This window comes from Glycine max, chromosome 13, assembly GCF_000004515.6.
Source record: "Glycine max cultivar Williams 82 chromosome 13, Glycine_max_v4.0, whole genome shotgun sequence".
Lineage (NCBI taxonomy): Eukaryota > Viridiplantae > Streptophyta > Magnoliopsida > Fabales > Fabaceae > Glycine > Glycine max.
The window spans coordinates 9,964,738-10,108,916 of NC_038249.2; the positions used below are offsets into that span (position 1 = coordinate 9,964,738).

Genomic DNA, 144,179 nt, shown 5'->3' on the forward strand with positions numbered 1-144,179 from the left:
CACAAAATAAATAATTAGTATAACAAAACCATCTCTTAAAAATTACAATTTAGAATAACAAGAATCCTGAAGACAAAAGGGAACATAAATATTCTACAAAAGCATTAACAGTTTAACAGGGGCAAGGAAAAGAAACAAAATTTTAAGTAATGATTCTTTATATCATGATGACCTCGTGCTATAGCCACAAGTAATAACCACTCAAATCTTCAAAATATTTTAGTTCTTGTACCAATTATTGACAATTATGCTAATGTAGTTCTGGTTCAATTCTTCGTTCATATTTTAGTTCCAAGCTTCCAATCTAGTTCTTAAAAAAAAAAGTGATTGTTTCTCCATTTCTTTTGATTGCTTTACTTCCTTATCTGATTAGCAATACAAGATACAATATCGGCCATGTGCAGGGAAAAAATTAACGGAAAAAGGTTGTTGCCCAAATAACAACAACAATAGTAAATTGAATTAAGTTAGATTGTACATCTTCATCATTTCATTGACTGGCTTTGTTAATTTCTGTTAACTTTTTAGCAAATATATCAATTTGTTTAAATAATAATTTAAAATGGTAAGATCGAGTGTCGAGTTTATAAGAACTTTGACTGTACTTGTAATATCTCATCTTTTGTAAAATAAATTAAAAATAATTTTATTTAAAAATAAATAGAGTTTTATGAAAATAATGAGATTTTTGTAATTAAATAAATAAGGAGAGATAATTTTATTAATTAAAATAATAATTTTAAGGTAAATAAAATAAATATATGTTCTTAGAAAATAAAAATGATATTTTATTTAATCATTTGATAGGGAGTAAAATAGACTTCCTTTTCATAAAATAAAAAAATAGAGTAAATAATAGGTTGAAAGTTCCCTAACTATAAATAAAGACATAATAGGTTAGTTTTTATATTTACGATACATCTCTACATTCTCTCCTCCTCTCAAATTCGTTTTCCCCTTCCCCATTTCCCAAAATTCTCTCTTTTCCTACATACACTCAAATCTATCCTAGTAAAACTATGATCCTAAACACGTTAACCGTTGAATCGTTGTGAAATTTGAACACCAAGTTCATAACTCATTTTCACACATCCACACTGTTGGGATTTGCAAAATAATATCTATGGTGAGAGAAATGTCCCTCGCATGGAGCTCTCTTTTTCCCATATACACCCAAATCTGTCTCAGTAAAACTACGATTCTAGACTCGTTAACTGTTGGATCATCGTGAAATTTGATAACCATGTTTGGAACTCATTTTCACACATCCCCACCATTGGGATTCGCGAATTAATGTGTGTGGTGAGACAAATATCCCTCGCACGGAGACAGTGAAGTGGAGGCTCCAATTCTTTCTCCTTCTTTCTAATGCTTGAAAACCCTAGGAGAGCAACCAGAGGAAAAGTTTGAGGAATCTTAGGGAACCGCTAGAGATACTACTATCATTGTCGAACTACACACGTGAGCCCGCTTAGAGGTAAGGGATGAGTTTATTGCAATTGGGGTTAGAATGAATATGTGTAGGGATCCTTAGAAAATCAAATTGAGGTTTATTTTGGAATGTTTATTGTATTGTTATTGTAATTCATCCTTTATGATTATAATTAGGATATTGTTGTATTTGACGAATCAATTGATACCCTGATATGAATTGGTTGATAAATTGAGTGCTCTTGGTGTTTTTGTATTTTTTTTCTATGATTTTGATTCTTTTGATTTTGATATAATTATGTGAAATTATTTGAAAGGTTTTATTCCCCATGTTAAGAGAAACATTTTTGTATAATTTGTTTGTGTTTTGGACAAGATTTACTATATTAGAGTGATAAATTGTTATATTGGGATCATGAAATTATGATTAAAATTGTGTGTAAGTGATAAATTGAATATGTAATGAATTGTGAGACGTTAAATTGTGGACACGGGATATGGTTATGAATAAGTGTATGGTTAATACTTGATGTGACATTGCTTGTGTTGTGAGTTGTGAATTATACAATAACCTGACTGATGTTTACCTTGAGAAAAGTATTTATGCGCGAAGTGTTAAAAGGAAAGTGTAGGGTTCCAAGTTAGGAACCTGAAGTGTTAAATTGTAGCGTAATGTGTTAAACGTGTTTGAAAACAAGTGTGAGGTTGTGGGTATTGTATAATTCATGGGCAGTGTTTGCGTGCAAAAGTTGTTTTAGGGGTTGGACCTGAATCAGGAAGATGAGGCCCTAACGGATTCTTCGGAGTCTAGGCCTTTGGGGTAAAAACACATGGTTTGAGTACTTCATTAAGCCTATGTTGATTTCATATGGTTGGAGCATTCTCTCAAAACAGAGTGACCCTAACTAGTCACTTTATGATTTTACTTAGTGATGTAGAAGCAAAGCTTCCAAAATTATTTTCATGATGCCAAAGATTATTAAAGATCCATTCAAACAAGATTAAAGAAATCAAGAAGATTCAAGAGAAGACTCAAGATATGCAAGAACCTCAAGAAAAGCATCAAGATAAGTATGAAAAGAATTTTTCAAAGAAAAGATTGAATAGCACAATTTGCCCAAAAGAATTTTTCAAAGAAAAATCTTTTACCAGAGTTTTTACTTTCTGGTAATCGATTATCATAAGGCAGTAATCGATTACCAGAAGCCCAAAACAATTTTATAACTGTTTTACAAAGTAGTAATCGATTACCATAGGCATGTAATCGATTACCAATATTTTTGAACATTGAATTTCAAATCTCAAGAGTCACAACTTGTGACAAAATATTTTCAAAATAATGTAATCGATTACACAATATTTGTAATTGATTACCAGTGGTTCTGAACGTTGGATTTCAAACCTCAACATGAAGAGTCACAACTTTTGATAAAATAAACTGTGTAATCGATTACACCATTATGGTAATCGATTACCAGTGACTGATTTTGAAGAAATTGCCAAGAGTCACAACTTTTAAAGTGACTGGTTTTTGAAGAAATTGTCAAGAGTCACAACTTTTAAAGTGATTGGTTTTGAAGAAAATTACCAAAGTCACAACTTTTTAAAGTGACTGATTTTGAAGAAAATTGCCAAAAGTCATAACTTTTAACATGATTTCTTCAAGAGCCATCAAATGGCTATAAATATGTGACCATGGCACGAATTTCAAAAATGATTATTCTCAACACCTTTCTAAGAGTTTTTGTTCAACACTTTCATTGTCAAGAAAAGTTCATTGGGCAAAAACTTGTGCTATTCTATTTTTCTTCCTCTCCTCTATTCTTACAAAAAGCTTTTCAAGAGACCTACTCTTGGGCACTGTTTTCAAGAGAAGGTCTTCTTGGTTGCAAACACTGAACACAAGGGACCAACGTTCCTTGGGTTCATTGCAAGAAGCATGATTTGCTTCTTCGTTGATCATTGGACACAAAAGACCAATGTCTTTTGGGTTCATTGTAAGAAGTGGATATAACTTCTTGGTTATCACTGAACACAAGGGACCAACGTTCCTTGAGGTTCATTGCAAGAAGTGGGCATAACTTCTTGGTTGTAATCACTGAACACAAAGGAGGGAAGTCCTTTGTAGTTCATTGCTTGGAAAGGATTTTACAAGGATAGTGGAAATCTCAAGCAGGTTGCTTAGGGACTGGACGTAGGCACGGGTTGTGGCCGGACCAGTATAAATCTGGTTTTGCATTCTCTCTTTCCTTAATCTCTTTTACTTTCTGTTGTGTTTATATTTCTTTAAGTTTACTTCTCCTTATTTGTGACGTGTCTTGTTATGTATTCCTAAGCGTCCTAGTGTGATTTTTCACTGACATGGTACCACATGCATATAGGCTTCAGTCTTAGTATAATTATTGCATAATGTCTGTGAATTTTTTATTATGAAATTGGTGAGTGTTGTTATGTCTTGACTCGAGTGTGTGATTCATGTGTAATGTGATTGGTAATTGAAAAATGAATTTTAAATGATAATGTGAAGTGATGTCGATTGTATTAAGTTGAACTATGTTATAAATATTTCTATAATATATTTTTCTTATGTCTTTGTTTGTTTGTATTTTATTTAGAAATTTGATAACTCACTCTTTACGTATTGTTTGTGTTTGAATCCTGTGATTATCTTGAACCTTGTGTTCGTGGGAGCATATGACTAAGTGGATGACTTTAAAGAATCTCATGCTAGAAGACGCTAAGACATGATGCTTAGATATGATGTGACATTGGGACATGGGCTTATATTTTAATTTCATGATGTTCCAAACATGTATTTTACTTTATTTTATTTTGCTGATTAACTTGCGTTCTTATGTTAACTTGGACGACCTTGTTTTAAGCCGAAGATTTTTTTTAATAAGTTTTATTTGGTAACAGTGAAGCGAATGTGACCCTTTTACCTTCGTGAATTTGTTTAATTGATTTGAATAAAATTGATTTAATTAAATTTCAGATTTTATATATGTTTTTCTTAATTATGTGTATGTTAGGATAGAGGGTGTCACAATACTCAGGGTTTATATATGTCTAATTTTAAGTAATTAATGAATTGAATCGAATATTTGTAACTTGATGACGTATAAATGTAAATTCAACATATATTAAACTATGGAGCTAGCATGTGCAAGGGTGAGAAAACAAGCACTCAAAGCAATGAAGTGACAATTGATGCAGAATTACGGACATGTTGGGTGCTCAGCCTACCATAACTACTCTTGATGTAACATTAATGATTTTTCTATATTCAATATTATTTTAGTTATTACCTACATCTACTTACATACTCTAGCCATGGTTCCTCACATGAAAGAGCCTAACTTACCCAATTTCACTCCTAATTCCTTAAGAGATAAATTAGAAAAATTGCATTATGAACATAGATGCATAATTTAGGCTACATAACACCATTCTATCCCTAGAGATGGATTACCTAGATGTTCTTTTCTAGTTCTTAAGAAATAAACATTTTCCAATGCCTAAACCTTATAACACTACATGAGCATTGGTGATCAAGCCATAAACACGATAATAAGCACATAGTGTGTTTGGATGGAGCAATTCAGCGGGGGAATTCATTTTTTCAAGGAATTTAAAATGATTCATGATAAAATAGCTTGTTTGGATAGAATATTTGAAAAGAAATTTAATTTTTGGTATTTTATGAATTATTTTAATTGACTAAAACAATGAAATTTCAAATTCTCTCAAAAAATATAGAATTTGAAATTCTTTTTTCGGAGATGTTTACTCCAACTCTCGTTCTTGCTCACGACTCTTTCTCGCTCAACACTCGCAACTACATGTGACCAAAGTTTTTACAGCCGACATCGACATAAGTTATTTTTCACTAACGTTGCCCGAGGTTTTTTCGGTCAGAATTTTTTTGTATCATGTCAACCAAAGCTATTTTTTGCCGATATCGGCAAAGATTTTTTTTTTAGATGATGTTGGTTATGGTTATTTTCTCACTAACGTCAGTCATGGAAATTTTTTGCTGACATTGGCCAAGGATTTTTTTTTTGCAGTTGTCATCTAGGTTTTTCCAGTTGATGTTGACCAATGGTTTTTTTGGCCAATGTTGGCTAGATTTTTTCTACTGACATCGGTCATCACTAACTTTTAAGCAGACACCTGCAAGGATTTTTCAGTCGACGTCAGCTAGGTTTTCTAGCCAACACCAACCAAAGCTATTTTTTAGCCAATATTGGCTAGGGTTATTTTTTAGCCGATGTTAGCTAGGGTGTTTTGGCTGATGTCAACTAGATTTTCTTAGTCGACATTGGTTAGGATTTTTTTGCTGAATCGACTAGGGTTTTCTGGCTGACAACAGTCAGAGCTTTTTCTTAACCATATTAGCTAGGTTTTTTGATTGATGTTGGCTAGGATTTTTTCTGCTAATAGCAACTAGATATTTTTGACCGACATCTAGCATGACTATTTTTAGTCGACATCGACTAGGTTCTTACAGTCGACATCCACTAGAGTTTTTTCGATCGACATTAGCCAAAACTATTTTTTAGCCAACATCAGCCAAGGCTATTTTATAGCCGATGTTGGGTAGGTTTTTTGTCCGACATTGATCATGGCTATTTTTTAGTCAACTTCGACTAGGGATTTTTCGGCCACCGTTGACCAATGATGTTTTTCGGCCAACATCGAGTATGTTCTATTGGTCTACATCGAGCAAGCTATTTTTTAGCTGATATTGGATAATTTTTTTTGTCAATGCCTGCTAGGATTTATTTAGGCCGACGTTGGATAAAAATACCATTGGTCAATGTTGTTTGAAAAAACCCTAGCCGATGTTGGTAAAAAAAACCTAGCCAACATCGACTGAAAAATAGACTCAACCAACGTTTGCCGAAAAATAGTCCCGGCTGATGTCAATTGACAAATATTTTGGGCATACTTTGACAAAAAAACCATATTTGATGTCGACCGAAAATAGCCTTGGTTGATGTCGGTTTAAAAATATCACTCGTTGTGGTCAGACAAAACAATCCTAGTTAAAATTAGCAATATTTTATATTTTTAAATTATTAAAACTTAAAAAATATTTTTTAATTAATATTTCAAAATTAGATTGTTTTTGTTTTCTATAAAGTTTAATATTAAAATTTCATCTATTTAAACTATAAAATTAAAATTTTGCATATGGAGGAAATTGAATTGCTATATCCAAACAAAGAATTTAAAATTGAAGAAATTTGAATTGATTTATCCAAACAAAGCATTTGAAAAATGAAGGAAATTAAAATCAAAGTAATTCAAATTCTAGACATCTTAAATTCTCTGAAATTTTGAAATTCTTAATCCAAACACAAGGTAAGAGATAAATCAGAAAAATTGCATTATGAACATAAAAGCATAATTTAGGCTACATAACATCATTCTATCCCTAGAGATGGATTAACTAGATGCTCTTTTTCAGTTCTTAAGAAATAAACATTTTCCAATGCCTAAACCTTATAACACTACATGGGCATTGGTGATCAAGTCATAAGCACGATAATAAGCACATAAAAGAGACAATAATATTGAAATAACATTAAATACATAGTTAGAACCACTACATCAAGAATGTTTGGTTGATGAACTCCTAATAATGGGAGGTTTAGCCTCTCATTGTCATGAAAGTCTTAAAAATACAAAAAAGGGCAAAGGAAGTGGAAGAAAATGGAGGAAGATGGAGAAGAATGGAGATGGAATGCTCCAAATGAATAACTCTCTCTCTCCTCTGATCGTGCCCTAGCTCTTTGTTGCTCAATAGAATGAATGAATATTTGTTCCCTCATTTTCTTTCTTTTAAAACACTACACAATCATGTTTTTTGACATTGATTGTGCACTAAGCGCTAAGCACGGGACAATTGGCTTAAGTGACCATGCGCTAAGCGCGCTGCAAAAAGTTCAACTAACATAAGTGACCACATGCTAAGTGTGCATGCACGTAACAGTTGGCTTCCCATGTGGCTTCTGGCGCTAAGCGAGGCTATCACACTGAGTGGTCCTCACACGCTTAGTGAGACTCTCCAGCTTTTCAATTCTCTTTCGTTCCTTCTATTGTATCTCTACAAAAATGTATACCACCAAAAACACTATAAATTTACTAGCTTTAGCATCTACTAGATAAAAACTCAGAAGATATTGAATTCCTAATGTTTAAACACAAAGAAGCAATAAAAGAGAGGAAAATTAGGTAATTGTTATGTGATTTAAATACACAAATTACATATACATGACAATTATCAATTCCTAATAACTGATGCAACTTCAAATGTATTTCCTCTTTGGTTATGTGGTGAAACCTCGAGTGATTTTGAATCATGAAAACCATCAAAGTGACAAAGAAGAAGTATTGTTGGTGAGTATTTGTAACAATATCATATTGTCAGTGCAAACTAGAAGCTTAGATGGAAATCTTATCCAAAACATTAAGCTTCTTAGAGCCTGACAAATGATCAGACAATCAGGTAAGTGTTGAATATTCGATTTGAAGTGTCAATCAAAGTTAGTAGGTGGCACCTCAATAAGTTGAACTTTAGGTATGTATGACTTACTACACTTGCGAATGACAGCAACTAAAAATGTAGCTTTGGCTGCACTTTGTACTACAAAAATTAAGTCAATAAAGTTAGGGGAATTAGAACATATCTCCACAACTTCTACCCACCATAATCACAAATAATTTTTAAATAAATGGTCATATTTAACAGACATAGAATATACATGAGAAACAAGTATTGTTAATATCTATTAAGCATTAACTAGGTGATGATGAAAAGTATAACTTGCAAAGTGGATCACATCTGCATAGGAAATGGGTCCACCTTTGGAATATGAGCTATTTCCATTTTTGTTCCTCTAATAAATTCATGGCAGTAGAAAGCCATGCATTTTCTGGTCTACCTATTTCTGAGCTTCAGGTAGAATAAGAAAATAAAAAGGTGAAAAGATTATGACTATTAGCAAGTAATGAAATAAAAATTTCTTATGCATACAACTGAAGGAGACCAAACCAAAAATTTAAGATACACTACTTATAAATAAGAAAGCACACCATAGGGGTTGTTGTAACATCCTGTTTTTTCATAAAATAAATTAAAAAGTGTTTTATTTAAAAATAAATACAGTTTTAGAAAAATAATGAGGTTTTTGTAATTAAATAAATAAGGAGAAACAATTGTATTAATTAAAATAATTATTTAAAGGTAAATAAAATAAATGTGTTTTTAGAAAATAAAAAGGATGTTATATTTATTTATTTGATAATGAGAAAATAGATTTCATTTTTATAAAATAATAAAATAAAGAAAAATAGAGTAAATAATAGACTCGGAGTACCCTTACTATAAATAGAGACATATTATGTCAATTTTTACATTAAAATATATGTTTTTATGCTCTCTCTTCCTCCCAAATTCATTGTTTCTTCTTTCCCTCCCAAAACCTTCTCTTTTTCCCACATACACTCAAACCCGTCTCAGTAAAACTACAATCCCAAAACGTTAACCGTTGGATCGTCCTGAAATTTGGACACCAGGTTTGATACTTATTTTTGCACATGAGACAGTAAAATTGAGGTTTCAATCTCTTCTCCTTCTCTCTAATGCTTGGAAACCCTAGCAGAGCAACCAAAGGAAAAACTTGAGGGATCTTAGGGAACCGCTAGAGACACCATTATCGTTGTTGAACTACGCACGTGAGCCCGTTTAGAGGTAATGGATGGGTTTATCGCAATTAGGGTTACAATGAACATGTGTAGGGATCCTTGAAGGATCAAATTGGGGTTAAATTTTGGAGTGTTTTATGCATTTTAATTTTGTTTGTACAATGATAACTACAAATTGTTCATGTTTGACGAGTCAATTGATGCCCTGATGCGAATTGGATGGTTTAATTGAGTGTTTGGCTTTGAATGTTAGAAACCTAGAAATTTGGGAATTCTTGATTCTTGCATGTTTTCTTGAAATTGATTGAGGGGTTTTTCTCTCCATGACATGATATTAATTGTGTTTTAAGTTGTGAATTATACAATAACCCGACTGGTATTTACCTTGAGAAAAGTGTTTATGCGCGAGATGTTAAAAGGAAAGTGTAGGGTTCCTAGTTAGGAACTTGAGGTGTTAAATTGTAGCACAATGCGTGGGGTGTTAAAAAAGAAAGTGTAGGGTTCCAAGTTAGGAACCTGAGGTATGAAATTGTAGCGCAATGCGTGAGGTGTTAAAAAGAAAGTGTAGGGTTCCAAGTTAAGAACTTGGGGTGTTAAATTGTAGTGCATTGTGTTGAATATGTTTTGAAAATAAGTGTGAGGTCGTGGGTATTGTATAATTCATCAGCAGTGTTTGCATGAAAAAATTGTTCTAGGGGTTGAACCTGAATCAGGTATGTAAGGCCCTAATGGATTATTCAAAGTTTAGGTCTTGAGGGTAAATACACTCGATTTAAGTGTTTCTTTAAGTCTATGTTGATCCCATATGGTTGGAGAATTCTTGCAAAATAGAATGACCCTAATTGGTCACCTTATGATTTCAGTTAGTGAGAGTGACCTGACATTAGGGGTGGGCATGGATTGGATTTTTAAGAATCTAATTCATATCTACTTAAATGGATTGGATTTAAATCTATATCCATATTTTAAAAAAAAATTGGAATCAAGATCCAATCCATTTAAGTGGATACGGATTTGGTCATATCCAATTTATATCCACTTAAATGTTATAAATATTTTTTTTACAAATTTTAGTAATTAAACGCTAAAAAGTGAAAACAATTTGGGTATTTTTAGCCTATCTCAACTAGGGCAATTTGGGCTGACATTGACCCAGGCATTTTTAGACCGATGTCAACCAAGACTTTTTTTTGAACGATGTCAGTCAGTGTATTTTGGGTCGACGCCGGTCAAGGATGTTTTGGATCGATCTAAGGTAGGGTTATTTTATGGTTGAGAACGGCTAGGGTTTTTAGTCAATGTCAGTCGATAATATTTTCTAGCTGACATCAACTAGGGGTTCTTGATCAGCGTTGATCGTGACTGGTTTTTTGTCTACGTTGGTTAGGAATTTTTTTGTGACATCAGTAAGGTTTTTTTTTTTGCCGATGACGGTCATTGATATTTTTTGGCCAACATTAGCCAATACTATATTTTGGTCGATGTTGGCTAGGTTATTTTGCTAACACTGGTTGAAACTATTTTTTTGTTGGTGTTAGCTAGGGTTTGTTAGCCAACATTGACCATGACTATTTCTTTTGGCAAGCGCTGGCTAGGGATATTTTTTGTTAACATTAGCTAGGATTTTTTTTATCGACGTCAGTTGGGGGAATATTTTGGCTGACAATAGCTAGTTTTCTTTTTGCCGATGTCGGTCAATGATGTTTTTCGGTCAATGTCGGCCAAAAAAGTTTTAGCCAATGTCAGCAAAAAAAAGTCTTGTCCAACGTTGACCAAAAAAACCCTAGTCGATGGTGGTCGAAAAACCTACCTGACGCCGACCAAAAAATAATCTCGACAGACATCACAAACAAACCCTAGTTGGCATCGACCATAAAATAATCTCGACTGATGTTGGCCAGAAAAAATTTGGATGACATTGGCCAAAAAATAATTCCGACCAATGTTGGCCGAAAAAACCCTTATCAACGTTAACCAAAAAATAGTCTCAACCGATGATGACTTAAAAACATCATCAATTCACATTGTCCAAAATAAATCTAGACGAGATCGACAAAAAAATAGCACCTATCGAAGTTGGCCAAAAAAACCTAGCCATCATTGTCCCAAAAATTGTATTGGATTTAAAAATCCAAACAAATATCCAATTAATTGGATTGGATTCAAAATCCAAAAAAAATGGATTTGGATATTAAACCAAACCATTTAAAGTGGATTAGATTGGATAGGATATGGATTGGTTTTATATATTTGGATTTTTTTTTTTTGCACAACACTACCTGACATACTCATTGTGTGGTATGTCTTGTTATGTACTCCTAAGCGTTCTGGTGTTGTTTTTCATTAACATGGTACAACATTGCATATAGGATTGAGTCTTAGTATATCTGTTGCATAACGCCTGTGTAATGATCATTGTAACTTGTTACGTTATGGTGGGTAAGGAATTGTGTGAGTGTCAGATGTTGTGTTGTAATAGAGATGTGTTGCTCTAAACACATGATTAATGTGAAAGTATGGAATGTGATATGTGATTAAATCCTTGGGGACAAGTGACGTTATACAATGAGTGTTTAAATGATGTGAATTGTGTTAAGTTAAGCTTGTTATACTTACATTCTATGCATATATGTGCTTTTATTTATCTCTACCTATTTAGGAATATGATAACTCACTCCCTGTGTGTTGTTTATGTTTGGATCCTATGATGATCTCGAACCTTGTGTTCATGGGAGCAGATGGCTAGGTGGATTGCTTTAAGAAACCTTGTGTTGGAGGACGTCAGGACACAATGCTATGATAAGATATGACATTGGGGCATGAGTTTCTATTTTAATTGCATGATGTTCTGCATATGTTATTTTACTTTATTTTATTTTGCTGCTTAACTTGAGTTCTTTTGTAACAGTAAAGTAAACATGAACCTTTTACCCATATGAACTCTTTTATGCTTAGAAAATAAATCTCATTTTATGTAATTTCATATTTTCATGTATTTTATTATATAAATATGTATATTAGAGTAGAGGGTGTCACAGTTGCATAAATGCATAGTCAATTTTTACAGTTAAATGCAAGTCAAAATTATACCTTTATGGCTGTAAAAAGTGTTTCCTTAACTTTAGCAGTAAGAATAGAAAAAACTAACTCAGCTAAGACGAGAGATCGGTTGAATTTGACATGATTAATAGTCACATGAGCATGTAGACCTAGAGGATCTTACATTGAAATTCAGAACGTTGTTTACGCTATATCAAGTCAGCATCATTAGTCATTCCAACAAGCGAGCCTAGTGGAGTGTCTCAAACACTTTCAAAAGATCTTGTAATGTTCACATATTGTAATAAAAAGTGAGGCAACCAAATCAATAAGCTATCTTTTGGAAAATGTCTCATTAGTCATTAAAGGACAAGCTTTCATTTGAATTTTGTCCTTGTGCAGATAAAAAAGAATGTTGCAATGACTATGCAATTTCTATAAATGGTCAGCTCCTTGGATAGTAAAAAGGAGAGAAAAAAACAAAATATGCTTTAAAAACTAATATGTAACGTATTGAAACCAACTAACTCACTTCTCTATGCAACACTACAAGTATTTTTTTAAGAATTGCATGCAATTTTTATACTGACGCCCAATAGTCTTTAGACAATTGAGATATTTTATCTTCTCCTGAAATGAATAAACAAGTGAAAAAAGGCATGAAACATGTAAAAAAATGTCTAAGGTTAGAGAAGAAAAAGCATATTATGAGGTCACACAAATGCATGTGGTCCAATGGGATTATCCCCTTTCCAAGAGGCATTGGACTGAGCCCCCTATTGCCACCAAATGCACCACCTTTCATTTCAAAGCGAGCGAGTATTCATATTCATAGTCCACAACAAACAAATTTTTAGTTTAGGAATACGCAAAGGAAGTTAACCTATAGAATCTAAAGTCTTTTTTCCATCCTTTAACAATTTGTGAGGAATTTGTGGAGCAAAGGATGAGAAAGGAAAGAAAACCAAATACCTATGGCACTCATTTCTAGGGTTTCATGCGGTTGTAGAATCTCAGAAAGCATTTACTTTTAATTTCAGCTAAACAAAAATAATTACGCTACAAGTTCGATCTTTTCACCTGTTGTTAAGTTGTGTAGCTGCTGCCAAGTGTAGGTGGGGTTCTCACCCAAGATGAACATGAGGAAGGAGACAGAGAAAAATGAATAAAAAGCTCATAATTCAGATGATGAATTACCTTTTAGTCCTCGCCGATTTCATCAACGTGTTCTTTGATATATTTCCACGTGACTGGCTTCCACCGTCGAAGTCATCATCTCTGTGGAATCTTATTTATCCAGTTCAGAACAACATGAATCCCCAAGAACCGTGTCATGGATCGCTTCCCTCTCTTCAAAACTCGCAAATCCGAGATCCTCCAAGAACCGCGCCATCGTTCGTCGCTGCAACTCGCACATGTCAAAGTCCTCACCACCTTTGCCTACAGCAACGCCGTGAACAGGCGATTTCTATCGATGGAGACCTTGTCGTGGTCATAGAGCCCCAAGACAACGGATTTGAGGGCGGAGGAGGATAGCGACGACGAGTCCTCCTCCTCAGATGGTGGCTTCCACAACACTCCCTTCGCGTGGAGCCTTTGGAGGTGGTGTCGTTGCTGCTCCTCCAAATCGATGATGTTTTCCCAGCTGAGAGAGAGAGAGAGAGAACATCTTTTTCATATGCACTATGAGAAAGACGAAAAAAAATGAAAAAAAGATATCACTCTTGGTAAAAAGCTACTAAAATGTGAATAGACAACGACAGTTTAGGTGCAAAATCATCGTTGAACACAATAAATAAAGACGGTTTTGTTAAAACTGACGTCGTCCATTTCATTTTAATTACGATATTGCCACCGCATTTTCTTCGACAATGACTTTTTGGGAATCATCGTCGACGGAACATCGTGGAATGTTATTATTTTAGTAGTGAAAGTTGAATTTATATTACAAATATGATTTTGTTTTGATATTCTCACTATGTTAAAGTTCTTAATGTTTACTTTTATGTGCTATTAATCTAAAATGTACTTTACATTTAGTTTATTTGAAGAAAAAAAAGAATATATGGGTAAGACAAGGAAATATTTTTCCAAACCAAAATTGTACAAAACATAAGGGATTAGATAGGCTATCTAATTTTATTTTCAACGAGAACTAAAACAAGTACTTTAATTTGAGAGTAGTGAAAGTGAAGAGGGAGAAACATGCCTCTTACCCAACTTCATGTGATAAAGTTGTGTGGTGTCAAATGAAAGGAGTGGATACATGTTAAAACATTCTAATACTCAAGTATGAATCGACATAAGCAAAGTAATAACATGTGGTGATACTTCCTACCCAAGTGGAAAAACCAATGTCATAATGTTGAATCAAAGTATCAAACTATATATTGTCAACCCAAATATTTAAGTAAATCACAAGGGGAAAATTATGCAGCTAAAGTGTTTTTATTTTATTGGTGAAAGACAATGAAAACCAAATGCAAATTAACGAGAAAAAAATTACAAAATCTGACTTATAACAAATCAGCAGAATAGATTTAGGTTTGGGTACAGTACTAAAAAAACATTTTTTACGACGATTCTAATAGGCTTTTAACAATGGTTTTCTATCATCATTAAAGCTCCCGTCATAAAAAGTTTTGACTTTCCACGATAGTTTTCAAATCGTCTTAGAAATGTTAAATTTCTAAGATGATTTTGTCCTGGAATTATCTTATAATGTCTTTTTTTTTAAAAAAATGAAAATTTTAAGATGATTTTTTCAAATACCATCTTAAAATATATTTTTTAAATAAAAAAATTGAAGATTCTAAGACAATTTTTAAAAAATTAAAAAAAAATGAGGATTTTAAGGTTTTCCCAGAAACCGTCTTAGAAAATAGAATTTTTAAGATGGTTTTTCATAAATCCGTCTTAGAATATTTTTTAAAAAAAAATTAAAAAATGTAACAAAACTTTAAAAAAATTTGTTCAAATTGAATAGAATTACCATGATGATATTATTTAGCTAATATATCCATAATTGGAATGTCAAGCCACTAAACAAGAATAGAACAAGAAGAAATTAGGGGCAAAATTATTAACAAGAATAAAAAAGACAAAATTGATTTAGGTAAACAAAATTGATCTATGTAGACAAATATTAAATTTATTTTAAACATGCTTTCACTTTAAGTTGTAGTTGATCATGATTAAAATTAAGAAAACGGAATAAATTGCAAACATTTATAATCTTAAAATAACATCATTCAATACAAATTAAAAGGAATGACCATTTCAAAAATTTTGGCCTTTCATAGGTTCACAGCCACATGCTTGCAACCATTGCTACAGCCACCCCTCCACACTACCAATTGACATGCTACTTCCACCATTGTTGGTATATCAACAGAAAAATACCTTATGTATTTGGAGGGGGGCAAGATATTGTAAGAATGATAGACAAAAGAAAAATACCTTATATGTCGCATTAAGGAACTTAATCATTGTAGAAATTCCAATGTTGAACCGCGTGCCCTCAACTTCATTTTACTTATCATTGCAAAAATTCCACTAGTACTCCATGTTTTTTAGTCTCTCAGATTAAAAAAAAATTAAGGAATAACATGAGTTGAAGTTAAAGTTCTTATCAAAATAAGCCCCACAACTTCATAGTCTAACCCTCCCCAACCCACCGAAAGAAATGAATATCTATATCTATGAGTATAATCTAGCACAAGAGGAAAAACAAATGGAATTACTATGTCCACACCTGGAAATACTATGTTCACAGTTGTTGCTAGATGCTTTGCTAAATCAGACAAAGTTTGGAAACTTTGGGCAAAAGTCTAGAAACTTTGGGCAAGGTTGCAAATTCAACAAGTTAACATTTTTTACTCATAATTTCAAATGTAAATTATTCTATATGATATTTTTATGAGTATTTATTCCATACTTTGAAGGGAAAATTACAAATCCACTTAGTGAAAATCTGTAGTTCAACGGAAAGAGAGCTCATGCAACACGATTTTGGAAAACATACATTATACTAGCCCGAAAAAATTGCAAATGCATTGAGATAGCAATCAATATAATAGCAACTCATGTGTAAATCATCCCCCTGTCAAATAACAAGAAAAAAAAATGAGACAAATAATAAGAAAGAAATAAAGAAAACAGAAAACACCATTCAGTTGTTTCTTAAATTAGCACATAGATTCAAAGAAAAAACTACATGCATCACTTTTTTGTTTCTTAAGGGTGAAAAGAAAACAGAAAAAGAAAAAAAAAACAGCTCACAAGATACTGTCACAAGAAGCAAAGAAAAAAGAAAGAAAGAAATCGAGAAATAGAGTAAACCCAAGTGACAATTTCTCTCAGAATTGAAATATATATAGTACTAGCAAATATACTTAAATTACCACTGTTTCTTCTCAATAGCTTTTAAAACACAATATACCCATAGTATAAATTTAGAACTTCAAAGTAAATAAAGAAAAAGCATAATTAACTTGTAAGAGTTTGAGCTTTAAATTTCAATAATACAAGGCTTAATAAAATGAATTTAATTATAATGTAAAAGGTCAACGGATCAAGGCTTAATTAGAATGTCTTTTTTTTCTAAAAATAAAATAAAATTTAAAATAAATTACTAAAAACAGGATTATATATATAAATTAAAATTCATGCATGTGATCAAGGCTTTATCCTTATCCAGGATTATATATATAAATTACTAAAAAGACTCAATTGAAAAAAAATGTTAAAACTTAAAGCTTAATAAGCAATGTATAAACTCTAAGGCCACATTTAAATTTCGCTATCATCCACTAAAAACATAATGAGAAACAACAAAGATTCGAAATCAGTTAGAAAATGAAGGTTGTACTTGGTATAACACTTCATCTGCCACCCAATTTCCAATACCTGAAATATAGCTATGCAAAGATTGAAATTTCAGATCTTTTTATAACGGAATGTAGGCCTGCGCGCGGTCAAGTACTTAGAATGCCAAGAAAAAGAAAATTCAAGTATATAGAAATTGACACAGCACAATTCAGTAAATTGAAGAAAAAGTTTATTTCCCTTATTTTGCACAAGTAGAGGTATTGGAAAGAAAAAAAATAAATAATGATCAGGGAGCCAACCGCTCAACCTTCCACAGCCGTTGTTCATCAGGGTCGTGTACAGACATTTTGAGGCCTAAGACAAAATATTAAATGAGTCTCTTTTTTACAAGAATTTTAAAGAAACTTAGTATATTATATAAAATATTATTTTTTTATTAATCTTCTAGCTTTTTTAACTACAAAATTATTTATCAGAGTTTTATAATCAAGCAATTCTAACACTTCACTTTCAATAGATAAAATAGCTAACTCATTCAATCTATCTTGTAACATTGTTGATTTTAGATATGATTTAAGTCATTTTAATTTTGTAAAACTTCTTTCAACAGTAGCAACTGTTACAGAGATTGTCAATAAAATTTTATATGCAATGTAAACATTTGGAAAAGAATCTAAAGTTTTAATATAACTCAATATTTCTATTGGTTTGCTAATTTCTTCTCTTAAAACTTCTCTTAGTACTTTCAATTCTGACAGAGTATTCATTAAACCTTAAAAACTTTTCAAGATTAATACAATATTTTTTCAATTCATCCTCATCTAAAGCTTTAATTTTTTTGGAATCAAATAAAAAACCAAAAATAGTCTCATATTGTAAAAATTGTTCAAATCGTGTCTCAATAGAATTAATTGATTGATCTAATATGTATAAAAAATACTCAATAAGAAAAAATTCTTTAGGTGAATGTGTGATCTCATTACTAATATTTTCATCAAAATGAGATTTTCTATGAATTTTACGTTTTTCACAAAATTTTGGCTCTATATCCATTTCGATAGCCATTTTTTCTGTGGATTCTAAAGCCAATGCAAACCCGTTTTTCCTATAATTTTACATTTTCTTTTGTAAATAATCAAAATAAAAAAATTAACTAAATATTAAAGAAATCTAAATAAACTAAACTTTAAAATAAATATAGAAAATGATGATCGATGAACAGAACGATAGAACCTAGAATTGAAAACAGACAGAGATTTTGTTGTTTAGATGTTGTGTCAGGCGCAAGGGTCCTACGTGATACGTGTTGTATTGCTACGTACCCAGAGTCATACCCGTGAAATAAATCGTTCCACCAATCCATCGGGATGGAGATGAAAGGCTTCGTACGCGGGACGCCAAGAAGAATGCGGTTTATAGGCGTTCAGAATCCAGACAATGTCAAATTCCGAGAGGTTGAGCCGTGGAGACAAAGTTTGATCAATAGACAATAGGTTTCATTCAAAGGAAGGAGAAGAATAGATTTTTTTTTATGAACAGAAGATGAGGAGATGAAAAAACGTAAAGAATGGAATCAGGAGAGTGAGATACGTTAGTTAGGAAATTGGGATAGATTAAAGGAAAGTTAATAGGGATTTACTTTTTTGGGATAAATAAAATACTTTAAATGACATTAATTGTGATATTGGTTAAGTTTTTAAAAAATGATATTGATTGACTAATTTTTAGGGAAGAAAGAGATTCTAAATTATTTTATTTTGATTAGTTAAAATTTGTTAATAGTTAGTAATAAAAAAATTTTAGGGGCCTAAATTTTTTTTTTTTTTGGGGGGGGGGGGGGGGTAAGGCAAAGGTCTCATTGATCGAATTGATTCCACAGCCCTGGAGACTACTACTCTTGGGGTTTGTCAAAATCTCATTGGTCATGAAGGGAACATTTCTTGTGTAATTGTAGGCATGTCTAGTGGTAGACCCAAGATCCTAAGTCAATGGGGATAAATTATAAAAAAATAAAATCAGTGGGTTCAACTATATAAATGTATATGAAACAAAATACAAAAATATAAGATTTTATTTATAATTTTTAATTTTAAAAAAAATTATTAGTGAATTTAAAAAAAATGAGGAAGAGACTTAGTGCAAGAAGCCTGCTAATCTGCACTTATAAAAGAAGAGAAAAAAAAAGAAACGACACACGAAAATTTCAAGAGAATACAATTCCTTATAAAAGGCAAGGGCTAGAAGAAGGAGAAGTCATTTTTCCCTTCATTTTCTTTCTTATCTTTTTCTCATTTATTAAATATTTCTCTCTTGTAATTGTAAAGTCTCCATGACAATGAGAGGTTAAACCTCCTTTGTTGGAAACTTGGCAGTCAACTACTCTTGATGTAATTTCTCTTCCTATCTATTTAATAATATTACATTTTCTAATAGAACTGGAAAATGATATCTAGATAAAGTCATCACTAGGGATAGATTGATATTTTTTTAGTCTGTTATACATCTTTATTCTTAATGCAATTTATCATTTTAGCTCTACAAAGGGATTTATGAGAGAAAATAGATAAATTAGGTTCTTTCATGCGGAGGACCAAAGTTAGAGTATACTAGTAGATACAGGTGTAAATTGAAATAATTATAAATAGAGAAAAATCATTAACATTACATCAATGAGTAGCTCTAGTAGGCTAAGTTCCCAACATTCTCATCTTCTGAATTTACTTCTACAATATTACTAGGTTATCTAATCTTTTTGTCTTTTAATTTAAATTCCTGTTTAATTTCTCCTTTTGTTTGATTTAATTTTCTGTCAATTTAAATTACTATTTTTCTATAACCTTTCCAAATCATTTTTTTAATCAAATATTCATTTACATAAATACAAACAAAGTTGTTATGGATACGATACTCTGACTTTCATTTTAACTTTACTACTTGAGACGCATTGGTCCACTTGCCAATTCATCAACAACAACTTAAATGAGATTGTTCAAATGAGAAAAAAAAAGTTAATAAACTTTCAAATTGTGCAAGTTATTTAAAATTGAAAAATTGAAGTAAATTACATAAATTGAACCAAGCAAAATCATCCGATTCATGAAAATCCACTCAGTGAGTAACACAATTCCTTCTAAAATGACCCTTAATATATATATATATATATATATATATATATATATATATATATATATATATATATTACCTAATTACAGTATCTATATGTTAGATGATGTTGGAAGTATAATCCATTGATTTTAATAGACTTATCCCATTAAGTGAGGAGACAGCATAACAGTAAGGTAGCAAAAATTATTACCTAATTATTAGTATTTTATATAACATCTTTAAGATAAGGCAAAGCTCCACTAGAGCAATAAGCTTGTTTTCTTTAGGATTTAGAACATTTATGTTGGACTAACTTAGTAGCTCATAGAATGCTTTAACTGCAGAGAATCCCTACAATATGCATAATAAAATATACATCGTTGATAAGCAGCAACACAAAAGCTTGAATGAAATTCTAATCAGATAGCAAGAGCCACAAAATCTATACCTGAATTGTCCCCTTGCCCTTGATGCTATCACCCATTTCAAGGCTCAACTCCCCTTTGACCAACTTACAAGAATTGAAAATATTAAAAGTGCAATATACTATGGTGCCATAGAAAAAGAATACAAAGCTCAATAGACAAAAACATCTAGAAACTCAATCCAACTACAACATGAAATAGTATGTAAGTCTGTGACTGTTATCAATTCTATTCTATTGGTCCATTTGACGCAAACAAAAATTGAAAATTGAAAATTTATTTACAAATTATTTCTATTTGATAAAATCAAGACCTCGAAAATGAATAATTTAAGATATTGAATTGCATCTTCTAATAACTGATTTGGATTTTAAAAAAAGAACTAATAAGCCCTAATCCATTCAAGAAACATTCAAAAGCAAAATTTTTCCATCACAAAAGTAAAAACAAAAAACAAAAGATTCAACCATTCAAAGCAAAGCACAATTCACACCCTTGAATGAAACAAACAACTTGAGAAAGCATACAAAAATTCATCCTTGAAACAAACACATTCTAATCCCACAAAGTTAATCAGAGAGTTTAATCTTTGAATGTTTGTTGAAGTAATCTTGAAAACAACCTTGTTTGATTATTTTTTGACATCATCAAAATCATGTATTCATACATTCACATTTTTTCTCTTTTTGATGATGACAATCATGATCAAGTGATTTTTTTTTAGCATCATCAAAACCTACATTATTCACATAAAATAATTAAGATGAGAATTATAAAGTAAACTGAGGGAGTAATTTTATTTTTTGTACAAATATCTTGCGCAAGATAATTTTTTAGACATCTCTAGTGGAGAATTCGGACGGTCATTAATTGGCTATTTTAGAACTAACCAACCCTTCATGTTATTGATGCCCAAATCACAATTAGAAAAGGTGAATGTACGTAAAGAAGCTTCACGTACAAATTCACCTTCGCAACTTAATTTGTCATCGTTGGTGTCTCATTCTTTTCATCATTTTAGACATAGCTAATTAGACATGACTTTACACTAGAAAGGAGAATCAAAGAAATCTCTTGAAGATCAAGCTCTTTGCCAAAACCAGTTTTAAGCTACACCTACAAATTAATTAAACCTTAAACCATGAAATATAAGGGTACGGTACCAACGGGAATGTATCCAGAAATATATCAATGGGGCAAATTTTTTATAATAATTTAAATATCTAATTTTTAATAAATAATTATTTAATAAAAAGTAAATTTATGAAAATATTTGTTATTAATTTTATGTGAAAAACTAAAAGCAAGATTCACTACTAAAAAAATTAAGCAAATTTATTAATTCAATATCCTATTTTTCTTATCATTTGTCTTTATAAATATTTGTTTCGATTTTTTTTCTCATACATATATAAAGAATCTTGAGAGAGGGGATGATCAGATCCCTGTTTGCCTCCCTAAATCCGTCCATGGATACAAAAAGGTAATCTAATCAGAAGCTTTGGTAAAAGAAGACAAATGTATATATAGACACTTGAAATTAGAAAATTTGAATCTTAAAAAAACAACACCCCATTTGAAGACTAATCTATAATATATCCTTTTTGCTAAAATCTGTAAATTAGCAACACTTGGATATCATGCAATGCAAGATTAAAACGCGCGTCGTGAAATTCAATAGCTAGAAAAAGCCATACACCGCCACGTACGTATATATATATTACACTAGAAATTAAGTTCTACTGAACACATCACTTAATTATCCTCTTGACTAAAACAAGTTAAACTACACTTAATTTGAAACGGTGCAATACGTCAAAAATTAAAGCATGCATGAGTCCGAAAGCACAGCTGGAAATTAAGAACCTTACAATTTAAGGAACTTGACATACAAAATGGAATCAAACAAAAACTTGACTGCACTACTCTTAGCTAAAACTAGTCATGCATGCAACAACCAGAAACTGTGCGATGATATATATACGCTTCTTAGATATATATGACAATATGGATTTTTTTTTTTTTATTCTTTTGGTGATATGAATAATTACACTTATTATTTTTAAAACCAGTGAGATTAGTACTAAAATTGTGTAGTATTTTAAGCAACTTTCATGGTCTCGTCGCTTTGGTGAATCACTTGAGCTTGTTTTATTATCGATCATATGATATTCAAATATTCTACTGTCTATTTTTCCGGTAAAATTTCGTTATAAAAATTTGATATAGGAGAAGTCACTTGTAAAACGAAATGCACAATATTTGTACAATTAAAAGAGAGAAAGAAAGAATTTTGAGATATAATAAAAAAAATATAATCGAGAGAGATCATAGATAAATAAAAAAAATGTTGTAGAAATTATTATACTATCTTAATTGATTTTTTTTTTTAAAATATGTCAATTGATATTGTTACTCTAGTATTTCTGCAACACGACATTACTACGTATAAATATTTAATAGAACTATTATAGAAGCTAAGAACGAAAAGAGATATAATTGTAGGCACGGAAGGTACGTATTTGAGGCGTCAATGTGCAATAATAAAAACAAATAAAATAAAGAAATAAAAATAGATGTACGTAATTTCTAAATTAAGTAGATTTAAGCATAATCGTCACTAACCTCGGAGGACGTCTTTGTATATAATTTTGCATTCAGGCGTACAATAATTATCTTATTTTATTACTTCTTTCGTTTTTATTTTTTTATAAAATAAAATTATCTAATTCATCACAATTAAAAAATTGATTAATTTAAATAACAACATTAAATTTATAACTTTTCCAAAGGCCATTCTTGGCATTGATACCCTCTCTTATAATTGTTTACTAGTACAATTTTTCTTTCCCATTTAATTAGAGATATCTTGACTTAAAAATAATTAATATAAGAAACATTATAAATTATCTTATAAAAAAAATTTTAAATTTATATCTTATAAATAAAAAAAGTGCTTAATGTTTGATAAGAGGGATTTGAGTTTGATAAATAGTTAATAAACATTTTCCTATCATGAATAATAAATATTCTTTCTTTCATTTAACGATGTATTAATTGTTATTTTTAGTTTATTAAATGAATTAAAATAAACAAATGGATATAATTTAAATGAAAGTAAATGACAATACATTCAATTTACAATGATCATAGACCAAAATTGGACAGTGATATTTAGTTAGTAATGATTTTAGCTTTTATTTTGTTTGCCAACTCCATGATGGAATAGCCTAGAGACTTTTAAGACAGCCATCGATATGATTTGTATCTTTCACCTTCCCTTGTCGCCCCGTGCTTAAAATTCTTTGTAGGTTTTTATAGGATTAATTGATAATTTCTATGTATTAAACGTCGAAATATGTTATTATTATTTATAAAAAAATATTTTTTTTGCAGAATGAAAAAAAAGAAAGAAATATGTTACTTTTTGCTTTTCAGTTACTTAAACTCTTATTTTTAAAATGTTGTAATGAAATTCTTGAATGCTATTTTTTGCTAACCCATTCAATCAATTTAAAAGCTACAAATTTTTATTTGAAAAAAAGTTATATGTTGACAGTATAAAAAAAATTAGGCAAAATTATAAATTTGGTCCCTCAATTTATCTTTAGTTTCGAATTTGGTCCCTCAGTAATTTCATTCTCAAATTTGGTCTCTTATTTTGTAAAATCGTGCAATGTTGGTCCCTAGGCCACAATGGACGTTGACCGTTAACAAGTGATGTTAACGATCTCGTGTCACATTTTTATTGGATGATGACTGACACGTGTCATGTTCTGATTGGATGTCAACTTTATGAAATATGAAATGAATTGTTGTTTTCATTGATCAATCATAACATGACACGTGTCAGTCATCATTTAATAAGAACGTGACACGTGACCGTTAACATCACTTGTTAACGGTCAACGTCCAATTGTGGCCTGGGGACCAACATTACACGATTTTACAAAATAGGGGACCAAATTTGTGAATTAAATTATTGAGGGACCAAATCCGAAGCTAAAGATAAACTGGGGGACCAAAAATACAATTTTACCAAAAAATTATACAATTATCTAATCACAATATATTATGTAGGATAAGTTTGTTAACTTTTAACATAATCATGTTAAAGTAATTCAAATAATGATTTGTGATTAAATGTAAATACAAAACTATTTAAACCATCAATGCATAAATATTACACTATTTTTATTTACTCTCTTTAAACATACTCTCCTTCTAAATTTTTGTGAAATCACAAAAACACTTAAGAGACAAAATAAACAAAAACTTAACAGAAAAATTATATAGGAAAAAAAATCATAAAAACTAAATTATATTTTTAAAAATGAGAAAATCAAGGTATTATCAAACAGAAGATTTGTGGTATTTAATAAGTATTAAAACCATATTTGGACTTATATTAAACTAGTATTTTAGTCTAATGAACATAATAAATGTTTATTTTTATACATTAAAGTTTATAATAAACAATTATTTTTAAAATATAAATTATATTTTAAATTTATGATAAATAATTTATATTGTGATATAATATTATTTTTAATTATTAATAAATTAATTTTAAAATTATTGAAATTAAATTTAGAAAATAAGGATGAAAATGATAGATAGAAATTATAAATGAATAAGAAAATCAAGTATAAAATATAATTGAGGAGAAATAATTTGAAAAAGAGAGTATTAGAGTAGAAATAAAATTGAACGTTGATTTGTTTGGTTTAAGAAAATAATATTGTAAAATTGTTTTATATTATGAAATAACAAAAATACCAAAGTTGGTCTCACATGAAAGTAGAGATTTAAGAGGATAGAACAGACTTTTTATCCCATTAATATTTTTTTGAAACTGCAAAGATGACTGCATGTTGCAGAATGGGACCACCTCACTCATTTTTATTTCTCCATTGATCATCATTTACCAAAACCTGTCTTCTATCGCAGGTAACAAATACAACCTAAATGTTTTCACTCAGTAATAACTCTTGAGACTACTATCGTTCAAGGATGAAGATTCATATTTATAATATAAGAGTAAATTAAAACACACTTTGTTTAGAGCAAATTTGATTTCTTAATATTTGCTTCCCGGTAAAATAATACATGTTTTATTATTATTGTTATTATTATTATTATTATTATTATTATTATTATTATTATTATTATTATTATTATTATTATTTACGATCTTATATATTTTTCCTCCAATTTATATTTTTTAGAATTTATTAGAATACATTGACAAAATAAAGAATTTTATGATTATGTATAATAAATTTATTAATATATATATATATATATATATATATATATATATATATATATATATATATATATATATGCTAAAGACTTTACTATGATAACTAATATTCTCTCATTTGAGTAAATTCATTTTTTCAGTTTTTAACTTTTTCTCACTTCTTTACTGTGCATTTTGATTTTTATCTCTTTGATCCATGGATTAGTAACATGATATCAGAGTCATAATAGTTAATTTTTTTAATGGATAATCTTTGGTGAGATCTATATATCCTCTGAACTATTTTGTTTTTTCTTAAAAGATACGCTCTCAGTTTTACTCAAAACAATGTAATGCTGATTTTGAATCTTCACATTGATAGTATATATACACTGAATGAATTTAATTTGCATAATTTTTTTTATAACTTTAAATATGCTAAAATACATTCTATCTTATCTATTGAAACTTTACTTAAATTTAAATCGTCCTTCACAATACTTATCCATTTTCATGGCTTGATGGACCAACAATTGTCGCTCGCATAACGCGCATCCCTTTCAATATATAGTGATTTTCCGTACACAAAACTCAAAATTTTTTCCCCACTATAAATAATGGCATAATCTCTAAAGTCCGAATCATCTCATTCTCATCAAGTTATTATCAAATAATTAATTAAATTCCTCGTGGAATCTTGTTGAAGCCATGTCTACAGCTGGTCAGGTCATCAAGTGCAGAGGTGAGACATGCATCATTCTCCATCTCTGCTTAATTTCTTGAATGTTGAATGTGCTTCAGTTGCCATAGTTTGCATTGTCATTTTTTCTTGTACGGCATATCATAATGGCAAATTTATTACTTTATTGTTCATTCTTTTTTATTTCACTCTAATGCTCTAACTTTTTGTTTTATTTTGGTCTTTTATATTTTTTATTTTTTTATACCTAGTCTTTATTGTTGAGCTAATAGTTTGAGGTTAATTTGAGATATTATTACATATAAGAAATTTATATTATCAACTAATTAAAAATTATTTTATATATGATTTTTTTTAAATAATTATTATAAAATTCCAATATTTTTTAATTTTGTAGCAACGTATGATTAAATAATTAATATAAAAAACTACACTGATAATGTATTACAATTAAATTATGTATAATAGTTTTAATATTAGTAAAAAAAATTCTCATAATTGACAAAAAGTTATCTGTTGGAGAATGTACTATAATTTTGAACTGATAAAAAAAGAGAAAAAATGTTAATATTAAACAGAAACTTTTACAGGATCAAATAAAAACAAAACTAATCCTACCTAGCTATAATTATACTGAAAAGGACTCTTTGTTCCTGATATTTCTAAGCATCATTTATATTATGATCAATCAACTTTATTGAAAAACCATTTCAACCATCATTGAAAATTGTCTTTCAAGTTATAAATAAGGCAAAATGATAGCTATAATTTGAAATTAAGAAGTAAAGTAAGAGTTTACTCTTTCTCTGATTTGGAGTTCATTTTTGAAAAGTTTCCAGTTTATTTATTTTATATTTCTTATGGTATATTGGTTGTGCCTTGTTTGTTTTGTGTGAAAATGCATGCAGCTGCGGTGGCATGGGAAGCAGGGAAGCCACTATCGATAGAAACCATAGAAGTGGCACCACCCCAGAAAGGTGAAGTGCGTTTGAAGATCCTCTTCAACTCCCTTTGCCGTACAGATGTTTACTGGTGGGATGCTAAGGTATATAGTATATATATACTAATAATTAACATTTTTACTCAGGACTATCGAGGCAATGCAATAGTGAGAGGGAGGTAAACTTAAAAAGAATTTTTTTATTTAAAAAAAAGTTATATGTTAAACTTTTACGTCAACATATATTATATTTTTATCAATATATGTGTGATTTTTTACTTTATAAAAACCAACAATAAATATTTTTTATTGATAAATCTAAAACATAAATTTTAATTATTTTATCTTTTTTTAATTTAATTACTCTGGTTTTAGTCTCTATGATGAGATGATTAAGATTTAAGACCTAACTCGAATATTCCAATGAGTCTCTTGATCTCTTCTGCAAAACAATCTAAGCAAAACGGAAGCCGTACAAATGTTACATGTACAATTTCAACGAGTCTCTTTCCAAAATAATATAAGACATGTGTCCTATTTGTGTATTTTACCTGCTTTACAAGGAAAGGAAAAGTGACAAGTGTTTTGGGAAATCTCTTGAAATATTTATACATTTTAATACCTTTTATTTATTAAACATCATTTTTCAATTTTTATTTATCATGTCATCATTTATTAGCCAGAAACTAAAATTTTAAAAAAAATTAATAACAAAGACAAAACAAACGAATTTAATAGAACCAAAAGGAAAGCAAGCTATATTACAGCGATTGAAAAATTATCTAAACCTATTATCTTTATTTATTTATTTTCCTCTATGCACATCGATCCCAAAATTAATTTCTCGAAATCAAAGGAGACAATTAATAAAATTGATCTCACTTTTGTTATAAAAAAACTGAAATCTTTTAATACATGGACCCATCTTTTATGGCCAGAGTGATTTAAAAACGCGGCAAATCGACACATGCAAATTTAGTATTGATTTGTACGATACACCCTTCAAAACATCTTTGACCTTTATCAATGGGAAGATTCTTCCTATGTGAGTATTAGGATTCATTCTTTCAAAACTTGATCATGCTTAATTTTAATATAAAATTGAATATTACGATCAATTTAATTTTGAAAAAAAAATATTTTCCTTTATTTTCATAAAAAATAATTTTAAAATAAAATAAAATTTATTCATGCACCAAATCTTACTTCATAAATACTTTGAGTTATGAATCGACTATCGATGTTCCTTGAGGCCTAGCATTCATGCTTTGTCGTTTTTGCTTTACAGGGCCAGACTCCGCTGTTTCCTCGTATCTTAGGCCACGAAGCTTCGGGGTATGTTTTTTTTCTTTTTGAAAGGAGCTTAGGGTATGTTACTTTTGAAAAAAAAATATTTTCAACTGATAATTGATTAAATAACTCTATTTTATGTGGGTACAAACTAGTTCCACTTTAAAACTTATTAAGTAAATTTAATAAAAGAATATTGACACTTGGCAAGGCGATCTATGATGCCTATTAAGAGTCCAACATAATATAAAAATAAAAAATAGAAAAGCACATGATGATAAATGTGTACAAAAGGGTTTCACATCACATAACTAACTGCTAAAATAGATTTTGCAACATTTTTTTTTTAAAACATATGATAAATCTGGAAACCAAATTCAATTCATACTTTTTACCTAATTCATCAAGAGTTCTGGAGTAAGTGATTCGACTTCAACTATAATATAGTGCAGGCCATGATAAAAAATTCACCAGATATCTGTACGATTCAAAGTTCCAATAAATCTAGGAATTTAATTAGAACATTTAAAGTTCAGGTCATAAATTAATGAATTTTATATTAAAAGCATATTTAAAATGATTCGTAATTTATTAATTGTGTAATTTTTTTACTATGATTATATATCAAAATTGAACTTTAAATTTAGACATCCTTTTCTTAAAATTAACAGTAAAAAGATTCCGGAATAGGGAAATTGCACCCCCCCCCCCCCCCCCTCCCGCAAAAAAAAAAAACTCCTAAAAGTGTTCATATGATACATAAAAAATTTCTTAACATTTTTCCTTCAAGATTAATTATGGGCTTGATACCTTGAGTATACATTCTACTTTCTCAAATTTCATTTGCTTTTGACAGATTCTCTTGGGTTAAATTCCCTTGATATAAAATGTTTAAAACCCAACAAACCAAATCAATATATAGTTAGATTAAAAAAAAAGTAAAGAAAAAACCATCATCAATCAATGTATAAATATCAGAAAAATAGTTATGCACTCATGGTTTAAAATAGTTTTACACCATCATCCAATTACAATTTATCATGTATGTAAGATTATTGATTTTTATTATAATTACTTTAAAAGTCATATAAATGATAATTTGTGATTGGAAAATAATGTAAAATTATTTTATATTGTTAATGTAATCTTTTTTCTCTACTTTAAAAGTCATATTAATAATGATTTGAGATTGAATAATAATATAAAATTATTTTATATTATTGGTGCATGATCATTAAACTCTATAAATATTGTAAGTAATTTATTTGGTTGTGCTTACATGAGCATAAAGTGCATGCTTTACCCATTAATTTGTGGTCATGTGTTAATGAATGAACTATAGGATTGTGGAGAGCGTGGGCAAGGGTGTGACACATCTGAAACCAGGTGACCATGCTCTCCCAATATTCACTGGGGAGTGTGGTGAATGCACCTATTGCAAGTCTGAAGAGAGCAACCTGTGTGAGCTTCTCAGGATCAACACTGACAGAGGAGTGATGCTCAGTGATGGCAAAACAAGGTTCTCCAAAAATGGACAACCTATTTACCACTTCGTTGGAACCTCCACTTTCAGTGAATACACTGTTCTCCATGAAGGATGTGTCGCCAAGATCAACCCTGCTGCCCCTCTTGACAAAGTTGCTGTTGTCAGTTGTGGATTCTGCACAGGTTTGCTTTATCCTCTTTAGAATCTTAGTCTTTACAAAATGTTACAAACAATCTTGATTACTCTTTTGATTGAAAATAATTATGCAATGATCGTGTAAAGAGTTTTTAGACTATCATCCAATCATAAATCACTTGTATCATCATTGCATGCAAACTTACATAATGTATGGTAAGTTTTTTGTTTTTTACAACAACAAAAAAATACTTAGAAGTTAATACTTAGAATGATTTTTTATTAGTTTACAATTAAAAAAAAAACTCTTTATAATGTGAGTGCATATAAATTGAACACTTCTGCTAATGTATATATTAATTTTGTACACATGCATGCAGGTTTTGGGGCTACTGTGAATGTTGCAAAGCCAAAGCCTAATAATACTGTTGCTGTATTTGGATTAGGAGCTGTTGGTCTTGCTGTATGTTATCCTTCTCGTCTTTTTCCCTCAATAAATTAAGAGACTATAATAATGGCCATAGTTCTTACCTTGTAATTTGCATTTTAGGCCTGTGAAGGGGCAAGGGTTTCTGGTGCATCTAGAATCATCGGGGTTGATTTACTTACCAATCGATTTGAACAAGGTAGATTCAATTAGGACATAACTTAGACGTGATGTCTCAAAGTGTTTGTGATATTATTCTGTTATCTATATTAGAGATTTACCTTGACAATTAGCAAGTTGAATTATTGAGGTAAAACTCCAAAATTAAATAGAGAATAGTACCAAAAACACGTAAGGTATTACACCTGAGTTTTGTTCATTTAATTATTATGCATATTTTAAAAGATTAAATGGTTAATTACATTGCTATGCACTTACTCATGAAAATCTCCATTTCATTGTTTTTGGTCAGCCAAACAATTTGGGGTCACTGATTTTGTGAACCCGAAAGATCACAACAAACCAGTTCAAGAGGTTAGTTCATATCATACAACAATTTAGCTAATTAAGTTCAATTTCCCTATTCATCAAATAGTTCCAGTTTCATGATATTCATTACTTCTATTCAGCTTTCAAATATTCTTTATTTTCAATACAAAGTAATTTAATTAAATCCAAGAGAACTAATAATTCTTTATTTTGCACTAAGGTCATTGCTGAAATGACTAATGGAGGAGTAGATCGTGCTATTGAATGCACAGGAAGCATCCAAGCATCAATCTCGGCATTTGAATGCACTCATGATGTATTTTTCTATAACCCCTGAGCTATTATTATTCTTGTTAATGGCTACATCAGTATGCAATTATTAATCTTATTATTAAATTTGAACTTCAAATGCTTTCTTCTCAGGGTTGGGGTACTGCTGTCCTTGTTAGTGTGCCAAAGAAGGATGCAGAATTCAAAACTCATCCTATGAAGTTCATGGAAGGGAGAACTCTTAAGGGTACCTTCTATGGTCACTATAGACCCCGCACTGACATTCCTGGTGTTGTGGAGAAGTACCTCAACAAGGTGATCACAATGCTAGATTTTATCTTTATATCATTTAAGGACAAAACTTAAATACAGTTCTTTAGAAACTATATTTTTTTTCAATTAGAATTAGAGTTTAATGTGTGTAATAAAAGTTTGCTCTAAAGGATTACACAAATATTCTAAGTAAAACTTTATTTTTAATTGGAGAACAGCACAAACTGCACTGCACTTAAGAATATGTAAGTTTTGTCCTTATGGTTAAATGTGTTTAAGTGCTAATTTCTTGCTTCATTTTTTGATATCGTTAATGACAAAATTTAAATACAGTTCTTTAGAAACCATATTGGTTTCCAATTAAAATCAGAGTTTTAGCTCGGTAATTAGTGTGCTAAAAGTTTGCATAAAAGGGTTACACAAATAACGGAAGTAAAACTTTATTTCTAATTGGACAACAGCACAAACTGCACTTAAGAATCTGTAAGTTTTGTCCTATGGTTAAAAACTTAAATGTATTTAAGTGCTATTTTCTTGCTTAATTTTTTGGTACATCAAGTGACACTGTGTTACTGATAATGCAGGAGCTGGAGCTGGACAAATTTATCACTCACTCTGTCCCATTCTCAGAGATCAACACTGCATTTGATCTTATGCTGAAAGGGGAGGGAATAAGGTGCCTCATCTGCATGGAAGAGTAAATCAATGATGTTCTCTGCTGAACAGTGTTTGCGTGTAATGTGAAAAGAGAATTGAATAAATTTGGCATGTAATTCGGTTATTGGATTCATGCTACATGAGTGTGTAAAGAGGTAATGGGGGTGATGACTTTCTTGGTCATTGTCGTGGCTTTGTGATTTCTATTGCAAATGTTGTCTTGTAACTTTGTTGTATTTTCAGCAATATATGATATATGATATCTATCTTAATTTCTATCTTAAAAATAGAGTGGCATCTCTCACCCTTCTATGTTATATGGTATTGACAGTTTGATTAGTAGTGTGTTTGGTTTAACAGTAGTTGAGGATAAAATTATGGTGAAAGCAATTAATAATTTGTTACTTTAGAAAAGTATGATCTATGAAGAACTGACTTTAATACTATGAACAGTTCTCTGAATACGATACAAACACAAATATCAAAACTATTAATATCCAAAAGATAAGACACCAAGACACTGCATATATATTAATGACCTTCACAAGTAGAATACTTCACAATGCATTCTTTACAAAAGAAAAAAAAATCCCAATAAGATGATTTATACTTCTTAAAACTTAAAATCAATAGTTAAGTTCTATAAAATAAGTCTGAAAAGTGTTTAGCGAAGTGTAGATTGGCTCACTTTCTTAACTTGTGTCCGGGTTATATTTAAAAGGTCTTCGAATTATGTCAAAGAGAGGGATACAAAGTGTGTCCGATAAGTATCATGTTCATGCTAATTCTTCTTTTTTGGGCCATATTGGGCCTTTACTTATGGTTGCGGAAAATTTAATTTTTCAATTTCCAACAGAATATAAATAAGATTTTGTTAATTTTAAATTTAAAAAATATTATTTAATAATATTTATAAATTATCTGTACTTTTGAAAAATAATTTATTTTTTAATCAAATTTAGTACAAGTAATTTTTAATTTTTAAATATAGAAATATATTACTATTATCATTGGGATCTTAAAAAATAAAGTCCTAAACATAAGACTAAGGAATTACTTAAACTTTAATTGGGTCTTGATATCTCTCTTTCGTGTGAATTACTCAACGCATAGCATTTAAAAATTTGAACTTAAAAAATAGAAAACACCGTTATATTTGGATGATAGAGGTATCTAGCAAACCTAAATTGTAAATATAGATGTGTTACAGATCGAGTAATAGACTCTGAAATCTGAACAGATAAAATAGTAAACATTGATTTCTTGGTAGAATTTTTTATTTTAGATTTACGTATATTGTTTTTTTCATTTTTAAAGTGAGTTATTTAATTTGTTTCTGATTTTAATGATATATTTGTTTTTTTATTGAAGAAATGATACTTGATAATTATTAATGGTCTTACTAACTAGTCTCCTTAGGACATTATTAATGAATTAGAAAGAAAAAAATTATTCATCAAATGCATTAAGAATGTTGATTAACATTTTTCATTTGCTATTATTATTGTTATAGAATTTGTTGATTTGTAATATAAGTATAACATTTGTAATATTTAACTTTCTCTTTTTAAATAATTTATATTCTTTAAGAAAATTGATAATATAATTAATAGTATTAAATTTGTTAATAATTTATATTATTTTACTAAAATTATTCTTAAATTTATTGAGACTTATAATTTTTTACTTAATTACTTTTACACCTAATTAATTAATGTATACCAATATTTTTATTCAATCCTTATAAAAGAAAAAAATAAATTTATCTTTTAAATATATAACACTTACTTTAAAAGTAGTAATTAATTAAAAAACAACTTAAAAACAATCTTATAAAAAAATTGAAAAAAAATATTATACTTAGGTACCGAAGAAATATGTGTTTAATGTGTTCCTTATTTATGTGTGGTGACAGATTGATGCAGTACTAGACAGTCTAGTGCTAGTTAATGGGAGGCCGCGTTCAAATTCAAGCACACAATTATTCAGGTGATGTGGGGTCCACAAGCATTATTACATAAGCCAATTATATCTCAATCGGTGCATTGGACGTTTCATCATTTAATCACCACATGGAAAATCTATGGACGTTTCATCTTTTAATCACCACATGGAAAATCTATGGACGTTCCACGGTAGACGGTAGCCCACTTTCTACACTCACGGTGGATTCTAAAGTGAAGTAACTAATTTTGGGGTGTACCCGTGAGGCAATAAAAATAACCGTAGGATATATTAAAAAAATCTTGAATGGCTGAGATTTAAGAAAGGACACTGGATGAGCAAGTTATTTTAATACATTATTTTGTTATTTTATAAAATATTATTTTTTTTCCTTTTCTTTTTCTATCTTCCACCTTTACCATCACCATTTTTCTGCTGTTGCTAGCAATCGCGAGAGACCCAACATCAAATTTCATTCAAATTTTCAAATCAAATTCTAAAACTTAATTCATTCCAAATTTTAGATTTTGAACAAATTACACACTATCAATCTCACAACTAGAACATTACGACTATATATTGCTGAAAGAACCCAACACCGACAAAGATGTGCCACCAATTGACAACTAGATTCTTACTAAGAAAATCACCTTCCTTTCTTCGTATGGAAGATGATTGAATCTCCACATGAGGACAATAAAACACATTAGAAGGTCATATAGAACCAAATAGAAAAAAAAATAAAAATTATACATTATCGGGCAAAAAAAGGACCAAGATTTAGCTCGATCTTTAAAACAGATGTTGAGGAAAAATCTGACTTTACTCAAAATTCCATTAAAAGAGATAGTCAATCACATCCATGGGAAGCAAGTAGAGTGACCACCCTAGTTTGATGATCACTACTATGAAGTTGGATTGAATAAACTACTTAGTCTAGTAAAGCCCTTCATGAGATCAAAGAAGATAAAAAAAACATAAAAAACAAAAGAATATTTTTATTTTTTAATGATTTAATATATTTTTTTTTTCTTTCAGTTTAAAAGCTATTGCTACCGGTCGTTCTAGGGGTAGACAGGTGAGGGAGAGAGTTTTGGACTTCATCCTAGAAGCCTACACTCACTCACTATTTCTTTTGTTTTTGGCATTCATAACTCATGTGGAGAATTTGAATGGTCACTTTATAATTTAAAATCCCTAATCACAAAATAATAGTGTTAAACAAAAAAAAAGAGAATATTAGTTTTTTAAAAGTAACCTTAATAAATAAATGAAAATGAGTAATATTAATAATTAGGTTAAAAAAACTAAAGTGATTATTATGAGGATTGGTGAAAAAGAACAATTAATATTGTATTAAAAATCAAATACGATACTTATTTTGAATATTTTTTCCCAAATGCAATATTTATTTTTGGACGAAGAGAATAAGTAATTTTTCTCCCTACATTCCTAAATATAACATATTTGACTAACTTACATTTATTAAGAAAGTTAGTTATTGTACTAACTAATCTCTCTCCACTTTCATCATGACTTATCCTAGTGAAACCTTATTTTCTAGTCTAACGTGGGCCCAAATTTATGAATTTATATCCAGATATGCTCAACAATATCTCTAGCTCAATTTCAAGGTCAAGTGAAACTCTATTCTTAACTAAGCATAGGTCCATGTTTAAGCAAGAACTGATCATCGCTTAAGTGTGACAAATCTCTCGCTTAAGCATGGGCGCACACAAACTCACCATAAAAAACTATGGCTTAAGTGCAATAGAACTCATGCTCACTACTAAAAAAAGTCTTTTTTACGACGCACATTCTAAGGCAATTCCAAAGAACCGATGTAGAATGTGTGTCAGTGGCATTTTTGTAATTAATGGCAACTTAACAACGACGATCTTCGACACCCGTCTTTGTAGCCAAGTCGCGATGGCATTTTGGTAATTTGAAGACATAATTCTACGGCGGGTGTCAATAGATAACCGTCTTTGTTGATTTTTAAAAAATATAAAATTTGTTTCAATTTGTTTTTGTCGTAAAACGTTAAGTGTTTACCCGCATTCTCCACGATGCCGCGCGAAAAGCTTAGAACCTCAAAGCTGGCATTCGTTGTGTCGTTGCCTGCCTCGCCAGACTGTTGTGCCGTAGCCTGCCCCGCCGTGGTTGCCTGTGTCACAATTGGCTATTTTGCATTGTGTTGTGTGCGCCCCGTCGTGCCCTAGGCTGCTCTGCTGTCCAAAGTAGGTGTGGTGTTTATTATTTCTCACTTTACCCTTGTAGCTAGGTTGATGGAAGTACATGTTTTTTAGTATTAGTTTTGGTTGTTTGCATTGTGTCGTGGTTGTTTTTTAGTGAACTTGGTTATATGATGAAAACATTTTGTTAAGCTGAAAAAATGTCTTACCAATTGATACTATGTGTGGTTGATAATATGATTCTATGATTTTGGTTTCCTAGTTCAAAAGTTTTTAAAAAGAAATAAACAGCTTCTATGTTTCTCATACCAATTGATTTCCTAGTTAAAAACTTATATACTCTATTAGGGTTGACTATGATATCCACTCCCTTTCGTTATCTAAGGGTAGCACTGTAGATTGTTGGAGCAGGATCTACATTGGTCACTCTTTGTGTGAAAAATTGTATTTTGATGCCTTTGTGGCTTTCCAAGCCAAATTGCCTTGCGGGGTAGTTATAGCATCGTGCCCTCTGTGTATTATGAGAGAACAAACTCAAGCTGGTAAATGTGGAACCAATTTCATTTGTAACCATGATGGCATAAAAAAAAGATATAACCATAGTCTGCATCATCATAGGCCAAACCAGGGCTCACACTAATTGGGTGTAATTGACCAGAACCATAGACAAATTTTGTCTCTTTTCAATAGTCTCTATCCTCATAATTTTTCCTGTGCATGAGTCTCTAGCATTTGTTGCACTGCATCTGCATTGAGACAATCCTATAATTGCTTTATTCTAATTACCAATAAATATGGATTTTGTTGATTGATTTTCTTACCTGTTTTACTTTCCTTTTTAACAGGGGTCTTTTAGTGCTTAGAAAGGCCCCATGGGTATTCTAGTAATAATGTTAATAATAGTTATCATTCTTGGGTCTTGGTTGTATGTGTTTTTCTTTGAGTCATTCGGTATGCTTAGACTTATGAAGGGTACTACATGATCTATAAACCCAGCATGTTGTAACACTTAAGGAACAGAGTCTCACAAACTGTATGTTCCTCATTGACCATAATAGTTTCCAATTCATGTACAATGTCAATCATATTGAGGGTTGGCCTCTCTTGTTGGAGCAAAGCATCATTTTCAATGAAATTACTGATGCTCCTTTATTCTACTTCAAATGACAACCTAAGTCCTAAGGATGGCAGGCCATAATTCCACACAATGCATATTTTTCAGAGTCCTACTCCTGCCATTACCAAAATAATACCCCTTTTTCATCCAAGTCAACTCGATTGTATTGTTGTCAATTGGTTCCTTCACTGTGTAAATCTCATATAACAATGAAAATACCTGGTATTAGAGTCTCCCAGTTTAATCCATCTGACCCTGGATTTCTGAAATAACATGCTTTCTTTTTGTCTAATTCATCTCCAGATTCTTCATAGAGTAATGTTGTTTGATCATAGCATTGGATCTGACCCTCAATCATGTTTGTACCAAGCACATCCATTTCACTAAACAACTCTTAAATTTTCGCATCCAAGCCACCAAAAGTCTCCCTACTCCAGCATTTAATCTTGATCTTTAATGCCTTCATTTTGTCTTTGACAACATAAAGTTTCCAACCCTGCACATTCATTTGATTCCAACATATTGCAACCATATTTCTGAAATTAAGGTGTTCAAACTAGTAATTGAAATAACGAAATGGCTTAGGATCGGAGTTTTTAATTTCATTTTTCAACATAACATACCAATGGTCTGAAATGTTCCTTTGCCCAACCCACTGATTTGAAACTCCCCACAAGTATATAAGATCTTCTGACGTCAAAATCTGATCTTTTGAAATGTTCCTTCTTTCGGCACACTGATTTATTTATTTCAAAGAGTCAATGAGTTCACTCTTGTTGTTTCCAAATAATTATGACATTTTAATAAAATTTTTACCAAAAACCATATTTGAATACAGATTAACTGATCTTTCAAAGATCAAATATACAATTTTTTAAGCTCTTAATTTTTATCAGTTTTTAAGCTCCTTTTTAACAGTAATCGAATAAAGCTGGGGAATGTTCAAAAGTTCATAAAACAAACCCGAAAATTTAAACAAGGTTAGACTGTGGCACTTTTTATGGACTTGGTATGCAACATCTTTATAAAGGCTTGAATCTTTATTGACAGAAATAAGGGTTCATGAACAGTTCTTTTAGTTAACTTTTCCATATTCAAAACTTGAAAGCATTGAAAAGAAGATTCAAATTTCAATATACTGAAAGTATCCCTACTCAGTTTGAAAAATTCAATAATCAATATTACATACACAAACATAATAAGTTGTGAATGTATTGAAATATTATTAGTTGATTTTCTTCTGAACAACCAGAATTACTTATTTTATTTTGACTCACTTTCAATAAGTCAATTTTTTAACAAATATGTAGCACTTTACTTCCCATTAGTTATTATTAGTTCACCTGAGTCATCTCTTCCTATCCATTAAGGACTCAAACTTTTTTTGTTGTTCATAAGCTTCCCTAGATTCATACTCCTCTCTTTCACATGTCCCCAGATCATTAAATTTATCTTCCACCTTATTTTGCATCTCATATAGTAAACGTGAATAAACAAGAAGTAGCAACTCATTTCTCTACCTAGCTTCTCCAACCCCTTAAATATATTAACTCCAAAGTGCAAAATATTGTTATAAATATCCTCTCACTCAACACTTGCTTCCATTAACACTTTTCCATTCAAAAAATAACCCTTCGTCCTACGTCACTTAATTTGAAACTTCCACCTATGTACACCACTTATTCTTAAAGTTGATTACATAATAAAAATAACAACCTTTCAAAATCCATTGTTTTTCTTTGCTACAAAGCTAGCTATGAAAGCCTAGCTAGTGACCTAACTGCTCCATTCTCAATTTCACTTGATTTTTTTACAGTAACCAGAAAATTATCTCTCAAACTCAAAAGTTAAGCATATATAATATACTTTATGCCTTGTGTATAGCCCAAAAGCTTGTGTATCTCAAATCATGTACTATGTTCCAATTTTAGGATGAATTTATTAATTAGTCTCACCAAATCAAAACAAATTTGATGTTAGATAAAAAGGTGTTAAATAAGGCACATTTTCTTCCAACTGGTAGAAGAGGAACTATTAAAAGCATATATTTAATAGTATTACCACCAAGTAATTAGTCTATTCGTGGAACTATTAACTATAGGAAGACTACAGTCATAACCTAGACTGGTGCCATTTGATTTGAGGTTTGAAAGTCGATGTTTTCAAGTGCGATATGAATGCATTTATAATTAATAGTAACAAAAACTTTGGGTTGAGAACCCCAAATAATTCGAGAACATTTGGATATATCATCCCTCCTTAGCTGGCAAGGTCCCTACACTCCACCAAAGACAAGTCAACCTACATATCTATCTCTCTTGCACTCTACAACACGTTTGTAATTTTTCCCAACCACTTCCAAAGATTAGTCCTTTTGCCTACAATATTGAACCCATAATATTAAAGATTTTGGTTTACTTTTAGTTGTGTGCTTCACTGTTTTCAGTTGATTATAATGGTTACTTTTCTTGAGTTCATCACGGTATATAAATAGGACAAATAGGATTTAAGGTATCTTTGTCTTTAATTTTACCTTCTGCTAGTATCCAATGGCAGATCTAGGATCTTGAGGTACTGGACATAGTTTCTTTTAATATAAAAATTGCTAGCAGTTTTTCTCACACAAATGAAGATTAAGATATAAATGTTGTCATGTTTATGTACCATATATTTGTTGTGCTTCACAGCAGTGAAAAGCTTTTTTTGCCTTTGCCTGCAATTTTATTGATATTTTCATCCCCTGCTTATGTTTGTGTAGGTGAAGATTGAAGATACTCTTGACAATTTAATTTGTTCCTTGAACGAAGATAATTACCTCCATCTGATTTTAGCTGCCATTATCGCAGTCATCTCTATCATTAATTTTATCTATCTAGGTATGTAACTTAATCCTTCATATATTTGGATTGTTACTTTGTTGTTCATATATTACTATTATTGTCCATTTAAAATATGTGCATTTTTAGTGAACCCTAGTTTCCCATTTGAGATTCCATACCATGATTAATACGGATAGTTTGGATTACTTGTGGTGTGGAATCTTGAATTGTTTGTTTGGACAGTTTGGGGACTGTCATTTTTTACTTCATTCATACTTATAGGTTAAGTATGTTGTGTTAAATTTGATTAAATTTCGATTTATTGTTTATTACTTTGTTCTTCGGGAACATACTTGATTGTGGTCAATTTATTTGACCACTTTCATTTTGTGTACTTAGAGACCATGTGAAATGCTGCCAAAATTTCATCAAATTTCGCATAACATACTTAACTTGTACATATGAATGAAGCAAAAAAGGTTGTTCCTGAATAGGATATGATCTCACCTTCATAAGAAAAAGTGAGAATATCAAGCATACGACATAAAAAAGACCCTCTGATACAACAGAAAACATGAATCGAAGTTGGATTCAAGTACCGCGCATAAGTGACGAGTATGAAAAGGGGGTTGGAGATTTCTTGCAGTTTGCGCAACAACATACACCAGTGTTTGGTGGTAATTATTTTTGTCCATGTGTTAATTGTGTCAATGGAAGGCATCGGTCAATAGATGACATTGGATCACATCTTATTTGTGATGGCTTCAGTCGGAGTTATACAAATTGGATATGGCACGGTGAATTGCCAGACATGTCAACAACTGCCGATACTGAATCACAACATGTCCAAACCGGAGATCGAATGTAAGACATGATACGCGATCTTGGGCAAGAGGGTTTTTTGCATGCTCATGAACCCTATTATGAAGAATTACAAACAGATTCAAAGCTCCCATTGTACTTGGGGTGCACAACCTATACTCGGTTATCTGCGGTGCTAGCTTTGGTGAACTTGAAGGCCATATTTGGATGGAGTGACAAAAGTCTGACAGAGTTGCTTGTGTTATTGAAGAATATGCTACCTAACGAAAACATGTTACCCAAAAGTCAATACGAGGCAAAGAAGATATTATGTCCGGTGGGTATAGAGTACCAGAAAATTCATGCTTCTCGTAATGATTGTATACTCTACAGAAATGAGTTTGCGGAATTGCCCAACATGTGGGGTATCACGATACAAGGTGAACGACGGGGAAAACAATTATGATGTAGGCACAAACAACAATCATCCAACAAAGGTTTGTTGGTACCTTCCCATTATACCAAGGTTTAAGCGATTGTTTGCTAGTGCAGACGACTCGTCAAACCTTAAATGACATGTTTTTGGCAGAATAAATGATGGGTTACTCCGACATGTTGCTGATTCTCCACAATGCAAGACCATTGATCACTTTTATCCTGAATTTGGAGAGGAACCAAGAAACCTACGACTTTCTCTTGCTTCAGATGGCATGAATCCATTTGGTAACTTGAGCACTAGTCATAGTTCATTGCCTGTCATGCTAATGATTTACAACCTTCCTCCTTGGTTGTGCATGAAGCGCAAATACATGATGTTATGTATGATGATAGCGGGTCCAAGACAGCCAGGGAACAATATTGATGTGTATCTGACTCCATTGATTGAAGACTTGCGCAAGTTGTGGGTAGATGGGGTTGATGTGTTTGATGCGAGTGTTGGACAAACCTTCAAGTTACGTGCGATGATATTTTGCACCGTTAATGACTTTCCAACTTATGATAATTTGAGCAGCTACAGTGTCAAAGGACACCAAGCATGTCCAATTTGTGAGAAAAAGACGAGTTTCATGCAGCTTAAACATTGCAAGAAGACAGTATATACAAGGCATCACAAGTTTTTAAAACATTATCACCCGTATCAACGATTGAAGAAAACATTTAATGGAACCCATGAGACTGAAGGTGCCTCGAAACCGTTAGCCGACCATGAAGTGTATGATCGGGTCAAAGACATGGTGCCTCGAAACCGTTACCCGACACAAAGGAAGGATCATGCTGAAAAGAACATTTGGAAGAAAAGGTCGGTATTCTTTGATCTTCCTTATTGGACCAAGCTACATGTTCGACACTGTCTCGATGTAATGCATGTTGAGACGAATGTCTGTGATAGTTTAATTGGCACCCTTTTTAACATCAAAGGCAAGACAAAGGATGGTCTCAAATGTCGTCAGGATTTGGTCGACATGGGTATACGACAGCAGCTGCATCCCCAGCCTCAAGGTCGGCGAACATATTTGCCCCCAGCATGTTACACAATGTCAACCAAGGAGAAAAAACATTTTTGTCATTGTCTGAAAAATGTGAAAGTCCCACAATGATACTCTTCCAATATCAAGAGCCTTGTGTCAATTAGTGATTTAAAGTTGGTTGGGTTGAAATCTCATGATTGTCATGTGTTAATGCAATAACTGTTGCCAGTGGCTGTTCGTGGTATATTGCCTGAGAAAGTTAGGGTTACGATAACCCGATTGTGTTTTTTCTTTAATGCTATCTATAGCAAGGTGATTGACCCAAAACAATTGGATGATTTGGAGAATCAGGCAGCCATTATCCTGTGTGAATTAGAAATGTATTTTCCTCCATCGTTTTTTGACATCATGGTTCACTTAATTGTTCATCTTGTGCATGAGATTCAGTTGTGTGGACCCGTATTTTTACGCTGGATGTATCCTGTTGAACGTTACATGATGGTCTTGAAAGGATATACAAAAAATCAATATCGCCCAGAGGCTAGCATTGTTGAAAGATACGTTGCTAAGGAAACTATTGAGTTCTGTTCAGAATATATACACACCGCTACACCTGTGGGCGTTCCTGAAAGTCGTCATGACAACATCGTTGAAGGTAGGGGCACACAAGGGTTCAATGTTGTAACCATGGATCGCCAACAGCTGTCTCAAGCTCATCTATACGTATTACACAACACAGTAGAGGTCATCCCTTCATAGATGCTCACAAACAACATGTTAGTTGTATTCACCCGAAAATGAACATGATGAGGTTGTTGCAAGAGCATAATAGAACTTTCATACAATGGTTTAGACAAACAATCTTCACCAATCACAGTGCTTCCAAGATATTTAGATTGCTAGCTGTCGGTCCAAATTTTAATGTTCCAACTTGGAAGGGGTATGATATCAATCATTATTCTTTCTACACAAAGTCCCAGGATGATAAAAGTAGTGTGCAGAAAGGCGAGGTCAGTGTGGATGGTGAATCACATTACTTTTCTAGTGCTTCTGACAATAACCCCATTGAAGCATGCATGCCTTACTATGGAGTCATTGAAGATATTTGGGAACTTGATTATGGTGAATTTAGAGTACCTTTCTTCAAATGTAAGTGGGTCAATGGAAATACAAGTGTGTGTAAAGACAAAATGGGATTTACTTTAGTAGACCTTAAAAAGGTAGGTTACAAGGACGACCCATTCATAATGGCAGCGCAAGCTTGACAAGTGTTTTATGTAGAAGATCCCTGCGACTCTAAATGGGCAGTGGTTTTGCAAGGGAGAACAATTTCTACCGATCACCATATTGATGGTTCAACACTTGATGCACCTGACATGTCGCCTTTCTCCAAAGACATGCCTTCAACTATTGATGAAAAATAAGAGGATGATGTATATGTAAATCATACTAATCATGATGAGGGTTTATGGGAGAACATTCCTACGTAATTGTGTAAGCACAACCATATACGTATTACGTAACTGTGTTTTATTTGTGATGCATAAATTCCTAAGTTATTTTTTCAACTTCATGCACCCTATTACATAATTGAATTTGTCTTAACTCAATTTTGTTATTTTCCGCAGCGTGATGGCAACACCCCCAACGTCCCCGCCACATTTAGAAAACCCTCTTAAGGTTACTTCAAAAAGGACTAGACGATCCACCCGGCTCAGAAGGCTGACTACTAGAAGCTTAAATAACCCAACACCAGTTGTGAACATCAATCCTGCTACAGGTAGAGGCTCGGGGCCTTATAAAGAGAAATTTCACAGTTATTTAGGGGTTGTCACAAGGGAAAAAATTCTTATTGTCCACGCGAATTGGAATGTTGTCCCAAACGATCTAAAGAACCTAATATGGGAAGATATTTTGGTAAGTGGTTATAAATTCACGTATGCTTGTGATTTTGTTTTTAAGTTAGTTTTAAAGGAATCATTTACTTACTGTTACATAACACCTTTTGTTGTGCAACGCAAATTTGACATCCCTGAATGTAAGGATGCAAAAAAAAAAAGGTGATGTCAACAATCGCAACTAGATGGAGCCAATTTAAGTCGTCATTCACTTCTAAATTTATCTATGCTGGCAATGAAGGTAAGCAAATATCTGATCCTACGGTGAAGTATAGTCTTCATCCAGCAACATGGGCCAAATTTGCAAAAAGCCGCCAAACCCCTAATTGGCAGGTTTGTGGTAGTTGCCTTATATTCGATAATGGATTCTAACTAGTGTATATATATATTACTACAAGCTTGTTTTTTTTAGGGTATACGGAAGAAGGTGCAGGAAATTCAGAAATTCAATGACTTCCCCCACGTACTGTCTCGTGGGGGTTATGAACTTCTTGAGAACAAACTTATGGATGAGAAGAGGAAGCGTCGAGATCAGCAAGATGAGTTTACTGAAAACCCAACACTCAACCTCGACCCTCTATCCCCAGTGTCGAGACACCTTAAGTGGAAGATGGTCCGCACAAAGTGTTTTGGCCAAATGACCTCTAAAGCGGCACAACAAATTGCAGACAAAATTGTGAGTTCATTCTGCATTGCTTACAATGATTGTCAAATAATCGTTAGCTAACACTCAACTTGATTTTATTGAAATTCAACAAATATATATGCATGCAGGATTCATTAGAGGAACAGGCTACGTAGGGAAGCTTTGTTCCGCATGGGCGTCAGGACATACTGAACACGGCCATAGGCTGACCTGAGCATCCAGGACGTGTTCATGTTGCAAGGACAGGTGTCACAATAAGCCAATACTTTGGCCAAGCGTCATGTGCTTCTACCACGTCCTCACCACCAATCAGCCAACAACAGCTAGCTGAAATCATCGATGGAATTAAGGATGAGATAAGAAAGGAGGTGGAAGAAGAACATAAGCAGCAACAAGAGGCTTGGAGGAGGGCAATTGAAGAACAACACAACCGCAATTTGGAGATAATGAAGCAAGAGTTAAAACAAGCACTTAAAATAGAGTTATCTCATATTGCATCACATCAGTCAGCCCCCATTGAGCCGCCAAAAATGCAAGCTTTAGTTGCACGTGTGACCACAAAGGGTAGCTGTGCTGCACCTGAGGCACAAGGATTACCTAAAGAGCCTTATGATGTTGATGTGGATCTAATGGGGTTGTTCAAAGTTGAAGATGAAATTACTTTGCTAGTGGCCTTGGGAAAAATGTACAACAATTCATCCACCATACACAATGTTCGTTATGCAGATGACGTTGTTAGGGTGAATGTTGTCACATATTACCACCCTGACGCTGAGGTCCCTTTTCCTGCATCAGAGGTTCGGTATCTGAACCAGGCCATTGGCACATTCATCGCATGACCCAGACATCTTGTTAGAAAAGTAACTGATGAGGTTATTTTTTCCCCTATGAATCCCTTGTATTTTTTGTCCAGCATCTTTACATGTACACTAATTGGTGTTATGATAAGTGGTGTTGGTATCCAATAAGCCTCCACTGAAGTCTGTTGAACAGCCAGATAGGGCCAATGTTGTGGCCACAATTGATCCCCTGGGAGAGTTGGTTAAGAAGTTGTATGTCGTTTACCAAAAGTCAATGGAGTTGTCATGGGATAAGGCGAAATTTGGGATACCTAATTCCACAAATGGTTTTTTCATCACACATGTAGATGTAACTGAAATCATGTTAGGTGACAAATGTTTGAACATATCTATACTACAGTTGTGGATGATGTAAGTAAATTCTATATCGTAATGTAAGTCATAATTAATTGTCCACTCTATATTTGGCTAACAATATTGTTTACCGTCTTTCAAAAAGGTTTATGAATGATTGGAGTACAAGCATAGGTTTTGCTCCAGTTTATGGTTTCCTTGAGCCCCAGTCTATATGTTGCACAAAGGACACGCGTCAAGAATGTGAACAGTACATAAAAACGTGGGTCAAGGAATCATATCGAGAAGTCTACTTAGGACCTTACTTGAATCAATAAGTCAATTGATGTGGCTGTTATGAATGTGTTTGCATTTATTTGATGGATGATTTGATTTTGTTGACTTCAGGGCACATTGGCAACTTCTTGTATTGTGTCCACGATAGAATGTTGTAGTATGGTTTTGTTCTGTACGGAGAAAGCCTGATGTTCATATTAAGGCTGCAATTAACAGGTACTTGGGAAGCTTGTAAAATTTAGCATTGGTCATCAGTTGTAGCTTAGCAGTCAAAAGATTACATGTTATATACGTTTTTTGTTATTTTCAAACTTAGTGCAATGAAGAAAATATCCATTACTTTACAAGGCAAGGAGAATGGACTTCCACCTTAATGGATTGAACCAAAGGTATGTTGTAATCCCTGTATTTATGGAAATTTTAAATAACTATCATGTGTAACAAAAAATGACCAAACTTAATTGGGTATTTTCATATTGCATGTAGAGTCATGTACAAGCCGGAGCCTATGAGTGTGGATATTATGTGATGCATTGGATGTGGTGCATCGTCACCAGCGGTTTGAAGAATGAATGGAACAAGGTATGCATACTATTACACTAACTAATGAATTTGTGGAGTATGAAATCGTACCTCAATGCTTCATGTAGTAACCTTATATAGTTTTTTCAAATTTGTAGTGCTTTTCTAATGGAACACCATTAGACAGTGACACCATGACGACACTACGCAAGAAATGGCCAGCCTATTTTCTACAAGTTGGAAAGATGGATGTAAATTAGACAAATTTGGATGACATAGGAACATTATTGTTTCTAACGTAAAATTTGCATTGTTTAAGTTTCATGATTATTTGTGGTCATGACTTTTAATTCGACATCGTTATATAACTGTCTCTAAATTTTACTTCTTTATGTTATTCATTGTGCATTGCTTTGGGGTTGCGTTTTGTATTGGTCCCCATATAGGATCAGTGTTTTTGTTGTGCAACACTAATTGTATGCAGGTCTGCATTAGCCACACTATATATGGTCGTCCCTTTCAAAGTTTGTCTAACAAAAAGACAATAAGGTATGTCATATACTACCTTCTGATAGAGCAAAATTTATCAAATATACAACCATTCTTTCTTATCCAAAAGACATAAAATTATTTAAGTTTAGCTAGATATGTCAAATTTAAATTTTGTCTATACAGTAGTTCAAAACAATTTTGTCTATACAACCATTCTTTGATATGCAAGTTAGGTGGTACTCGTACAATGGAAGTAATGATTACAGTTGGAAAAATAGTTCCAAAGTTACAGGTAGAACATGGATTGGCTATTGATAGAGTTTATACAGGGTCATTTATGACTTGTTTTGTGAATCATTATGTAGTTCTAATTCGCATTATTTCATTTGCTGTTAGGTTTTTCAATTTGTATTATGAAGGATGATCCAGTTATTCTTGAACGATTACATGCTCCAACTAAAGCTCCTCTTTAGAGCAAATTAATTAATCCTTCATTGATTGAACTTTCAATTTAATCTCTTAGTGAAAGAGCTGCAAGGTGAGATTGCAGTAGTATTTTCATGGAACCTTAGGGAAAAATAAATATAAAGTTTAAAACTAACAAAGTAAATCCTAATTTTTATTGTTACAGGGAGAAAGGCATATGAAACTTTTGTTTAGATAAGAAAAGACAATATTTCGATGAGTGGTCAGGGTGAATGTGTGTTTCAAAGTGTTTAGAGGGCATGCACATTTGTTGAAACAACATGACAGTATCTCTCCCACATACTTCGAAAGGAATCATTGACCTCGAAGGCCCTATAACTTTATTGTTACATTCCCTTTAGTTACCTTTTTCATAGTAAATCGTACTTGTAGGTAACAAAGTTCAACAACTAAATTTGTAGAGAAACAAATTAACCTAAAATCAGTGGAAATAGACAACTTGATACAATATGGAAAGCAGTGTATTGTAGGAATCATGTCTCCACTATATCCACCAGTCTTTATCAAAATCATACATAAACCGAGCATAAGCAAGGTAGAAAAGAAGAAATGAAATGGAAAATTAATCATGTAGAAGGTCTGGTAAGATACATGAAAGTGGGTTTGGTTCAGCTGTACCAAGACTTTGTGGGTGTAGTATGTGTCCCCGAAGTTATCCCATCTCAGAGGCACTTATTATCAATTTGGGACATAGGTACCGCAGAGAAATGTGCATGGTGAGTAAAGATCCTCTTCATTTCTATGGTTTCTTGTATAAAGGAAATTTGCTATGAGAAATGGAGATTTCCATTTCCTATGAGAAGTGGGAAGGATTTCTACTGGAGCACGGGGGTGAATAGGGGCACAATGTTTACCTCCCATAACTACATTTTGTAAACCCCCCCCCCCCCCCCCCCCCCCCCCCCCACACACACACACAAATTAAAATAAAAACTTTCTAATAACTTTGTATTGCCATTAGATGAAGGTCCCACCTGCTTCTAAGAATCCAAGTGCTGGCATGCAAGGGTTTGGGAAAATGACAAAGAAGAATAATCCTATTTCCCCACAAATTCCACAGTATGCAACTAAGTAAAACCACTAAAGAGAACTAGTGGCTTTTCTAATTTTGCTTGCTAATGATTGGCAAAGAGGGCAAAAGCACTCAACCTTGTTCAGTGAAATTTTGATTGATTAAATGATTATATTTCTTATTTTGAAGAAGCCTGTGGCTACAAGGAGAGAGTCATCTATTTTAAAGTAATCAAAGGTACCAGTTAGGTGTAGTTTAAGTTCCACTCTTCCATCCAAGAGAGATTCACTTGGCAATCTACATGTCAAAAGTGAAAGGGACAAGGCAAAACAAATAGTTGGTGGTTACAACTTGCTTTAGCATTTTTCCACTTCTCATTTTGGCATAATGGTTTCCATTTTTTGAATTGTAGTTAACTTTTATTTTCCTTTGACCTCTTCAGATAGAGTCAGTTCAGTGGCAAAAGCATCTATTCTTCAAGGTTCTCAACGTTCTATGCATAAGCCAACACTACAATCCAAATGACCTTTTGGTCCAACAGTATCAACCACGACTAGATCAGTGACTTCCACATCTTCCGGTAACAATTTATCTGACAATATTGGTAAATCTTCTTTTAGTTACTTAAAAAGAAGTTATAAGACAACCTCATGTTTCTCAGTTGTCAAAACACCTTCAAGAATTGCTTCAAGAAATAAAGTTGAACCTGACATTTCTAGTCTTTCAAGCTTGATGTCAGCCACAAAGCTTTCTTCTAGTATTTCACCTGCTAGCTCTATCAGTGACTGGTCTTCATCAAAGTCATCCTTAACAACTTGTATGGCTAAATGTGTGTGTAATAGTTCAAGGTCCAGCAATGATAGCGGGTCAAGCAGAAAGGTTTTATTGAACACTGATATAGATCAAGGTACACATCCTCAGACTCCTTTGAGTGATTCAAGCTTATTAGAAAGGCAACAGGCTTGGCATAGTGGGATTATTAGTCAGAAGGAAAGGACATCACCTGGAGAAAAATATTCATGTCTTCTATTTCGAATATTCATCTCTCCATGGATTGTCTCCCTCTCATTCTCTCTAATTAAGAAGCATGGAAGTGACAATTTTCTAACATATGCATCAAATGAATATGTAGTATCTATTTCTCTTATTGTTCTTCATATAGGAGCATCTTTCAAATTTCAAAATGCATTTGGAATCATTGTTCTGCAATGCAATATTATTGTGCATATGTGGTGTGTATATGATTTTTTATTTGTGTCTTTCCAATTATATATAAGTGGTTAACCAAAACAACATGTTTGGGTATATGCCTTTGGAATTATATGAATTCATTTTAATATGTTTTCATATTGTACTTTGCAGCTTCAAAAAAAGCAAAAAAAAACCTCGTATTCCAAAAAAAAGAAAAAAAATACATCTTACGCCGGTTATGACGTGACCAATGTAGAATGCAAAAAAAAAATTAACATTCTATGCCGGTTTTGCCGTGACCGATGTAGAATGCAACGCATTTTAAGATGATCCTTGTCACGTGACCGTCGTAGAATGTGTTGCATTCTACATCGGTCATGCGTAAAGGACCGACATAGAATGAAGACATATCTAAGACGGTTGTCGAGACACTGGCGTTGAATACTCCGCCTTCTAAGATGGTCTTTGCGATCGTCGTAGAATAGGGGACAACTTTTAACGACATCGACTATGACAACGGTCGTAGATCGATGTAGTAACCCTGTGTTTAACCGATGTAGAATGAATGTTTTCTAGTAGTGGCTTAAGCGTGACTACGACCAACAAAGGAAGAGATTAAGATAGCGTGTCTTGTACTCTAGTAAGAAAGTCGCTTCTTTCATCATAGTAGGTCTACAAACAACAAATAGTGCCCTTTTCTAAGGATCAACGTCTTCAAGATTATGAATTTCATTTATTCTTTATAGGATTTTGATAGATCTTAGAAGAATATTATCTATACAAAAGAATCGCATACAAAGAATACTAAATAAAATTCTTAAATACACTACTTAAATACTATATCAGATCATCTTATAAGTGTATTGTCTGAAAACTTCAAATGCACAAAAACTAATCATGATTTGATAGCTTATAAAATATAAATTCTATCATTTATATTTATTTACATCTAATAAAAATGATTAGGAGTTCTTATTTGTTTTTAAGACTTAAATGTTTTTTATTTATAGAAATTGTAAAGATATGAGTTGGGTCTATGAAATAAATAGGAGAGAAAAATAATTTCTCTCAAGAAAACGTAAATATGTAAATAGTGAACCATTAAAGTTGATTAGTAAAAGTAAATAATTAATGCTATTTAACCTGTGCAAACTTTCACATGATAAAAAAATCATTTAAAATTTATACTTTTTTAAAGAATTTAAAATTACTACCAATAATAGAAGAAATAATTAAAAAAATTTAAATATGTCTTTTTGTTCATCTAATTTAGTGTTTTTATTTTTATTTTTGTATATGCATTTTTTATTTTAATCTTTGTAAAATTTGATTATTTCGTTCTTTGTCTTTAAATTATTTTAAATAATATTTTTTTACTATTTAAAATACTTTAAGGACAAAAAATAAAACAATAACATTTTATAAGACTAAAATAATTTAAAAAAAAAAATAAATTATAAGAAAAAATGTATTTAAGCAAATGAAAAAACCATTTATGAAATAGCAATGCTATTTGTTAGGAACAAAAAACTTATAACGTGGAGCAATACTTTTATTATAAATAATTTTTAATTAAAAAAGCTGTAAAACTTGCTTTGGTGCAATACAAAGAATTCGTGCATCTCTACGTAAAGCATCTCATTCAAATAAGCATTTTCCTTTAAGAAAACAAGGGGTACCGGAGTATAATAATTAACACGAGCGTAGCCGCCGAAGCGTGTGAGTTGGGTGCGGTCTAGGGACACGAGACAGTACAACGCCAAATTTAAAGCAGGCAAAAATGGACCCACGCCCACGCTGTCGGCATGGCCACATAATTACTTTAAAAATGTTCACTACTCTATTTTCAGTTTAAATTATTCATAGTACTATTTTATTACGAACCCTTTATTTTTTTTATATAAAATATAAACTTAATTCTGGAAGTAATAATTAGTATTAATAAATTTAATTTTTAAAATAAGAAAACTCATTTTAGTTTTCGGAGTTATTAAATATAAATCATTTAATTTTTATATTCCTATTTCAAAAATTAAAATAATTTCTAGCTTATAATATTAAAGATAAAAAAATTCAGCAAAAATAAATATTAAAGATCAAAATGACTGTTGTTTGTTGATTTAAAGATTAAAAGGAAATTTTTATAATTTTAGAAAATAAATTAATTTACGTTCATAATATAGAAATTACTAATTAAATGCACCATATCGACAAAAACAAAAGCACCAATATATAAGATTTTCTTAACTATTATTATCTCCAAATTACATCCATTGATCTTTAAAATCAGCATGTACTACAGATTTAAAACAATTTAATGAATATAAAATAAAATATATTTATTTAATTTTGTACTTTCTTAATATTAAATATTTAGAGCAAAACTTACTACCGTGTTGTTTCTATCAAACTCAAATAGAATTATTTACAGTTAAAAAATAATAATGAACATTGACAAATGACAGCAATGGACAGATGAACGTAATTAATAACAGAACAACAATTTTGCCATTCTGAGTTACCAATTCACTCAGAATGAGAGAACCTTTTTTTTCTCAAAGCTCTTCTTTTTCACTCATCCTAGTTGTCACTGTTTCGCGCACCCAACACAACATAACACATCAACACAAGAGGTAAACACACACGTTATCCCCTTCCAACACCAACAACAACAACGACGACTTCGTTCCGGTATCGCATCATTCATTCCCGTCGCTGAATCATCTTCAAAATTCAAAAGCAAGATCCACACACAGTTTCTTCCTCTGTTAATGTTGTTGTCTCTCTCACGCACTCAAAAAGAATGAAGTCTCTAACGACGCTATGGCCTATGGATATTCTGAAAACCTCTTCTTTTGTTAGAATCACCGCCCTGTCACTCTTCTCCCTCACCCTCTTCCTCTTTCTCTTCACGCGCTTCTCTCCCACCTCTTATTCTTCCCTCACCTTCTTCTCCTCCACGCCGGAGCCACCCTCCCGGGAACAAGCACCACCACCACAACCAAATTCTCCTCCTCCTCCTCCGCCGCCGCCTCCACCGTCTCCTCCGCCGCCGGGAGTGAAAATATTCCGCGTGCCGCCGTTACCGCCGGTGGAGAGGATGGGGGTGTTGGACGGTAACGGCGTGATGACGGAGGATTTCAAGGTGGGGGAATTAGATCCCGGTTTCGAGGAAGATTCGCTAAACGACACCGTTTCGAGCGTTTCGAGTAAGGGGGGTGAGCGTGTGAGGGAGAAGGTTGAGAAGTATAAAACGTGTGATGTGAGAACGGTGGATTATGTGCCGTGTTTGGATAACGTGAAAGCGGTGAAGAAATACAAAGAGAGTTTGAGAGGGGAGAAGTACGAGCGGCATTGCAAAGGGATGGGCCTCAAGTGTCTGGTGCCCCGGCCCAAGGGATATCAGAGGCCCATCCCTTGGCCCAAAAGCCGAGATGAGGTACTTTTCCGGATTCCAACTTTGTAAGTTTTTTTTTTTTCTTTTCATTGGTCAATGTTAGTTTGTTTATGATTTTTCTTTTTTTTTTTCCATCAACTATCAAGTCAATATTATTACTTTTTTTTTTGTTAAATTACTCATAATTTTTATCTTTTTATTCCTATAATTTGAAAATTAATTTCTATAGTTTATATTTTAATTTTTTTAAGTCAATCACTTTTGAAATAAAAAAATAAGAATCATATCTTATAAGATTATAAGAACAATTGAGTAATTTAACCTATATTTTTTTTATTTTTTTGTGAATGCTTATTCTTGCTTGTGAAATGAAGGGTTTTTTTTTTCTTTGGGTGGTGAATTTGGGAAGGTTTATTTTTTGTCGTCTTGTTTGGTTGAGTGGCTGGTGAAATGGGTGCTTTCTTTACTTTGTTTGTAATTTTGGTGGCTAGTGGTTTTGAAATGGTTGCTGTTGTCGGTAGCACGCTTGACATGGAAGTTGTGAACACATTCTAGGATAATATTGTGTGTTTTGTTCAAGGAGAATGGTGGTAAGTGGTAACCAATAAGGGGCTAGGTAAGGAATTAAAGTGGGAAAGTGTTACCAATGCACACGCTTGCTGGGATTTTTTTATAAAAAAAAATTGTATATTAGTTTTTAAACCAATGTACTTGTTAGTAGGGAACAAAGCAATCGGACGAAATAAATAAAGAAATAGAGGGGCATAATATTTCATATTCTAATAAGTTGAGTATTGACATGTTTCATTAGAGTATCTTCTAATGAAATTTGAAAAACTGGGTGAATTACATTTTTGGATTTTGTTTTTGCTGAAGGTATTTTTTTCGAATAAGGTACATTCAATTCAAATAAATCATTGATATTCAATATTCATGGGAATAAAAAGAGCCCCACTAGTTACTGGCCGGGCTCTTCTATTGAAAGGAAAAATGTGTGATTTGTTGTGATACTTACTGTATTTTGGACGAGAAGATATATGAGCAGAAGATGAGCAATAACTCTGAAAACAAATTGGTGGGAGGTGATAGACATTTAACTATTAGGGATTGTGGAATTTTTATTTTTTTTAATCTGGACCTTTGTCATCAGGATAATCTAGAAACGAAAATTCTTCATCTGGAGTCTTAAGCACCAATGAGAAGAGTAGATTAGATGATTTTTAGTCATGTGAAATCGAAGACAGGGAGACCAAGAAGGAATTTAGAAAAAAAATGTAAAGTGAGATCTTATGGTAAATAATATTCCTGAGAATTTGGCTTTTGTATAGCCAACTTTATCTAGTGAGATAAGGCTTTTGTTGTTGTTGTTGTTAGTGTCTTAAGCATTTTGAAATTTGATTCATATTTCATTTAGATGCTGGGAGCTGAATCTGATTTTCTGGTCAACTTGCTGGATTTTGATTTTACAAACTCTTGAAATTTAGATTTTGTGTCATTTGACACTTTTCAATTGGTTTGGATTGGGAAGAAAGGGTTTTCTAAGTTATATGCAATTACAGGTTTGGTACAGTAATGTACCCCATACACGTCTAGTCGAGGATAAAGGTGGTCAAAATTGGATATTAATAAAGAGGGATAAATTTGTTTTTCCTGGTGGTGGAACTCAGTTTATACATGGTGCAGATAAATACCTGGATCAGATTTCTGAGGTTAGTCTCTTCAAATTCATTCTGATATTTGTTGCTAAATATACTGCGAGCTAATTTGAAATTGAATGTACAGATGGTTCCTGAAATTGCATTTGGTCACAACACCAGAGTTGCTTTAGACGTTGGCTGTGGAGTGGCAAGTTTTGGTGCCTTTTTGATGCAACGTAATGTGACCACTCTTTCAGTAGCACCAAAAGATGTTCATGAAAATCAGATTCAGTTTGCTCTTGAGCGAGGTGTGCCTGCCATGGTAGCGGTATTTGCTACGCACCGTTTGTTGTTCCCAAGCCAGGCATTTGACCTGATCCATTGTTCAAGATGCAGAATTAATTGGACTCGTGATGGTAGTTCCTCTCTCTGTTTAAACCTTTCATCTCCTAGCTTTTCTATAGTTTTTTTTTTTAAAGTTTGTGTGAAAACATGTAGTGCCTTGTGACTAAAACAATTCTTTGTTTTTTTTCTTTCCGATCAGCAATGTGACAAACAATTTATGTAAGTAATTGAGCTACACTTGGAATGCATTGTTAATAGAATAAAAACTATACTGGGTTAAATATATAAAGTAAAGGAAGACAACTCAAAGCTATTCAGGCACATGGCTACACCACAGTGGCAATGAAAGGTAATGGGGGTGCTTTAGTTTACCTTTCCTTTCTATGAAGGAAAACCAAATTTGAATATATGATTATTTGCTTCTAATGTTGGAGGGTTGAAGCTTAGAAGCTGCTAAGGTTGAAGAACAAAATGTCAAATAGGAGTTTGATTTCTTGTTTAAAGAACTCGTTTCTTGAAAGGATCTCCTGATTGTCTTGCAAAATGAATTGTTGTGCCATGTGAGATGATGACATTGTTCTTTTAACTTTTGAACTTTCTATAGATTTCTTCATATTTTGACAATGTGAATTTAAGAAAAATTAGATACAAATACAATCACAATTATGCTTAAAGGCTTTAGTTCTTTGTACTGATGTTTTGTTTTTATAATGCTTTACTGGAGATGGAATTTTGCTTCTTGAGGCCAACAGGCTCCTGAGGGCGGGTGGCTACTTTGTCTGGGCAGCACAGCCTGTTTACAAACATGAAGAGACCCTTCAAGAACAATGGACAGGTAGCTCATAATTGTTTCTGTATTTACCAAAACAGTTGTTCATCTTTCAATGGGTTGATAGATACTGAATCATTAGGGGTCTACCATTATCTCCTTTTATTCTTTCTGTGATCAATACTCCAACTTCATATGGTATCAAAGGACCTAGATCTTGAGATGAGATATTTAGTTTAAAGTTTAAACCCCATGATCTTTGGACTTAACAGAAATGGAGAACCTGACAGCTAGCATTTGTTGGGAACTTGTACGAAAGGAGGGCTATATTGCTATATGGCGGAAACCTTTGGACAATAGCTGCTACCTTGGTCGAGACATTGATGCGCATCCTCCATTATGTGAGTCCAATGATGATCCCGATAATGTTTGGTATGACCCCCTACATATTGTTTAATTCAGCCATGTTATATATCACTCATTTGTGATCTTCATGATTAATTGAACTAGAAAGCAATGGCTAGGCTAATAAGAGTCATGGCTTTTAAAGATTGATTGTCATCCCAAGAAAGTTCCCTGAAAGTTATAGTGAAGCAATTGTTGCAATTTTGGCCTTCTATATGGATTCGTAATATAATAGATTGGTTTGCCAATTAGAAGTTTACACCTGCATTGGATCACTAATGCATTCTCTTTATTCCATCCAAATTTGTCTTTCCTTTTTTCACACGAGGCTAACATTACAGTTAAAAAGAAAAAAGAAAAACCTGGTTCATTTAATATTTGACAAATTGCATAGAGATTACACCGGATAGAAAGAGCCCACAATGGAAGAGCTAGAACCTTCTTGAAGAACCAAAAACAAAATTCAAGACATGCTTCACAAAATTAGATGGTCTGGAACATCTTGAGTAATAAACTTGATAAAGCTTTAATGTTTAAAATTATACAAACTGTATAAAGTAAACAAATATCAGAACTTGTAATAACCACAAAACATTTTGCAGGTATGTTGGTCTTAAGGCATGCATCACTCCATTACCTAATAATGGATATGGAGCAAATGTTACAGAGTGGCCTTTGCGGCTTCATCAACCACCAGACAGGCTCCATAGCATCCAATTGGATGCCATTATATCCAGAGATGAACTCTTGAGGGCTGACTCAAAATATTGGTTTGAAATAATAGAAAGTTATGTACGGGCTTTCCGTTGGGAGGATTACAACTTGAGAAATGTAATGGACATGAGGGCAGGATTTGGAGGGTATGAGAGTATTACATTTCTTGCTTTCTTTTTCTGTTATATATTACATTTGTCGGTTATTAGGTTTCTGTAGAATGATTGTCTAATGTTGTTGTTATCCGTGTGTGTATTATGTCGTTGATAACTGCAGAGTTGCTGCTGCGCTGCATGATCTCCAGATTGACTGTTGGGTTATGAATGTTGTTCCTGTCAGTGGATTTAATACCTTGCCTGTTATATATGACCGCGGGCTGACAGGAGTTATGCATGATTGGTATGAAAAATTTGCTTGGATATCTGTTGAGTTATTTTTAAATGTGATTGGTGATTTCATACTGTGTGAAGTTGCCATTGTAACCGCATAATAATCTAAGCTGATTGGCAAGTGAAACTCAGAGGGCCTTATTGGTTTCTGGTGTGAGAAAAATGGTCAAGTTCCAGAAAATATGTTCTAGAATATTATTTTCAGAAGAAGCATGTGGAAAATGATTGAAACAATCTTGACTTATATTTACTATTCATTGATATTTTTTTAATCTAGCATGAAAATGAACATATTTTGTCGGGGGTTGGTACCACCCAGTAATTGTTCTCTCCAAACATACATGCTATATGCTTCTTGCTTGATTTTCATTTAGCAAGTTTATATTAAATAGAGGTGATGTGTGAATGTGCTTATTTGTGTTGGTTAAGAGCACACTATATATTAGAATTCAAAGTCAATAACACAATTCATAGCACCTACTTGCCTTATTGCTGCAACCTTGGAGGCATTTGAGCATAATAAGCAACTAAGCACATATTGGCAGAATGAGATCTACACTGGAAGAGATACATGAAAATGAATCTATACCAGTATTTTATTTATTTATTCTACTTTTAAAAATAGATGCCAAATATTTTCATGTCTCTTTTTATTTTCTTAATTTTGACTATGAGTAGGGATCTTATCCTGATGCCTAAAATTCTTTTTACCTTGACAGGTGTGAACCATTTGATACATACCCAAGAACATATGATCTGCTGCACGCTGCAGGTCTTTTCTCTGTTGAGAAAAAGAGGTGTGTGCCATCACACTTTACTTATGCCTCTATAGGCTCATGCCATTATTGGTGTTTGATAAATTATTTCTTTCTTTCAGGCAAAAGTGTAACATCTCAACCATTATGCTTGAGATGGATCGGATGCTAAGACCGGGAGGACGAGTGTATATACGCGACACCACACTTGTTATAGGTGAGCTTCAAGAAATTGCAACTGCATTGGGATGGTCAACTACCATAAATGATGTAGGAGAGGGTCCCTATTCAAGCTGGAAGATATTAAGGTCTGATAAACGGTTCTGAATTGCTCAATTGCGTCAGTAACTTATAGAACACCATATATGGTACTCCCAACTGAAATCTCATTTTGTGCCAGAAATGTTGGCCAAAACTAACCCATAATTTGCCAGAAACGGTAGTCTTAATTACAATGTTGAATCCCAACTAACAGGTTTTCTTCTAAACACTTTAAAGAACTTGCCTTGTATCAATCTCTACAGAATTACTAGATATGTTTAGATGATTTTTTTTTTTTGATAAACAGATATGTTTAGATGATTTTTTTTTTTTATAAACAGATATGTTTAGATGATAATTTTGTCTATTTGATTCTAGTGTGATGTAAGCTTAAGTTATTGTGTAGAATGGACCAAATGCTGCGGGAAATTTGTTTAGTATGTATCAATAAAGCTTCACTTGTAATATGGTCTTTCCCTTACCTCCCATCATCTTCGGGTTGATATCAGTTATGTTTATTGTTGTGACCAGATGGCTGAATGTTCGAAACCATAAGCATTTACTATTAAGAATAATAATGTGCTTTGAATTGTTATAAATTATGTAAATTATAGTAGTATTCTATTTATTGAAATAAATATGGATTTAAAAAGCAATAAATTATTTAACGTAAAAATATTAATAAACTATAATTTATTATGAATAGAATATTATATTACATATTTTGTAATTAATACTAGAACTAGCCATGTAGAAAAAATATATTGTTAATTTAATTAGTTAAATAACATGTAAATTAAAGATTAAGCATTGTGCATCTAAAAGGTTGAGATATCATTAAGGTTAAATAGTCATTTTCGTCCTTAATCAGTACTCTACACACATTCAGGAACAAAAATTACTATTTCCCCAAAATATATTTTAATATTCATCTCCTCCCTTTTTCTAATCGTTGCAAGTATAACATTACAATAAACACTTAAAAAAAAGGAAAAACATAAGTTAAAACAAACATAATATTAATTAATAAGCATGAATTGTTCGTTGCTTCGAAACTTTTATTGTGACAACATTAGGTAATGACAAAATCAAATTAAGCCTCATTTTTTTGTAAGGATTAACATAATTGCATTTTTGTTTGAGTTTCATATTTTGATAATGTACTGTCACATTAAAAATTTCAAAGCAATAGACAGATTATGCTTATTAATCAATATTGTGTTTATTATTATGTTTGTTGTAACTTATGTTTCCTTTCCTATTTTTTTAAGTACTTATTGTAATGTTATGTTTGCAACAATCAAAAAAGGAGAAGATGAAGACTAAATTATATTTTGGGTAAATAGTCATTTTCATTCTTAAATGTGTAGAGCATTGACAAATTTGTTCCTAAATGTGTCACATAGGTCCTTTTATTAATGGTAACGGACAAAAGTTAATAGATGGATGAATTTGTTGCACTTTTTTTTACTTTTGGTGACTAAAATTTGAATTTCCATTTTTCAGAAACAAATTTGTTAACACTCTATATATTCAGGGATGAAAATGATTATTTATCATGTCATTAATTTTCAGTCAAGTGAACATCTTTTTAAGAAATTGGTCAAGTGGTAACTAAGCTAACTATTAAAATAAATAAAAAGGTTGGCTATGCATGTGACCTAAACCATTACTATGAATTGAATAATGAAAAAGTTTGTCACTTAAATTATTATCTAGAACTTAGAGTATCATAATAACAATATTTTTTTTACAAAAACAAGATCACGTAATTTTATTCATAATCATAGCAACAATACACATAATAGCATGATTAAAAAACTAGAAACTAAGAAAAGATGATACAATCCTTGTTAAAGCATGAGCAACATCATTGTTTTATCTTCTTACAAAATTGAAATTAGAGGTCACATTAGATAATATGAGTCTTTTACATTCACCAATGATAATTCAAGTCTCTAACTAGGTTGAAAACAAGTCAGATTGTTCGACAAGAACCTATGACCTAACCTACATTAGGCCTAGATCATGTTAGACCTTTTTAAAAAATAGATTAGGCCAAGACTTTTAATAAAGTCTAAGCCAATCAAAAAATCTTTTAGGCCTAACCGGAAGCCTATTTAAAAAAATTATAAATAATTGTTCATTATTATCATTCTTATTATAATATTAAATATGCTATAATTTGTTAAAATTTTACATTTATTTGTCTTTTTAAATGTTAATCAAGTTGATTTCCATAAAAAGTTAAGTTAAAGTTTATTAAAAACTAAATTTATGTCATATTTAAATGTCTTATTGAAAAATATATTTTTAAATAAAGACCATGAATGTTTTATTAAATCTTAAAAATATGCATTTATCATATAAATAAGTTAGGTTTGTTTCTTATAAAGTTTCACATACATATTTTTAACTTTGTTTTAGTGTTAAGTTATTACAAACTAGGCCCTTAAAACATGCTTGTAGACCATACTAGGCTTTTATATAGGCTAGACTCATATACTTAAAAAAGCCTTTGATATGTAAATAGGTTAAGCTGAGGTCATATACTTTTAACCCAAGCCATGTTTAGGCTCAGGCCTAGTAAAACCTAGCTTGGTTCAGTTTGTTTCAACCCTTATCTCTAACTCGTCTAGAGAATGTTCAACAATCTTGTTCACCACATACTTATTATCACTTCTAAATGCACATTGGACATACCAACTTGAATAACAAATCTTAAAGTTGTGCAAAGAGTCTGAGCTTCACCTTCCATGACTCCAAGACAAGAACTGATAGCATCTGAAAACACATCACTGAAACTTCCCACACTATCTCAAAAGCAAGCACCCATACTTGATATATTCTTGTCAACAAAGAATGAAACATCGATGTTACATATGAGGCTTCCTATAGGAGGAGGAGTCCATCGATCTTAAAGAACCATTTACTGAGATTTATTGATGACTTTGTTAATAATTTGAGCTTTGGACCAATCTTGAAAAAAATATCTCCATGATGAACCATTGCATCATCAATATGAGCTTTTGACTCCCAAAGCAAACTATTTCCACACCCCATGATCTCCAAAGAAGCATAATTTATCTCTGTTTTGAATAGACCTAGAAATTCAAAGCTAGATTAGTAAATCTCTACAAATGCAAGTATTTGATCCATTCCTGGCATCAAAGCCTTACAAAAATTCAATTCAAAACTAGGATTGGAACTTGTTTCCACACAATCCAAATCCCAAAAAGCTAGGTTGATCACTCCTAACATGCATCTAAACGTAAAATTAAAATAAGATTACATTAACTATGATAATTGACCAGAAAACAGAAAATTAAATACTTTCTACTTCAATCACTCAACAAATGTGAAATTTAGCTCATTTGAATTATGAATGATTCAAATAGAACCTCAAGAGGGAGTAATAATGGAGGAAAAGAGAGACAAGAGCGAGTTCAAGATTCTATTTTTGAAATTCACAAATTAGCCAAAAGTTTTTACAAAGGATATTATAAGCTCTTTAAATTGAGTTTAAATTACATTATTTTTGTGTGTCTCAGATGAGTTTTTCTATAACGAAATTACACTTATACACTAAGTACTTTTGCACTTGATCTTCATGCTTTTGAACCTTGTTTGCTAGGGTGATTAGATGACTCGTTGTGGTGAGTTTCTTTTAATTCAAAGGTATTTAGCATTGAAAATGGTCCATGGTAAAGTGTAGCTTCATTGAGGCGAATCTCTAGTTCCAACTAATCAAGAGTCTCATTTCGCTCTGACGAGATCATGTCTACAACTCTTCATTCTTTGATGATCAAAATCAGTTCTTGTAACATCCAAATTTACACAAAAACATCTAAATTTACACAAAATTAGCCCCAATTTTGCCAAACAAGTTTTGTTTTTTAAATTAAATTTTATAACTAAAAGACAACAACTTACAACCACTCCAAACGAGACCTAAGTTGTTGATTCAGTTGCAAAAACATAGTAGATTGTGTTTATTGGTCACGTGACTCACTAATTTCCTTACATCAAGACCATTAGATGATAATAGAATTAACAAATGAGATTAAGTGTAACACAAAATGTTATACTGGTGTAGCTTAATCCCTCATTTAAAATATTTATTTATTATAAATTTTGGTTGTATAAATAAACATTTATTCTATGTAATACATATACTAAAATAAATAAATCCCTCAAGACGAGATAAATGTAAATATCTTGGTAAATGCTTTTTGAGCATGAAGACATTCCTTACCTTCGACGAGAACACTATCCTCTTCTCCTAATTTTACCTATGAAAAAACAAAATTGCTTACAAAAATATACTTAAGAAATGATTGTTACGAAACTTTGATCACTTCGGTCTCCCTAAAAAAAATAGTTTAAATTACATTTTGGTCTTTCTAATTTCTCAAATTCATAATTTTGGTCCACCTAATTTTTAATTGTAATATTTGGTTTCTCTAAATTTATAAATTGGTGATTTTGTAGGGTTGTCAATAAGGGCCACCATGACCCGTTTTGGCCCACCATAAATGGGCCAGTTTGGCCCGCCCCGTTAAGCAAAACGGGCTACCTTTCCTAGCCTGACCCGTTTCAAGCTGGCCCGCGGGCCACCCGTCAGCCCGTCAATTTATTTATTTTTCCAAATTTTGTATTATCCTTTATCGTTGTTGTTGGTAACATCAATTTAGCATTGTCCTTTATCATTGTCGGTAACATCAATTTTGAATCTAACTCTTGTCTCTTTATAATTTTTTATAACTAAAAATAATAATATACTAGTAGTAAGCAATAAAAGAATAAAACCTATCACAAACTTCAATATCTAGAATCTAGATGACCTTATCACCTTGTGTGCCTCTAATCCACATCAACAACATTGGATGCACCCTTGGAAGAAGTTGTCTTTACAATTGAATCTTCATCAAACAAATCATCATCATCTATAAAAAAAGTGAGAAGTGACAAATAATTACCAAAATAATATAAAATAAATAATGAAGTTCTTTACCCTCATTGAAGCCATGCTTCCAATTGCGAGAACAAATAATTGCTTCCACACAATCGGATGAGAGGCAATTTCTATACTTGTTGAGAATGCGAGATCCAATGCTAAATGCAGATTCAAATGCAACAGTTGTAACTGGTATGCTTAGTAAGTCACAAGCCATAATTGAAAGATGTGAAAATCTTGGACTATTAGTTTTCCAACAATCAAGTACATCCATATGTGCTATAAAATGCAAGTTCAATGCCGCTTCTTCCAAATAAGTATCAAGTTGAGATTTTCCACTAACACTAGCAACTTGTTCCTTGTACTCTATTAAATTCTAATGTAACAAATAAAAAAAAGTGATAAACATACATAATAATGAAAAAAAATTAATATTGAATTTTAGTAATTCTTTAAAAACATATATGAATTTTAGAACTTACATCAAAGAGACCAAAGTCCCGACTTGAGGATGACGGCTTAACACTAGAAGAATTTTAGTAATTATTTAAAAACATATATGAATTTTAGTAATTCTTTAAAAATTAATATTGTTTTTTTTAAAAAAAGTACTAGCCCGCGGGCTGGGCCACTGGGCTTGCAGGCTAAACGGGGCGGGCCTAAATGGTTTACGGGTATCAAATTTCAGCCCAACCCAATTATTTTGAAGAACAGGCCGGGCCTGTCCATTGGGCCTGACCCGGTTTGACACCCCTATGATTTTGGTTCCGTGATAAATTATTAAAAAATAATTCTGATTAATAGAATAATTAATTTAATTATAAATTAACTAGAACCATTAATTATTACAAACTTTAATAAAAAAAATTATTAATCCTAAGCATCCACAATATTATGCTTCTCCTTTTCTCCACAAACACATCTTTCATTTTTACTGCGCATGGGACTCCACCAACAATACCATCATGTTAGAGTTAATAATCTTTTATTAATCTTTAATGATTAATAATTTTATAATCATAATTATTAGTTAATAATTTATTAGAAATTAAACTTATTAATTTATAAAACTAGAGAAACAAATATTATAATTAAAAATTAAAAAAATCAAAATCATGCATTTAATAAATTAAGAAGAAAAAATTATAATTTAAAAAAATATCAATTAATAAGAAAGAAAAAAAGAAGAAAAGAAATGACGGCGAAAGAAAGCAAAACGGTTGCATTTCAAAAAAACAAAGAAGGATAAGAAAACCAACTTCTTCTTCCGCTTCTGCTGCTGCTGCTGCTGCTGCTGCTGCTGCTTCAACTTCCCGACAATAATTTCACCGCACTCTCTCTCGTTTCTTCCAATTCGCGTTTCTTAAAAGCCACTTTCTCAAATCTCAGTTACCGTAAGCTCTTCTTCTCCCTCTATTTCCCTTTCGTTTCCCAGTAACTCACTTGTCATGTGGTAAATAAATAAAAAAAAAGCTTTTGGAGTGCTTAGTTTTTTTTTTCGGTTTTGTTTATTTGCTGAATTTTGTGGAACGAAAGGATCTTGTTGTTTTTTTTTTTTTTTGTTTTTGTTGGTTTCTGTTGTGTTTTATTTTTTTAATTTTTTTCTGCTTACACTGCATGCATCTTGATGGTGATGATTGGAGTGAGTTTGCGTGTGTGTATGTGTGTGTGTTTTGAGTTGAAGTGTGCTGGTAACTTTGGTGTTTCTGTTTTGCTTTTCAGTGTTGTTGTGGTTGAAGTTGGTGAGAGACGAATCTTGGGGAATTTTGGATCTGTTTTGCTGTGAAACCCTAATTTCTTTCTTGCCGTTGAGGGTTTGGAAATTGGGGTTCTGTTTAGATGGAAGCTGAGGAGGGAAGTAGCAACGGTGATAACGGTGAAGGGGTTGGGTTGGATTGGAGGTTGGGTTCTCAAGATGGAGATAATGGGGGGAGAATTTTAGGTGGAAATGGTGTTGCGGAGGGCGAAGGAGATCGGGGCTTGAAAGATGGAGCTGTAAATAATGGGGTGGCAATTGAAGCTGAAGAAGTTTGGGGTCTGAAGAAGGAAGCTGTAGATAATGGGGTGGCAGTTGTAGGAGGAGATGGTGTTGTAGAAGGTGAAGAAGTTCGGGGCTTGAAGAATGTAACTGTAAATAATGGGATGGCAATTGAGGGTGGAAATGGTGTTGCTGAAGGCAAAGTTTGGGCCTTGAAGAATGAAGTTATAAATAGTGGAGTGGCAATTGCTGATGGGAATGGTGCTGCTGAAGATGGAGAGGTTTCAGGCTCAAAGAATGATGTTATCGGGGTGGCAATTGCTGATGGGAATGGTTTTGCTGAACATGGAGAAGTTTGGGGATCAAAGAATGAAGCTGTAAGTAATGAGGTGCCATTTGTTGATGGGAATTGTGTTGTTTACAGTGGAGAAGTTCAGGGCTCTAAGAATGGAGCTGTAAATAATGAGGTGGTAATTGCAGATGAGATTGGTGTTACTGAAGGTCAAGAGGATCACTGCTTGCAGAATGGAACTGTGGATAATGTAGTGGCAAATGCAAATGAAGGGAACTCTGGTTCAGTTGAATGTTTTCAAACATATAAGAGGCGCAAGCATGTAAAGTTGAGTTCAGAATTTGAAGTCCAGGAGAACAGCAGAAAACATATGGCAGCTGCAAGTCAACTGTCAGAACAGGTTTTCTCTACTGCTTTTACGACATGTGTGCCTGTGATGGTTCTGTATTGCTACTTGTCACTCTGTATAAGAGATTTCATGTGTTATGTATGTCTTCTTGTGGAATTCTTGGAGGTGCAAGCTGCTAGATTTTTATGTTTATGTAGAAAAGAGGTCAATCAGCTTGCAAGATGCACATGTGCCTCTAACTTGTAGTTATGGAATAATTTACAAGAGTGCTGATATTAATGGGCATTCCTGTTTGGGTTGGAATTGCAATTATTTATATCTTTTTTTCTTGGAAGGCAAAATTATAGTATTATTAATATAGAAAACATACAGTACCAGAGGTACTGAATGAAACAGATACAATGCACTCAAGGTGCCACCTTCCAAAAGCAATCCCAACAAAAAACCCCACTATTAAGGATATAATACAAATTAACCGAAGGACTCCAGAAGATTGGTAGACCACTGGTTAAAAGGAATATTAAAGCCCTTCTCCGTAGCTTTAAGCCAAGACCACGCATGAAATAAAGCATCATCCATCACTTTGTGAGGTTGAAATGGGGTGCCCTTAAACAGCAGGGAATTCCTATGCTGCCAAATAGTATTAGTTAAAGCAATCCACCATACACAACGCCTATTGTGATTCCTCTGTGCCCCAAACCCATCACAGAATTGGATAAAATGTGCAGCAGGGTCATCTGAGAAAACTCCCAAAGTCCGGGTCCAGTTCATGGATTCCCACCACAACCCTATAGTCATTCTGCAATGAAAGAAAAGGTGCCCAGCCTCCTCCTGGTGATTTCCACAAAGAGGACACATAGTATCCTGTAAAGCCACATTTCTCCTAAGCAAACTAGCCCTGGTAGGGAGCCTATCTCTAAACAACCTCCATGAGAACAACTCAGCCCTTGGGGGAATTTTAAGCTTCCATAGAATCTTGAAGTTCCTACTGTGCTGACCAGGTCTGTTGGTAGGTAGCAAGAGGCTATATGCTGACTTAGTAGAGTAGATCCCAGTAGGGTCTGCTTTCCACAACATTGAGTCCTGCAGCTGCTGATGAATAGAAATAGCAGATATATCATTCATGAAAGCTATTGCTTGCTCATTCTCATGATCAAAGAGGTTCCTTCTCCATTTAAGATTCCAATTCCATGTATTCTGATAGAACTTTCCCATTTTAGAGATGGGAAGGTTTTGCTGTATGCTAATAAAAAATAATTGATTGTACTTCTGCTGAAGGCTGCATCCCTGTCCCAGCCATGAGTCTTGCCAGAATCTTACCTTATCCCCACAACCAACCTTCCAGATCATATTCTGGTGAATAATTTGAAATTCAGGATGATGATAAAGGTTTCTAAGGTCCTTCCACCATTGGGAGTGCCATCCTTTATCCCTACCATTCTGCAAATCTGACAATCCTCCATATTTAGAAGTTAGAATTCTGGCCCACAGCTGCTTATGATTGGAGGCTAGGTCCCAGATCCATCTTCCTCTCAAGGCTGCATTAAATTTGGACAGGTCTTTGATTCCCAATCCCCCATCAATTTTTGGAGTGCATATGTCAGCCCATTTGACCCTAGAAATTCTATTATGGTGTTGATTTCCCCCCCACATGAATGTTCTTTGAAGAGACACCAGTTTATCTACTATTCTTTGAGGAATCTTGAAAAAAGATAAAAGATAAATAGGAAGCGCATTGAGGACAGATTTTATCAAGGTGACCTTGCCACCCATAGATAAGTACTTCTGATTCCACTTGGAGAGCTTAGCTTTAAACTTGTTAATCAAAGGCTCCCAAACCGTCCTGCTGGAAGCTTTTACAGCAATAGGCATTCCCAAGTAGTGGAAAGGAATGTCCAGCTGCCTACAATTCAGAAATTGGGCTGCATCATGAGCCCAATTGGTCTGAAAACCGACAACCCCAAACTGGCTTTTTGCATAGTTAATCCTCAAACCTGAAACCATTTCAAAGCCCCTAAGCATGGACTTCAACACAATAATATTATCCCAAGAAGCCTCTCCAACAAAAACTGTGTCATCAGCATATTGCAATATATTTATAGGCACATTTTGCTTCCCAACCAAGAAACTTCTATAGAGGTTTTTATTCAAAGCCTCTCTCATCATGCCAGTAAGGCCCTCAGCCACTATATTAAATAGCATAGGAGCCAAAGGGTCTCCTTGTCTCAGTCCTCTAGATGGGACTAGTTCCTTTGTAGGGCTCCCATTTACTAAAATTGAGATGGTGGCTGATTGAAGGCAAGCAGAAATCCACTTCCTCCATTTAGGACAGAATCCTAGCCTTGCCATCATATAGTCCAAGAAAGACCATGATACTGAATCATAAGCTTTTTCGAAGTCCACTTTGAAAATCATAGCAGGCTTCTTTCTGTGAATAGCTTCATCCACCACTTCATTGAGAATCAGAATTCCATGGAGAATGTGCCTATTTTTTATGAAGGCTGTCTGCCTTTCATCAATTAACTCATCCAGCAGAATCCTCAACCTATTTGCCAAGAGTTTTGCTATTACTTTATACATGCAGCCAATGAGAGAGATGGGCCTGTAATCATTTAGAGTCTGGGGTTGAGATATCTTAGGAATAAGAGCCACAAAAGAGGCATTGCTGCCTCTAGGAAAGCTTCCATGAGCATGGAATTCATCCACAAATCTTCGAAAATCAGGTTTGAGCAGCCCCCAAAACTCCTTGATAAATCTAAAATTAAAACCATCTGGCCCCGGACATTTATCACCAGCACAACTCCAAATAGCATCTCTGATTTCTGAATCAGAGAAAGGGGCAGTCAGCCCCTCTCTTTGATTATGATGAATCATAGGAAAATTGACCCCATCCAGGGTAGGTCTGCGAAAATTCTGTTCAGTGAATCTTTCATGGAAGAAGGTAAGCACTGCATTCTTGACAAGATGAGGCTGCTGAATCCATGCACCATCAATGAAAATTCCAGGAACAGCATTTGAACATCTTCTGAAATTAATCAGCTTGTGAAAATAAGCTGAATTATGATCCCCTTCCTTGATCCATTTGGCCCTAGACTTCTGTCTCATCAAGGATTCATAGGCATTTGCAGTATCCCACAGCTCTTGTTGCAAGGCTCTCTTGTTCTGAACTTCACTTTCAGATAGAGTTCTATGGGAAGCAAGAGTCTCCAAATCAGATAGCTTCTGCTTCAACTGCCGAATCTTATTAGCTTTAATGTCCCCCTTCTCTTTACTCCACTGTTTTATGGAGTTTCTCAAGTTCCTCAGCTTGTTTTTAAGTGCAATTCCACCCCAACCACCCTGCTGATCTGCAGTCCAAGCCTCCTTAACCATAGAGTGGTAGCCTTTTTGATTCAACCACCAATCCACAACCCGAAAAGGCTTAGGGCCCCAGTCCACCATTTTTGTCTTCAAGATGAGTGGGCAGTGATCCGAGAAGTCTCTTTGAAGGACATGCTGTGAGGTATTAGGCCACAAAGATAACCATTGATTTTAGTCATACAGTTGAAAGTATTGACTGTGGAGTGATATTATCCTTCCTTGGTTTTTATAGCTGATTTTACACTGGCTATATTTGAATGAATTTAGTAGTGGTTGTTTCTTTAGTTGCATCCTAAGGCATTTGTTCTAACCTAAGATATCAGGTTTTTGGTGTTTGGTTTCTTACAGTGGCTTCTTAATCTATGGTAGTGAGTATTTGTAGAAGATTTATTAAGTTGAGGGATACATAAGAAACATAAAGCAGAATGCTAATGTTAAAGTAGAACTTTAGAAGAAATACTGAATACTGCTAATATTTATGTTGTAGTGCTCTTAAGTCTTAATTTGTAAATGCTTCAAAGATATGGAGTTACTCAGACACAAACACACATACAATCTTAGTTCAGTAAATGGACTAAATGTTTGTAAGATGCCGTAACTAACCCCACCATGAGCTTCATCTGTTTGTAGGACTCTTGGGTAGGTTATTGCTGGTTAAATTACTGAATTTATGGTAAAAAATGATGAGGACAACATCCACACACGAAAAGAATCTGGATATTGTTTTTCTTCACGTTTTGTAGATACTGTGCTTAAGAGCAGCTATGCCTTTTAAGTTAAAGTTTTATTATGTCCAAAATGGAGTTGCAACTTTAAGCAGTGTATCAGAGTTCAGACACTAGGGAAGGATGTATTTTGGTCGTGGATCGTAATTTACATTTCGATGAAAAGAAAGAACTAATTTGCAAAGTTAATGTTTGGCATTGCTATTATGCTAAGATCAAATCCTCCTGCATGTACATTGTTGAATGAAGATTAATTATGTACATAAATGAAGCTGAGTTGCAACCTTTGTGCTGTATTGTATGTTTATATTAATAATGGTAATACAACATTCAAGGTTAAGGAGAAAATGATACTGATTGTATGTTTTAAGATATAAGATATTTAATTTGAGGAATGGGTTGAGAAAAATACTGATTGCTTATTTTTAGCAGAAATTGTAATTTATATTGAGTAGAATTGACTATTTTTTTCGGGTGGTGGGGGTGTGGGAAGAATGATGGATAATTTTTTTCCCTATTGCTATCTTACATTATAATAATCTTTTACTGCATGTAATTAGTCCAGCCGGTGGGGTTCAATTTTGTCCACTCATTACTTTGCTTACTAGTAACTATTATAGTAGTATTTGTATTTGATGTGTGGGAAGAGAGAAAATTTGGCTGTAATGTGATGATTCTGGTCTTGGCCCATACATGACTTCAAGCACACTAAATACTCTTTCTTGGCTCTTTCTGCAAAGCTGTATTTGAAATTTTCTCATGATTGCAGGCAGTGAAGAAACCATTTGATTTAGCTGTAGGCAACACTTCAAAAGATCATTCACATGACCATTGGGGGAATGTTGTACTAAAGCAATTATATCATTCATTAGGCAATGATAATGGTGGCATGGAGTGGTGTATAAGGGAAGCACTCATGAGCCATCCTAAAATTAGTTGTGCCACTACAATGACGGTTGGTTCTGCAGTTAGAACTACACATATTCTGCGTACATTACTTGCCCTAATTCACTTTTGTTCCTTCTGTTTTACTTTCCTCTTATTTTTCTTCAGGAAACTCTTAATATTGTCAAGGATGGTCAGGAGTGCTCTCCGCAATTAGAAAGTTTGTTTTATAGATTACAGAGTGAAGCTAATGGACATGAAAATGTTGTGAACAATGGATTTTCTAGTGAGTCAAATGGCCATGGTGCAACTGGCAGGTGTCAGCGTGTGTTCCGTGATATCTTAGCCTCTGAGAAGTTCAGTTCATTATGTAAAGTGCTACTTGAAAATTTCCGAGGAATGAAACCTGAAACTGTATTTGACTTTAGTTTGATAAACTCAAGGATGAAAGGGCAAGCTTATGAACAATCCCCTACACTTTTCTTATCAGATTTTCAACAGGTAATTTATAATAATAGCCTCTCTACTGACAATTTTTACATGGCTATATGATTTTTGATTTTACTTGAGAAAATTTGAAAAATTTAAATAACTGAATGTTGTTTACCTTAGTGTCATGATGATGGTGTGCTTGTTCTGGCTTGCTCTTTTTTTTTTTTTTGGTGAAAATCTTGTTCTTTAGATGTAGTAACTAGTAATTCACGAAGACTCAATCAACAATCATGAATATCTTTTGCATCCAATTAACTATTATCTTCCTCAAAGAGATCCTTTCATTGGGAACTAAACAGGTTTATTTTTTAATCATAAAGCACAGTGAAAACAAATCATATATCAATTTAAATAATCCATTGTTAAAGCAAACCCCCTATTTAACGCAGAGAAAGAGTTCCTTGACTGTTTGCACTTTTTAAAGATCTCCCTATTAACGGAATTAGTGTAAAATTGAGAAAGTTAATTTCCCCCCAATTGAGAAAAAACAACGATTGCAGATCAATTTAAGAAGTATTGAGTCAGTTGCTTGAGGAAATGGTAATATATTAAAAATTTGAAAACTTGAGGATTACTAAATATTTTTTTATATTGCTTGATCCCTAAAATTCCAGTGGGTTGACCTGAATTTGGGAGTTTTTCTATTGGATTCATATAGTTCTGGGTTGTTTTTGTCTTTGTTGTTTATCATTGATCTTCGGAGCTACTTGGTGACTAGTTATCTTATGTTTATTTATTAATTTTTTTCAAACTAAAATGGTGCTCGGTATTCACATAAACTATTAAGTTGACCGGGTTAAGTTCTCATGTCTTGCTTCAAGGGTTAGTATCTAAAGAAAATTTTCACTGTTGTTCTCTATTTTAATTGAATGATATGATATATAAAAGTGAGAAGTGATGAGAAGATTCATTCATGATTTCTTGGCCCATATATAGAGTGCACTTGAATTTGATATAATCGGAATATATTGAGATAATTAATGGAGGAGACAAGCCTAGCTAAATAAGGGAAAAACTTAGGATCCTAAAATTATTATCTGATTCAGGAATCAATTATAATAATTCCTATTAACCTGATGTCCTTATCAGAATTCAGAACTGTCCATAGTCTTCATTGCCTAATGATAAGCATCCATAATCTTCATGTCCTCTCAAGTTAGGACTAGATGTTGATCAATCCCAGCTTGGAACTTAAGTTTTCAAAATTGATACTTGGTAAAGCCTTTGCGACAGCAATTTGAAGGTTTGAAAGAGTATAGTTAGTGTTGGGACTCCTTCTTCAATCTTCTTCACAATGAAGTGTCTATCTATCAATCTCCACATGCTTTGTTTGTTGTAAAAAATTGAATTCTTTGCAGTGCTTATTGTTTGCTTGATTGTTACAAAATAACTTTTTTGGTCCTTTGCCTTTGATCTTAAACTCATTAACCTTTTTTGTCACATTCCCTCACACATGCCATGTGCCATTGTTTGGACTTCAGTTTCAGCACTATTGCATGCTACCATTGATGGCTTTTTGCCTCTTCATGTTAATCATATGTGAGATCTAGGGTATGTTAGAGAAACACTAATGGGAGTTGCATAACTCCTTTTTTAAAATAATGAACTATTTCATTCTGAATATCATCAATAGAGTTGTTTTAGTTGCAAGTTACACAAGGAACTGCATCCTCCGCAAAAAACCTTTTGAAATTATACAACATAGCCCCAACAGTTAAGGTGTATTGTGACAGCAACAAATTTAAGTACCCAAAAAGATAAAAAAGCTCAATGTGCGGTGAGTACCAAGGCTAGCACATTCAGCCATATCCAAATCCTTCAAGTGCAATCCCAACGAGGATCAATACCAACATGATCAGCCACATGTTGATGTCTAGCACACTCCTTTTTCCTTTTCCTATCTTTATTCAGCCATATCCAAATCCTTCAAGTGCAATCCCAACGAGGATCAATACCAACATGATCAGCCACATGTTGATGTCTAGCACACTCCTTTTTCCTTTTCCTATCTTTTGTGCATTAGTCTGTTGTTTGATGTACAGCAGCCGTGTGGCAATGAGCCCACCAAAATATATGCTTTGAAGGGTAGAATGCCAGTGGCAATGAAAACAAACCCTCCCTTGCTATCCCATTCTAGAACCAAGGGGTAAAACTGTTAGTATAGAACAATAAGCAGAAGAGAAAGGAATAAGGAGAAAAGAGAGAAGACACAAAGTTTTAACGTCAGCACATAATGTATGTACCTACATCCACGGCTACACTAAGAGAACTTTTTATTACTTGCATGTTTTAAAGCTTACAAGGTGTCTCTATATATAACACTAATGAGACACAAGTTTTACAAACCATGCGATGTGGGACAAAGGAACTAAGACCACAAAACTCTAACAATTCTCCCACTTGGGGTCTAAGTTCCAAACTCTATCAGCTCCTTGTAAGCAATGAGTTCATCGACTCTTTACCTAGTGTAGCGCCTTCGTCTTTAATTATCCTCGAAGGCTAATTGAGGCAATGCAAAGCCTCAGCTTGTCAGTTGTAACAACTTTAGTCAACATATCTGCTGGATTCTTTGATCCTAAGATCTTCAGCAAAGATAAGTCTCCATCATTTATCAACTCCCTGATAAAATGATATCTTAATTGAATATGCTTGCATCTAGAATGGAAGATTGGATTCTTAGCAGGACTTATAGCACTTTGACTGTCACTGAACATTGAAGCATTATCTTGTTCTTTCCCTAATTCAATGAGAAAATTCTTTAGCCAAGCTGCTTCTGAGATAGCTATGTGCTCGGCTTCCGTGGTTGAGAGAGCAACTCTAGGTTGAAGTTTAGACTTCCAACTCACAGCTGTACCTCCCAAAGTAAAAATGTAGCCTGTGGTGCTTTTCTTGGCATCAAAATTTCCTCCCAAGTCTGCATCTGAAAATCCCTGTAAAGTGAGATTGCTTTTTCTGAAGCACAAACACATCCCTGAAGTATCCTTCAGATATCTGAGTATCCACTTTACGCCTTCCCAATGCTCCTTTGTTGGATTTGATAGGAACCTACTGACAACTCCCACTGCATGTGCTATGTCAGGTCTGGTACACACCATAGCATACATCAAACTCCCGACTGCTGATGCATATGGTACTCTTGACATGTAACATTTTTCATGCTGCCAAATCCAATTGATCCCCTCATGCCTACAGCTCCTTCATGCTGCCACAACATAGCTTAGAGAATCCTCTCCTGCTGCCACCATTACATAGGTGCCTACTAGGTGCTCACCACTTGTGCCTGCAGCACCTGTGCGAAGGACACGCCAACATGATCTGGTGACATCCTGAAAGAGAAGAGTTCAATGGCACTGTCCTATACATGTTTGACATCACAGATTGAAGGGACAACTTTTGTGGTGGGGGAGAGAAAAAAATACAAGACAGATCAAAGGTAGATCTAAAGAGGGAAGGCTTTTGCAGTTTTGACTTTTGAGAGATGAAAGGTTAGAGGTGAGTAGCTAGGAGATTGAAATGGTGAGTAATTGGAGTAGTTGGAATTCTGCATGGAAGTTATTTCTTTTGTTGGAATGGGTATAAGTCAATAAAATTGGGAACATTAAGATCTAAATGTTAAAAATGGTGATCATTAAAAAAATTCTACCTTTTCACTTCTACGATAAAATTGTGAATGCTATAAAGTTTTACTGTTAAAAATTGTATATATAGTGAATCAAGTAGCAAGATAATTTCACAACTCAAACCTCAAATTTCATTCATTTTGTTCACTTACACTCTTTTCAATTCCTTTCATTTGATTTTTCCGAATGGATCCTAATCAATTTATTTCTCTTTTAAATTTTATGCAAAATTATCAACCTCTCCACAACCCATTTTAAAAATCTTCCAGTTTTTCAAATTCACAAAGTACCCAAAGATCAGAAATTTTCAATTTTATATGTTGCCAGTTGCATATCAATTTCCCTTGTTTAAATCGCCATAAACTAATCTTGCCATGTTTTATGGCTTTTTTAAGGGTATAAGTAGTGAGCAGTCCATTAATCTTGCCATGTTTTATGGGTTTTATGGGTTGGGTCAATGTTTGAGTCTCAAGTTCCACCATTTCCATCCAAGTTGGCATGGAAAAATTTTATGTCGGGGGAAGGAGAACGGTAAAATGCTCAAAAAATTTAGAGCAAGATTCATCATTAAGGAGGATACACTTTTCATTTAAACATGACCTTGTGTTTGAAAAATGCAATTTTGGGCCTTGACCAAAAGACATAGTTTTTGGTTAAGGATCGAAGATAATCATAATGAGAATTGTGGTAATTTACAAGAGGCAAATGATCCCACAAAAATCTCAACAACATAGATTGAGTAACATCTTAAAAGTTTGCAGGGTGCTACAAACAAGCCGTTCAAAGAACGGAAGATGCCAGCTTTGTTGAGAAAACCATCATAGCATGTGCGTGTAACATTTATGCCCAAGATGAAGGTGGACATCATAGAGGGTCCACTTTTGGATACTGCACTTTGATTGGAGCAAATCTAGTTTACTTAGAGGAGTGAAAATCAGTGTGGTGGTTAGGAGTAACATAGAGGCAGAATATAGCGAATGTCACAATTGATTTGTGCATAGCATCCTGAGCAAGGTGCCTAAAGGCAACTCCAGGGAGAAATTGGATACTGCATTTTTGTTGGAGGAAATCTAGTTACTTGGAAAAGCGAAATAAAAAGTGTGGTGGCTAGGAGTTGAATATAAATGGATGGAACAAGTTAAATATTATAGATTGATAAGTTACACTAGGAGCTGAAATTTCATGACTCCATCAATAAGACTGTATACAGACAACAAACCGGCTTAGGGTCTAACTCAATCCTTCAAAACCAGCTTGTAAGGTGAGGACTGTCCAAGCTTTATAAGCTCTATTTAAGCCATATCTTTAGTTGATGTCGTACTAAACCACCACCCTTGATGTTGTAATTAAGGCAGCCCCCAAAGAGGCCGAAACTAAGGCTGGCTTGGGGTATCCACAATTAAGGCAGCTTTCCAACAATAATTGACAAGCTGCCCATGGAGGATATCTCCAAGAAAGCATGTTTTTTTGAGGGGTGGGGCAGGGGACTGCTAGCATCCATCAATAAATGTTTTGATTTTGTTTTATTTCTGTAAATATTCTATTTTATAGGTTAGAGTGTGAATATTCTACAAATTAGGAAATCAGCTCTATAGGATGCTGTGATTAAGCTAGGAATTTTTTACTTTCCTTTTTTGTAGTAATTTTTATTTATGGTTCATTGTTTCTCCCTGTTCATCCTCTCTGTAACAGGATTTGTATTTGAACTATTACAAAAAACATATTCCCAGTGTCTTTGATATCTATGTCAATTGAAGTGTCTCATTCCTTTAAACTTGATTTTTAAGATTGGATCTACTTGCATATTTGTTGGTTTGAACCTGAGTATTCTAGTTTTCTTCAGTAAACCAAGGATATATTTTCTCTGTGAAATGGAGGGCCTGTTTGATTTCTATTTTCTTGAACAACTTTTTTGTTTTCAAAAACAATCATAAAAATAATTGTTTGAACATTTATTTTTTGCTTGATTGTTATAAAATACTGCTTCTCATAATCTGTTTTAAGAATAGAAAACTAAGGGGCTGTTTACTTATGTTGAAAACCAGAATCAAATATCTTGTATTTGTCGTATATCGTATTTGAAGGCAAGTAATCCAATTTAGAGGAAACAAAATCTCCTCTAATTTATGTGTATTTAATATCTATTTATTGTAGTAAGCCAATATAAACCTTGCTCTGTGTTGTCATTTAAAAACACGGATATAAGAAGCAGAATCAAATATCTTGTATTTGTCGTATATCGTATTTGAAGGCAAGTAATCCAATTTAGAGGAAACAAAATCTCCTCTAATTTATGTGTATTTAATATCTTTTTATTTTAGTAAGCCAATATAAACCTTGCTCTGTGTTGTCATTCAAAAACACAGTTTTCAGTAAATATCCTCTCTCTCTCTCTCTCAACAACTTATACCGTTTTCTGTTTTTATTTTTAAAAAATAGAAAATGATAAAGAAATTTTAGAAAACAAAAAGCATGTCACACCTGAAAGTCATTTTGGGAAAACAAGCTCAAAATTTCCATTTTTGGAAAACCTTGCTTTAGTTGCTTAGATATTTTCATTTTCAATTTTAGAAAACAAGCTCAAAATTTCAGAAATTTTATAGAACACCTGAAAGTCATTTTTGGAAATAATTTTGAAATTTTCATAAGTCCCTTTTATGGTTGTGGTGGAGGTCCCCATTCATTCCCACTAGAGTGCACAAAAGCATGTCACACATGAACTTCTTCTCTATCTCCATCATGTCATGAATTGCCTTCAAGTGCTCCTTGCTCAGCTTCTTCTTGAGGAGAATACACGAGGGACATGGAGTAGCAATGAAGCCCCTCACTTGCAAGATGAGCTTGTTGGAGATGGTGAGACTTGGCATCAAGCTGTGCTTCAGTGGTGGAGGTCTTTGTATGGTGTTTAACAACAGTGGTTTGGTTTGGTTTGCATGGACCGTGGGTTTGATGAGAAGTTGCACTCAATAATAGTAGCCAAGGAAATAGTCCCCACTTAGTCTATTAAGAGACTATATATACATGGATGATGCAGAACCTAAGAACTACGTTCTCTTTCTCTTAATAACAAAGCTTTACCTTCTCTAAGTTCACCTTTTTTCTCTAAATTCTCCCCCTCTAAGTTCAATTAAAGGCATGATATGTAACAGGTTGTCATAGCACTAAGATATACAATGTTGGGTGTGTGACCATGTGCTTTTCTATGGGAAATGGAAATATCAAGATCATTAGTTGATTGTAAATTAGGAACATTTTGTGACTCAATATTTCTTAAACTTGCTGTTGTTAATATTAATGTGAAGAGGATAGTTAGGGATTGTCTTTATGTAATTACAAATATTCTAATTACTGTAATTACATAAAGAAAATTCCCAACTATCCTCTTTAGAATAACTCTAACATATGCAAAACCATTAAGAAGGATTTAGATATCAATAGTTTGTCTATTGACATGATTCACAATAGAAAAAGCTTAGTTATTGTTGAGTGAAATTTTTGAAACATAGATCTAGCTCTGGATTTTCCTTTTATAGGATACACCGAAGTAACACTTGTTTGATCATCTACTAATGTGATGAACCACCTAGCGCTTCACATCTGTAATACAGGATGGCCTCCAAACCTTGAAAAGGGACAAGAAGGTTGATAAGTATGTATAGGTAGCAAGTTTTTTGTGTGTTTAGCTAGTTGACAGAATTCACGAATAAATTTAGATTTTTATGGACAAACAAGGATGGAAACAGCTTTGCAGGATACATGATCATCAATCTAAAATGCCATAACATAACATCATCAAGGGTTTTGACAGAAGCAGACACCCTACTACATGCCATTGGGACAGAAGCAAGTGAGCTGTTCAAGTTTGAATTTATGGTCATTGTGAATTTTCTAATAGATAACAAGCTGCATTACAAATTTGGAACAAAGAGGACAGATTCAAGTGTTAAATCTTCAGAACCTTTGAGAGTCAGAGCAGGAAACAGTGGGTCTGACCCATCTGTAATATGCACTTTATATTTCCCTGGATAAGGGAAAATATAGTTGAAAAAAATGCATAACCAGTCATATAATCCGTGGCAATGGAGTCAATCACTCAGCCACAACTATCTCGGTGAGACTGTGACTTGTTGGGTTTCCAGTCAGCAGTTTGCTGTGAATTTTCCGACTTGTATCCACATTCCTTAATTTGTCCTAGACTCTGGAAAAGGTCACATGATGGTCTCCCTTTCCGTGGTCTACCATCACTTCCCTGATTCTGGTTTACATGAACAGCAAGAGCAGAATCTTCGGCAGCAGAAAGAGGCCCTTGATTTCCCATTATCCCATCATGACTTCTCTTCTGCTTTATTCTCTTCTAATCTCTGCAAAAGTTTCATGGAGGGATGTGTGTTCCATGAATTCTTCCTTGTACTTCATCAAGGTCATTGACTCATTATTGAGGCCTATAACAAAATTGAAGATCTTCTCCTCCATGATTTTATTGTATATTTATTTATCATCTTGGCAGTTCCAACTGTCAGTTTCAAAATGTATCAAGTTGATGCCAGTGCTGAGTAAGGACATTATAATATTCAGTTAAAGAGGTTTCACGTTGCTGGAGGATGTGAAGGATGCTTTTATCTTGAAAAATTTAGGAGTATTCACCTGGTTGAGTGGGTTTCCTTGATGCTGCCCTAGATTTCCTTTGCAGATGAATAGAACCTAGAGTTTTGACCTATTTTCAATTTCATGATGTTGATCAACCTATTCCCAAGTTCCTCGTTGGATTTGGATCAGACTTGGAAGGAGGATCAGCAGTGCTGGTAAGGTAACCACCTTTGCCTTTACCACTGATGAAACGGGAACAGATGGACACCACTGGAGATAATTTTTGCCAGAGTCTTTGCCCAGTGATGAGGATGTCCAAAACATTCAGATTTCATATTAGATCAAGAGACAATGCCCATATTGGAGAGGTGATGTTGGAGTGGCTGCTGGTGTCGGAAGTGATGGCAGGCATAGAGGGGTTCTTTAGTAGTATCTGACAGCACTTTGATACCATAAGGGGTTGTATGATACCATGGAGAGGTGATGTTGGAGAGGCTGCTGGTGTCGAAAGCCATGGCAGGAATTTAGGGTTTCTTTTGTATTTAAGAGCACTTCGATACCATAAAGAATTAAATGAATGAATTCACTTCTCAGTTGTAATCCTAATGGCATTAATGTTAATTTCACACAATATTTTATTAATTTATTTTTTATTTGAAGAACATTTTTTCTTTTCCTGTGGATGGGTGCAGCCACAGGCACTTACTCTAGTATAGTGATACAGTGTATACAATTATACAATACAATACAGGTGGTGAGAAGATTCACCCATGATTTCTTGGCCCAGATTTGCTACACCAAAATCAGATATAATAAGATCATCCGGAGCCTAATTAATGAGAGGAGACAAACCTAGCTAATTTATTAAAAAAAATAGGTCCTAAAATTTTGATGTGCTACAATATTTCCTAAACCGAGTAAGTTATGATAATCCCTATCAACTTGATTGCATCATAACCATCTTATATTATTTGCCTAATCAGAATCATCCATAATCTTCAGTGTTGTTTGAGGGCATTTGTTTAGAGTGCTCGTTAATTTATAGCCTCTGAGCAGGTGACAGGAGAATTAATTTCTTATTTTACATGACACGGTGTTGTTGATATTTCTAGGTTTGGCGAAAGCTTCAAAATACTGGAAATCAGATTGTTGCTATGGCCAGGAGCCTCTCCAACATGTCAAAAGCTTCCTTCTGTGAGCAGGTAAAGAAAACTCTTGTAATTATTTGCTACAGCACTAAGTTCCATAGGCCCTCCCAGAATGAAAAAGAAAAAAAAAGAAAAGTTCCATACTTTTTTCTTTGCTTCTGAATTTTATTCTTTTTTAGCTATGCATTATGTTTTTTCTTGTCTTTTGTTGACCATATCTTTTCCTTATTGTCAGGTGGGAATTTCAGCGCAGAGTTCCTTTGAAGATGAAAAACAAGTGGTAAGAGTATTAAATTTTTGTTTTGATATTTCATGTGCTGATAATGCATATATCTGGATCAAGTTTAATGAATTTGATATTTAGATAAATTTTGCTTTGGTATCAGAGTTAAGAAGGCTTTGATAATTGGATAGTTTTTTTTGCAGATTCCTAATCCTCTCATACCTCTGCCATTATTCTATGCAACATGTTCAAGAGACTATTATTTTTTATCGTAATATCATAAGTTGCAGTTTTTGTATTGTAAGTTACAGTATAAAATAGAATACATGCATATATGCCCTGGTATTTTTGAAAAAAAGAAAAGAATAACTATGTTTCAGTTTTGTTAAAAAAACATGAAATAAAATTAAGAAGCAAACCCTGCTGAGTCTTTTAGCTCAAGTGACAGCAAATCTCTATGGGGACATAATGCAAGGTCCAAATTTTGCTGGGGCTGCTTTTCTTCAACTTCGGCTTGCTCTCTCTCCCCCACTTGGTTGTTGGTATCCTTTTAGTCATTAAGAATAAAGAAACCAAAGTTGCAACCCTTTTTCCCTTTGTGCCTTCTAACTAATTTGACAGTGATCGAAGCTGTCAGTTACATGACAACTAAATGAATGAAGAATGAGTTGTGGTTGTATGGCCAGAGTTTATCCCTTATCAATCCCGTGGTAATAACCCCACCCTATTTGTCTTGGCAATTTCTTAGGTGAAATACTTGTTACATATAATTTTATCTTCATAATTTGATGTGCAAGAATGAAAAGATTAATCCCTATGTATTGAGATTTCCCCCTACCTTTAAAACATTACTTTCCTCTGATTGAGAAATAACGATACAAGAAGTGTAGTTAATTTTTCATCTGGCATCTAAAAATTCGCTGTAATAAGCAGGCAGGGAACTTGTTTGATTTTTAAGAACTATGTATCTTTCTAGGTTTTCCAAGCCTTAACAATCAATTGTGGACATGATTGTTTAAACTGCAAAAGCCCCGTCTTTTATGTTGCTCAATCAGTAGCAAGTGCACTTCATTCAAATGGAAATTTTGCTTGAGATTTGTTAAACTGAGTTGTTTTTATGGTCATGTCAAACAGCTCTGTAACCAGGAATCCATCTCTCACATGAAACCAGAGCAGACAGTAGAATGTGTTGCATTCAAAGTTGGCAACTGTTGGCATTGTGGAGACAAAGCAGATGGGATAGACTGTTTGGTTTGTGATTCATGTGAGGAGATGTATCATCTGTCCTGTATTGAGCCTGCCGTGAAGGAAATACCCCGCAAAAGCTGGTTCTGTGCCAATTGTACTGCTAATGGAATTGGATGTCGACACAAGAATTGTGTGGTGTGTGAACAGTTGAATGTCCTGAAGACCCTGGATGACTTTGTTGGTGAGGAAAACTTCCCTACAAATGAGGAAACACTAAATGAATTGGAAGAGTATTCAAATTGTACTTATGATGGGATTCAAGTTTCCACAGATGGGAGAAACTCATCAAACTGCAAAATTTGTAAAATGGCGGTGGATGGTGAAAAAGTAAAAATCTGTGGTCACTCTTTTTGCCCTAGTAAATACTACCATGTAAGGTGTTTGTCAAGTAAGCAGCTAAAGTCATATGGTAACTGTTGGTATTGCCCTTCTTGTATATGCCAAGTTTGCCTCACTGACAAAGATGATGATAAGATTGTACTCTGTGATGGCTGTGATCATGCATACCACATCTACTGTATGAAACCTCCACAAAATTCTATTCCGAAAGGGAAATGGTTCTGCATAAAATGCGAGGCAGGGATACAGGCAATACGCCAGGCAAGAAAGGCATATGAGAGTAAAAAAGGCAAAGTTGGTCAGAATGATTCAAAGCCAAATGAAGATATTGACAAGAAATGGAACAAAAAGCGAGGACGGGAATCAGACAAAGTTGGTGGAATGATGGACATGCTTATAAATGCTGCAAATACTCTGAATTCTGAAGAGGACATGAATGCAATGCTGATTGACTCAAAGAAAACATTAACATGATGGCGTATGTGCTAACTGCTAATACCTAATGTTTTCTATTTCCTGCATTTGTTTTAGTCTTTAGATAACTGATTTTATTAGGTTGTAAAACTGTGGTAGATTTTGCTGACTTTTGGATACATGCCGTTGGAGAGAAAGGATTAGAGGCCAAAGAGCTAAAAGCATCAATAGAAACTGTGATAAGAGAAGTATGGGATATTTTGCAGGCCAGATACTGATGCAATATATGTGGTTGATATGAAATTTAATTGGCTGCTTTGCTCCCTGCAGAGTATAATATTTTGGATTGTCATGATTATTTGAGCAAATATTTCTTCAAATTAGAATAATATCGATGTCCAATTTTTGGATAATCAAAAGGGATGGTTTTTTATCCGTTTAGATTTCAATGTTTCAGTACCAATTTTGCACAAGCCTTCAACAGCATTCTGCACTTGATTTTTTTTAATCCGTTCAGTGAATGACTCTGCGGGTGTTTGAAAGAGTTTCTTCCATTCTCAATTTAGTTTACAAAAATAAATTGACCTTTCTGTAAGCTTTTTTTCGGCTGATTTCCAAGTTTCCATAAGTTTCACGGTTAAGTTTATGAATACGTTCTCACGAACTTTTTAATTATTTTTAATTTTTATATATTTTACTTTTAACTTTGTTTTCCTAAAGTCATGAGTGGAATCACTTCTGCCTTATGTCTTAATCTTTTATTCCATTTTTTTATTTGACAATTAATTTATTTAAAACGACTTCAATTAAATTAAAAAAATGAAAATGGTGTTTTAAACCACAAACTTCTTTAGTAAAGTCATGGGTCAAAATACGACTTACTCATTTATGTATTTTTTTCCAAAAAATTTACCCTCCCGTAATTTTGAATAAAAACTACCCTTTTGTAAAAAATCCGACCAGGGAAAAATAGTGTTATCGGGGAAAAATGGAGACTTGGGCATAAATTTCTACTCAAAATTTGACAAAATCAAAAGAACTATTTTAAAACAGTACGAATCATTGAATCTGTTAAATCATTAAATTTTTCACTAATTTGTTGAGTCAATTTTTGTCTAGTTTTCTTTGTTCTTAATCGATTTTTCTGGTCAGATCGACGACCCCATCTAGAAATCTAGAAATTGTTATAAAAATTTAACCATCTTCCCCTGGATAGTTTCTTCCACTCTGAATAATTCTATATAAATATAAATAATAGTGAATTATACTATACACACAAAAGCTAGCGTACCACTTGATCTTGTATTAAAAACTATGCATTGCCACTCAACTTTTTCGCACAAATTCACATACACTCCTACAGGTAACACATTTATTGTATTCTTATAGTTTATTTCTTCAAGTTTCCCTCATACAACCCAGAAGAAAAAATGGCACAAGCTTTACACATTCATTTACATACAATCCATAAAAGGATAATGGGCAAAAAAGAACTGACCCTTTTACCATTTTAGGATGCAGTTGGAGGCTATTGCTTCCTGCACTCCCTTTTTGCCTTCCAAAATGGTCAATTCAGAATGTAAAATTACATTCCCAAATGCACTCCCTTTTTTGGCTTCTGGAATGACCAATCTGGAAAGAGTGCAGGAAGCAACTTGGGAAGTGCAGGAAACAGTAGCAGTTGGATTGATTTACGTTATGGGCCAATTTACATAGAAGTTTATTTTACTTTCAGGAACCAGTGCATTTCAGTAATCAGTATTCTCCAGCACAAAGTCTTTCTGCAATTACTAATCTATTGGATCTGCAACAAGTTATCATTATTACACTATCACATTAACATAACTATTACGTGACCTATACATCCTAATCAACTTTGTTGAGCATTGAGCTGCTGAACAGTATACAACATGAAATTTCCTATGTCAACAGAAATTCAGATAATCAAACATTACTAACGTGTTCGGTTGCACGTTGTCGATGTGACTTTCCATCTTTAACCAGAAGCTAATAGTTATAGCTTTCACGTTTTTGGGCAAAATTGACGAGATTCTTAATTTTTGACGAGTTTCCAAACATGCACTACATTGGAACATTAACATAACTTTCACACTTGTTGTGTACATTTACTGGTTTTCATCCTTTTCACCAACCATATAACGATTTTGAGTGGCACTCAGGCCAGATGAGTGAAGTTGCTTTCTCTTCTTAACAAGACGTGATGCAGTTTTCCTATCATCTTGAGCTTCCTCATAATCAGGCTGCACAAAACAATAAACTTTGTTTAGAGTCCATCTGAAAATGGATGGAAAGTTACATCCTTTAGTGATTCGGCTTAAGCTTCAGAAGAAAACGTGCATATACCAGTGGCAAGAACCCAGCTTTCCCAACAATCTCACAAGCCCAAAATTAAAATGTGATAAAAGTTGTCATTTAGTTCTGCTAATTAAAATATTGAAGTTGGGATCAATCAGTGATTTTAGGTTTCCGCAAATACAACCTGCTCTTTCAGACTGAGTGAAGAGAAAAGAGAGAGAAAATGTAGAGAAAGAGAACTGATACTATTAAACCTGAAAGTTAGTTACAGAGTTAGTTACAAGGGAGTATTTATAGGCCTCTAATGCTTCAAACTAAGTTTGTTAATAGACTAACAGCCTGATACTAGTGAGGTGCTATTAGCAAAAGCTAATAGCCCTTGCAAACTGTTTTCACAATTATTCTTACATATACTCTAATACCCCCCCTCAAACTCAAGGGGAAGAGTTTTCAGAGGAAAAACTCTTCACATTGAGTTTGCCACTGAGAACTTCAAATCTTGATGAAGAAAGAGGCTTGGTCAGCACATCTGACCACTGATCCAGAGCTGGGATGTGTCAGACTGAAAGCTGCTTGGCCGGAACCTTTTCCCTAACAAAAAAGATATCGATTTCCATATGTTTCATGCGACTGTGGAACACAGAATTATGAACAATGGATACAACACTTTGATTGTCACAATAAAGAACAAGAGTAGTGAAGGGAACTCGCAATTCTGTTAAAAGAGCTTGAATCCTTGTCAATTTAGTAGAAGTTTGAGTCAAGTTGCGATACTCAGTTTCAGTATTGGACCTCGCTGTGACATTTTGCTTGCAAAACCACCATGATATCAAGTTTGGGCCAAGAAAGATGGCAGCCCCTGAGGTGGAACGCCTATCATCCACATCAGATGCCCAATCAGCATCACATAATGCATAAAAAGCCAAGGGTTTCGCAATAGAAGCAGGCTGAAGTAAACCATGAGACAATGTACCCTTGAGATACCTTAAGATCCTTTTAACCACTACCCAATGAGAGTCTAGAGGACTAGCCATAAATTGACAAACTTTATTAACAGCAAAACTGATTTCAGGTCTAATGAGAGTAGCATATTGCAGAGCATCCACTACTGATCTGTAGAGAGTTGGGTCATGAAACAAATCAGCATCATGTCTGGATAGCTTATAATTAGAAACCATGGAGAGGAAATAGAATATGCTTTAGCCATTTGAGTTTTGTGAAGTAAGTCATGAATATATTTGCTTTGAGTCATTAGTATAGAATTATTAGGAAGGTATTTGATCTCTAGTCCCCAAAAATAATCCAAATGACCCAGTTTCTAAAGAGAGAAGGTAGTGTTTAGTTTGAAAGTTAGTAGCTGAATAAGAAACAAAACTGCTTGTGATGATGATATCATCCACATAGACTAGAAGTTAGACAGTATGCTCCTGATGTGTGTAGATGAACAGAGAATATTTCAACCTGTCAAACCAGTGCCTTGGGGCTTGTTTTAAGCCATAGAGAGCCTTATTAAGCTTGCAGACTAGGGATTTATCTGCAACCTCAAAATCATGAGGCTGTGTCATAAATACTGATTCCTCAAGAAATCTATTAAGAAAAACATTGTTGAAATCAAGCTGAAATAACTCCCACCCTTTAGAAAGAGCAAGAGTGAGAACAACACAAATTGTAACAGACTTGACCACAAGAGAAAATGTCTCATAAGTCAAAACCATGAACATGATGAAAACCCTTAGCAACCAGCCTGGCTTTAAACCTGTTGATAGAACCATCAACATATTCTTTTACTCTGAAAACCCATTTGCACCCAATAGCTTGTCTATTAGAAGGTAGGGGGACTAAGTCCCAAGTTCTGTTTTTCAGTAAAGCATCATACTCTTGTTGCATAGCTGCAAACAAATCTGAATTTTTCCAGGGCCTATTTAACAGTCTTGGGTTCATGAGCAAGAAATAATGAAGGATGGAATCTAGGATTGTGAATTCCAGACTTGGACCTAGTTTCCATAGGATGAGTGTTAACAGGAATTGAAGTTGGTGCTGGAACAGACTCACTGTGAGACCTGGCATTTGATGATTGAGGATGGACAGAAGTAGACTTAGATGAGGGGTTGATTGGAGACAGGAGAAAAACCAGGAGGAATAGAGGGAGCAAAGGGTGAGTGGAAGGGAGACAGTTGAGAAGGTTGGGATGTAGGAATTACAGAGGGGGAGACAGGTTAGGATTAAGGTTGAAATAGGAATCAAGGTTCTGTACTGAGCTAGAAGAAGAGGGAAATGGGTCAGAATAAGGAAACCTCAGCTCATTGAACAAAACATCTTTGAAAATATTAATTTTGCTAGTTGAAGACAAACATTTGTAACCTTTATGAGATGAGGAATACCCCAAAAAACAAACACTCTTGAGAACGAAAATGAAGTTTGAGTATGATAAGGTCTCAATAAGGGAAAGTAGGCACAACCAAAAGTTTTAAGAAATTAGAAATCAAGATCCTTGTTGAAAAGAGTGACAAAAGGAATAACAACGTTAAGGAAAGCAGTAGGAAGTCTATTAATTAGATAGACAACATTAGTAAAAGCTTAGTCCCAAAACTGTAAGGGTTAAGATGCATGATGTAACAAGGTAAGGCCCAGACCAACTATATGCCTGTGTTTCTTTCAACCACACCATTTGATGATGAGTGTGGGGACAAATTAGTCTGTGAGAGATATCATAGAAGGTTAGGAGAGCAGAGAAAGGTCTGTATTCACTACCCCCCAAATCAGATTGAACACTTTTAATTTTAGTATTAAGCTGCAACTCAACCATGGGTTTAAAAGCTTGAAAAACAGAAATAGTTTCAACCTTAGTTTTAATAGGAAATATCCAAGTGTATCTGGAAAAAGCACCAATAAAGGATATATAGTACTTGAAACCAACATAGGAAGTTAAATGAGATGGTCCCCACAAATTTGTGAAAATAACTTCTAGGGGAGAGTACACAGAAGTAGAAGAATGAGATGGTAGTTTGTGTGAGACTTTCCCATACAACAAGAAGCACAAAAATCTGAAATTATTTTATTAGATGAGGAAATATTACAATGGTTGAAGACTAGCTTCATTACATGACTATTGGGATGGCCTAACCTAGCATGCCAAAGGCTAACAGTGCTAGGGGGAGAAACAATAGAAGCTACACTAGAATTTTTATTAACAGTAGGAGCTCTATTAGACAAGCAATTATCTTAAGTAGAAGTTGAGGTTGACAACAGCTAGGGAAAATTATCTTGAAGCTTGATGTTATGAAAAGAATAGAGACTATCAACACCAACAACTCCCTGAAGAAGGACCTTATTGGTCTCTTGAGATTTCACAAGACATAAGTGAAGATGAAATTCAAAGAATACAAAGTTATCTTTAGCAAACTGACTCACACTTAACAAATTTTTAGAAATTGAAGGAACATGTAATAATTTGTGAAGTTTGAAAGTTATGTGAAAGTCATTAGGAGACACAAAAGAGGAGGAACCAGCACTAGAGATACTTAAACCTTCATCATTCCCTATGAAGATTTGGTCAGGTCCATCAAAGTGTGCAAATTGTTTGATATGTCGTGATTCACCAGTCACATGAAGGCTAGCCCTAGAATCTGGAATCTAGGTTGAACTAGCTTGACCATTGCCCTGAGAGGACGAGTTTGTAAGCATAGCACTGGGTTGATTGGATGGTTGAGCAAAAGACTTGGAATTGGGATTAATCCAAGTGTTTGAAGGTCTAGTAGAACCAGACAAATAAGGAATGGGTTGAAGTGTGGCATGATCAAAGAAAGTAAGTGACTCATGAGGTCGAAAGTTCATGTCAGAACAAAAATGACACACATTTGCAGCATGTCCATATTTGAGACAAATTTAACATTGGAAATTGACAAATCGGCCAACACCGCAATTAGAAGGATTTCCATGACCACCATTGTTGTGGCCATACGCTCCCCTAGAGCCACCAGAATCACCAGATTTATATGAATAGGAGTGTGAATAACCTTGAGTATAATTCAAGGATGGAAAACTCAACACTTGAGTGTTTTTGTTGTAGCGAACAAGGCGAGTTTCATGACCGTAAAGTAGAGCTTCAATCTCAGATATGGACGAAATGCGTTTCTTGCTTTCGATAACTGAGATCATCGACGCGTAATCGGACGGGAGACCTTCAAGGAGTGTGTCAACATATTCCTTATGCCGAACTGGAACTCCAACACCGGCAAGTTCATCAACATAGCCTTTGATCTTACGAAGGTATTCATCCATCGATTTACCTTCAAGCGAAACTGCATGCATCGCAGTTCGCAGCTGGCACGCACGAGATTTGGTGTGAAGGCTGAAATGCCCGTGAATCTTCTCCCAAACTTGATAGGAGTGATTTGAGCCAAGAACACGCGAGAGAACAGACTTTGAAAGAGTGGATCGGAGTCAAACAAGAAGCGTTTGGTCCTGAACTTCCCATGCTTCATACTCCGGATTCATGCAATCAACAATTTGATCATCTTCCATGAGATATTGAGGCGGAACAATAGGATTAATGACAAGCCACTGCAGTTTGTGTGATTTGATGATTGGTTCAACATGTCGCCAGTGGAGATAGTTGGAATCGTCGAGCTTCTCGGCGATGGAGTTCGGAAACGAGTGCGAGACGAAACTCTGAGAAGCGGAAGCCATGGATGTTAAAGAAGATCTGGAAAATTGAAAGGGGAGAACTCTATGACAAATTTGCTCTAGATACCATATCAGACTGAGTGAAGAGAAAAGAGAGAGAAAATGTAGAGAAAGAGAACTGATATTATTAAATCTGAAAGTTAGTTACAGAGTTAGTTACAAGGGAATATTTATAGGCCTCTAATCCTTCAAACGAAGTACAAAACAGAATTAACAAATAGGAGCGAAAATCTGTTAATAGACTAACAGCCCTTGCAAACTGTTTTCACAGTTATTCTTACATATACTCTAATATGCTCCAAAGTGTATTTAGCTGCATTTTTTTCTTAAAATTATTTACCACTTTATGAATCCAATTATAATGGAATGCCAATTCTAACTAGTCAATCGTCTGGTTCTTGATGTTGTAAATATAAATACAAGCTCTATACAGGATTATCTAACCTGCGACTGCCAAGCCAGCATCATGAAGACACTAGAAAAAGGAGACTAAGTACTGAATATTATTTTCTGAAAATGAGTGCAAGGTGACTACACGTTCGTATTGGGAGACTAATCTTAATAGTTATAGGTTATAATTATGCTGTCATAATCACAGTTAAAAAGGAAACTAAATTACAAGTAAATAAATCGATACAAATAAAAAGTGAAATAATTAAATATGGAAAGGAAATTATGTGCTCCAACATCGACTAACCTTGAGAGCTAGAGCACGGTCAAAGCTTTCAATAGCATTATCAGGCTCACCAAAATTAAGTTGTGCTCTGCCAAGTGTGACCCATGCCTGGAAGGATCAAGATTGAAATAAATGCATAATTAGAAGACTGTGAAATGAATTAGCATTGCTCTACTTGGCATGACCATTGGTGATTCAAAATAAAACTTTGGCATATTTTTCAGTTTAGACTATATGTCCTACAAATACAATCTGCAAAGGATTTGGTATAAATATAAGCAGTGATCTTATACCAAATTTAACACAGAAATAGCATACAAGCCAACCTAGCATCGAAGAGGGTGAATCAACAAAACATTTGCAGTTCAAGTTAGAGCATTTTCTCTTGTTCACAAGAAAAATATAACAAGGTTCTAGATCTTACAACTTGGAATTGCAATGCTAATTCCTTTACAGCATTGACCACATTCATCACTTACAGGAATAATGTGAGTCGGGTGAAAATGATATTGAATTTCAAATACGTATTCGTACTACTACTAGCTATTTTGGATACACTAAAAAAACAAGGCAAACCAATGATTGTCTCAAATTGCAACCTACATTTGGACATCAAAATGAGGAAGACCAATGTATGCATGAAATAGATTACATATGCACAGGTCAAAGTTTTTCTGAATTTAACAAATTTCTGAAGAGAATCTTTCAAATTCCCCTCACCCATTGTTAAACTATGATTATGTATTTACTTAGACATAATTACAACTTGAAACTACTCAACAAAATTGCAGCACAAAATTAATATACAGAATTATCATGAGTAGGAAGGAATATTGCAGAAGTTACAATGTTAAATTTTACATGGTGAATACAAATATTGTAGTATCATACCTCAGCCCATGATGGGTCCAATTCAGTAGCTCCTGTTATGTAGAGAGCACCATTATCAAATTTCAAGCACTAAACCACTAACAATTTAAGTTATACAACAATCAGCAGCAGCAAAACACAAACAAATAGATTTAGAAATTGGAACAGAACAGTTCTTAATTTGGTACTGAACACAGGGGACTTACTATATTCAAATCACACCTCAGGAAACAATTCAGTTGTTACATTTAGTTTAGTAATTTAAATTATCATCTAATATAGATTAAATAAACATGATTGAGAAGAATAAAGCGCATGGACGCACGAGTAGCAGCCTTTAAAGCATTCCAAGCATCTCCAGTTTCTAGTAAAACTTGGGCCTTTTGTTCATGCACAACTGGAACATCAGGCGCCAACGCAAGAGCAGCTTCCCATTTACCTAGTGCTTCCCGGTACTTCCCATCCTGCAAGAAAGAATATGGAATTAGCCACGCACCGACAGACATACATGACATGGGGAACACACCAAATTTTAATAATTGCACGACAAGAACATGGCATATATGCCTATATATAATTGAAAACTTAGGAAAAGGATAATTTACAATAAATAAATCATATATATGAGTTTCAAGATTACAATAATTTATCTTGTTATATGTCAAATTGTAATGTAGTCAGGGAAAATGAAATTGAGACTTCAAAACAAATCAAATTGATGTCTAGAGGTAAACATATCTAAACTAAATCTCAAAGATTCGGACAGACTAGCACTTGCATAGACTGAGAAAAATCTAGGCAAAATGAGAGTTCTTTTGCTTGATAGTTTCATGACAAAGGGTTGAGATTGTTTTCAACACAAATTCCAAATGTCTTTTATCAAAGTAAGATATTTTTGCCATTCCCTCCACTAAACATAGTTTATCAAGGTTAATACTAAGTCCACATAGAATACCGAAAAGTTATCAAAGTTTTCACGGTTGTTAGCTAGAGAGGACTAATTTGAAAATTTAAAATCCTTTACACTGCAAAAACTTATTAAAAAAATTTAGTAAGACCATAAGGACCCGAGTAATATAATCAACATTATATACATATAAACTTTTAGCACTCAACATTCAGGTTCAGAAAAGCAAAACAAAGCGGAACCACTTTTTCTGCAAAATCATAAATTGAGCAACCCTTGTCTCATTAAATTCATCAATGTTTACAAAATCAATGCAATTGTACTCATATTTACTCACCCCAATTCATAATTCAGTGTTTCCTAAGTCCACCCTTCCCTTCCCCAAAAATAAATAAACAACAGAACCTAAAACAAACCACATGGGTATGTGTAAGAATGAAACATGATACCATAGCAAGCTTGTCTCCTTGAGCTTGAAATTCGTTAGCCAATTGTGTGGCGTCGGGAACATGCGCGCCATCTTCAGCGTCGGTGTTGGAGTGTTGTTGATGATTATGCTCAAAGGGAAGGTCAGTGAAGTGTGACAACGTGGGTAAACAACGTTTCTTCTTCTTGTTCTTCCAAGTCACTTTCATTTTTCACCGCCACTTTTCTCTTCCAACGTTTTTGTTTGTCTGTGTTTGTTATGGCTTCTCTCTTCTCTTCTACCAAATAAACTCTTAATTTTCTTCTTTACACTTTGGGCCTCCGTGTTTGTTTGTAGGGAGTTACTAGGTTATTATTGGGCCATTCTCATTGCTATGGACCCCTATGTCAAGGGATGGATATTTTTCTTATTCCAAAAATATCTTTTCCACATAATTATGATTTGTTGTATAATCACCTATAAAATTCACAAATTTATAACGGAAATGTGTTTTTGTTGTATTATAAAGACAAACAAATTATACAATAAAAATATTTTTATTTTGAATTTTATATGCAAAAACATGTTTTCATCAAAATTTTGTATGCACTCCTGCAATATGACGAAAACACATTTCCGTTCTACGCATATAATGGCTTACAATTAAACCAGTTTTAATTAATTGTTCTTGGTTACTTTGCAACGTACCACATGTACCATTCAGGATATGGACTTCCTGCATTTGAATATAATCTAATGGCTCTCTATAACTGTACACATAAATTATTCAATATTTTTATATAAGTACATGCTTAATATCACAAGGGCTAAGATTTATGTACGTATTCAGAAGACAACTGCAGAGGACCTGATTCATACCATGATAACACAAGGTCTCTCTAGTTAGACTGTTAGTACGTCATATAACTTCTGAAGGATAAAATAATGGCTAGATAGTTAGATATAGAGAGAGAACGCAATCTGTGGTAGGAACAGCTGCAATATGCTCACTCACCAATGCATTCATATTGAATTCATCATTTTTCCTGGTCACTTTAATTTGTTTTACCATCATCTAAATCACAAAGTCTTTTGCAAAACGACCCTTTGTACTTAATGAACATTCCCGCAATTATCATTACATTATTAGAGAGAGAACAAAGTCTTCAAAGTGTAGGACCTAACACGACTCATGTCAAATATGAAACTCTAGGAAAAAAAGAATTTTAATTTTCTTCTCGATCATTATTCGTCATTAGAATTATTTAATTTTATTTTCTTCATTCGTCAAAGAGAATGATTCTCATTAAATATTATTTGATTTTTTTCTCTTCCATTCGTCAAGGAGAATCCTCATCAGATCATTGAGGGTCCTATTGAAAAATGTTATGTAATCTAAGTGTGGAAGAGTGTTAACACTGCATCACACAAGATGAGAGAGAGAAAACGAGCAAATAAAAGTTTAGTAGTTGGACTACATGCTCATCCACCATACCTATTTCAGTCAATGACATTACAATTAACAATGAAGGCATATTTTACGATCTATATAATGATTGTGTTAGGAATTTTATAATTCTTAATTAATTAATTAGTGTGAGTTACATATTATATTCATCATTTATATTAATTATTTATATTTATGGGCTCAATAAAAGTGAACTAATCTGATGAACTTATAAGACTATCATCAGACATTAATATGAGTCTGATAAGCGGAAACCAATTTGGTCCCGTTAGAGAATAATGAGAACTCTAACAGGTTAAAACCTAAAGCAAGGTTGTGATCCCCAATACACTAAAATCAGAAATTATATTCTCCTTCTCCCATCTGACGAAAAATCTAAGGTCCCAAAAGGAAAACGGTGATTTGGTTGAAGAAGAATACACCAACAGTTCATCAGACTCATCAATTCCGCTGCTTATCATGGATCCAGGTATTTTTCACAATCTCTCTTGATAATCTAACGTAATATGTTTCCGGTGATTATTGATATTTTATTAAGATCCCTAAAATTTCAAACAAGTGATATCAGAGTCACCATTATTGTTAGATTATTTTAGAATTAGAGTTATTTGGTTTGTGTTATACCTGTATTTATATTGTTACATGAACTCTAATTTTATTTTGGGATTTTATCTTTGCAATTATAATTATGAATGTAAGTTTGGAAATTTCTTTTTTTCTTTTCGATCACAATATAATAATCATCATATGCGCATTCATGTTTTGCGTTCGAATTCCATGAGAAAAACTATTTTTTTTCTCACTTCAGAATAGTCATCCATTTTTGTTTTTCGTTCACGTGTTTGTTTTTTTTTTTTTATGGCTATTGGTTTTGTTTTCTTATGCATGCCATGACATGATATACATGTGATACATAATCTTTGGCTTTATTATACCATCATAAGAAAACCCCTGTTGTGTATCGTTAAATGCAATTTGGCTTTTGCATTTTATTTTTGTTTTCCTTGTTTTTATTTGTGAATTATGTGTATTAATTGGTGATTCCCATTATGATGTGAACCTGAGTAGGAGCGGATCGCTTGATACAGGCTACGGAGGTTTGGATGACGCCACTTCCGGTGAAGGAAGATAAGTCAGGGTAGACGCCACAAGGATTACCTTGATAAGTCTGAGATTGGTTCAACAAGGAACTCAGAGAGAAACTCTCACCAAATTTTATCAAATGTCAAAAGTTCTCTTATTCAAAACAAAAACCCATACTTATAGTGTAGCTAAACAAAAAGATAAAAATAGACATGGGCCTTTTAAACAGTTTGGGCCAAAATTACAATAAAAATAAATTATAACTAAAAACTTATTTAACTTGGGCCTTCAAATTAGTTTGGGCCTTCAGCAACAATTAATAGTCTTGATAGTGTCTCTGCCTCTGGGCCTTCATCCTTCTCCACTCGGGGGCTTTGTCCTTCTCCACTTGGGCCTTTAGCCTGTATTTGGCCAGTTTCATGATTCTCATCACATTATGTTTTGGTATAAATTCAGAAATTACAAACCCTCAAAATTATTCCTTTTTTTATGTCTGGTAACTTTGATTGAGTTGATTGAAACAATATATTGTCAAAGCAATCTCTATTCCCTAAATTAATTTAATTAAAATTGCATAGATATTAGTATAAAATTATTTATACGAATTGTGCTCAGCCCAAAGGAAGACACAATTTGACCAAATAATTTTGTACTTGTGATAATAAATGTGTGACAATTATAAGGTATTTTCATGTGAATTATAGTCGGTCCAAAGAAAGACTATAATTTGACAGAATTTATTGTCAATATTTGATCATTGCGTTGAGAGTACCAATTACAAATTAATTTCTCTATCAAAAAACTATGAATTAATGTTGTGCTGGGTATCTTGTGATGAGTTTGTTATGTGAACTATTTTGCACATGTCTTGTTTTATATATATATATATATATATATATATATATATATATATATATATATATATATATATATATATATATATATATATATATATGTTGCTAGTGCTGTAGTGCTGCTGCAAATGTATCTGCTCAAGTGAACAATATTCCAATGCTGAATGGGACAAATTTTAAGGTCTGGAAGGAAGCCCTAGAAATTTTTCTCGACTGTATGGATATGGATTTGGCACTGAGAATAGAACGATCCACTTCCACTCCAAAAGCCTCCAATGAGGTATAAATTGAGAGATGAGATCGTTCCAATCGAATGTGCATTATGATCATGAAGCGCTCTATTCCAGAAGCATTTCGGGGCTCTATTTCTGAGGGTGAAAATGCAAAGAAATTTATTGTTGAAATTGAACAGTACTTTGCCAAAAATGAGAAGGCAGAGACGAGTAACCTTTTGGCTAAACTCATCTCCATGAAGTATAAGGGCAAAAGTAATATAAGGGAGTACATAATGGAAATGTCTAACTTGGCATCCAAACTGAAAGCACTTAAGTTAGAGCTTGGTGAAGACCTGCTCGTGCATTTAGTTTTGATCTCACTTCCTGCACACTTTGGGCAATTCAAAGTGAGTTATAACGAAAAATGGTCCCTTAATGAACTTATATCTCACTGTGTGCAAGATGAAGAGGGGCTGCAGAGAGGCAGATCTGAAAGTGCTCATTTAAGCTCCACCACTCAAAATAAGAAAAGAAAGAAAACTAAGGGTATTGTTGAAGGGCCTTCTCAGCAAAAGAAACCAAAGAAGGATGAGGAATTTACCTACTACTTCTGCAAGAAGTCTGGACACATGAAGAAAGAGTGTCCCAAGTATGCCACATGGCATGTAAAGAAAGGTAAATCTCTTGCTTTTATTTGTTTTGAAGTTAATTTAGCTTTTGTACCTAAAGATACATGGTGGGTAGATTTTGGTGCTACTACTCACATAAGTGTAACCATGCAGGGTTGCCTGTGGAGTCGAGTGTCAAGTGATGATGAAAGATTCATATTTGTTGGCGATGATAAAAAGGTTGCGGTGGAGGCTAAGGGACTAAAAGTGAATTTTGGAAAAAATTTGGGACCAAAAACATAATTAACCTTAAACTATTTCTTATCCATGCAGAGAAAACTTTTTGAATCAATCATGGGTTGTTATTGCTCTAAGAAAATTTTGGATATAAAAGAAATCAAACACAAACTTTTTAGTTAAATGAATTATTTCTTCACATGTGAATACAATGAAACCTTATATCACCGCACAAATTATGAGTTCCTTTCATCCTTGTTTTTTACCATGACTCTGAAAATAATATTTTCCTCACACATTTTCACTTTTTTTTATTAAGAGTAAATGATAAATTCAGTTATTGTATTTATATTTTGGTTTGATTTGTCTCTAAAACTATTTTTTTAAAATAAGTTCCTGATATTTTAGGGACAAAATCAATAGTGAAATACAAATTTAGGGATGAAATGGAGTAAAACATGTAATAATGTGATACAAACTACTAAGCTCAAGCCTCAAAATGGGTCATAAATAAGTTCCAACGACGTACCTAATTGGAGCAAAAACAAAATACTTGAAACAAAAAGTTATCCACGTACCTGAAGACGCGTGAGCTGCACGCACCACCCACAAAAGAAAACAACCCACGCATACCCTACGTTGTACAATTGTAGTATTGCACGCTCCATCAATTTGTTTTTTCATTTTCAGTTCTTCATTTTTCTCATTTTAAACCCGATTCCTCTCCAAAGGTTTTCTTGTTTGTTTGTAGTGATTCACAGTCGCATTATATTCCATGTCTCAACTCTACAAATACATGCCACTCCTTGGCCTATGTGCTCTATCTCCACCAAGCTTGTGAAAACTAAGTCCCTTCTTTACTTATTACACCTACAATTTTCATTTCACACACCAACGTGCCATCATGGATTCAGGTTTCTACTTGGTGTCATCACTGAACCACCAAGAAGTAGTCCAAAGCCGTTTCTTCGATCCCTCTTGGCTACAAATGCAACCCCACGTTCCCATGAGCTTTGTTTGGCCCAAAGAGTGCTTAGTGGACGCGAACGAGGAGTTCCACGCTCCAATGGTGGACCTTGGAGGGTTCCTAAGGGGTGATGATGACGAGGCCACAAGCCGAGCCGTTAGGCTCGTGCGCAAGGCGTGCTCGAGCCACGGGTGCTTCCAAGTGATCAACCATGGTGTTGATTCCCGTCTCATCAGGGAAGCATATGATCAAATGGACGCTTTTTTTAAGCTTTCGATTCGTAGAAAAGTGAGTGCTCGAAAGACTCCAGGTTCAGTATGGGGATATTCTGGTGCCCATGCTGATAGGTTCTCCTCCAAATTGCCTTGGAAAGAGACCCTCTCTTTTCCCTTTCATGACAACAATGAGTTAGAGCCGGTTGTTACTAGGTTCTTTAACAACACCTTAGGGGAAGACTTTGAACAAGCTGGGTAAGACTAGTTTGGTTGAATATAATTGTTGGATTTTTTTTTTCAATCCATGGATGTGATTGTTTTTAAATGCACCCACGTATTATTAGAATCTTAATTTATATTTTAACAGAAAAAATGTTAATTAGTATGAAATGATTATTTTCATTATATCCGAACGCTTGCATGGTGCATACACCCGCGCATATATTTTTCTTTTCTTATCACGTCATATACTACCTATTATATTTATATAGCTTGTCTGGTTGTGTGTCACTTCAGGAAAGACTCTTGTTTCATTATCACATTTATATTGAAACTAATTTTTACGGCTTAATCTTTGAGTTGCGATGACGCACAACCAAACATAAACTTATTAATTTTATATATTTTAATTATATATATATTTTACAAAAGGATTCGTGCTTGTAGTGTTGTATTCATAATACATCTTCCTCCCCTTGAAAGATATAAATTTCTAACAGTAATGATTTTCTTAAGAGATTTCTGAGAGAAATTCAAGAAAAACATTTATATTTTCAGAAGCAGTGTATCCCAAACATGAGCTAAAAGTTAATTATTTACATCATGTCATGTACTTTTCGTGTCATATTCTCTTATAAATTGTGGAATGTCATATGCTCTTATAAATTGTGAATATTATAGTACAAACTATATGTAGACTAATTGATCAACTAGTTAAACTAAGTATATATTTTGTTGTGTATTCGACAGAGTGGTATTCCAGAATTATTGTGAAGCCATGAAGCAGTTGGGGATGAAGCTGTTGGAGCTTTTGGCGATTAGCTTGGGAGTGGATAAGTTGCATTATAAGGACTTGTTTGAAGAAGGTTGTTCCGTCATGAGATGCAACTTTTACCCATCATGTCAGCAGCCAAGTCTTGCATTAGGGACTGGACCACATTGTGACCCAACATCTCTCACCATTCTTCACCAAGACCAAGTTGGAGGGCTTGATGTGTTCGCCGACAACACGTGGCAGACCGTTCCACCTCGTCCCGATGCCCTTGTAGTTAACATTGGTGATACTTTCACGGTGCGTAACATTCGTATAAGAGAAATCCAAATAACACATATTTTATTATTAAATAAAATTTCTTAAAAATTCATACAAATTATAGATCTCACATTTTATTCGGTGACTCTCACTCAAAATTTTATAAATTTTAATTAATAATGGAATGTATTAAGATGAAATGTATGTATTAGAAAGTATGTTGCTCATAGCTTTTTAACTTATTGTAACATATGCCTAACAGTTACAATGTTCTTCTATGTTTGCAAATCTTTTTGGCTATCAAATACCGTCGACTGTGGCCTTATTATCTTTTTGCAACGTGACAAACCCATCAATTAAAAGCGCAGATACTTTTGTGCATCAAGTTTGGTTCTCTGTGTTGGATGTCTGACATGATGAGTCTTAATACTGAACTTGCAATGGATTAATAAGAAAATTGTTTTGTCAACATTCAAAAAATTCGTACAAATGGTAAGAGAGTCAAACCTCACGCTCTAGAGCATACTAACTCCATATATATTTTTATATATTTGATACAATTCTTTTTCTTTAACACCTATAATGTGTTATCCTTTTATCCTATATTTTTGGCCAGCAATCTTCATACCCACGGATAAACGTCACTATTATTACGCCATTGTTTTTGTTCCCGGAAACAAGGGGTAGACAGAACAAGAAAGCCATTATTATTTTTCATTTATAACTCTGGAATCAAAAAGCTATGGGTGCCAAAATTATGGTTAGTAAAAGAATTTAATTTTAAGAAACATATATATTGTTTTCACAAAGTCTAGGTTAAGGAACAAACTCAGCGGCAAAAATTAATTATTTTAATATTTGATTAATAATATAAGGTCACCATCAGAAGGAAACGGTTGAGAGTAGAGACTAAAGAAGTTGCAGTTCCAGGTATGTATGGGGAACCCTTAAAATGACAAACTAAGGCCCTTGCAAGTCACGACAAGCAAGAATATGCTCCAATAATCTTGAACAGACACTTTGTATTCCATATATGGAGCTGATGAAAGCAAGTTTTAGATAACATAAGATTCTTCTACCTATAAAAGTTTATTCAATTAATAAGAAATAAACTCATATTTGACAAAAACGTGAGTTTGATTTCGGTTGTTAATATAATAACATTACCTAATTAATGTGTAATTTGTAAGTATTTTTTGAAGTTTGAGATTAGTCCTAATTCTTGGAGAACTTTCACGACTCAACTCACTTAGGGTTCGTTCAGTAGAGAGGAAAGAAATGAAAATAAAGTGATTTATAAAGTTTTAAATTGAAATAAAATGTAAAGTGAGTCACACATAATTTTACTGTTTATTTTTCTTATTTTCTGCTCTCTTTCTGCTCAAATAACTTAAAACTTTTATGCAACATGAGAATCTGGTTAGAAAAGGGTATATCATATCTTAACTTATTTGTTGGTTATTGTTCAGGCATTATCAAATGGGAGATACAAGAGTTGCCTGCACAGGGCAGTGGTTAACAAGTACAAAGAGAGGAGGTCCTTGGCATTCTTTCTGTGCCCCAAAGAGGACAAGGTGGTGAGAGCCCCAGAGGATATTGTGCGTAGGGATGGGACAAAACAGTATCCAGATTTCACATGGTCGAGTTTGCTTGAATTCACACAAAAGTACTACAGAGCCGACGAAGCTACACTGCAGAACTTCACCAAGTGGTTGCTATCCTCCAAACAACAAACCCTTTAGGTTAACCAACAAATAGATTCTGTTCCGCTCCTTTGCTTTTACTAGAGGGTCCAGACGCAGTGCCGCATTAAATTACCCCCTGTTCGTTTCCTACCGTCCAAAACGTGAAAATTTTTATGTAACTTATTCCACTACGTACGGCGTGTTTCAACTTATTGCTAGGAACTTTGTGGTGGATTATATATATAATATCTATGCAACTAACGTTTCTGGTTGACATAATTTAGACACCAATCCTAGAAGATACAAAGAAAATGGTTCAAATGCATTCTAGCTCCCATTTACATATGACCAGTTTTTTTTTTGTTTTTTTTATCATTATATTGGAGTAATTTTCATAAGTCGTGAGTAATTTTCATGGGGGACCGTAATTGCATACATGGTAGACATTTTCTTCCTAACACAATTTATTTCATATTCAAAGACAAATAGAATTCAAACTGTTAAAGACTTAAAGTGATCAACTAAGGCCTTGCAAGTCCCGCATGCAAGAATATGTGTGAATATAATATTGAACACAAACTTGTATTCCATGTGTGGAGGTGATCAATTAGTGTTTTATTTTTCCACTCATAAAAAAAATCATTTGCAACGAGAAATTAATCTTTGTATAGATAGTTTTACATAAAAATATAATAATATTTAATGTTTTAAAACTATATATAAAAAAATTCATTATGTAATAAGTAGGAAAAGTATGTTAGAAAAAAAAATTAAATAACATGTTAATTAAGGGCCTAATCTTGATTTAATAAAATAAAGGGATCTATTGGCAAACATGAGAAGTTAATAAACTTATGTAAAGTTAGTAAACTTCTGATAACTAACTTGATGGAAGTTTATTAATAAAAGACAAAGCGTTCTATCTCTATCATAAGAGTTTTTTCCCTCTAATTAACCATCAAGAACGTGAGAGGAAAAAAAAAGAAAAAAAAAGATAGATTGAGATAAAGAAGATTGAAGAACTTATGTCTTTCATGGATCAAGGTAAGTTCTACTTACTTTCAAATTGTATGAGAGAATCATAAATTCTAAAATCCTTACAATATGTAATAGATTCATTGAATATAAATGTATGGAATCTATAACTAACATGTATTATCAAAGCCATTAGGTTATTGAATTTTTGATTCTCCATTAATGATGTTTCTTCCACACATTGTATGAATCTATTCCAATTGGCAAATTATTCAAATCATTTTTGTTTTCCGTTGTGCATATTATAACTGTTCTCAAGTTTGGAATGCCCTGAATCCAATATCTCTCTCTTATGTACGTCAATTTCATTTCAAAAATTGATCTTAAATTTACTGCAATTTGAAATGGAAATATGCCGAATGCCTTCATATGGTGAATGTAATATATTGTTACCCCATATTAGGATTGCCTTTAAAAATTCGATTTTGGAAATATAAAAAAATTGTTATTCAAAATTGGATCAAGTAAATGAATAGTTACATACTTGTGAAGCAACTTGATTGTAATTGTAGTAATTTGGATTAAATGTATGATAGATTTGTAATCACTAAAGTGGTCAAATCTTTATGTTTTGTTTAATTTTAAATTAGTGAATATTTTATTTCAATAACCCATAGAATGGATGTTAAATTATAGATTATTGGTTTATGGGTTAATTGAAGTTCATTATTATAAGACATTTATGGATCACTGTTCGCATCTTGGTACTACTTGTTTTTGTGGATGTTAAATCTAACCGACAAGTGCACCGGGTCGTCAAGTAAATAATTAAAATGGTATGAACTAAGTATCGAACTCAAGGAACTTGTTTTATTTGGTAAATCATCATTCAGTAAATAGACATTTGTGTAAAGAATTGATTATCATGAAGTAAAAACAAAAGTAATTCTATTTTAATTAAAAGCAGTAATTGTGAGTGAATGTGAAAACAGATATGTAAAAGTGTTGAGTCCTTCTACTGAGATACTTGATGCAATGAGGGTTTTCCTTTATTTGAAATTATTTTTGAGTTCTATGCTGAAGGCACAAATACCAAACCCCGATGTCTCGCGAGTTTGGCCTAATTCAAATTAAACTTCGTTCTCAGATGTCTCTTGTTGAACTTAGCCTAACCGAACAACATTATAATTACAACATATTAAAAAAACTAAATTACTGCACTCCGTGTCCGGTAGTTCGATAACCTAGCCTTGCTCTATCCAATTCTGAGGATGCAGTACATTTTTCAATGCTAAAGCTCCTAACTTTACACACAAATGGGTGATCAAGCCACAAGCATGCATAACATAAGCATAGATAGAAACATTGAACACATAAAATAACTTCAAATAGATAGTAATAATATTTACTGTTAGACATGTGGCCTCAGATATCTTAAGAAGGGGGGTTGAATTAAGATATTACATACTGTTTCCCCAATTAAAAATTCTACTTTGATTCTAATGCAAGTTCCAAGTTCCCTTAAAGATGAATTTCTAAATGATGATTCAAATTAAACAATTTGAATGTAACTATTAAGCAACAATAAATAAAAGAGATTAAGGGAAGAGAAAGTGCAAACACAGTTTTTATACTGGTTCGGCAAAGTCTGTTGCTTACGTTTAGTCCCCAAGAAATCCACTTGGGAGTTCAACTATCTCGTAATCCTTTACACCTTCTGAAACACACAAGGACATCCCTTCCTTTGTGTTCAGATGCCTTACAACAAGAGACTCTCAATCTCTTAGCCCCTTGATCAGAAAGAGAGGAAGAAGAAATGATCTCTCTTGAAAGAGACAGATGTTACAATGAAACACTCAATTCCTTATTGAATGTCACAAGTGTTTGGCCAATGAATGGTGAAGATAAGATGATTTGTATTTGAGAGGATAAGAACTTTGAACTCAGTGAAAAACTCTCTTAATCATTTGAGAGGATAAAAATTTTTGGGCAATCAAAAACTCTCTTAATCTCTTGAGAGGATATAACTTTTTGGGCAATGAAAACTCTCATCATCTTTTGAGAGGATAAGACATTTTTGAACAAGCAAAACTCTCATAATCTTTTGAGAGGATAAAAAATTTTGATCAAGCAAAACTCTCTACCAATTTCGTTCCCAAGTCACTAATTTATAGGCCTTTGATGGCCATTCAAAATTCAAATGAAAAGTTCTGACTGTTGGGAATATTTTTCGAAACTACTCACTGGTAATTGATTACAATCTTGGTGTAATCGATTACACAGTTATTTTTCTTGAACAATTGTGACTCTTAATTTAAAATTTGAATTTCCAACGTTCAGAGTCTCTGGTAATTGATTACAATATGTTGGTAATCGATTACACATTTTTGAAAACCTTTGAAAAGTGTTTGAAATGATTTTCAGAAAGCTTTTGTACTTCTGGTAATCGATTACAGTCTCTGGTAATTGATTACCAGAGAGAAAACTTTAAAATCATTTGTTTTGAAAGAAGAATAACTTGGCCAAATCTTTGTGCTTTCAAATCTAACTTATAAATCTAACTTAAGAATTTATCTAGTCAATCTAACTTGAATATCTTGGATTGCTTGATGCTTACTTGAATTATCCATGAAGACAAATCTTTCTTGAAATCAAAATCTTCTTGAGTTGTCTTGGATTTGCTTGACTATTGGAATCATCTAAATCTTCTTGAATTGTCTTGGATATGCTTTACTATTGGCATCATCAAAATCTTCTTGAAGCCTTGCTTCTACATGTTGGATCAAGTGGCCTCAGAATAATTAAGAAGGGGGGGGGGGGGTTGAATTAATTATTAATGTACCTTGACTAATTAAAACTTATCCTTCTTAATGTTACTAGACTTAATTAGGCTTTAATACTAAGTTATGTAACATAAACAAAAGTAAAGCGTAAAAGTAAAGTGCACAGCGGAAATTAAAAAGTGTAGGGAGGAAGAAAATAAACATAAGAATTTATACTGGTTCAGCAACAACCCGTACCTACATCTAGTCCCCAAGCAACCACCGATTCTTAAGATTTCTTTCAACCTTGTAAAAAACCTTTACAAGCAAAGATCCACAAGGGATGTACCCTCCCTTGTTCTCTTTGAACAACCAAGTGGATGTACCCTCCACTTGAACTGATCCACAAGAGATGTACCCTCTCTTGTTCTCAGGTACAACAACCCAAGTAGATGCACCCTCTACTTGTACCACAAAGGATGTACCCTCCAATGTGTTAAGACAAAGAATTCTCAGATGGTTAGTCCTTTGAATCTTTGTAAGGGGAAACAAAAGATATCTCAGGCGGTTAGTCCTTTGAAATCTTTTGTTTAAGGGAAAGCGAAGAATCAAAAGAATTCTCAGACTGTGTCCTTTTGAATTCTCTTGAAAAGGGAGAAGGGAGACACAAAAGAATTCAGGCGGTTAGTCCTTCGTTCTTTTGGAAAAGGGAGAAGAGAGACACAAAAAGAATTCAGGCGATTAGTCCTTGTTGAATTCTTTTTGGCAAAGAGAGAAGAGAATGAAAAGATATAGCACACTTTTGTTTTCTGCAGAATTGGAAGAACAAGGTTTGGAAAACAGAAAACTTAGAAAGCTTTTTGGGAAAGGAAGAAGAAGAAGAAAGATGAGTAGCAAAGGTTTCATGATTTCTCAAAAGTTGTTCAAGAAATTGTTCAAAAAGTTTTATGAATGCAAGTCAAGGTCTTGCTTTTATAGACTCTTCATGTTTGGTCAAGAAAACCATTGGAAGAGTTACATCTCTTGACCTTTTATTCAAAACTTGTCACTAGTAATCGATTACCATAACCATGTAATCTATTACACAATGCTTTTAATGAAAAGATATGACTCTTCACAATTGAATTTGAATTTCAACGTTCAAATACACTGGTAATTGATTACCAATATATTGTAATCGATTACACCATTTAAAAATCATTTGGAACGTTGCAAATTCAGTTAAAAGCTTTTTGAAATCAAATTTTAACACTGGTAATTGATTACAGGAAATTGGTAATCAATTACTAGAGAGTAAATACTCTGGTAACTTAGAAGAAATTTGAGAAAACTCTTTTGTAAAACAAAACTGTGCTATGCTTGGTTTTAGAAAAATTCTTTTCAATACTTCCCTTGCGAAGTCTTGACTTGTTGCTTCTTGATTTCTTCTCTTGAATCTTGAATTCATCTTCTCTTGAATCTTGATTCTTCTTGATGTCTTTTCTTGAATCTTGAAATCAATCTTGATCTTGAACTTGTTGACTCATTCTTGAAATCATTCTTTTGGGTTCTTTTGGGCTTTTTGTCATCATCAAAACTACTTGACTCATACTTGATTCATCATCATGAAGCTTGCTGCTACACTACATTTACATCAAGTACTCAGTAAAATTTTCCAACAAAGGATTTTAGCCCTCCATTACAAAGGCCCACCTTTCACAAATAGGAGAATGGTTTAAGAGAAAATACCATATTACAAAGCAGTGGGGATGTCTCCTCCACCTCTAAGAACCTAGAAATCACTCCTAGACCTAAAATCTACCCAAAAGTTAGGGCCTTTTTCATCCTTGCTCAACTTTTCCTCTGTTCTTCGTTCTGCACAAAGCTCACGTAGTCTATTCAGACGTCTCTTTTCATTCTTTGCAATTCAGGCTTAAAAAAAGCTTTCTGTCTGCGAAGGCGCGCTTAGCGTGAGTAAGTGAATTTTCGTTTAGCGGCATTCTCGTGCTAAGTGCAGAAAAGACAATAATCTTGCTGAACAAGCTGATACCATGCTGAGCGCGTGACGACATGGCAGATTCTCTTCAATATTCTTCTCACTCGCTAAGTGGCTGATGTCTCACTTCGCGGTTGAGTCTCGCTAAGTGCACGGTCCAGGCTTAGCGAGACAACAACTTTTGCACCTTCAATTTTTTCTCCTTTTTACCTGAAATTGAAGTGAAATTTACATTAAATTCATATGGAAGGCTTCTACTGAGCAAAAATAAAAACTAAACAAGAAATATTTACAATCCTACCAAAAAGAACCATAAATTGGGAGAAATATATACATTTTGGAAAACTTTTCTATACAAAAGTTAGTCGTAAAAGACAACTAACAAACTTCCCCAAATTTACAGTTTTTCTTATCCTCAAGCAAAGAAAGAACATTTTACTTGTCCTCAAGTGACAAACTCACAGTGGTTATTCACAAGGTGTTTGTTCCAAAGAATTCAATCACATGTCATGAATGGCACACAATGTTTCAATCAACCGCTTCTTACAAGACATGCAACTTTTCAAAGATATGAACATGATTATTAAGCATCACAACTGAAATAAGCTTGCAAGAATGACAAGTATCAAGGAAGGATCATCAATCAAAGCCTCACGGTCACTATTTCACTCAAGCACTAGTGTTTAAGCTTTCCATCAATCAACAACCGACATAAGTCTCAATCTTTGCACTTCATCTCATGCCATACAGTCAAAAACACACAAACTGAATCTGAAGGACTTTACTAGGCTTGTAATGAGGTTGGGCTGCAAATAAATCATGGTTTTCTAGGATGCTAAAGCTTAAGTTCTAGGAGAGCATTCATCCTTAGATAAACTCTTTCCTTTTTATTTTCAACTTCAATTACTTGCCTTAGAGAACTTAGCTTCACTTTTTCTTTAGATAATAGCACACACATTTTTATTTTTAATACTTACATTTTTTTATTATAAAAAAGCACTAAAAACAGTAGCTCTTTACTTGCTGCTTATTTTTGCTGTGTGTGCTGTTATTTTCTTACCATTAGAAGCTATTACCAAATAACTCCCCCAAATTTGGGACAAATTTGCTTTGAACCATAATGCTCTCCTACAACCTAAGACAAGGTAGATGGAGATATAATCCATAGGCTCAAGGTTCAATCAATCAAATTTTCAGCTCAATCATGGGTGCAAAGGATATGATATTCATTACAAGGTAAGCTTTTTGGCTAAGTGGCTAATTCACACAAAACATGGCCTTCATCATCTTCAAACTCATGCATTCATTCCATAATCAGAGATTCATGCAAAAATCATTACTTAATGCTAGTCGTTCTTTCACAATTCAAGATCACACACTCATCGGGTTGTGGTTAATGAGTACCTTCACAATCAAACTGTCAAACTAACTAACATTTTCATTTAGGATCCTAATCCATGTTCTTTCTCTTCTAATTACTACATACTTATTCAAAACATATGATTTACGCATTCCAATTCACTCAAATCATGCAATCGATCATCTCAAACCAACAAACACTGATTTTTTTAAAAAAAATCAAAAACATCAACCACTTTATAATATAAAATGTACTGTTCAAACTAGCTTTAAACAAGCTATCATGCATACCAAAAACTAAAATAAAAACTATAACTAAAATTTAAAACCTGAAACATAAATATAAACCAAATTAAAAGTGTACTAAAAATAGAATAATAATAAAAGTGTTCAAATGACAGGAAAGTAGAAGTCTTGTCACTGGTCCTGCGGTGGGTCCTGATCCATGGCCTCATCATCGGTCAAATGCAACACAGGCGTGCCTGCTGGTGATCCTTGTGGGGTGTTCAGCTTTAGCACTGGTGTAGATACTGGTGATGCCTGTGGACTGGCCTCCGCAATCATTGGATCGACCTCTGGATCAGTCTTTGGTACAAATGACTCTGGGGAAGTGGCCTCTGAATCATCTTCCTGAGCAGTAGGGGTAGTCTTCGGATCTGGCTGAGGCTCCTGAGCTGCGAAGGCCTCACCTTCTCCATGAGAAGAAGGATGGACTCTTGGCCAGGCCACCTGCAAAGAAAACTCCTCCATAATTGGTTGATGCTGAGCCAAATTATGTAAACTCTGCATCACCAGGATTTGACCCTGGTGAATGCTCTGCAGCATCGCCATCATGAGGTTTGTGCTCTGTGTGGAGGAACCAGAAGTAGCTAGAACTGGTGGTGTTGAAGGAATAGGAGCTGGTGCAGTAGAAGGCTGGTAAGCAACAGAAGATAGACCTTCAAATCCTCTAGCCCTGACTTTGTGGGTCCCTGAAAAGCTGACCGTGGGGTCGTCCAAGTTCCAACAATTCTTCTTTATGTAAACTAAGTTAATGGCTGGGCTAAGGGACTCAAAAGTCAGAGAATCTGAAGTGACTCCTTGGGCCATGCATTAGATAGTGATAAGGGCTAGAAATCCAATCCTCGAGGAGTTGAATTGAGCCATGAGAGTGATCTGTCCAGAGATGAGGGCTCCAACATTCATGTCCATCTTCATCACTAATCCATAAACCAACCTTGCCTTGTCCAAATTCAGATCAGAAATGTGTGATGTAGGGGCAAGGTTGAAATAAGACAAGACACTCCAAGTATGTGCTAGAGTGGTAAGGTCCTTCCCTAGCAGCTTCCATGGAAGGCCCTCAGCATTTAGAACAAATCCCCTACCACAGATACAAAGTCGGGTAGCCAGCTCCTGAGGGTCTGGTCTCAATCAGCAGAACCTGGAGTAAGCAGGAAGGGTCTCCCCTGGAAGGTGTTGAGGGAATCAACATCAAACTTAATCAAATGCCCTCTGACCCTAACCTGCTTCGGAGACTTATCCTCCGGGTCATAAGTATTAGCATAAAATTCCTTCACGTGAGCCACATCTATGCTCCTCTCCATGAGGTTGGCCAGCATCCTGTGCCAGTTTCTTCTAACCAGTTCTATCCTGAACTCATCAAAATCTGTAACAAAAAGCTTCATGTTCCTTTTCGGAAGGATGTTCTGGCCAAGAACGTTGTCAGTGTAGCTGTTCCAAGCATCCTTAGAAGTAAATCTATGAGTGTTGTAGTGAGGCTGGGGCCTGGAAGTTGTGGCTTTATTTTTCCTAGAGACCATTTGCACAAAAGAAACATAGAAACCAAGTTAAAACAGGTTTTATTTGAAATGAAAAACAGAAAAATAAAACAGAAATTCAGACTGGGCGCTTAGCACGATAGATGCACTTTGTGCGCCTTATGTAAAATTACTCATGCGCTTAGCACGACAGCCACGCGCTTAGCGAGTTGACACAAATCAGAATTTCTTCACAGAATTGGCTTAGCGAGTAGGCTCGCTGAGCCCAATTCCACAACACAAACCAAATTGCGCTTAGCGCAGCCAAGCATGCTTAATGCGACAACACTACTAGTCATAAATGGCTTAGCGAGCAGGCTTGCTAAGCCCAATTCCAACAATTATAGAAATAGAGAGTAAATTGTGCTTAGCGCATAACAAAACATAGAGAAAATCATGAGTGCCTTGGGCTTAGCGAGATTGGCTCGCTTAACCCAGCCTTATTCAGCCAACATGACTGAGTGGCTTAGCAAGCAGGCTCACTTAGCCACGAACACGAAAGCAAATTTTTTTTCTAAGTGTCTGAAACACGCTACTCGCTTAGCGAACAGCCACGCTTAGTGAGTGCATAAACATTCATGCATTCATCAGAAAAGATGAACTCGCTTAGCGGGATAAGGTCGGCTTAGCGAGTTCATCTGGAAATCTAGATATTCATAAAAAAGTGATGAACTCGCTTAGTGCAGCAAGGCGTGCTCAGCGCGTTCATCGTGATTTCCAGAAAAATTGGGGCTTTTTCAGCCCCTCAACTTAGGCCTCTATTAGGCCATCAAATCCTAACCAAATCATGTACATTGTACGAAAACATAGTTCTTAACACTATTCTAACTATCAACTATCCTAACACCATGCAATCAAAACAAAAATCAAAGCTTTAAAGTAATAAACTAAGTTAACTAACCTAAGGTTTAAAACAAAAATAAAAACAAAAGCAAGGTTAAAGGAAGCTTACTTGGATTGCTGAAATTGGATGCAAAGAAGGAAGCAAGGAGAGCAAGCAAAGAATGAGATCACAGTGCAGAGAAAGAGCACAAATGAAATGCCAAAGTGCAGTTTAAAAGCACAAATGAAAATGTAACTACCAAAGGCAGTTATGCCTTATTTTTGGCAGTTTTGAATGCCTCGCTTAGCGTGTCAACTCGCTAAGCGAGCATACATGACGTTTAAATTTCCACACTCACGCACTTAGCGGGCAAACTCGCTTAGCCCAATGCAAAAATTCAAATTTTCCAGAGAAGACTTTGGGCTTAGCGCGAAGAGTCGTGCTTAGCAAGTTCTGCAGCTCTGATTGGCCTGCAACTCTCGCTTAGCGGGCCATGCCCGCACTTAGCGAATAAACATGCTCCTTAAATGCAGTAGTGGGCCTTGCTTAGCACGGATGGCTCGCTTAGGGAAATTCAAAAGAATTAAAGTCTAGAGAAGTATTTGCGCTTAGCGAGTCCGTGCACTTAGCCCAATTCGAAAGAATTAAAATCCAGAGAAATATTTGGGCTTAGTGTGAAGAGTCGCGCTTAGCAAGACCGCTACAGCCAATGCTCAGGGGTCAAAGCGCTTAGCACTTGAAAGAAGATTCGCTTAGCGAGAGGGTGACGCTTAGCGAGTGGACTGCTGAATTTTTTTTTTCTAAGTTAAATTTTCGTCCACTGCTTCAAAGAAGCTTTTCAACCCCTTTTATGCAATACAAAACATGCTTAAAATGATTTCATGCAACCACAAATATGTTGGATCAAGTGGCCTTGGAATAATTAAGAAGGGGGGATTGAATTAATTATCAATGTGTCTTGACTAATTAAAAACTTATCCTTCTTAATATTACTAGATTCAATTAGGCTTTACTACTAAGTTATGAGAAAGTAAAGAACAGAAACAATAACTTAGACAAAAGTAAAACGGAAATAAAAAGTGCACAGAGGAAAAGTAAAGAGCGTAGGGAAGAAGAAAGCAAACACAAAATTTATATTGGTTCGGCCACAACCCATGCCTACGTCCAGTCCCCAAGCAACCCACGGTTCTTGTGATTTCCAATAACCTTGTAAAATCCTTTACAAGCAAAGATCCACAAAGGATGTACCCTCCTTTGTTCTCTTTGAACAACCAAGTAGATGTACCATCTACTTGAAGCGAACCACAAGGGATGTACCCTCCCTTGTGTTCACTATTACAACCAAGAAGCTACCCGCTTCTTACATAGAATTCTCAGACAGTTAGTTCTTTGAATTCAGTGTTTGGGCAAAGAATTCTCAGACGGTTAGTTCTTTGAATTCTTTTGGCAAGAGGGAAAAGGAATGAAGAAGAAGAATAACACAAGTTTTTGGCCAATGAACTTTTCTTGATAAAGAAAGTATTGAACAAAAACTCTTAGAAGAATGCTTTGAATGAATAAAAGAAATCTATTATGCATCAATTTGAAATTCGTGCCATGGTCACATATTTATAGCCATTTGATGAAAGTTAAAAGTTTGTGACCCTTGGCAATTTCTTCAAAACTAGTCACGTAAAAAGTTGTGACTCTTTTGAAAACTAGTCACTTAAAAGTTGTGACTCTTGAAAAAATCTTCAAAAACAAGTCACTTTAAGAATTGTGACTTTTGGAAATTTAATTTTCAAAATAAGTCACTGGTAATCGATTACCATCATAGTGTAATTGATTACACATCAATAGATGTGACTCTTCATGTTTAAATTTAAAAATCAAAACGTTTAGAAACACTGGTAATCGATTACAAGTATTGTGTAATCGATTACACAAATTTGAAACTATTTTATCACAAGTTGACTCTTGAAATTTGAAATCTAACATTTTAAAACATTGGTAATTGATTACATGATTATGGTAATCGATTACAGCTTTGTAAATCAGTTTGAAAGAATGTTGGCTACTGGTAATCTATTACTGCCTTCTGGTAATCGATTACCAGAGAGTAAAACTCCTTGGTAAAAGATTTTTCTTTTTGAAAAATTCTCTTGAGAAAAATTGTGCTATTCAATATTTTGAAAAACTCTTTTAATACTTATCTTAATTAAGTCTTCTCTTGATTCTTTACTTGAATCTTGAGTCTTGATTGAACGACTCTTTGATTCTTGAAACTTGCTTTGATTGAACGGCTTTTTGATTCTTGGAACTTTCTTGACTCTTGATTCTAGACTTGAGTCTTTGGCATCACCAAAATAATCTTGGAAAGCGTTGCTTCCACAAAATAAACCAACTCTAAAAAATGCAATGAAAACAGAATTAAAAAGGACTGGCTTGCCTCCCAGGAAGCGCTCTTTTAACATCATTAGCTTGATGCATGATACCTCAAGGGTCTGGATCAAATTTGGTTCCTACCTTCAGAACCTCTTCCTCAAACTCCTTCACCTTTAAATAGGCATTTTGGTCCAAAAATTGTTTTTCTTCATCAAATAGATCAAAACTGATCTTCTGATCTTCAATGCCCATTTCTAACTTTCTTCTTCCCATATCTACCACACAGCTTGCGGTTAGCATGAACGAACGTCCTAAGATCAATGGGATATCAACATCTTCTTCGATGTCCATGACCACAAAGTCCGCTGGGAAAGTGAAGTGCTTTACTCGGACCAAAACGTCTTCTATCACTCCATACGGCCTGGTGATGGAGCGATCAGTAACTGCAACATCATTCTGGTTGGCATTATCTCCAGCTCTCCCATCCTCTGACACATAGAGAACGACATCAAATTTATGTTGGCTCCTAAATCAATAAGAGCCTTACCAACTGAAACTGCATCGATGGAGCAAGGTATAGTGACACTGCCTAGATCTTTGTGCTTGGGTGGAAGGATGCGTTGAATCACAACACTATAGTTTCCTTCCACAATAATGGTGTCACTATGTATGTACTTGTTCTTTCGAGTTAGCATATCCTTCAGAAATTCAAAGTAGAGTGGCATCTGTTGTAGAGCTTCTCCGAAGGGCATGGTGATCTCTAACTTCTTGAAAATGTCAAGAAAACGTGCAACATGTCTTTCTTTGTCCTTCTTAGAAGGTACCAATGGGTATGGCACTTCTTTCCCTTCAGCTGGAGCTACTTCTTTCTTTTTGTCTCTTGCAAGCTCACTCTGACTCTTTTTCTTCTCTTCTTTTTTATTCATTTTTTCAGTTTTTTTTCTTTTTCTTTCTTTTTCTCCTCACTTATTTATTTTTCACTCAAAATTATTGGTGTCTCACTCTCTTGGTCATCTTCCTCATCTTCCACCTCCTCAAGTTCACAAAAATTGTCCTCCGGTTCAGGTGCTGGTTTAGTTACCAGTTGTTGTTTATCTCCATCCACTATCTTCTCATCCTTCTCTTCTTCAACCATGGTTGCCATTTTTCCATGGGTCATTGTTAGTCGATGAATACTACTAACTTTTGTGTATAAAACTTGTGTAAATTGTATCAAACTCCTTTAATTTATGGTTATTCTCTATTTGAAATTATTTCTGTGTTCTATGCTGAAGGCACAAATACCAAACCCCGATGTCTTGCGAGTTTGGCCTAATTCAAATTAAACTTCATTCTCAGATGTTTCTTGTTGAACTTAGCCTAACCGAACAACATTACAATTACAACATATTAAGAAAACTAAATTACCGCACTCCGTGTCCGGTAGTTCGATAACCTAGCCCTACTCTATCCAGTTCTAAGGATGCAGTACATTTTCCAATGCTAAAGCTTCTAACTTTACACACAAATGGGTGATCAAGCCACAAGCATGCATAACATAAGCATAGATAGAAACATTGAACACATAAAGTAACTTCAAATAGATAGTAATAATATTTACATCAAGTACTCAGCAAAATTTCCCAAGGATTTTAGCCCTCCATTAAAAGGGAGCACCTTTCACCAATAGGAGAAGGGTTTCAGAGAAAATACTAGATTACAAAGCAGTGGGGATGTCTCATCCACCTCTAAGAACCTAGAAATCACTCCTAGACCTAAAATCTACCTAAAGTTAGGGCCTTTTTCTTCCTTGCGCAACTTTTCCTCTATTCTTCGTTCTGCACAAAGCTCACGTAGTCTATTCAGACCTCTCTTTTCATTCTTTGCAATTCAGGCTTAAAAAGAGCTTTCTGTTCGCGAAGGCACAATGTTAGTTGATGAATACGACTAACTTTTGTGTATAAAACCTGTGTATATTGTATCAAACTTTCCCAATTTATGGTTGTTTTGTAATACTATAAGTGCTTTTTGTTAAATATAGATAATAGATAATTTATACTTTTGTTTTGTGCATTTAATAATCAATTTCTCTCTATTTCAGGTTAAATAGGCAACTTTGGCAAAGCGCTATTTTTTACTCTTTCGCTATACCAAGCTGATGGCTTAGCGAGAATTCGCTAAGCGCAACCTTCAGTGGCTAAGCACGAGGAAGAATCCAGAAGAAGATGAGTTTTCAAGTTCACTAAGCGCACCGCTTCAACTCATCCGCTAAGCGAAACAAGCACGCTAAGCCAAAATCCACTTATGTATGCTAAGCGATCCAGATCTGCGCTAAGCGCACGAGCACGAACAAGGCCACCTATTTAAGCCTGAAATCAGATTTGAAAAGGGAGTTTGGCACTTTTCTTGAGAAGCTCTGCATGCACGAAGGTTCTAGAGAGAGAAAGGTCCAAGTTCTAGAGAGTTCTGAGAGATTTTGCTCTGTGAAGATCTGCAGAGACGCGAGTTCGAAGCGGAAGCCGTTCTGAGAGCTTGAGATGAGTTTGTGAGTGATTGTGAGATCCTAGAGGTGAAGGAGATATCCTCACCACTTGTGTTTTTGCAGTCTTTCATCTTGCTCTTCTCTTTGTTGTAAAGGAGGTTTCCGGACTATGGAAAGCTAAATCCTCTGTTGGATCTTCCCTGTAGGTACCTGATGTAAATATATTTCTATCTATGTAATGATGTTTTGTGTGTTCTCTATGCTATCTGATTTTCATTCCAGTGTGCTTTTACCTTGATCACGTAGATGCATGCTTTGTTAGGGTCATTCAATAGTGGAAACTGGTTTGATTCTAAAGTCCTTGATAGTACGGGACTAAGTTGTTGTGCTATCACGAGGAATCGGGGTATAAGAACTTAGTTGTGTATGTGTGTCTTAATGCGGTCTTGGTTGAGTTTAGTCTTACAAGAGGAATCTGCGGACGAGGCTTGATCAGGACTAGGCTAGGCTATCATGAGGAATTGGGGTCTAGCAGTCCAGGAGACAACATAGGAACGCATGAGCATTGTTAAATAGAGAACATCCTTTTTAGCATCAGGAACCTATGAGGAAGACCAATGCATTCTCTACTTGTTTTTACATAGTATTTCTCTTGCGTGATTTTCTTTCTTTTTGCCTAGATAGTTTAAATACATGTTCATAACCATAGTGATATTTGCATACCAGACGCCTATTTATCGAAATAGCTTGCCAAATAACACAAGTTCCCTGAGAGTTCGATACTCGGTTCTTACCGTTTTATACTATTTGTGCGATCCGGTACACTTGTCGGTTGCGAACAAGTTTTTGGCGCCGTTGCCGAGGAACTTCTTTTTATTTGGGAAGTTAGCTCGTTTTTAGGTGTCTATTCTTTATTTGTTATTCTTTGATTGTTTCTGTGAATATTTGTTCTTTAAGTTATATTTATCTTCTCTAATTGAACTGGATAACCACTGCTCTGTTAGTACTGTTTATGCATAGATCTACTACAGGCACTTTAGTTCCTTTGGACTTAGAAATAGAAGCTACACTAAGAAGAAACAGGGCTGAGAGGAGAAGGAAATTGTTGCAAGACAGAACAGTTGCGTCCATTCTTGAGGAGGAGACTCATTTTTCTGATTCATTATCACCTGATTCACCATCATCAAGGGAATCCGCTAATCAACATTCTGAAGTTGTTACCATGGAAAATGAGCATGATCTGAGGACTACCCTAGAGGACTATTCAAGTGGCTCTGTACCACAATTTTTCACTAGCCTTGCACATCCTGAAGTGCAAGCGCACAACATCACCTACCCACATTCTTTGATCCATCTGATACAAGGGAATTTATTTCAAGGATTACCCAATGAAGATCCCTATGCACACTTGGCAACATTTATAGAGATTTGCAATACTGTTAAGATTTCCAGTGTACCAGATGAAGCTATCTGACTCAACCTTTTCTCATTTTCACTGGCAAGAGAGGCCAAGAGGTGGCTCCACTCATTCAAAGGCAACAGTCTTAAAACCTGGGAAGAAGTGGTGGAAAAATTCCTAAAGAAGTACTTTCCAGAATCTAAGACTACTGAAGGGAAAACAGCAATATGTTCATTTCATCAGTTCCCTGATGAATCCTTGAGTGAGGCATTGGAGAGATTCAGAGATTTACTGAGAAGAACTCCCACCCATTGATTCTCCGAGCCAATCCAACTGAATATGTTCATAGATGGGCTAAGACCACAAACCAAGCAATTACTAGATGCTTCTGCTGGGGGAAAAATAAAGCTGAAAACCCCAGAAGAAGTAACTGAGCTCATACAGAACATGTTAGCCAGTGATCATTCCATCATGAGGGACAGAAACCATCAACCCACAAAGAAGAGCCTGTTGGAACTAACATCACACGACACCTTATTGGCATAGAACAAGTTGCTATCTAAGCAACTTGAGATCCTAACGGAAACACTTGGTAAGCTGCCAACTAAATTGTCGATTGGACAACCTACACATTCTTCTATTTTGCAAGTCACAGGTTGTACCATTTGTGGTAAAGCTCATAAGACAGGACAATGCATTCCCATTGACGATAACACTCAAGAAATTCATTTCATGGGGAATCAGCAGAGGCAAGGGTACACTCAAGGTGGGTTTTCAGGCTTCCAGCAAGGTCCTTATAATCAGCAAGGACAGTGGAGGACACACCCTGGCAACCAGTTCAATAAAGACGAAGGTGGATCCTCAAATAGGCCAATTCAATAAGGGCCTAACATCTTTCAGAGGACAACTAAGTTGTAAGAGACATTGACTCAGTTTATGCAGGAAACGATGTCGAATCATAAGAGTATTGAGTTAACACTAAAGAACCTTGAAGTACAGATGGGACAACTGGCCAAGCAGATAGCTGACAAGTCATCAAACAACTTTGGAGCAAATACGGAAAATAATCCTAAGGAGGAATGCAAGGTTGTGATGACCAGGAGTAAAAGGTTTGTGGAAGCTGAGGATGAAGAAAATGTGGTAGACAAGGAACAACTGAGTGAAAAGACAGGTGTTGAGGGTAAGAAAAATGATGTGAAGGATAAAGAGAATCAGGAAAAAGGGAAGAAAATAATGGTCCAGAATAAAGAGATGGAGGACCAAGAAAAAGAAAAAGAAAAAGAATAAGAAATAGAAAATGAGAAAAATGAAAAAGAAAAAAATAAGGTTGTAGAGAAGAGTAGAAGTGGAAAGGCTGTGGAAGAAAGTGTGGAAGTACCATATACTGTGGTGCCTTCCAAGAAAGAAAAAGATCGTCATTTGGAAAGGTTTTTGGATATTTTCAGGAAACTGGAAATAACCATGCCCTTTGGCGAAGCTCTACAGCAGATGTCACTCTACTCTAAATTTTTGAAAGATATGTTGACAAGGAAGCATAGGTACATTCATCAGGAAAACATCATAGTGGAAGGAAATTGTAGTGTTGTAATCCAAAAGATCCTTCCACCTAAGCACAAAGATCCTGGGAGTGTAACCATTCCTTGTTCAATAGGAGAAGTCAATTTGAGAAAGACTCTGATTGATCTGGGAGCCAACATTAATTTGATGCCACTCTCCATGTGTTGAAGACTGGGAGAGTTGGAGATTATGCCCATTCAAATGACTTTGCAATTAGCTAACCGCTCCATTACCAGGCCCTATGGAGTGATTGAAGATGTGTTGGTCAGGGTAAAGCATTTTATCTACCTAGCAGACTTTGTGGTCATGGATATCTATGAAGATATTGACATCCTTGTAATCTTGGAAAGGCCGTTTATGTTGACTGCAAGTTGCATAGTTGACATGGGGAAGAGAAAGCTGGAGTTAGGTTTTGAAGACCAGAAAATTGATTTCGACTTGTTTGTGGAAGACAAGCCTGCTCCAGAACACAATGTTTGCTTGCAGGTAATGGGAGAAGGTCAAGAGGTTTTGAAGGTGAGAACCAAAACATGAGATTTCCCAGAAAGGTAAAAACATCAAGCTAATGACGTTAAAGAAGCGCTTCTTGGGAGGCAACCCAATTTTAATCTTTGTTGTGTTTGTTTCTCATGCATTTGATCATTAGGAACTTGCTTAATAATCTTTACATGCAACGTATCAACCTCTCTTTGAATGTGAAATTAAGGGTTTTAATTTCTTGGGAAATGACTAAGTTATAACTAAAAAAAAAATCTTTTTGAAAATTAGTCCTTTCGCTAAGCGCCTACTTCTCGCTAAGCGCATAATCACTCATGTGCTAAGCCACGAGTTCAAGCGCTTAGCGCACCACCCTGGCACCTAAGGTTGATTATTTCCGCTAAGCTAGCCAAGGTTTGGCTAAGCCAAAATCAATTCGAGTTGAATTCCGCTAAGCGACAAACTGATCACTGAGCGATGGCTTCCCTTGGCTAAGCGCAACCCTATGTCGCCAAGCGCTATTCATTATGGTCAGAATTGAGGGCCATGGGGCTGAGCGCGTAATCTGCTGGCTAAGTGGATATTCTTGTGATTTAAACTGGATTTAGTTTAGCTTAGCGCCATTCATATCCGATAAGCTTAATTGCTTGCGGCAGCTTGTGTGCTAAGCGGATATCTTAACCACCTAACGCTAGCTTCACTGCATATAAAATACATGATTTTTGCTAAGCGGGCTCAGATATCGGCTTAGCGAGAGTTGCAGGTTTCCTGATCTGAAGATCTTGCTAAGCGGTAGCTTTAACTTGCTAAGCTAAGTATTTATGTGCTAAATAAAAACCCAAACGACTCTCCTGCTTAGCGCGAGCCCCGCTAAGCGGTTGGCCTTGGAAAACAAAACGACTCTCTCGCTTAGCGAACGCTTCGCTAAGCGGAAACGTCAAAAAAACATTGGTTAAGTGTAACTTCAGCACAATGACAAGTGCTGAGTGTAGGGACAGCTGGAGAATGCTTCGCTAAGCGGAAGCGTCGAAAAAGCATTGGTTAAGTGTAACTTCAACACAATGACAAGTGCTGAGTGTAGGGACAGCTGGAGAATTCTACATAAACCATATCATCTCTTTCTCCCTCTCTCATTTAATCCAGCATCTGCATTGGGTCAACTATATCAGCGATTCAAGTAAGTTCCTCATGATCCTTATCTTTGTTATTTTGCTCAACCTTAGGATAGACAACTTTTAAAACTAGCTTTAGGAATTATAGGATTGTAGTATGTGTAGGAGTAGCTTAAGTTTAGGTGTCTATATAGGGTGTCTGTTGATAGGTATGTAGGAAACTTTGCATACATAATTTATTTGTTAGAGGTTTCAATTGTAGAAGAATATGAACTGTGTTTTCTAGAAATTTGCAATGAACTCGCTCAACGAGCCTTCACCAGCCTACTACCTAGAGGATGGTTCAGACTTTTCTAACTAAATGGACTAGTGAGGAAGTTGTGGTCCATCTTGACAAGAATGTGGATATTTCTGGAGATTTTATGCTTCTTGTGTTTGAATTATTAGTATAACTTTGATGTTAGTACATTAGTTACTTTTTGTTAGTTTTGTGCATGAGTAGTATAGTTGCTCATGTTGAAGCATCGTGAACAGTTTAACTTAACTTTTGATGGTATGACAGTGAAGTAGTTTATTTATTTTGTGAAAATGGTTGTATGCCTTGTTTTAAACTGAATGCATGCTTATGATGAAATGTGTGTTTCCTTTCATGAATTTGAGCAAATGTGCATGTTGAACAAAGAAAGAACAAGAGTGTGAACTTATAATAGAATGGTTAGTCACTAGATAGACTAATTGTGAAAGAAAAGCTTGAACCAAAAACCTGTGAGAGTGTGACCTTACTCTGTGAGTGAACGACTAACTGTGAATAATGATCTTTGCATAAATCTCTGAATTCTAGAATGATTTGTATAACTCAAAACATGATGAAGGCCATGAATTGTATAGACACAAGCTCTTTTGACCACTTAGCTTACCTTGAATGATACTTGTATCTTTTGCTCCCTTGTATAAAGCTTATTGATTTGTCATTAACTGAACCCTGAACTTTAAATGATTATCTCCTAATACCTTGCTTAGATTCTAGGAGAGCATATGATTCAAGACAAATTTACTCTAAGGGAGAAAAGTTGAAAAGAATGAAAAGAAAAAGGTTAAGCATCAGCACACACAACAAATAAGTTGTATGTTAAAAAAAAAGAGAAAATAAGTTGTGTTGTTACAATAAGGTCAAAAGCAACTTAAGAAAAGGGAATAGTGAGAAGGCTATATGTAAAAAACAAGAAAAGATCATTGGGATTAGTCTAGGACTTGTGCTTTCTTACAATCTAAACTTTTGAATCCTAGAAAAACCAGTGAATTTTTTGTAGCCACAACCTCACTACAAGCCTGAGAAAGTCCTTCTAATTCTGTTTATATATTTTTGACTTGATGGCATGAGATGAAATGCAAAGATTAGACCTCCTGTTAGTTGTTATCAATAAATAGCTTAAACACTTGTGCTTGAGTATGACAGTAGCTGTGAGATTGTGGTTTGAGCTACTTTCCTTGAATCTGTCTTATGATTAACCTCATCTAATTGTATTGTTCACATTTTGTTCTTCTCTTTGTCTAGCTGCATATTCTGTGAAAACAAGGGATATGTACACATTGCTTCATCTTTCTCATCATGCAATCAATGAATTTTGATGCATACACCCCTGTACATAATCACTACATGTTTTACCACTTGAGGACAAGTGATCTGTTCTCTTTTGCTTGAGGACAAGCAAAACTGTAAATTTGGGGGAGTTGTTAGTCAATGAATACGACTAACTTTTGTGTATAAAACCTGTGTATATTGTGTCAAACTTTCCCAATTTATGGTTGTTTTGTAATACTATAAGTACTTTTTGTTAAATATAGGTAATAGATAATTTATACTTTTGTTTTGTGCATTTAATAATCAATTTCTCTCAATTTCAGGTTAAACAGGCAACTTTGGCAAAGTGCTGTTTTTCACTCTTTCGCTAAGCCAAGCTGCTGGCTTAGCGAGGATTCGCTAAGCGCAACCTTTAGTGGCTAAGCACGAGGAAGAATCCAGAAGAAGATGAGTTGTCAAGTTCGCTAAGCGCACCGCTCCAGGTCATCAAGCGCACTGCTTCAGCTCATCCACTAAGCGAAACAAGCGCGCTAAGCCAAAATCCACTTATGTGCGCTAAGCGATCCAGATCTGCGTTAAGCGCATGAGCACGAACAAGGCCACCTATTTAAGCCTGAAATCAAATTTGAAAAGGGAGTTTGGCACTTTTCTTGAGAAGCTCTGCATGCACGAAGGTTATAGAGAGAGAAAGGTCCAAGTTCCAGAGAGTTCTGAGAGATTTTGCTCTGTGAAGATCTGCAGAGACATGAGTTCGAAGTGGAAGCCATTCTGAGAGCTTAAGATGAGTTTGTGAGTGATTGTGAGATCCTAGAGGTGATGGAGACATCCTCACCATTTGTGTTTTTCCAGTCTTTCATCTTGTTCTTCTCTTTGTTGTAAAGGAGGTTTCCGGACTATGGAAAGCTAAATTCTCTGTTGGATCTTCCCTGTAGGTACCTGATGTAAATATATTTCTATCTATGTAATGATGTTTTATGTGTTCTCTGTGCTATCTGCTTTTCATTCCAGTGTGCTTTTACCTTGATCACGTAGATGCATGCTTTGTTAGGGTCATTCAACAGTGGAAACTGGTTTGATTCTAAAGTCCTTGATAGTACGGGACTAAGTTGTTGTGCTATCACGAGGAATCGGGGTACAAGAACTTAGTTGTGTATGTATGTCTTAATGCGGTCTTGGTTGAGTTTAGTCTTACAAGAGGAATCTGCGGACGAGGCTTGATCAGGACTAGGCTAGGCTATCATGAGGAATTGGGGTCTAGCAGTCCAGGAGACAACATAGGAACGCATGAGCATTGTTAAATAGAGAACATCCTTTTTAGCATCAGGAACCTATGAGGAAGACCAACGCATTCTCTACTTGTTTTTACACAGTATTTCTCTTGCATGATTTTTTTTTCTTTTTGCCTAGATAGTTTAAATACCTGTTCATAACCACAGTCATATTTTCATACCAGACGCTTATTTATCGAAATAGCTTGCCAGATAACACAAGTTCCCCGAGAGTTCGATACTTGATTCTTACCGTTTTATACTACTTGTGCGATCCGGTACACTTGCCGGTTGAGAACATGCACTTAGCGCGAGTAAGCGAATTTTCGCTTAGCGGCATTCTCGCGCTAAGCGTAGAAGAGACAATAATCTCGCTGAGCGAGCTGATGCCGCACTGAGTGCGTGATGACATGGCAGATTCTCTTCAATATTCTTCTCACTCGCTAAGCGGCTGATGTCTCGCTTGGCGGTTGAGTCTCGCTAAGCGCACGGTCCAGGCTTAGCGAGACAACAGCTTTTGCACCTTCCAATTTTTCTCCTTTTTACCTGAAATTGAAGTGAAATTTACATTAAATTCATATGGAAGGCTTCTACTGAGCAAAAATAAAAACTAAACAAGAAATATTTACAATCCTACCAAAAAGAACCATAAATTGGGAGAAATATATACATTTTTGAAAACTTTTCTATACAAAAGTCAGTCGTAAAAGATGACTAACAATCACCTAAAGGTTGATTAGTTGTTCTTATAATTTATGGATATGACTATTGGTAGTATGTATGGATGATTTGTTTTATTTATATATCCAAAGATAATAATTATTTCTAATTAATGCATAGGCCTTACTAAATAATGTTAAAATTATTAGCATCAGTATGTTTTTTTTGTGTATTTATGTATCACCCAAAGGAGAACATTAGTATACATAGAATGTTTGTTTGTTGTTTGAATCTATATTGTATGTTTAATTTATGACTCAAAGTATTAATGTTAAGCATGTGTTAATTGCAGTATCCCTTCCTGTATCTTTTCATTCTCTTGGTATGCCTGTTCTAGTGTTTAATAGGTTAATTTCTCTGATTGGAGCGAACAAGTCCAATTTCACTTAGGTGTGTTGGATCTTGATTTGGCTCTTCAAGTTGAAAAATCTACTACTATTACTAATACTAGTAGCAATGAATAGAAAACCCATTATAAGGCTTGGGAAAAGTCAAACAGAATTTATTTGATGCTTATGCAAATGAGCATAGCAAATAACATTAAGTTTGTTATTCCCAAAACTGAAAGTGCAAAAGAATTTATGAAATTTGTGGAAAAGAACTCCCAAACTATTGATAAGTCTCTTGATGGGACATTAATGAGTACTTTAACCACCATGAAGTTTGATGGTTCTCGCACTATGCATGAACATGTCATTGAGATGAAAAATATTGCAACAAAACTTAAGTCTCTTGGAATGGTGGTGGATGAAAATTTCCTTGTGTAGTTCATTTTGAACTCATTATCGTCTAAGTATGGTCCCTTCCAAATGAACTATAATACCATGAAATACAAATGGAATATGCATGAATTGCATAGTATGTTAGTTCACGAGGAATCTAGACTTAAGAATCAAGGAAACCACTCCGTTCATTATGTAAATAATTAGGGAGTAGGAAAGAAAGTCAATAAGAAACATGGAAAGGAAAAAGGACCATTAAAGATTGTCGAGTCCTCTACTAAGATCCAGAAGAAAAATGACAAATGTCATTTCTGTGGGAAATCTAGACATTTCCAGATAAACTGCCCAAAATGTAAAGCTTAGTTCGAAAAGAAAGGTGAGCATAATGCTTATGTATGTTTTGAATCAAATTTAACTGAAGTTCCCCATAATACTTGGTGGATTGATTTTGGATGTACAACTCATGTTTCTAATATGATACATGGATTCCTTACAACCTGAACCATAAACCCAAATGAGAAGTTTGTCTTCATGGGGAATAGAGTGAAAGTTCCAGTGGAAGCTATTGGGACTTATCGTTTAATCCTTGACACTGGATTTCATTTAGACTTATTTGATACTTTTTATGTACCTAGTATTTCTAGGAATTTAGTTTCTTTGTCTATACTTGATGTTGGCGAATACTCTTTTAGGTTTGGGAATGGTTGTTTCAGTTTGTATAAATGTACTTGTATGATTGGATCTGGTACACTTTATGATGGTTTATACAAATTAAATCTTGATAATTTATATGTTGAAACTCTTATGACCTTGCATCATAATGTTGAGACTAAACGTAGTTTAGTGAATGAATGTTCTACTTACTTGTGGCATAAACGTTTGGGACACATTTCCAAAGAAAGGATGCAAAGATTAGTAAAGAATGAAATCCTTCCAAATTTGGATTTTACTGATTTGAATGTATGTGTGGATTGTATTAAAGGCAAGCAAATAAAACACACAAAGAAAGGAGCCATAAGAAGCACTCAATTTCTTGAAATTATACACACTGATATATGTGGACCTTTTGATGTAAATTCTTTCAATAAAGAAAAGTACTTTATCACTTTTATTGATGATTTTTCACGTTATGGGTATGTCTATTTACTGCATGAGAAATCTCAAGCAGTGGATGCCTAAATGAAGTGGAAAGGCAATTAGACAGAAATGTGAAAATTGTCAGATCAGATAGAGGTGGTGGGTATTATGGAAGATATAGTGAAAGTGGACAACATCCTGGTCCATTTGCTAAGTTCCTTGAAAGGCGTGGTATTTGTGCTTAATACACAATGTCAGGTACACCACGACAAAATGGCGTGTCAAAAAGGCATAATTGAACCTTAATGGATATGGTTAGGAGCATGTTAAGTAATTCATCTTTACCTGTATCATTGTGGACGTGTGCTTTAAAAACTACCATGTATTTGTTGAACATAGTTCCTAGTAAGGCAGTTCAAAAGTTACCTTTTGAACTATGGAAAGGTAGGAAACCCAGTTTGAGACACCATGTTTGGGGTTGTCAGACAGAAATTAGAATATATAATCTACAAGAAAAGAAATTGGATGCAAGAACAATCAGTGGATATTTCATTGGTTATCCAGTAAAATCAAAAAAGGTATATATTTTATTGTCCAACCCATAGTACAAGAATTGTTGAAACTAGAAATGTCAGGTTCATTGAGAATGGTGAAACCAGTGGGAGTAAAGCTTCACAAAATGTGGAGATTAAGGAAGTTAGAGTACAAGTTCCTTTAACTAGTGCTTCTACTTCAAGAATTGTTGTCCTTATACTGTTGAACCAGACAACAATCAAGAACAACAACAAATTAATGATCTTGAGGTTAACAATGAACCTATAGTAGAACAATCACAAGAAATAGTATTAAGAAGATCTCAAAGAGAAAGGAGATCTGCTATTTCAAATGACTATGTGATTTATCTACAGGAGTCAGAAAATGACTTAAGCATTGATAATGATCCAGTTTCATTTTCAGAAGCCATTAATGGTGATGATTCTGGAAAATGGTTAGATTCTATGAAAGATGAGCTTAAATCAATGGCACAAAATGGTGTATGGGGTCTTGTGGAATTGCTTGAAGGATGCAAGAGAGTTGGGTGCAAATGGGTCTTTAAGACTAAGCGTGACTCTCATGGCAATATTGAACGACACAAGGCTCGACTTGTTGCTAAAGGTTTTACTAAAAAAAAAAGGGCATTGATTATAAGGAAACATTTTTTCCAGTTTCTAAGAAAGATTCTTCCAAGATTATCATGGCACTAGTAGCTCATTATGATCTTGAGTTGCATCAAATGGATGTTAAAACTGTCTTTTTGAATGGGAATTTAGAGGAAGATATTTATATAGACCAACCAGTGGGGTTCATTGAAGAAGGAAAAGAACACATGGTGTGTAAACTTAAGAAATCAATATATAGACTTAAACAAGCTTCCCGATAGTGGTATCTTAAGTTCAATGATACTATTACGTCCTTTGGATTTAAGGAAACACTATTGATCGGTGTATATATTTGAAGGTCAGTGGGAGAAAATTTATATTTCTTATTTTGTATGTTGATGACATCTTGCTTGCAATTAATGATCTTGGTCTATTAAGTGAGACTAAGAAGTTTTTCTCTAACAACTTTGAAATGAAAGATATGGGTGAGGTAGGCTATGTGATAGGAATAAAAATATTTTATGATAGATGACAAGGACTATTAGGCTTGTCTCAGAAATTATATATTAATAAAGTTTTAGAGAGATTCAGAATGGATAAATATTCAGCATCTCCCATTCCAATACAGAAAGGAGACAAATTTAGTCTCATTAAACGTCCAAAGAATGATCTAGAATGGAAACAGATGGAAAATATCCTTTATGCACCTGTTGTTGGGAGTCTGATGCATGCTCAAACATTCACATGGCCAAATATTAGCTTTGCAGTTAGTATGCTTGGTAGATACCAAAGTGATATAGGATTGGATCATTGGAAAGTTACAAAGAAAGTCTTAAGATATTTGCAAGGCACAAAGGATCACACACTTACTTATAGGAGATCTGGTCATCTTGAGGTGATTGGATATACAGATTTAGATTTTGCTGGCTGTATAGATACAAGAAAGTCTACATTTGGTTATGTGTATCTTTTAGCCGAAAGAGCGATTTCACGAAAAAGAGCAAAGCAGTCAGTCATTGTTGCATCCAACATGGAGGCTGAATTTGTGGCATGCTTTAAGGCCACGATTCAGGCTAATTGGTTGCGGAATTTTATTTAAGGACTTGGAGTAGTTGACAGTATTGCCAAGCCGTTGAAAATTTATTGTGATAATACCGCAACTGTCTTTTTTTCTAAAAACGACAGTATTCTAAAGGTGCAAAGCATATGAAATTGAAATACTTTGTTGTTAAAGAAGAAGTTCAGAAACATAGAGTGTCAATAGAACATATTAGCACTAATCTAATGATTGTTGACTCTTTAACAAAAGGGTTATCACCCAAAGTATTTACTGGCCATGAAGTGAATATAGGCATTATGTCTGCTAGTGAATGTTGAATGCTATTATTATTAATAATGTCTATTTGACACATTGAGCTCATTATTGTGTAAGTTTCTGAAAGTTATTATTACTCACAATAATATGCATATTTAAAGTTTAAAACAATGAAAATAAAAAACTTACCTCCCATGAAGGGTCTCTACGACTCTGACAAAAGAAATGCAGGACACCTTACAAGTAACCCATAAAGGAACAACTGATGTAAAAAGATCTAGAATAAATACCCTAATCCATGAATATGAATTTTTTAGAATGAATCAAAATGAAACTATACAGGATATGCAAAAAAGATTCACACATATAGTAAATCATCTTGCATCATTAGGAAATATATTTCCTAATGAAGATTTTATTAACAAAGTTCTAAGATGTTTAAGCAGAGAATGACAACCAAAGATAATGGAAATTAGAGAATCAAGAGATCTTACTAACCTATCTCTTGCAACTCTTTTTGGAAAGCTTCAGGACCACGAAATGCAACTCATGAGACTACATAAACATGAAGAAAATGTCTAGAAATAGAAAGGAATCACACTTAAAGCTTCTTCTTCAATTCAAGAAGAAAGTGATAAAGAAGACTTGAATGAAATAGAAGAAGATGATGATTTAAGTTTCTTCATAAAGAGATTCAATAAATTCATAAGAAACAAAGGAAATCAGAGAAGATCAAACTTCAAACCAAAGAAAAGAGGAGAAGAATCATCTTCTATTCCAAAGTGTTATGAATGTAATCAACCAGGACATCTGAGAGTTGATTGCCCTGGTTTCAAGAAAAGAATGGAAAAATATGAGATAAAAACCTTCAATGATAAGAAAGCAAAGAAAGCTTACATCACTTGGGAAGATAACGATATGGATTCATCTGGAGACTCAAAAAATGAAGTTGTGAATCTAAGTCTTATGGCAAAAAATTATGAAAGCGAAGAAGAGGTAACATCTTCCAACAATAACTTATCTATTTCCTTTAATGAACTTCAAGATGCATTCATTGATTTACATAAAGAATCAGTCAACTTGCAAAACTTGTTTCATTTTCTAAGAAAACTATTTCAAACATAGAAAAGGAAGTTTTGAAATTAAATGAAGAATTAGAAAATCTTAGAACTGAAGTCAAAACTTTAAAACCAATTGACACAAATCAATCTTCTACCATAAAAGTAATACAAGATAGTAAAGAATCATCTAACTCATGTAATTGCTGTAGCAAGTTTATAGAAGAAATCAAGGATTTGAAAAATTCTCTTGCCAAATGTACTATTGGAAAAAATAATTTAGATATTATAATAGGAAAGCAAAGATGTGTGTTTGATAAGGCTAGATTAGGATATAGACCCGATAAACAACAAAAATTATATAAAAATTTATTTGCATCTACTCAAAAGAATAGTTCTCCTTTCTTAACATGTTTTTACTGCGGAAAGAAAGGACATAGTGCATCTACATGCTATTTTAGGAAAAATAGTAATAATATTAAAAAGATATGGGTTCCAAGAGGATCTTTTATCAAAACTGACATTCAAGGACCCAAGAAAGTATGGGTACCTAAGTCATAAACATGATTATATAGGATTCTTTAAAGAAGAGTTGGTACATTGATAGCGGATGCTCTAAACACATGACAGGAGATGCATCAAAGTTTATTTATATTTCTCCCAAGAATAGTAATGTGACTTATGGCGACAACAATAAAGGTAGAATCCTTGGATTCGGAAAATAGGTACGAATTCATCTACCTCCATTGAAAATGTTCTACTTGTTGATGGTCTTAAGCATTATCCAAAGTTATTATTACTAACAATAATATGCATATTTAAAGTTTAAAACAATGAAAATAAAAAACTTACCTCCCATGAAGGGTCTCTACGACTCTGACAAAATTGGGTTCACTTCTCCTTGCTAATGCCGTACTTTTCATATACAGTATCATCAACACCATCCTTGCTGGCTGCAAGTGCCCATTTTGACGTTAAATCAGACTTAAATTGTCTCTGCCACTCGCTTATGGTCTAAAATATTTTCTTTTTCATCCTTAAATCTGATGCTTCAAGGATATCAATTTCAGTTTGACAAACAAAAATTAAATTTTATTGTTAGTAAATTACAATTTTATTGTTAATGAACAACATGAAACATTTAACTAAAATACTTGAATATCTTCCCATATCAAATCCTTCTGGGAAGCAAGGACTTGTTTCCAATTCTCGTATGTCACATCCACCTTATAGCAAGGACTTGTTTCTTTTTGAGGGGACTATCGACTTTCCTATTTACAAGATCCACATGGACTAGGGGTCTCTCTTCCTCAATTGGTCTGCTAGCCAATAATCTTAGTCGTGTTTCTTTTCTTGTCCACTTCAAGGTAGAAGGGGAATGTGATGTTGAATCAGTAGGAGGAGGAAGAGGTGAGATGGGTGGTGTAGCCATTTGCCTGCTAAGAAAAAAACATTAATTTTAAAGAAGATCACAAAACTATATTATGTTATGTAACTGAATGGATTGAAATCAAGTACATATACAAAAATTAGATTAGACGATGTTAATTAATTCTTCTTCATCATGATCATTAGGATTTGCATGAATGTCTTCAACTTCTTCTTCTCCGACGACGTTAGGCGAGATTTGTGTGGACAAAGGATTGACATAAATATCAATGAGTGAATCATCATCTTCAACATTAACACCAATTGTTTTCCCGTGTAGAACCGTTGACCACCTTTCATCACTAACCACGTTTCATCACAAGGGTCTTGAACATAAAATAATTTTTGAGCTTGTTCTACCATGATGAAAGGGTCACTTTGGTAAGCGAGTTTGTTAAGATCTACCAACATAAACCCTAAATCATCGGTCCATACACCGATATTGTTGTCTACCCACTTACATTTGAAAACATTGACTATGAATTTGACATAATTAAGCTCCCAGATTTCTTCAACAAAACCAAAGTAAGGGATGAAAGCTACATGGGGGATTATCATCATGTTGAGATTTAGCCCTTCGAGTAACCTCACTGTTTTGTGTTGTATTTTTTCTCGTCTTCTACTTTTGTATAGAAGAAATACTTGTTTATATCATATCCTTGCCAAGTTATAACATTTCTTTTTGGCTAATCTGCTAGCTTTCTTAATGTTTCAGAAGAATTATCGTCACCAAAGATTGTATCTTTAAACCAATTTAGGGAAGTCTTGTTATGCTCTTTCAACACCCTATTCTTCGACATTTTTGGAATACTTTCCTTCACTAAACCTTCACGGCGAACTATGTATGGCAAAACTTCATAACTATTATACAATACATACAAATGAGCTTGTTTCAAATTTTCTAGACTTGGAGTGATAACATGTAGTCCTCTTGAACCCTTACCTCTGACTCTTTTGTCATGCTAAGACTCGAAAAGCCCAAGTGGTTTTTCCTTATCAATGAACTCTGAACAAAATTCAATAGCTTTTTCTGCAATGTACCTTTCCACAATAGAGGCTTCATGATTGTGTTGTTAAATAAGTGGTCTCAATAACTTAAGAGAGGGGGGGGGTGAATTAAGTTTCAAAATTTTCCCCTAACAAATTTTAATTTTCTCTTTAAAAGATATATGTAGACTTAATATGAAAAAAAAGAAGCAATGAACAATTTATTCGATGCTCTTTAAATGTGAAAAATAAAATTAAACTGCAATAATGTAAATGAGATTAGGGAAGAGAGAATTGCAAACTCAGTTTATACTAGTTCAACCACTTCCTGTGCCTACGTCCAGTCCTCAAGTAGTCCACTTGAGATTTCCACTATCCTTGTAAATTCCTTTATAACTTCTGAACCACCTAGGGGTACCTTTCCTTTGTGTTCAGAAAAGTTACAAATCAAGAGACCCACTTCCTCTTGATTATAACAACAATTTCCTTTTGAAGTTCAGAAGTTTTTTTTCTCTCTCTTTAAGAGAAGAATAATACAACTTGAAGAGCTTAGAAGAATCCTTAATTGATTTGCAAGTGTTTGGAAAAAGGTTTGTTTTTGAGAGAATAAGACAAAGAAGTTCTGAAAAAACTCTAAATATTTTTTAACACAAGTCACATATTTATAGGCCTTTGGTGGCTTTTCAAATACTCGTGAAAGGATGTGACTTTTCAGAGTTATTTTTGAAATTTCTTCACTGATAATCAATTACAGATCTTTGGTACTCGATTACACAATTAATTATTAGGGAGTCATGTCTTCTCAGTTTGAATTTCAAAAATTTCGTTATTGGTAATCGATTACACAAAGGTTGTAATCGATTTTAGCCTTTAAAATTCAAACTTTCTGAAACAACTTTGTAAAATCAACTTTTGCTTATGGTAATTGATTACAGTTTCTAGTAATCGATTACCAGAGAGAAATATACTATTTTTAAAGGTGTAAAAACACTTAAACCTTTTTATAAGAGATTTTGAAAATTTAAGTATTTAAGGCCAAACCATTGAAAATTTTGAAATCTCTGCACACATACAAACACTAAACATTATATCAGGTCTACTTGCAGATAAATAAAGAAGAGATCCGATCATACCTCTATATTTCTTTATATCTATTGACTGACCAGTTTCATCTTTATCCAGATAGCAAGCAGTACTCATAGGAGTAGCCATGTGTTTAGCATTTTTCATCCCAAACCTGTGAATTAGGCATTTGCAATATTTTGACTAACTAATAAATATTTCATTCTTTGTTTTATTTATTTGCAATCCAAGGAAAAAGTTTAACTCACCCATCATTGACATTTCAAATTCATTTTGCATATCTTGAGAGAATTCCTTGCAAAGAGAATCATTAGTTGACCCAAAAATGATATCATCAACCTTTGCTAAGAGTTTATCATTCAATTTTCTCTTAATAAAAAGGGTGGCATCAACCTTTCCTCTTGAAAACCCTTTTTCTAAAAGAAATTTTCTTAGACGTTCATCCCAAGGCCTAAGGGCTTGTTTTAAACCATATAAAGCCTTTTTCAATTTAAAGACATGATTGGGCTTTTCTGAGTTTTCAAAACTAGGTGGTTGATCAACATAAACTTCTTCTTGGATGAAACCATTTAAAAAGGAACTTTTAACATCCATTTGATAGAGTTTAAAGTCGATTATTAATGCAAAAGCTAAAAACATTCTAATGACTTCTAATCTGACTACAGGAGCATAGGTTTCCTCATAATCTATTCCTTCTTCTTGATTATATCCTTTGGCCACTAGCCTAGCCTTATTTCTAATTACTATTCTATGTTTATCCAATTTGTTTCTGAATATCCATTTAGTTCATATAACTGGATGATTATCGGGTTTGTCAACTAATTTCCAAACTTTATTTCTTTCAAACTAATTTAACTATTCTTGCATAGCTATAATCCAGTGTTTATCAATTATGACTTCTTTTAAATTTATAGGTTCAATTAAAGAAAAAAAAGTCATATTATTGCAAACATCTTTGAGAGAGTGTCTAGTTGTTACCCTTTAGATATGTCACCGATGATGTTATCAAGAGGGTGGTATCTTGAAGTTCTCCACTCTCTTGGAAGATCTGTACTTGTTTTTGTTTCATCAATGTGAAAGTCTTCATCATTTCCCTTTCCTTTGCCTTTGTGCTCTTCACCATGAATATGCATACCTTCTAAAGAATCTGAAATATCATCAAGAGTTTCCTTTCTTGGCCTAATTTGGTTTGTTTCATCAAAAGCAACATGGATAGATTTTTCATTGATTATAGTTCTTTTGTTATAAATTCTAAATGCTTTACTGTTCAAGGAATAGTCAAGGAATATACCTTCATCAAATTTTGCATCAAACTTACCTAAGTTGTCTTTGTTTAGCACAAAACATTTACATCCAAACACATGAAGATTAGAAATGTTCAATTTTCTTCCGTTATACAATTCATATGGAGTTTTCTTCAAGATTGGTCTAATTAAAGCTCTATTCATTATATAGCATGCAATATTTACAATTCATATGGAGTGATGGAAGCTTGCTTGTGGGTCTTATATGGAGGATGGATCTTTGAGCTTCAATGAGGTCCTTTAATGGTGATTTTCCACCATGGAGATGCAGCAGAAGACAAAGGAGAATAGGTGAGAGGAGGCGCCATCCACTAGGGAATAAGCCATGGAAGAAGGAGCTTCACCACCAAGATGAGCCTTGGATAAGAAGCTTAGAGAGGATGCTTCAATGGAGGAAAAGAAAGAGGGAGAGAAAGAGAGAGTGGGGAGCACAAAATTGAAGGAAGAAAAAGGGAGAGAAGTTGAACTTTGAGTTGTGTCTCACAAGACTCTCATTCATCAAAGTTACAACAAGTGTTACACATGCTTCTATTTATAGACTAGGTAGCTTCCTTGAGAAGCTTTCTTGAGAAAACTTCCTTGAGAAACTTCTTTGAGAAAACTTCCTTGAGAAGCTAGAGCTTAGCTATACACACCCCTCTCATAACTAAGCTCACCTCCTTGAGAAGCTTCCTTAAGAAGATTCCTAAAGAAGCTAGTGCTTAGCTACACATACCTCTCTAATAGCTAAGCTCACCTCCTTGAGATGAGAAGCTAGAGCTTAGCTACACACCCCCTATAATAGCTAAGCTCACCCCCATGACAAAAAACATGAAAATACAAAAAAAAGTCCTTACTACAAAGACTACTCAAAATGCCCCGAAATACAAGGCTAAAATCCTATACTACTAGAATGGCCAAAATACAAGGCCCAAACGAAGGAAAAAACTATTCTAATATTTACAAAGATAAGCGGGCTCAAACTTAGCCCATGGGCTCGAAATCAACCCTAAGGCTCATGAGAACCCTAGGGCCTTCCCTTGGATCTCTAGCCCAATCTACTTGGAGTCTTCTACCCAATGCTCTTGCGGGATAGGATTGCATCATGGAGTTTTCTTCTAAAGATCTATTTTTCCTCTCAACTACTCCATTTTGTTGAGGGGGTTCTAGGTTTAGAAAAATTGTGTTCAATACCATTTTCATCAGAAAATGATTCAAAATCCTTATTTTCAAATTCTCTTCCATGATCACTCCTAATAGATGCAATTTTGATATTTTCTTATTTTGAATGATTTTAGCAAGTTTCTTGAAAGCATGAAAAGCGTCTCTTTTATGAGTGAGAAATAATTTCCATGTGAATCTTGAGTAATCATCAACTATAACAAGAGCATAGTAGTTTCCTCCAAAACTCATAGTTCTAGAGGGGCCAAAAAGATCCATATGCAAAAGTTGTAAGCGTTGAGTTGTAGACACAATATTCTTTGATTTGAAGGAAACCCTTACTTGTTTTCCTTTTTGACGAGCATCACATAATCTATCTTTTTCAAATTTAAGTTTTGGTCAACCAATAACTAATTCCTTAGAAATTAGTTTATTTAAATGTTCCATGTTTATATGGGCAATTCTTCTATGCCATAACCAAGAATCATCATCTTTACTAAGAAAACATTGATAATGATTTGATGTTTTATGTAAATTTATCATGTATACATTATTTGATCTATAGCCTATATGTTTTATATTTCTATCATGTTTGTTTTCAATAACACAATTATGAGAGTCAAATGATACTAGATAGTCTTTATCACATAATTGACTAACACTTAGTAGACTATGCTTAAGACCATCAACAATTAGAATATTTTCAATGGAGGTAGATGAATTCGTACCTATTTTTCTGACTTCAAGGATTTTACGTTTATTGTTGTTGCCAGAACTCACCTGTCTGCTATTCTTGGGAGAAATATGAGTAAACTTTGATGCATCTCTCGTCATGTGTTTAGAGCATCCATTATCAATGTACCAACTTTTATTCAAAGTATCCTATATAATCATGTTTATGACTTAGGTACCTATACTTTCTTGGGTTCTTGAATGACAGTTTTGATAAAAGATCATTTTGGAACCCATATCATTTTAATATTATTACTATTTTTCCTAAAATAGCATGTAGATGCGCTATGTCCTTTCTTTCCACAGTAAAAACATGTTAAGAAAGGAGAATTATTCTTTTGAGTATATGCAAAGAAAGTTTTATATAATTTTTGTTGTTTATCAGGTCTATATCCTAATCCAGCCTTATCAAACACACATCTTTGTTTTCCTAGTGTAATATCTAAATTATTTTTGCCAATAGTAAACTGGGCAAGAGAATTTTTCAAATCCTTGATTTCTTCTATAAACTTGCTACAACAATTACATGAGTTAGATGCTTCTTTACTATCTTGTATTACTTTTATGGTTGAAGATTGATTTGTGTCAATTAGTTTTAAAGTTTTGACTTCAGTTCTAAGATTTTCTAATTCTTCATTTAATTTCAAAATTTCCATTTCTAAGTTTGAAATAGTTTTCTTAGAAAATGAAACTAGTTTTGCAAGTTTGATTGATTCTTTATGTAAATCAATGAATGCATCTTGAAGTTCATCAAAGGAAATAGATAAGTTATTGATAGAAGATGTGACCTCTTCTTCACTTTCATAATTTTTGGCCATAAGACTTAGATTCACGACTACATTTTCTGAGTCTCCAGATGAATCCATATCGTTATCTTCCCAAGTGATGTAAGCTTTCTTTGCTTTCTTATCATTGAAGGTTTTTATATCATATTTTTCCATTCTTTTCTTGAAACTAGGACAATCAACTCTCAGATGTCCTGGTTGATTACATTCATAACACTTTGGAACAGAAGATGAATCTTCTCCTCTTTTCTTTGGTTTGAAGTTTGATCTTCTTTGATTTCCTTTGTTTCTTAGGAATTTATTGAATCTCTTTACGAAGAAACTGAAATCATCATCTTCTTCTATTTCATTCAAGTCTTCTTTATCACTTTCTTCTTGAATTGAAGATGAAGCTTGAATTTTGATTCCTTTATTTTTCTAGTCATTTTCTTCATGTTGATTTAGTCTCATTAGTTCCATTTCGTGTTCCTGAAGCTTTCCAAAAAGAGTTGCAAGAGACATGATAGTGAGATCTCTTGATTCTGTAATTGTCATTACTTTTGGTTTCCATTCCCGGCTTAAACATCTCAGAACTTTGTTAATAAGATCTTTATTAGGAAATATCTTTCCTAATGATGCCAAATGATTTACTATATGTGTGAATCTTTTTTGCATATCCTGTATAGTTTCATTTTGATTCATTCTAAAAAATTCATATTCATGGGTTAGAGTATTTATTCTAGATCTTTTTACATCAGTTGTTCCTTCATGGGTTACTTGTAAGGTGTCCTACATTTCTTTTGCATTCTTGTAGTTTGATACTCTAAAATATTCATCCATGCCTAATGCAGATGTAATTATATTTTTTGGCCTTTAAGTTATATTGTACCATTTTCCTTTCTTCTTCATCCCATTGTTCCCTGAGTTTTTCTATAGTTGCATTTCTTGCTACCATAGTAGGGATGTAAGGAACAATTTCAATGGCTTCCCAAATGTTTTAATCTATAGCCTTTATGAAGATTTGTATACGGATTTTCCAGTAATGGTAACTCACACCATTGAATATAGGAGGCCTATTAATAGAATTTCCTTCGGGAAATAGAAAGTTTGATGAGGCCAACTATTCTTGAAGTTTCTAAACCTTATACAAGAATTAAGCTTTGATACCATTTGTTAAACAAGTGGCCTCAATAACTTAAGAGGGGGGTGAATTAAGTTTCAAAATTTTCCCCTAACAAATTTTAATTCTCTCTTTAAAAGATATATGCATACTTAATATACAGAAAAAGAAGCAATCAACAATTTATTCGATGCTCTTTAAATGTGAAAAATAAAATTAAACTGCAATAATGTAAATAAGATTAGGGAAAAGAGAATTGCAAACTCAGTTTATACTAGTTCGGCCACTTTCTGTGCCTATGTCCAGTCCTCAAGCAATCCACTTGAGATTTCCACTATCCTTGTAAACTCCTTTACAACTTCTGAACCACCTAGGGATACCTTTCCCTTGTGTTCATAAAAGCTTACAAATCAAGAGACCCACTTCCTCTTGATTACAACACCAGTTTGCTTTTGAAGTACAAAAGTTTCTTCTTTTTTAAGAGAAGAATAATACAACTTGAAGAACTAAGAAGAATCCTTAATTGATTTGCAAGTGTTTGGCCAAAGGTTGGTTTTTTGAGAGAATAAGACAATGAATTTTTTAAAAACTCTAAAGATTTTCGAACACAAGTCACATATTTATAGGCCTTTGGTGGCTTTTTATGTACTTGTGAAAGGATGTGACTTTTCAGAGTTATTTTTGAAATTTCCTCACTGATAATCGATTACAGATCTTTGGTACTCGATTACACAATTAATTATTAGGGAGTCATGTCTTCTCAGTTTGAATTTCAAAAAATTTCGTTATTGGTAATCGATTACACAAAGGTTGTAATCGATTTTAGCCTTTAAAATTCAAACTTTTTGAAACAACTTTGTAAAATCAACTTTTGCTTCTGGCAATTGATTACGGTTTCTAGTAATCGATTACCAAAGAGAAATATAATATTTTAAAGGTGTAAAAACACTTAAACCTTTTTATAAGAGATTTTGAAAATTTAAGTATTTAAGGCCAAACCTTTGCAATCTTTTATGAAATTCTTTTAACAAATAATGGACTATTGTGAATCTTTTCTCTTGATCTCTTGATCTCTTGATCTCGACTTGAACTTGTAGTAAACTTTGAATTGCTTCAATCTTTGGCATCATCAAAACCTTTATACAACATATGCATGTGTATATTCTTTGTATACCCTTTTAAAATCTTCATGTATCGCTCAACCAGGTACATCCACCATAAATAAACAGGACCACAAGATTTGATTTCTCTCACCAAATGAACAATTAAGTTAACCATGATGTCGGAGAACACAGAAGGAAAATACTTCTCCAACTGACACAATATTATGGCAACCTCATTTTCCAGCTCATCTAACTTGACAGGATCAAGGACTTTGTCTCATATGGCGACGACTAACAATTGTTGCATGAAGACGTGGCAATTGTGAGACTTTAAGCCTACTAACTTTAGATCTTTCAATTGCACAAGGCTCTTAATATTTGAAGAGTATCCCTGTTGGACTTTGACACAGGGTAGACACTAACAAAAACTCATCTTCTCCTTTTAGGACAAAGTATGACAAGCTGGAGGCAAGTATATTTTGTTACCATTAGTCCTTGGATGTAACTGGACTCGTATACCCATCTCAACTAGGTCTTAACGAGTATTCAAACTATCTTTTTCCTTACCTTGAATGTTAAGTAGCGTCCCAATGACACTATCACATACATTTTTCTCTACATGCATAACATGAATACAATGTCTAACATCTAGATTGGACCAGTAAGGAAGATCAAACAAAATAGACCTTTTCTTCCATATGCAACTCTTACTTTTATCCTTCTGTTGCATCTTTCCAAAAATAGTATTCAAGTGTTCAACCCGCTGAAAGACCTATTGACTAGTTAATGTTATTGGCGCACTTTCATGCTCTTGACTTCCATTAAAAGCTTTTTTCAATCGCCGATAAGGGTGATAAGTTGTCAGAAAACGTCGATGCCTAGTGTATGCTGTTTTTCTACCATGTTTCAGTTGTACGTAGCTTATGATGCAATCCTACCCCCCAAGGGCATTGGATAGAAGACTCCAAGAAGATTTGGCCAGAGAAGGCCCTAGCGTTCTCATGAGCCTTAGGGTAGAAAACTAGTCTAGGTGCCCTAAAATACAACGGCTGAAAATTCCTACATTTCTAGGGTACCCCACCTACATTATGGAGTCCTAAATACAAGGCCCAAATATAATGAAACCATGGTCTAAGATGTACAAAGATAAGTGGGCTCATACTTAGCCCAAGAGCCCGAAATCTACCCTAAGGCTCATGAGAATCCTAAGGCCTTCTCTTGCATCTCTGGCCCAATCTTCTTGGAGTCTTCTATCCAATGCCCTTGGGGGGTAGGATTGCATCAACTTGTGTCTTCTTCATAGATGGGACATGTACAACGGCCCTTAACACTGTACCCGCTCAAATTCCTATATGCTGGAAAGTCATTAATGGTACAAAAAACATTACACGTAAATCAAAAGTCTCATTTTGAAATCCATCAAACACTGAAACCCCCTCGTCCCACAACTTTCTCAAGTCTTTAATCAAGGGACTGAGATAAATATCAATGTCATTTCCTGGCTGTCTTGGGCTCGATATCATCATAGACAACATGTATTTTTGCTTCATGCACGACCAAAGAGGCAAGTTGTAAATTACTAACAAAACTGGGCACGAACTATGTTGAGTCCTTAAACTGCCACATGGATTCATTCCATTAGTGGCAAGTCCAAGCCTAAAATTTCTTGCCTCTTTGCCGAAATCCAGATACAAACAATCAATCTTCTTCCACTAGGAAGAATCAGTCGGATGACAGAGCATTCCATCACAGTTTCTCCCATTTACATGTCATGTAAGGTCTTTTGCGTCGTCTCCATTAGCAAATAGGCGCTTATTGGAAGATACCATAACACCTTCGCTGGGGGGGCTTTTCTTTGAGTTTTTGTCACTGCTACCCTCGTCATCATGCTTTACATTGTACAGTGATACCCCACACCTAGGGCATTTATGCATTTCTTCAAACTCATGTTTGTACAATATGTAATCATTAGGGCAAGCATGAATCTTCTGATACTCCATAACCATCGGACACAATATCTTCTTCGTCTAATATTAACCTTTTGGCAATGTGTTTCCCTCAGGAAGCATTTCGTGCACTACTTGAAGAAGAGAACTGAAGCTTTTGTCACTCCACCCATATCTAGCCTTGACATTAATCAGACTTAACACCGCTAACAACAACGTGAATGAATTATTGCACCCCGAATACAACGACTTCTTTGAATCAGATTGCAATGTATCATACATAGGAGCATGTGCTTGCTGAAAAGACTCTTGTCCAAGATCACGAATCATATCCTCTAGGCAATCTCACATTTCTATATCAAACGATTCAGATTAGGACCCGTCCTCAATTCACCATGTCATATCCACGTTGTATAATTCTTCTTAATCCACCACACAACAAATGTTCCCGTATGTTGTCGAGTATTTGCCGTCTCCCGTTCAAATAATTTATATAAGGACAAAAAAAAATTTCGTCCTCATCCGATCGGCTTCTTTCTTGGGAAAATTGCAAGAACTATTCCACGGCTTCCTCATACACAAGGCTCATGTAACTTTCGTTCATCCAAATTTGATCCATCTAATTAATAACTCCATGATACTCACAAAGTTATTCAATGCATGAAAATCTCACTTTTTCATTAAAAGTGGGGCCCTATCCCATTTAGGAAGACATTTTTTTTATGTTAGACTCATACTTCAAGGTTAAGTCTCTTTTGCTAAATTTGATGATATTTCGGTAGCATTTCACATTGATCTCTAGGTACACGACATGAAAGTGGTAAGATTAATTCCTCGCCTATCAAGTATGCACTCAGAGAACAACTAGAAATGCATTGCACCAAAATTTCATCAAATTTAACAAAAGAGACTTAACCTTAACGCATGAATCTGCCATTTAAAAATGACTCTTCCTAAACTGTCCAAACGAACAATTCAAGATTCAATACAATGATTAATGCAAACTGTCTAGAAGAATCATTGTATTCAATCTCAAATGGGAATATAGGGTTTACTCATGATGAACATTAATTATATACAAAGCAATAGTCATTAATCACATAAAACAATGTAAAAAAGGACTTATAACAAAAAAAAACCCAAGAAAAGTATGTTTTGTATTCGTACCTGTGATAATGCTCAATAAAAGTCTCCAACAATGAATATCGTGAATCACAATGCAAACAACAAAATGATATGTGCCTACAAAATACCATGTCGATCCATGTTACCCACTAAATCTACTTTATACCTTGTCCATCTTATACATTTTTCTTTGCTCAATAAACCACCAAACTAGACATGCCTAGTTTATAGTTAACCCACATCACACACATTTTTCATACAAAGGATTCTTTAGGCACTTAAAATAAAAATCCATATTGGTGATAAAGTATCTTAGATAATAAGTAGAAGACCAACCATTTAGTAGTTTTAGAATTCCCTACAAGATATCAAAATGAGTGATCATCCCATGTTATTGGCTCAAAGACTTTGATGCTTATCTCCAAAGATAAAAACTAATTAGCCACCTTTGTCCCTCTCTGTCTCTCTGTCTCTCTCTCTCTCTCTCTCACACACACACACACACACACATGTTTGTACACTTAATACATCTCATGGTATAAGAAAAAAAATAGTGTGGGGCTGAAAATGAAAGTCAAATTTAGTATATATAATTTAAATTCAGTTTTGATTGTTACTTTCAGGGAAAAATGATAATTTCTTTTTAAAAAGTCTCTAAAATATTGAAAGTAAAAAAACCTCTATAAAAATTAGTTAAATTAATTATACACACACTTTCAAAAAACTAATTTTGGTACAGACAATTTTTAAAATTTTGAAAACAACACAGTGCTAGTTTCTGGACAATAGAGGCAAAGGGTGAAAATGGGTAATATGTGATGAGTTCATAGCCTAGCTAGAAGATTATTACAACTATAATTCATGAAAGATACTATACACATGATAATAAACTCTTGTTATGTTGCCAATTGCCAAACTAGCTAGCATATATATGTGTGTGTGTGTGTGTGCATCCATTTTATAATGGAAAAAGAAAGAATTAAGGTGTTGTGAAAGCAGTGACAATACCTGAATTTTAGGCAATGGCCAACCCTTGGGGATCATTGGTCACCACCTCAGTGTAAGAGCTTAGCTACTTCAAAAGCTTGATACATTGATCAGGATTTCAAGAGATAATATAAAGTGGGCTCTTTCTTCATCCAAAGCATTTATTATTTATGTATCTAGATATATATTGGTCTCTAGCTATAGCTATGTACTATAGTACACATACATAATTCACAACTACAATAATAAGTGACGCATCATATGCATGTGACAATGTTTTTAGTACTCAATAGAAAGGTATCATCTTT

At 34.1% G+C, this 144,179-nt stretch overlaps 5 protein-coding genes across 8 annotated transcripts; 4 read left to right on the forward strand and 1 right to left on the reverse strand.

The window, feature by feature from the left end:
- Positions 1-26,431: 26,431 nt before the first annotated feature.
- On the forward strand, positions 26,432-32,772 carry LOC100775490 (alcohol dehydrogenase 1-like). Its single transcript, NM_001255213.2, is given in 10 exon segments — positions 26,432-26,530; positions 27,397-27,533; positions 28,717-28,763; positions 30,061-30,386; positions 30,720-30,802; positions 30,890-30,965; positions 31,239-31,300; positions 31,476-31,571; positions 31,679-31,840; positions 32,383-32,772. Coding segments are annotated over 10 exon segments (1,140 nt in total). The 5' UTR covers positions 26,432-26,496; the 3' UTR covers positions 32,500-32,772.
- Positions 32,773-52,658: 19,886 nt separating this feature from the next.
- LOC100813466 (probable methyltransferase PMT10) lies at positions 52,659-59,616 on the forward strand. The gene is made up of 9 exons (XM_006593719.4): positions 52,659-53,916; positions 55,434-55,583; positions 55,657-55,927; positions 56,581-56,691; positions 56,898-57,057; positions 57,633-57,890; positions 58,021-58,143; positions 58,853-58,930; positions 59,011-59,616. Exons 1-9 carry the CDS (start codon positions 53,281-53,283, stop codon positions 59,213-59,215), a joined length of 1,992 nt encoding a protein of 663 aa, XP_006593782.1. The 5' UTR covers positions 52,659-53,280; the 3' UTR covers positions 59,216-59,616.
- Positions 59,617-65,302: 5,686 nt separating this feature from the next.
- LOC100786712 (PHD finger protein EHD3) lies at positions 65,303-84,069 on the forward strand. 3 transcript variants are annotated; one of them, XM_041007877.1, is made up of 8 exons: positions 65,303-65,500; positions 65,829-66,776; positions 71,580-71,765; positions 71,864-72,196; positions 81,507-81,596; positions 81,778-81,822; positions 82,900-83,830; positions 83,926-84,069. In XM_041007877.1, exons 2-7 carry the CDS (start codon positions 65,946-65,948, stop codon positions 83,824-83,826), a joined length of 2,412 nt encoding a protein of 803 aa, XP_040863811.1. In that variant the 5' UTR covers positions 65,303-65,500; positions 65,829-65,945; the 3' UTR covers positions 83,827-83,830; positions 83,926-84,069. The 3 variants fall into 3 exon arrangements, with proteins under 3 accessions (XP_040863811.1, XP_006593779.1, XP_040863812.1); XM_006593716.4 differs by having other exon boundaries at positions 82,900-84,069; XM_041007878.1 differs by lacking the exons at positions 82,900-83,830; positions 83,926-84,069 and adding an exon at positions 81,969-82,876.
- Positions 84,070-85,547: 1,478 nt separating this feature from the next.
- LOC100305761 (tetratricopeptide repeat-containing protein) lies at positions 85,548-93,947 on the reverse strand. 2 transcript variants are annotated; one of them, NM_001249403.2, is made up of 5 exons: positions 93,671-93,921; positions 92,640-92,778; positions 92,336-92,367; positions 91,466-91,552; positions 85,548-86,027 (listed from the first exon to the last, which is right to left on the reverse strand). In NM_001249403.2, exons 1-5 carry the CDS (start codon positions 93,854-93,856, stop codon positions 85,893-85,895), a joined length of 579 nt encoding a protein of 192 aa, NP_001236332.2. In that variant the 5' UTR covers positions 93,857-93,921; the 3' UTR covers positions 85,548-85,892. The 2 variants fall into 2 exon arrangements, with proteins under 2 accessions (NP_001236332.2, XP_014620626.1); XM_014765140.3 differs by lacking the exon at positions 85,548-86,027 and adding an exon at positions 86,309-90,787 and having other exon boundaries at positions 93,671-93,947.
- A 4,962-nt stretch (positions 93,948-98,909) lies between these two features.
- Positions 98,910-102,636, forward strand: GA20OX5 (gibberellin 20 oxidase 5). The gene is made up of 3 exons (XM_003541925.5): positions 98,910-99,529; positions 100,244-100,565; positions 101,996-102,636. The coding sequence occupies exons 1-3, from the start codon at positions 98,997-98,999 to the stop codon at positions 102,266-102,268; spliced, it is 1,128 nt and encodes a 375-aa protein (XP_003541973.1). The 5' UTR covers positions 98,910-98,996; the 3' UTR covers positions 102,269-102,636.
- The last annotated feature ends 41,543 nt before the right edge of the window (positions 102,637-144,179 follow it).

Excerpts from the sequence above, each read along its gene's own strand:
- LOC100813466 (XM_006593719.4), top strand. The coding sequence starts at position 53,281 with ATGAAGTCTCTAACGACGCTATGGCCTATGGATATTCTGAAAACCTCT. Across the intron at positions 56,692-56,897 it reads CCTTCAAGAACAATGGACAG|AAATGGAGAACCTGACAGCT; the intron begins GTAGCTCATAAT and ends TGGACTTAACAG. Across the intron at positions 58,931-59,010 it reads TTCTCTGTTGAGAAAAAGAG|GCAAAAGTGTAACATCTCAA; the intron begins GTGTGTGCCATC and ends TCTTTCTTTCAG.
- LOC100786712 (XM_006593716.4), top strand. The coding sequence starts at position 65,946 with ATGGAAGCTGAGGAGGGAAGTAGCAACGGTGATAACGGTGAAGGGGTT. Across the intron at positions 66,777-71,579 it reads CAAGTCAACTGTCAGAACAG|GCAGTGAAGAAACCATTTGA; the intron begins GTTTTCTCTACT and ends TCATGATTGCAG. Across the intron at positions 71,766-71,863 it reads GTTGTGCCACTACAATGACG|GAAACTCTTAATATTGTCAA; the intron begins GTTGGTTCTGCA and ends ATTTTTCTTCAG.
- LOC100305761 (NM_001249403.2), bottom strand. The coding sequence starts at position 93,856 with ATGAAAGTGACTTGGAAGAACAAGAAGAAGAAACGTTGTTTACCCACG. Across the intron at positions 92,368-92,639 it reads TGCTTTAAAGGCTGCTACTC|GAGCTACTGAATTGGACCCA; the intron begins GTGCGTCCATGC and ends TCTACATAACAG. Across the intron at positions 91,553-92,335 it reads TGGACCCATCATGGGCTGAG|GCATGGGTCACACTTGGCAG; the intron begins GTATGATACTAC and ends TGATCCTTCCAG.
- GA20OX5 (XM_003541925.5), top strand. The coding sequence starts at position 98,997 with ATGGATTCAGGTTTCTACTTGGTGTCATCACTGAACCACCAAGAAGTA. Across the intron at positions 99,530-100,243 it reads GAAGACTTTGAACAAGCTGG|AGTGGTATTCCAGAATTATT; the intron begins GTAAGACTAGTT and ends TGTATTCGACAG. Across the intron at positions 100,566-101,995 it reads ACATTGGTGATACTTTCACG|GCATTATCAAATGGGAGATA; the intron begins GTGCGTAACATT and ends GTTATTGTTCAG.